Source organism: Mus musculus, chromosome 3 (assembly GCF_000001635.26).
Source record: "Mus musculus strain C57BL/6J chromosome 3, GRCm38.p6 C57BL/6J".
Classification (NCBI taxonomy): domain Eukaryota; kingdom Metazoa; phylum Chordata; class Mammalia; order Rodentia; family Muridae; genus Mus; species Mus musculus.
This window is the reverse complement of record NC_000069.6, coordinates 138,163,438-138,275,972: the sequence shown is the minus strand read 5'-3', so window position 1 is coordinate 138,275,972 and position 112,535 is coordinate 138,163,438. Positions and strand designations below refer to the sequence as shown.

Here is a 112,535-nt window from a genome sequence, read left to right as displayed (position 1 = left end):
TGAAGAACTGGATCTTAGAGATAATTCGTACCCTGCCCCCTTTCTCTCTGAATAAACTTTGGTGGTAATTCTTCTGTCTTTTGACTAGACTGTGTCACGCAGGTGGGTCAGTTTGGGTTTGGTGTCTAGTTCTGATACATTCAGGTAAAACAGGAAGATGTGGTTCAAGTGTAGCCACATCGTCTTCAGAGGTGCCACAAGCTGGTAATTAATTAGCTGTTCTAGTATCTTTACACAACGCTGCCTGAGTTAGAGATGCATGTTCTTTGTGCTCATCCACCAAAGTTGGGGGATGGGGTGTAGGAGGTGGGGGGAGGAGGGGAGTCCAAAGTTTATTCAGCTCTTGACCACAGAGGTAGTAGCCTCCATATTTTGTAAGGCTTAAGGAAAAAAATAAAAAAACACACAGGGGGTCTGAAGCTCAGATAGCATCGTTTTCAAATTCAGAACTTTGTAGGCCAAAGATTTTGTCAAAATAACTATGGTTAATATTTACCTGAAAGGTATTTGGAAAAGAAAAGGTATGTTTAATATTCAGACTTTTGTATGTGTAGATAATCAAGTAGCCTTTGACAGCTGCTAGTTAAGGTAGGGCAAGCAGCAAAAATTCCACTTCCTGGGTTAATGTTCGTAATCAAGACAGAGCCGATACCAGACATCAAGAGCTTGCTTAATGTTTCACTTTGAAGCTGAAGCCACAGCCGGTGAGGGAGTGAATGTGAGCTTCCTCTCACAAGCTTAGAATGTATCATAAGTTGAGTCCTGATTTTGATGTAAAGAACATGAAGAGAATGTTGGAAATATTTGTCCACAGATGTCACTGTTCAAGATCTTAGAAATAATCTCAGAGATGCTAAAAAGCAGAGGCAGGCAGGAGTCCTCAGTGTCCTGAGCACCAACGAAGAAGATTGACATGTTTAGCAAATGTGGAGCAGAAATCTTCAGATCATGCAACAGTGGTTTGTGCTGTAGATCATGCAACAAAGGTTTATACAGACAATCATCTTTTGTAGCCGCCTGCGGCCACACTAACTGGGTTCCTGAGTGGGAGGCCGGAGCTGTATGGAAGGAAACGGCGAGAGAGATAATGGAGGCCAAGACATGTTTCTGTTCGAGGCCCCAAAGTTTACTAAGATTCTGTGCTTATAAAGAGGGGAGGCCCATCCCCCACCAATCCATTCTTGGTGCCTGTCACCAGCGTGTAGGCTCTGCGCAATGTGGATTGTCTCAAAGGTGTCTCAGCAGGCAGCAGGATCAGGTGACAGAACAATAGAGCCATCTAGGTTGGAAGGCTACAGCCCAGGTGGTCCCACCTCAGTGGCGACAAGGTCTGCACCAGTCCGCTTCAGGCTACAATCTTTAAGGTGGTGGCAAACCAGAAGCGTGACAGAATACATTTAGTATACTGAAAAGGACAAAAATCCCACAGTCTTGATAATACAGAAATACAACATTGCAAAATACAGATTTGTCTCAAAAATCGTGATGTAAGAATCAGTGGTGATTTTTTTCATAGTATAGCACTGTTTCCATTGATCATCCCATTATATCACCAGTCACAGCCAAAGTTTATCAGTAGGCTGTTTTATTCAGCTGTTTAGTTCCTGGGTGAATGGTGTATTATACAGAAGGGCCTTACCTAGGTCTGTATTTTTTAAATGTTTCTCTGTGATTTCTTCCACTACTTTCAAGGTTTTCAGCCTTATGTTAAGACCTCTGACCCATTTTGAATTGCCTGCTGTATAGGGAGGAAGATGGGACATATTTGATTCTGTATACGGACTTAGGGCTTTCCCAGTAACATTTGCTGGAGGCTTGTTTCTGTTGTTGTTGCTGTTACTGTTGTTTGGTTGGTTGGTTTTATAGTCCAGTGTATGTTTTCAGCACTTTTGTTAAAATTCAGTTCACTGTACCTGAGTCAATGTAAAAAACACACATCTCACCTCAGGGGAAGTAAGAGTTTATTCTGAGGCCAGGTATTAGTATTAGCTTGGGAATATGAAGGTAGCTGACCCAGAATTCTTTGTTCCAGCATGGTAGCAGCTTTGTGAAGTTGTTATGGAAACAGAACAAAGAATGCAAATCAAAACACTTTTGAAATACACTGGTGTAGGTAGGTCTGTCAGGTGGGCTAAAGAGGGGGTGGGATGGGGCTCTTGGCTTCAGATGTTATCTGCTGATGGAGGATAGGTCTGTTTGTATATTAAAAACTATTTACAAGTAGTATGAATATACAAGTGTTTTGTATATTCGAAAAGTCACAAGGATGCCAAAGACACAGGTAGGCAATAAAGGCCACTTAAGTGACTAAGATCGCACTGGATAAACTGGCTCTGGACCTATAGTATTCCACCCTCCCCCTCCCCATGATCATTAACATCCTAATCACGTTACTAGCTTCTGTAGACTATACAGTGCAGGCATGGCTTTGGGAGTGACCTGTCTAGTTTTATTTACAAGCTTTAGGTGTCCGTTTTGTGCTATCAAGTTTTCTTGTTACTATGGTTGTATGGTATACCCTAAAACCAAGCTCAGTTGCGCCTCGAGCACTGTTTTTTAGTTATTCAAGGTCTTTGTGCTGGCGCCTGACTTATAGAATTGGTTTTCTAGTTATGTGAAGAATGCCTCAAGAATCTTGATGGGCTTGGCAGTGATTCTGTAGACTGCTCAAGGCTATTTTAACTTGTCCCTGAATCTGGAAAGTTCTGGTTGTGATTTCTTCTCTTTCCTCTTTGTTGTTGCCTGAATGTGATGATTCACGGAGTTGTCTGCAAGCCCTGATAGCATCCCTTCTTCTTGCTCCGGAGAGCCTCGCGGCTGCTCCAGTGCACATGTGGAGGTCAGAGACTCTTGCTTTCTGCCTTTCTGAGGGTGCTGGCTATTGAGCAAAGGTTTCTAGGTTTTCAAAGCAAATGTCTGCCTGCTGAGCTATCTCACTGAATTTTCAGAATTGGATTTATTGATCTTTTCCTTTACCAGTTTTTTTTAAAGTGGTTCTTTTTAGAATCTCTAGCTCTTCGCTGAATTCGCTCATATCCTGAATTGTCTTCCTTCATCGATTCATCTGTTTATTTGTAGAATTCCTGAAGTCATTGGTTACTTTTTAATTTATCCCTTTGTCTTAGTCAGGGTTTCTATTGCTGCTACAAAACACCAGGACCAAGAAGCCAGTTGTAGAGGAAAGGGTTTATTCAGCTTCCACTTTCACATTACTGTTCCTCACCAAAGGAAGCCAGCAACTCAAACACAGCAGGAACCCGGAAGCAGGAGCTGATAGAGTGGTGCTGCTGAGTGGACTGCTCCCCGTGGCTTGCTCAGCCTGGTCCTTATAAAACCCAGGACTACAAGCCCAAGGATGGCACCACCCACCATGGGATGCCCCCACCCCCACCCCACTGGTCACTAAGAAAATGCCTTTATAGCTGGATCTCGTGGAGGCATTTTCTCACCTGAGGCTCCTTCCTCTCTGATGACTCTAACTTTTGTCAGGTTACCCCACAAAACCAGTACACCCTTTGATTCTTTTGTTCGGCATTCTGGAGACCAGACAGGATGCGAATGAGGGTATTCCTCCTTGGGGAATGAAGGGCAGGAAGCAGAGAGCAAATGGGAGATAGACTAACCTAAGCTGAGTTTTTCATGGCTGCTTGCGGCCTGTGCAAAAGTGAGGACATCAGGAAAACCTAGTGAGGGTGGGTGCTGGAGAAATGGGGCTCCAGGACTGAAAGGTGGGAGACGCATTCACCCCTCTAGAGAGACCTTCTGTGTGGCCCTTGGAAGGATGAAGGGTTGAAGTTAAGGCAAATGAATACAAATGCTAAGTATCTCGTTCCCTTGTCATCTCCCCCAGTTCACCCTGTTGGAGTATGCCCCATGCTGCTGGGGCTACAGATCTCCAGAATCAACTAGGCAAACTCCCTTAAGATCTGGCCTTCCTAACAGTTCTACCAATAAGCAGCACCGGAGGGATCAGGGCTCACAAGGTATTTGGAGAGGGGAGGGACTTCTTTCCCAGTTCTCTGTGCTATCTTTCCACCTGGGCATTAGCTTCATCTCCCAGCTACTACAGGCCCCGGCCAGCCCACACTTGCCTTGATTTGTCGCCTCAGGGAGGTGAGCAGCAGCTTAGCTACAACTCTTTTGGTAGAATGAATATGAGATTTGCTTTCTAAGTAACCTCAGGCTACCCAGTTTCATCGAAGGTCTCCCACCCCAAATTCCTGTGTCCTTTTTCTGGAAATCCCACTACACTTAGTTTCCTTCCAGTTTTCAAGGAACTTAATGTTCTTAAGTGTTTTGGGTAATTTCATCATGTGACCTTTGACCATCTAATAGACCCATAATTTTAAGTTTAATCTACTTTTTGTTTGGATCTATTGGGGACATCAACATGTCGATGGCACTACACTAGTAGTCCTTGAAGAAACAGGCTTCAAAGTGAACACGTGCATTTAAACAGCTGGCAATGATGAGTTTATGATGGTTTTTATTTGCTGAGCTAGCACTGGGTGAGGCTGTTTGTATGACTTGAGAAGACAGGGAAAGATCTAGAGGGACCAGAGGAGAAGACAATGGAGATGAGTGGGCAGAGCCTGGATTCCCTTCTCTATTAATGGTGTGAGAGAGCTTGGCTGTGAAGAGTTGGCCCTCCATTTGCCTTCATGTAGAGAGATTCCTAGGGCAATTGTTCGATACTTAGTAGCTTCTTTTAAACACATGTCACTAAAAGTGACAGAGTCACTAAAAATGTTCTCTCTCTCTCTCTCCCTCTCTCTCTCTCCCACACCCACCCACCTGTATGTGTTGCTTTTTTATGTGGCTTCTTACTAATGGTTGCTTTCTCATTCCTTCTCAGCTTTCCCCAGAGCCAGTGCTGTCAACTTTGAACATTATTATTTGATTCTTATCTCTCATCTCTAAGTACAATTGGGTCCCTTGTCAGTTTGATTTACTGTTGGCAGTTCTTTTTCTCTACTTCGTTTTTAGATTTACTCTTCTTTCATATATTACATCCTGGCCCTGTTTTCTTTCTCTCCTTTCTTCCCAGTCCCTCCCCGACCTCCCCTCTCCCCCAGATCTACTCCTCCTCTGGGTAATGCAGTGGAAACTCCCAGGAAACTACAAGGGGGACTCTTTGGCATTTCTAATGCCTTCTTGGAGGAGGTGGATTTATGATTTTAGGGACAGTTCTATTGCTCTTCTGGTTCCCAACTGAGCAATAGGGTGCTTGATTACAACCCAGAAGATGCTGTTGTAAATCAGCCTTGCTGTTTGTAATGCCTTTCCCCTATAATCAGAGCTTTCCTTCAAGCTTCAGCTTAGACTTGCTGAACTCCCAAAGCATCACCAGTGTCGGGTTTCCTTTGAGGACAGACAGATGTGTCAAGGAGCCTGCCAATTTGTCTCTAGAGAAGTCTTTTCTGGCATCTTGACTGGGTCACTAAAGCCTGGGTGGACTCTGGGTCTGGGGCACACCCGCTGTGGTGCTCTCATGAGTGTGCTAACAATTTATTAAAAAGTCGCAGGCATTTGTTTTCGTGTGGCAAGTGGCCCTCTCTCCAGAGCCTTGAGCAAGGAAAAATTTTGAGGTGGTTCCCAGATTCTGTGGCTGCTTGCATTCCTTAGCTTTTGCCCTACTTCCCCTCTTCCTCCTCTTCCTCGCCCTCCATTTTTACCTGTAAACTTTTAAAGTGTTCTGTTTATATCTAAGTCTGAAATTTTATAACAATGTGCCTTAGGCAGATACAGTTTTCAGCAAGCTTACCTTGGTGAGATCTCACATACACAATGACATGAAACAGAAAAACTGGAAAAGGAGATGATCATATTTGGCATAAGTCTTCTGTGGCACTAAAACCTTAATAAAGGAAACGAAGGCCAAAGGCAGAGTTAAACTCGTGCATTGAAGTGAGCCAAGTGTACTTTGTAAATTACAAAATATGACAAAGCAAAGCACTTGAGTCTGGATAATCAACTTGGGTAGAATAGCAGACTAGATCTATCTACCAATTTATCAAAGCCAGCTAAATAGATCATATTTTTCTATTTCCTCAGAGAATTCCAACTGACCCAGAGGTAAATAACAATAAAACTCAAATCCAAATCTAGCTGAAACACTGACAAAATTCATGCAATTCCCAACAGTATAAGAGAAAAGACACTCATTTCCTGACATAACTAATATATAACTCATTTTTTTGGTGTTCTAATCAGATTCCTGGCATCTAATAAAAATTAAGACAAAGATATGAAAGTATTATCATTACAGCCTAGGTAAAATGTTAAGGCCTAGATGGAATATTAAGGCATATGTAAAATGTTAAGGCCTGGCTAACAGTTATCTGGCTAGCCTGCCATTATAAAGAAACTTTTCCATATGTTTCTGCTGTAGGAAACTTTCTAATGCCAAGACTGGTTACATATTCTGTTACGTTCTGTGCCAATCATGATAGAAGGGAATAGAACTATTTTGTATAGTTAAACACAATAATCTTAGGCCTGAACCTACCATCCAACAGAACTTCCTGTACCTGTATATAAGCTTTTATGGTATAAACTGCCTCTGGGACAGACCCCAAAATAAGAGAGACACCTGCACCAATATAAGAAACTACTTGGAATAAGTCTTCCATTTTGAGTAACAGTTGAGAAATGTTTAAGTTCCTAAGACCTCCCTGGGAACTCACTTCCTATTGGGTAAAAAGTGACATGTACATGGGTAAGTGACATCCTGGTTGGCAAGTTCAGATATGAATGTTAGACAAGTCCCATCCTGATAGACAAGTTAGGAGATGAATATTAGACAAGGCAAGCCCCCTGCCATAGTTGAATATCCCACCCAATGGGAACAGGACAAATGTACAACAAAGCCATGTTCCTAAGGAAATCCCCCTATCCCTAAGTCTTGATTGGCGAAATAACTTGGCATAGATGTTTATAGATTTGGGGCTTAAAAGCCCTGTAATATCTTAACTCTGGGTTACAGTTCAGTTCCCGAATCTGGACCATGGCCCTGGTGGACCAGTCCTGGGATGTATGCTCAATAAACTATCCCTGTCTGACGGAGATCCGTGTTTGTGTGGTTTGTGAGGCAAATCTTAGACCCTAACAATTATCTTTCATCAATAGGTAAAGCAATCAAAAGAGCTAGAGATGTTTTAGATATTACAGACAGCATCTGATGAAGACTTGAAAATAATCATCACTATTATGTTAAAATAGTATGAAAACCATAACTCACTGGAACAGGTCGGGGAATTTCATTAGCATGATGGGGATATCTAAAACAGCCAAGTGTAAGTGTATTAAGAATTTTAATGCACTGAACTATAGATGAATTATTCTTTTCATGGCTCTGTGAGAATACTGAGCATAGCCAAAGAAAGTAGGAAAGAAGTTGAGCCATAGAAATTCTACAGAATGATTGGCGAAAACAAGATGAATAAGAAAATATCACAGTGTTGAGAACCAAAGGATGTCAAGTGGTCTGACAGCTAAGAAATAAGCATCTCAGAAAACCCAGAACCAATCAAAATGCTAAGCTGTAGAGCCCAACCCTGGTGGATACATGTACAATACAACCTGCTAGCCTAAGGCTTGGAGAATATGGTGGAAGGGAGGCAGAAAGACTGTAAGAGCCAGAAAATCAGAGAGTTTGCTGGGAGACTGTCTCCTTCTAATGTCAGGGGCTACATCCATAAAGCATCAGCTACATGACTGGCTGAACATGAGTTGAACAAGGGCAGGGAAAGACCGTGAAGGGCTCAACCCTACACAAGGAACTACTGGCAACTAAAGAATGCTGAGACAGGGAGAGAGTTTTCCCAAGGGAAAGCAAACCAATTGGTTGCTCAATACCAAAATGGTTAGCCCTGAAAACATACCTACAAGTAACTTTATATGAACTCAGCAGGCTGTAGATAGGAATATATGTATATACTTATATTTATATTTACATTTGAAATTCCATCTGGCATCCTTGAGCTAAGAAAATGACATAGAGTCTGGTTGGGAAGAGGAAGGGCCTTCTCACTACAGGAGTGAGAAGGCAACAAGAAGGAGGAAAGGGTATATATCTATGTGTGTGTGTATGTGTGTGTTTGTGTGTGTGTATATGCATATATAACTAAATATATACATAAGATAATGCATAACTGTATAACTACATGTAAGGGATATATATATATACTTATTTAACTAACTAACTAACTATATATATATATATATATATATATATATATATATAATCACTATAGGTACAGATACATAACTATGTATCTCTCAGTTAATGAGAACAGTGGCCATGAATTGAAAGAGAGCAAGGAGAGGCATGTGGGAGGGTAGTGAGGAGGAAAAGGGAGGGCAAGTGATGTCATTATTCTGTAATCTCAAAATAAGAGAAGCAAATTTTAAAAAGAGTTCTGGAAGAAAAGCAATATTAGAATGAATAAGAAATATTTAGAAGATAATAAGTAGTTTCCAAAGCTAATGAAAGAAAATTGACTTAAGAAACAAGATATTATTACCTCAGAAAACATACAAGTCACAGAGGGAAAAAAGTACTGAAAAGAAAACCTGTCTGTAATTCCTCACTCATTGAAAACCTTTAGAAGAAAACGAATGCAAAAATAACTTTTAAAGAAACAATAACTGAATTTATTCCAGGCATAGCTATGAGACCAAAATGTCATGGGGATTTCTTTTTTTGATATTCTTTACTAACTTATATTAATTAAACAGTTTAATAGGTTTATTAATTAAACAGTATAATAGGTTTCACAGTGGCTTTTCATCTATGCACATATGTATTGTGATCACATTTACCCACCCCTCTTGTTGTCTTCTCACTCCTGCTGAGCCCCTTACTCTTCCCAACCAGTCTTTAAGTCATTTCCTTGGCACAAGGATTATGATGCCAGATAGAAATCTGAATACACCTAAATAGGGAACATCAGAAGCCAAAATGAAGGCATAGGTAGAAGACATTTCTTATTCTTAAACACCCAAACACTTGCTGTCTATGTCAAATCTAATAACAATAACATTAGAGGTAAAGTGTGCAGTGCCAGCCACACTGAAAATGGTGGGAGAAAATAGAAATATGCAATCCTAATTGGTTTCTTTAAAAAGCTACAGTACTATGTCAAGTCACATGACTATTACCTATTAGCAGTCAGTAAATTATAATGTTTTAATGAAGATGAGGATCAAGAGATGATCATGTTAAACGGAAAGTCTAGGCCCAGGAAGAAAGACAAATATCACATGTTTTGTCTTCTACTGAAAAAAAGCCACCAAGAAGAAGAGGTAGGAGCTGTCTGGGACAGGAGGGAGATGGAGAGAGAGGACTGTTGTGGTAGTTTATTAATTTGTTCTATATTTCTCAGCAGGTAGGTCTATGCTTCTCGATATCACCCCAATGTTCTGGATTCCCAAAAGAAAGACACATATAAAGCCTTATGTTTTAAATATTTGAAACAGCTCAATGGCTGTGCCACTCTCTAGCTTCACGTGGCTAACACACACTCCCCTCTGATATTCCTGAGTTAATTCTTACTACATCTGTATTTTATGTTTGCTGCCCTGGACCCTGTTAGGCAGCCCTCCTGGGGCTGCTTTCCCCCTGCACCTACACGTAGGCTGTCTCTCCCTCCTGCACCTTTCCAGCGTGGTCTGTCTCTTAGGCCTCATCATGGCACCATGGAGGAATGCCCTCTTCCTCCCTCCTCTGTCCCTTCCTGGGAATCCTAAAAGTCCCACCTCTGTCTCCCTGCTCAGCCATTGGCCGCTGATAACTTTATTGACCCAAAACCAATTGGGGACAGGCTTCCTTTAGTCCTTCGTGCAGGACACTACAAAATGGTTTTCGGGTAACATAATCAATATTAAAACACAAGCTGCTCCAGAGAACCAGACCAAAAAGGGCGGTGGAGGGCAACTGTGATATTATGCATTAAATGCCACAATAAACCTCATTTCTTTATGCAATGCAAAAGCCTGAAGCATTCCCTTGCGCTGTGACAGATTATGGTGTTTGATGAAGCCAAATTAAGGCTGAAATGAAAAACTAGAGCAGAAATAAAGACTTCAGATCCCAATACAAGCATTTTGCCAGTTAAGCAAAATAAGTAAAATAAAATAAAATCGAGCGCAGATTTAATATAGAACAAAAATAGGTATCAATAATAACAAACAGAAGAAATAGAGAAATCAATAAAACCAAAGACAGTTCTTGGAGATCAGTCTACTGGGTAAATGTCTCACCAGTCAGGTTTGTTAAAATATACAAGTGTCAACTTCAGTCTTGAAACAGAATGCAGCTTTCATGCACCAGAGACTAAAATGCCAGTGGCATTTACAAACACATGTATGCTGATGAACTTGACAATTTAAATAAAGTCAACAAATTCAGCAGCAGCTAAAAGTTGCCATCTGATCAAAGGAGAAACAAAACAAAACAAAACCAAACCTGATGGGTTCTGTGGCTAATGAAAGCATTAGATGTTTATTCTAAACCTCACACAAACTGTCTGTCCTGGTAATATGGATCATACATTCTAGAAATCTCTCAAAGAAGACGTTAACCAATTTTTCTCCATTTCAGAAAGCAGTGATTATTTATAGCTCCCAATTCATGTTATCAGATCAGTACTGATAGCTAAACCTAACTCATACACTTCACAGGAAAACTGAAGATTACATGAAAATAGAAACAAAAACTTTAACAAGGTAGTATGAACTCATACTCGACAATATATAAAAATAACATACTTTATGACCAAGTAGAATCGACGGGAATGCAGGCGTTACTTAGCATTCAAGTGTTAATGTAACCTGACACAGAATGCACATAACCAAACTGAGGCAAGGTGCATATCATCACCTTCATAGATGCAAGCAGACTCTCAGTAAAAATCCAATTTCATGCATGATTACAAATTTAAACTTAGAAAAACATAATGCTATTCACAAAGTTCATATTCGATGACTTGGCGCCTATGTTTGGCACCAAAACAAGTACTCCCACTCCCAAGAATTTGACATTTACTCAGAGAAGGCTTTCGCACATGAGCACATTAAAGCAAGAGCAGCAGATGAAAGCCAAAACAAAATTAGACAGGAAGACTAAGGGTGCTTTTCAACAGATGACATCATCTGTTAGAATGAGGGGAGGGGAGAGGTAAGAAGCTGGAGTTTACATCCAGTGCTGGTGGGAGTGGAAAATGGGCCAATTACATTAGAACACAGCCTTACTATTTTTTAAAAATAATATTTCAAACTTCACACAGCATATGAACTAGCACTTTTTTTTTTAGTAGTTTATATAGAAAGAAATGAAAACACGCCTGGGATACTTACAGTGATTATTGCAAGGGACATGACTATCTTCTGGTGAAGATATATATATGTTTATACATATATATTTAATATATATTTATATATATTAAATTCAGTGGGTTACCATCTAGAACACTCTATATCTCAAAAATACTGGTGCACAGTGAAGAGCTTATGATTATATCTAGAATCTCTCTCTCTCTCACACACACACACACACACACACACACACACACACACACACACATACACACACATAAAGTTAATTGAGTTGTATAAGTAAAATGAGTATATTTATGTGGAAAGTTGATACAAGAAGTAAATTAAAAATTAGTTATCTGTCATCATAGAGATGCAGAGCCTCAGAGATCCGAGCCTTGGAATTTACTGGATTGTTCAGTGCCATATTCCTAGAAGCTACAGGCACAGGATGATGTGATCAAGTGAAAAGCACCTGGCTCCATCTTTTTCTATTGTTTATACTTATTTGAACATTTAAGGGGAAATACTTTTGAACCTTTTATGTGCAATATAAAATCTTACTGATATTCTGTTAGTCTTTGCTTTCCTGAAGCATGAATCTACTCAAAAAAAAACAAAACAAAACAAAACATTGAGGCCTGAGAAGTTGTTCTCTTGCAGTCTCTCTGTCTGTGTTTTTTCTGTCTCTGTCTCATTCTCCGTCCTCCCCCCTCCCCTCCCCCTCTCCTCCTCTTCCCCCTCTCCCTCCTCCTCCCCCCTCTCCCTCTCTCCCTCCCTCCTTCTCTTTCTGACAAGGCAGCATTCCAGGAGAATATTTACTTTTATATAAGAATACACAATACATGTAATTTGAAACCATTGTGATCTAGTTTAAGGCTACTGGATACAGTCAAGGTAGTTAGACTCCCTGGCTGTACAATTGTACGATTGTACAATCCAGCTGTGGGGTAAATCAGAGCTAAGACTTATGTAAGTGTGACCTTGCATTTTCTGCTCTCATTGAAAGGGCGATTTCCCAATATTTGTTGTCAGGGTCAATACTTTAAGAACTGTGTGCTTGGGTATCCTCTTACACAGCTGTGGCTCAGGGTTCTAATATTTCCATTTAGTATGTATTTCGGGATACTAAACAAATTCTACTAATGTCTGATGTTTCCCAGTAAGTGCCCAAGCTAAAAACAACAATATGCCTTAATAATAAAAGATATTCGTATCTTACTCCTACTTATCAATTTGATTAACAGTTGTAAGTCAGTATCATGGTACTTTTCGAGCATTCTTACACACACACACACACACATACACACACACACACATACACAGAGATTTCATCTGTTTTCTGCAACAGCCATCCTCCACATTAGTGCAAGTTTCTACAAATATGATTTCAATCAATTGTCACTTTCAAACCTTTTAGGGAGTAACTGCCAACACCAAATACTTAAATATTCTGTCATTGTATAACAAAGGCTTTGATTTCCTCTATTTAAGCTACAGGGGGTAATTTGCGCCTAAATCTATCAAATCGTTCAGATGGTCACCGACATTGCACTTCTACTTGTAGGGCTTGCAGAGCCACAAAGTCGCAAGGATTTACTAAGTATTTTTCTGTGCTATGCTATTAGACGGTAACCCGAAAATAGGTCATGGCTGTTACGCCGGTAATTAGGCAACGCGAAGTTCAATTTTCTGTAAGCTCTGAGCTTTCTATCAAGGAAGCTTAGCAACTGGTTTGTTCTGGTTTTTATGGAGCTTGTCCATCTGCCTGAGAGCTGGCTTACAGATGTCTAACCAGAGTGATTCTGCAGCAAGACATTCGACCTAGGACACATGCAAGTGGAAGAGGAGTTATCAGTGACTACTTTGTCACTGTCAGACCTACATGGCTATCCACTGTCACAGTGATGACGCAAGTTTCTTTCGACACTGAGCTTAGCCGTCCTCACAGAGATGTTGCCCCTGATTTCTTAGATGGCTAACATGATAAGCCAAGAGTCCATGCCCCTGCTCTCATGAATAGAAGTGAAAATTCCTAGAGTGATGATTTGGAGACTGGCAAACATGGAGCCTGGACACTCTGACTTTGCACTAAGAAGTTACATCCCCTTCATTTTACATTGGAAGCCTGCCATGGCTGGGTTGTAAGTGCATCTTCCCAAGTCCCCTGAAGTATTTTGCCACGCTCTCGTCTTGACTTTCCAGTCTAGATTTTGCTTTCTACTTGCTTTCATTTTGGCAGGAGCTAAGAATTTGGTGGCTTCTGTTCTTTAAGGTGGGTGTTTAGCTCACTCCTTCTTTCATGCCCAACCGCTGCCTCAGTGGGATTCTGAGGGCCTGCCTCCATCCTCACTTGGCTCCTTAGGTCTTTGACATAATGGCTATGACTATTCATTTTAAAGGTAGCAAAGAACCAACTTTAAATGTACTAACTCAGTATTTAGCACATTTAGCATCAATAAACTCACTCTGAAGTACATAATTAATATCCCTGGGAGTTTTCCCAGAAAGCAAGGTATGGAAAATAGTCATCTTATCTGTGATTGCCCTTTCAGAGGGGGCTATAAGCTCAGCACTAAAGCTGTGGCCTGGTAGTGTCTCCCTGGCAAATAAACTCTACTGTTGAAGGAGATACTGTTGCAAGCGTTTTATGTGCTCCCCACCACCTCCAGTGTTATTCGCTTCGTTCACGAATGCACACATACCATTTAGTAAGTGTACTGGAAATGTATGTACGCAGCATCCAAGGTACACAATCTGGCATGTCTTTGGAATGAAGTCTCAGAAGCAGATCACTACAATGATTTATATGATTGTTTTTGGTGTCTTATAACACATAGTCTCATCACTGGGCAGGAAGGTGGCAAGTCAGAGGCCAGGGTGGATTAGACTTTGCCACATACGAATAGGTAAGTCAATGATAATGATAAATAGATTAGACAAACACCTTATGTTGGGCTCTTTATCGTTTGGTAAAATGAAGCATCCAGTTTCCTGGGGTTGCCTTGATTGTCTCTGAGGGCATCAGATGAAGGGGCACTTGGGCACATCTGCGGAGGATGCTTCCCTTTTCTTGTGTCTTTGTGTTCCTGGCGATGAGCTGCCTCAGTGCTGAGAGCCTTACTGGGTGGAACTCTGGGGCTGATAAGACAGAACCTTGTGCTAATTCCTTAACTTAGCTCTGGCCCATAAAACAACCCTCATGACCTTGGTGTGGCCTCCTCATCTGATACTCTATTTCAAGACAAGACCCTTAACTTAGCTCTGGCCCATAAAACAGCCCTCATGACCTTGGTGTGGCCTCCTCATCTGATACTCTATTTCAAGACAAGACCCTTAACTAAGCTCTGGCCCATAAAACAACCCCCCGTGACCTTGGTGTGGCCTCCTCATCTGATACTCTATTTCAAGACAAGACCCTTAACTTAGCTCTAGCCCCCCAAACAACTCCCCATCACCTTGGTGTGGCCTCCTCATCGGATAATCTATTCCAAGACAAGACTGGGACTCCGATTTCACCTCCTCAATCCAGGCCCTGTGGGCAGAGCTGTAATTTGGTTGAAATCACCTGATTTCTGAATCACACCTTCCCTCCTCCTGCTTCTATCTCATAACACGGAGATAAAGGAACATTCGGTCTCTTTCCTCGTCATGCAGTGACAGGTGCTGCCCTGACTGACAGGCAAAATTCAAGTGTAACTTCTGACTAATCACAACGGGTTGCCAAATTAAATTCTGATGCGGCTCTGCCTCAGGTTGGGCAATAGCTGCTTTGCAGAAGACCAATCAGGACTCAAGGGCTCTGTCCTGTTCTTCCCTGGCACCCTGTCCCGGGAAATTAAGAAATTCAGAGTGGGCTCTTTTGTGGATCTTTCTTTCTTGTTTCTATCCCATAAGGCCTAGCACATTGGATTGCTTCATTGGATTTCTTTCTTTTTCCTTTTTCCTTCTTTTTTTTTTATTGGATATTTTCTTTATTTACATTTCAAATATTATCCCCTCTCCCAGTTTTTCCCACCAAACCCCCCAACCCATCCCCACTTCCCCTGCTTCTAGGAGGGTGTTCCTCCACCCATCCACCCACTCCTGCCTCCCTACCCTGGCATTCTCCGACACTGGGGTATTGAACCTTCACAGTACCAAGGACCTCTTCTCTTATTGATGCCGGATAAGGCCATCCTTTGCTACTTTTGCAGCTAGAGCCATGAGTCCCTACATGTGTACTCTTTGGTTGGTTGTTCAGTCCCTGGGAGCTCTGGTTGGTTGATATTGTTGTTCTTCCTATGGGGCTACAAACCCCTTCAGTTCCTTCAGTCCTTTCTCTAACTCTTCCATTGGGGAACCCATGCTTAGTCCAGTGGTTGGCTGCAAGCATTTGCCTCTGTATTTGTCAGGCTCTGGCAGAACCTCTCAGGAGACAGCTATATCAGGTTTCTGTCAGCATGCACTTCTTGGCATCCACAATAGTGTCCGGGTTTGGTATACGGGATGGATCTCCAGGTGGTGCAGTCTCTGGATGACTTTTCCCTCAGTCTCTGCTCCACACTTTGTCTCCGTATTTGCTCCCATGAGTATTTTGTTCCCCCTTCTAAGAAGGACCGAAGCAACTACACTTTGGTTTTCCTTCTTCTTGAGTTTCATGTGTTTTGCAAATTGTATCTAGGGTATTCCAAGCTTTTGGGCTAATATCCACTTATCAGTGAGTGCATACCATGTGTGTTCTTTTGTGATTGGGTTACCTCACTCAGGATGATATCCTCCAGATCCATCCATTTGCCTAAGAATTTCATGAAGTCATTGTTTTTAGTAGCTGAGTAATATTCCATTGTGTAAATATACCACATTTTCTGTATTCATTGCTCTGTTGAGGGACATCTGGGTTCTTTCCAGCATATGCCCTTGTTTTTTGTTAGAGCATCTTTTGGGTATATGCCCAGGAGTGGTATAGGAGAGTCCTCAGGCAATACTATGTCCAATTTTCTGAGGAACTGCCAGACTGATTTCCAGAGTGGTTGTACTAGCTTGCAATCCCACCAGCAGTAGAGGAGTGTTCCTCTTTCTCCACATCCTCACCAGCATCTGCTGTCACCTGAGTTTTTGATCTTAGCCATTCTGACTGGTGTAAGGTAGAATCTCAAGGTTGTTTTGATTTGCATTTCCCTGATGACTAAGAATGTTGAACACTTCTTTAGATGCTTCTCAGCCATTCCATATTCCTCAGTTGAGAATTCTTTGTTTAGCTTTGTACCCCATTTTTATAGGGTTATTTGATTCTCTGGAGTCTAACTTCTTGAGTTCTTTGTATATATTGGATGTTAGCCTTCTATCAGATGTAGGATTGGTAAAGATCTTTTCACAATCTATTGGTTGCCATTTTGTTGTATTGACGGTGTCCTTTGCCTTACACAAGTTTTGTAATTTTATGAGGTCCCATTTGTCAATTGTTGATCTTAGAACATACTCAACAAAACTGGAAAATCTGGATTAAGATGGACAATTATCTAGGCAGATACCAGGTGCCAGAGTTAAATTAAGATCAGATAAAAACATCTAAACAATCCCATAACCCCTAAAGAAATAGCAGCAGTCATTAAAAGTCTCCCAAACAAACAAACAAGCCCAGGATCAGATGGTTTTAGTGCAGAGTTCTATCAGACCTTCTAAGAAGACCTAATACAAATAATCTTCAAACTATTCCACAAAACAGAAACAGAAGGAGCACTTCTCAATTCATTCTGTGAAGCCACAATTATGCTTATACCTAAACCACACAAAGACCCAACAAAGAGAGAAAACTTCAGACAAATTTCTCTTATGAATATCAGTGCAAAAATACTTAATAAAATTTTTGCAAACCGAATCCAAAAACAAATCAAAACCATCATGATCAAGTAGGCTTCATTCCAGGGATGCAGGGATGGTTCAGTATCCACCAATGCAATCCACTATATAAACAAACTCAAAGACAAAAACCACATGATCATCTCATGAGTTGCTGAGAAAGCATTCAACAAAATCCAACAACCTTTCATGGTAAAAGTCTTATAAATATCAGGAATTTAAGGCCCATACCTAAATATAGTAAAAGCAATATACAGCAAACCTGAGCCAACATTAAACTAAATGGAAAGAAACTTGAAGAGATCCCACTAAAATCAGTGACTAGACAAGGCTGCCCACTCTCTTTACCTATTGAATATAGTACTTGAAGTCCTAGCCAGAGAAATTAGACAACAAAAGGAGATCAAGGGGATACACATTGGAAAGGAAGAAATCAAAATATCACTATTTGCAGATGATCTGATAGTATACTCATGGGCCTTGGACCAGCCCATGTATGTTCTCTGATTGGTGGTTCAGTCTCTGGAAGCTCCTGGTTTAGGGGGGAGGGGGTGGCCCAGTTGGTTGACACTGTCTTCCTATGGTGTTGCCTTCTTCAGGGTTTTCAGTCCTTCCCTCAAGTCTTCCATAGGAGTCTTTGACCTCTGACCAGTGCTTGTCTGTGGGTATCTGCCTCTGTCTCAGTCAGCTGCTGGGTAGAGCCCCTCAGGGGGCTCCTGTCTGTAAGCACAATATGAATTCTGCAGTCAAATAGAACTAGAAAGTATCCTCATGAGTGAGGTAACCTAGATTCAAAAGGACATGCATAGCATGTACTCAATGATAAGAGGATATTAGCCAAAAAGTTCAGAGTACCCTACAGATCCAAAGAAGTTAAAGAAGGAACACTCAAATGGGGATGCTTGAATCTCACTTAGAAGAAGGAACAAAACAGTCATGGGAGGCAGAGGAAGGGAGGGAACTGGGTGAAACTGGCATGGGGAGAGTCAGGAGAGAGGCCCAGAGGGCCAGGAGAGTGAATGGGAATCTGTAGCTGCTGGGGGTGGAGGGTGGGATAGTCTCTAGGAAGCCCCAGAGACCTAAGATGAGGGAAGCTCCTATGTGACCTTAGCTGAAATGCCCAACACTGGGGATACAGAACCTGAAGCAATCACCTCCAGTAGCCAGACAGGACGCCCCACCAACCCACCTACACAACTTTTGACCCAAAATTGGTCCTGTCTAAGAGAAATGCAGAGACAAAGATAGAGCAGAGACTGAAGAAATGGCCAACCAGTGACTGGCTCATTTTGAGACCCATCCCATGGACAGGCACCTATCCCTCACACTATTACTATGTCGTGCTTGTAGGCAGGAACCTAGCATGGCTTTCTTTCTTATTCTGTGTTGATTCTCTGTCTTTATATCGTGTAGCAAGCCCTGATCATCATGGGCAGAAATGAAAGAGACTCTTCTATTCTGGCAAAAAAAAAAAAAAAAAAAAAAAAAAAAAGGAAAAAGGAAAGGAAAAGAAAAGAAAGGAAAGGAAAAAGTTCTGTCCCTTGAAAACCTTGAAGGACTTTAAAGTTTATTATCTTACTTCAAAGTCCTCTATGAAGTGTCAGGGGAGAGTAGATACAGACTTGGACTGTATTTATTTGACCACCTTTCATGTGGCTGGTTCAGATTAGTTTGAGAAGGTTTTAGAGTAGATAGAAAAGTCCTGTGATTTTCAGATCTCTCTTCTTCTTGTCTGGAGCTGAAGGGGATTTGCTGATAAAAATGGCTGCCCCCCCCCCCCCCCCGCCTTCTATAGGCCACGCTTGTCTTCATGGACTCTCCGTTTACCAGGGCTTCCCTGAGTAACCCACTCAGCCCACATAACTCCATGTGAAAAACAAATGGAAAGACCCTGACCTTTAGCTGACCACGTGTTGCTAAAACACACATTCATCTGTGTAGCTTTTAGACCATCATCCTGTTTGCCCTGCCTCTCAAAGAAGAGAAAAATGGCATTTATCCTTCTGTGTCCAGGAGCTATGCCACACATTTCAGCTGAGTTTCAAAGGCTTAGTCCTTAAAAGAAGAAAAGAAGGAGAGGAGGAGGGGAAGGGAATAGAGGAAGGGAGGAAAGAAAGTTGGGTCCGGGGATGGACATAATCCTTCTTCTACGGGCTTAAAATTTCTTGGAGCATCACATAGTTAACTGTACCAAGGAAGAGACAATGAATGGTGCTGGCTGTGAGTTTTTATAAAGCCTATATCAGACATTTTTAAGAACTATGCCTTTTGAAAAATTAAGAGTTCTTGCTTTCTGAGTCTAAAACCCCCTGAAAAAAGAAGTCTTTCCTGTTGCACTCTAAGAGTCTTTTGTTTTTTTTACGAAGCTTTTGTAGCTGGGTGAGATTGTTTACATGATCTGAATTAAGTCGAGATAAGCAAAGGTCTTCTGAGATTGTGTAATCTGTGCAGGCCGCCAGCCATGGCTGAGGAAATGTCCTGAGAGGGAGCTGCAGGGCCTAGTTGTACACTTTACTAATTTGGGAGACTGATCAGAGGTTTCATGGTTCCATCTGTAGCAAAATACCTTTTGGAGGTGTCAAGTTATTAGGCTGTCCTTGTAGGAGAGTAGCTTGTCTCCTCGAAATAAAGCCACAGTCACCACAAAACAGCACTGTAGACTGAAGGCCACTGGCAGGGGCGAGTTGTACATCTATATTGAGAAACAGATTCTTTGAGGGATAGCATGTGTATTTCAGCTTTTGAAACATTGCTCTTTATAGTGCCAAAAGAAATGGGGAAATATATCCTCCACCTCCACCCTCACTCCCATGCTCTGGATGTCTTTCCAAGGCGAAGGATTCCACTGGCCAGAGAAAAATTTGGCTCTCAACTGACAATGGAGGGGGCCGTCTTTCCCTACTAGCGTTATTCTTCCCTTCCTAGATAGACCCCACAGTGGCCCTGCCCACTTTCTCTAGCCAGGCCTTTCCATGATCGGAATATTTTGCATAAAAGATATTGGGAACATATATGCACCACTTAGAGTTTCTATTGCTGTTATTTGTTTGTTTGTTTGTTTGTTTGTTTATATAAAACTATGATCAAAAAGCAAGTTGGTGAGGAAAGTATTTCAGTTTATGATCTTAGGTCATATGCTGTCTCAGAGGGAAGTCAGGAGATTTCAGGATGGGGACCTGGAGCCAAGAACTGAAGCAGAGGCCAAGAAGGATGCTTGCTGGCTTCTTCCAATGGCTTACTGAGCCTGCTCTCTTAAACAGCCCAGGACCAGATGCCCGAGGGTAGCACCACCCACAGTGACCTGGGCATCATCAATCATCACTCAAGACAGTGAGTGCTTCACAGACTTTCGTACAGGCCAAGCTGATGGACACGTTTTCTCAGTGAGGCCTCTTCCCAAGCCATGTCAAGTTGACAAAACAAAAAACAACCCCCCCAAAAAAAAACAAAAAAACAACGAAACCAACAAACAAGCAACAAAAATAACAACAAAAAGTTGAGCTATGATAGTGCCCTGTGTACCTGGGAGGCAGAAACAGGTGGTTCTCTGTAAATTTGAGGCTAGCCTGGTCTACAGAATAAGTTACTGGATAACCAGAGGTACACAGGAAAACCCTGTCTAGAAAAACAAACAAGCAAATAAGCAAAAAGCAAAGCAAAACAAAACAAAACAAACAAACAAACAAAAAAACCAAACCAACCAACCAAACAAACAAACAAATAAAACTCAAACCAACCAACCAGGACAACCATCCTGAGACCTTTCCTGGGCTTAGATGGATTCAGCATGTGGAACGGTTCCGCCCAAATCCAGTCTTGTGCATTACATTTCTTTAAGTAAGAAAGCACAGTGCGAGACAGTTGCTTTGCCAGGCAGTACAAACGTGGATCCTCAGAACTGTGTTCATGCGTTGGAAACTCAGCTTCAGCTATAAAAACTTAGCTCCCGGGTTTATTGAGTGGAAACAACAGGCTGACCCATCTGTTCTCAGACAGATGCAGTATCTGAACAGAGTAAGGGAAGGAAGAGTCATCCAGGCAAAAACGGCAATGGGGATTTAAAAGGACACGGACACGCAGGAGAAGACAGCACCCCCAATACAAAGGATTATAGTGTTAACTGAGACGGATTGCAGTTTAGATTTGAATTATTGGGTCTTCACCATATAGCAATGCGTGGTCTCCAAGTGGATGCTTTACATATTAGGCAAAGGTGAGGGCTGGGATCCCGGGTGACAAATTATGAATGGTCAGTTTACACAGATACAACTAGAGATACAACTGACAGAAGCCTCCACGAAACAAGCAAACTAATCCTCAGTGTGAATGCAGCAAGGAACAGAACTGGCATCTTTTATCCCACATCACTGGTCTAGAGGACAGACTTGATTGGAAATCCCCTGGAGTCAGTGGAGGGAGGTGGTGTGAAAACAAAGGTCAGAGGTCAAAGGCACACCATGCAGCGGATATTTATCTAGCACCTATTATGGCTGGGGCACATATTGATCAAGTCAACGGAAAACCAATTAGAACAGCTCACCCTGTAGAGTTCAGTTCAGGAAGCATGCAACCTGACAAGGAGGGTAATCGACTGAAGGAGAGCTGCAAAATGAGGGGATTTCCTACCGTTGAACAATGCCGACTTTGAAGAGTTAGAATTATAGATAAACAAACAGCAGGATTGGAAGTACTGGTCTAATCTACGGGAGAGAAATGAATATAAACAAGGCTGCTATTCATGAGGGCGGATAGACTACAAGCTGCATGATACCAGCTAGCAATGGCTCAGGCAGGTTCGTGTTACACTAAGTGAAGTTCACAGAACAACACTTGGACATCACCCCAGAGCCTATAAGAGTTGGAAAAGAGTAAGGCCCTCCTCACTTCTACTGTATTACAATGTACTTCCTAAGAAGATCCCCAGATACTCATGAACACTGTTCAAAAGCATATACATGCTTGATATACAAAGAATATTTTATATTAATAAAGTATTTTATATATTTTATATTTATTGATATTTATTTTATATTAGTACAGGATAACATAGATTATTATATATGCTCTATACAAATATCAGCCTTTGTTTTGAACACTTATGAAGAAAGACGTACAAGATGCATAACTGGGCTATGGGATCCAAACTCCTGTCTCCAAAAGGCAACCATTACTCAAGTCTTAATAGTCTGGAAACCACATTAGGATTGAATTACACTGACTTAAGCCAACTAACGAATGGGCAAGAAGAACTGTAAGTATTGTCTCAGGGACACAATGGAGGGCCCTAGAGATAGCTCAGGCCACACTAGCTTAAAGACTGGAGTTTGGAGCCTCAGAACATTAGTGTAAACTGGGTGCTTTTCACAGCCTGCCTGCCATCCCACAGTCAGGTGGCAGAGGTACAGAAAAACTCAGAGTAAGCTGGCTAGCCAGACTCCCTGAAACAGCCTGCTCTGGGGCTGTCAAGGTCCATATATAAGGAGGTGAGTGATTTAGGACTCTTGACATCAGCCTTGAGACCCCCTAAAAGATCAAGAACACATACGCACCACACTCATGTGAACGTGCTCACTCACACACATATCCAAAGAACAAAAGCAATGAAAACCTGAACTTTTCAAGACATTTCTTAGCCAGGATCATAAGATATTTTTGCCTGTGCTCATAACAAAAATTCTAATAAAAAGAATTATAAGCTCTACATTTAGATCAAGGAAGTAGGAAAACCTAAAACTAATAGGACAGGGAGCACCAAGATTCCCATGCCTGGAATCAATCAAATGGGTTCAATCACTTTTTTATATGCATAACTTATAAATCACGTTGTGTAACCAATTCTAGTGCAGTCCCTCTGCTTTGCTCGGGTGCAGAGAGAATTGAAGCCCAGAGAAGGCTATGCTCTGTCTGGCCCTCCCTGAAAACTGGCCTTCCCAATCAACATCCCCAACACTGAAACGCAGAGCTGCCGTTGCTGCCTACACAGTACGGTGGTGTAGAAAGGCTCTAATTTGGACTCCCCATCAGGCCAACCTGACTTCTCTCCAGGAATGGATGAAAAGAGAGCTCCTGTCTTCCGCTCACATTCCCAGGGTGAGTTAGATAGGCCTACAGTGCTGTTGAGCAGTATCATTCCAGCCTGGCTCAGATACAAAGCACAAGCTTTGTGCTCTCCTTTATGAAAAATAGAATACTCTAGCTTATTTCTGCTTACTTTATTTACTGTTTAACAGTAGTCAGATGGTGCCCAACCCTTGGTATACTTTATTTAACAATGCAAGATAAAATGATTTTAGCACACCTGTTTCCAATAAGGAAACATGAGTTATGTGGCTCTGCTAGGAGAATGGAGTAGAAATATCTATAGCAACCAAGCAGTCTGCAGATTCCATGAAATCCATACCATCATCCCAAGGAAGTGTTTCACAGATATAGAAAAAAATAATAATCTCAGAACATACGTGAGGCTCCGCAACATTGAGTCAGCAAAGCAGTCATTAGAGTCAAGAACAAAGTTGGAGACATCACATTTCCTGATGCCAAGATGTATGATGAAGCTATAGATATCAAAACAGTATGTGGATGGGGGAGACAACCCCTGAAGTTGTCTACTGGCTGCCACATACATGTGCACACACAAGCATACATGCACGCACTCATGTACCTACACACCCAGATACACACATACTTCTACCACTGCAACTGCACGAAAGCAGATACAATGACAAATGCCACCGAGGGGATCTCCCAGAGATCAACACACACATTCATGATCAACTAAGCTTCAGCAGGGACGCACAGACACACGATAGGGGTGGGCTGGCCCTCGGGAACTGCTGCTCACAACACTAACTACACACAGGAATGAGGCACAGACCCAGCACGTTAGTAAATTAAGTGCATCGTGAACCTTACAACTTTTCAGCTTCATTAAGTTTTGTTATCTCTTGAGTCTTTTTAAAAATTATTTATTGTTATTATTGTGTATGTGTATTGCACACATGAGAGTCCTAGTGTGGATTGTGTGTGTCACACACACACTGGGCTATGTGTAGAGGTGAGCTCTCTCTAACCTTCACCTCACATGGGGTTCTGTTACAGTGATATGGATAGTATAACTTTTGTATCTGGCTTTGAGTGAAGTGTTTCAGCAAAGCCTTTGCTGTTTGGGTCAGTCACTAGAGGCTGAGAAATTATTTTGAGACTGTTCGAACCTTGAAGAAATGTGTCTCTAGAGGGTCTGCACTTGGTGCTCTGTTGAGAGCTTGGAGCTGGGCTAGCCTTGGTCCTAAGACACTCCCAGCAAGTCTAGAGTTCTTACCTTTGATTATGTTTATCCATGATCAAAAGGGACTGAGATTTGCCTGCATTATCTGCTCTCACGGGCAGCAAGGGCAAGACAACTTTGGTAGCTGGAACCTTCCCCAGCCCCAATTAACCTTGGATAATGTTTGAATAAAGTAACTGGAGTGAGCTAACCAGGGGTCAGTGTTTTCCAAGAAGACTGAACCCCTCTCCTCCTCCCGGAAATGAAGGTTTAGCATCTCCGTGAGCTTCTCTGTCTACTGTCTGCACCTACAACCGACATCAGTCTATTGATTATTATCTGGGGATCAAATTCATTGGCCAGCTTCCGGACTCTAAATGGAACGTTTCAGTTCAGAGGCGAAAGCTGCACAATGGGCAGGTTGTCAGTGACTGCCCTGCAACATCTATTTAATGTTTGTAGCATTCAACGTTGAGATTTTTGTTTTTATGTTTCCTTTCTAACTTATCCAGACTTCTCTCTCTGGATAATGGCTTTAGGCCTTAAAAACAGACAGTCTCCAGGAGTAACCACACATTGGGAAGTAGGTCCAGGATCTACAAGGTACCAAGACCACTCAGTGGGAGGGAAACCAAACCTGTATCGGTGTTATTAGCGATACTGTATATCACATGGATGAGAGTGAACCTGGACTTCAGACACGTTAAATAAGAAGACAACCGAACTTGGAGGAGAGTAGGAAAAAAAACCTTTAAATTATATATATATATATATATATATATATATATATATATATATATATATATATATATAATTCTAGGTAGAAAACAGGTCAAAGCTTTTATCATATGAGATTTGGTAATTTTTCATTTTTTTAAAATGTGTGTGTGTGTATATGTGCGCGTGCACATGCCATGCCATGGGTGTAAAGGTATTATGACAACTTTCAGGATTCAGTTCTCTTTTTCCACCACGTAGGGTTACAGGGATCAAATTCAGGTCTTCAGGCTTGTGGGTAACGCCTTTACCTTCCAGTCATCTTGCTGGCCAGCAACCATTTCTTGACTGTGACTCAAACCCGTAGGAGACAGAAGCAATAAGAGCCAAATGAGATTACAGGAAAGATGTTTTAGGTTCTCCAAACCATAGTGGAATGAGAAGGAACCTCTGAGAAAGGTTATTTCCAAAATTATTCCCAACGAAATTATTTCCAAATCATAAAGTCCATGCAAAGTTACTATTGTCGAAATGCAGAGCTGTGGAGCCGGCTCCAGCTGATCCACCTATGACACAGCTCCTGCGCCTAAACTAAGGCTCAGGGAACATTATAGGAAGAGGGGCTGTAAAAGCCAGAGGGTCAGGGAGTTTGCTGTGGGACTGTGTCTCCTAGTTATATTAGAAGCTAGACCCACAAAATCTCACCAACGTGCCTTCTAAGCATGGGCTAAACAAGGACAGCAACAACAGACACGGGAAAGAGGACGGGGAGAGCCCATGACACCGCAACACTACTCAAAGCACTGCAGGCAGCCAAGGAACAATGAGAGCAGAATAGTGTTTCCCAGAAGAGCACACTAGTCCGTTATCCGATATCAAGTCCTCAGCACTGAAAACATATTCAGAATAATAACATTATACAGATCGACAGGTTGTAGTTAGCAAGACATATGTGTATACATATATGTATGTAACAACAATTAATGAAAAATGAGGCCATGAATTTGAACAGGGAAGGGTAGGTGGGAGGGCTTAGAGGGAGAAATGGGAAAGGGAAAAATTATGTAGTTTTGCTATAATCGCAATCAATGTACTGTTTCAGTCTTGCAAGATAAAGATTTCTGGAGGAGTGTTTCAATAATCCAAGCAAAGGCAGCATTACTGAATACCACACCCCAAATGTGTAAATGACGTTCTACTACAATAAGAAAAGCATCCAAGTTGAACTTTCAGATATCTAGATGAAAAGAAAACACTCTTAATGGACTCAAGAGTAGACCACATGTTTCAGAAGGAAAAAAATTTGGGTTTAAAAGAAAAAAAAGAAAACTAGAAACTATCTCAAATATCAGAAAGAACACCCAAAGCATCAGTGAGAATGTCAAGAGGAGCAGTGTGCTGAGCTGTGATCCCTGAGAAAAAAGGAGATGCAAATAGAATTGAAGATACATAACTGATGGGGGTACCAAAGAAACAAGGCTGTTCATTTGCATACAAAGAAGCCCAGGGGCAGTATAGAAAGTCTCCTATAGCCACAAAGAAAGGTTGATATAGGGACAAATGATCAGACCGGTTTCTGATTGTGTGTGAAGCAGGGCTCTGGAGAGCTATGGCCTAGAAAGAGGCTGTGTAGTCTCATGTGATGCTTGGCGTCTAGACCTTCTTGTTTCCCTGTTGAATTGACATTGACCATTCTTCATTGTGTGAGTACCATTTCTACATCATCCTGTATCCATGTCCACTGGCGTCCTTTGCTATTTATTTTCCCAGCTGTTGACTATAATTATGGGACGAGGTATGATTTATCGGACTTGGAGACGCGCTAGCAGAAGTTACACAATACTTTGGCAGAGCACGGTGGAGGGAAGTCCACCAGATGGAAAGGATGGATGTCTCCACAGATGACTTCTACAGGGGGCTCCTAACCGGAGATTAGAATCATTTGGAGAGCTGCAGAGCACACATTGTTCTCTGGCCCTTTTACAACTGGCTGAGAACAGCTCTTTCTGTTGTAAAGTTTGATAATAAAGACGCTCTAGCTTCTGGAAAGGGGACTGACATGCTGGATGGATTCCTTGGTCATCTAGCTCTGCTTGAAGCCCACCAATCTTTAGGCTGAAGAATTTGGGTAATCTCTTTCTGTCTGGCATGAACCCATGACACCAGCATACACCATGGGTGACTTGATGCTGGGTGTGGGGCCCCTGGAATATGGGGGCGGGGAGTGTTAGTGGATGCAGAGATAGTGTGACAAGTGACTAGGGATCGCCCTTTTGCACACATTGAGCATACAGTTGTGCTGTGCGAATTAAGTGTGAAGATAGCCTTGGTATAAACACAGTTTCACAATGAGATGGTTGCCACCTTCATTTCATTCTTATGCATGGGACACAGGTATAGATTTGTGGCTCTGCTCTGCAAAAGTACAGTAACTACTGACGAAGACAGCAATCCCTTGTGTGGGCATAGCTGACTTCGCTTTTCCTCTCTTCACAGCAGACTTTCATTAGGTTCACTGATCCCATCCTCTGGTCCATGTGCACTGGGCCTGTGCCAAAAATCAGAGGTGTGGTTGGGAGACTGAAAGCTTGAAGCTGAAGAGGGAGGTGCCCTCCGTCACGGAGCTCCTGTTCAACACGCCTCACTGCTCTCAAGTTTACCCTTCAGCCTCTCAGGGACGTATTGTCTGGGTTCACCATAGCCAGTGGGTGAGTCCATGCTGCTACCGGGAGCTGAGTCCCCCTTTCCACACCTCACCAAGCAAGGGCATGGGGCATGGGATTGTAAATAATCTCCCTAAGGGAAGTGTGTGATGACTTGGCCCTCCCTTTTGGTCTTGAGACCTCTAAATGCAACCAGTATCCTGCTCATTCTATGTTCCCAGAAACACTGGAAGTGGTAATTCTGGAAGCTCAGCTCTGAGCTGGTGCAATTCCAGGCAGAGAGACTACACTCTAGGCCACCGCCTATGATTCTTTGCTAAGGAGCCTTCAGGATCTTAAGTGTGAGAGACAGCGTGAGTCCACGGACCGGGCAGCAAAGAGAAGGGTATGTTAAGCCCTGTTAAGATTTCAAAGCCAGGTGGTGGTGGTGCACGCCTTTAATCCCAGCACTTGGGGGGCAGAGGCAGGCACATTTTTGAGTTTGAGGCCAACCTGGTCTACAAAGTGAGTTCCAGGACAACCAGGGTTATAGAGAGAAATCCTGTCTCAAAAAAAAAAAAATCCAAGTTCAGGATGGTCTGGATCTCTCACTTTCTGACTCTAGAGAGAGGTGTGATGATAAAGGCAGGGCCCTGGTACACCCAGCAGCCTTCTCCTCTGTTATACATCCAGGTTCCAGAGCCTGCGTGGAACAGTACTAGGAACACTGGCTGTTTTCTATAACAAAATAATGTTATTGACAGCTGGTTCGTAGACAATGGAAGCAGATTTCTCATCCGTGAGGGTCTGGGAAGTCACAGATCAAGAAACCATATGTTCAAAGGCTGGTAAAAGGTCTCTTCCTGGTTGGACAGACGTGCTTTTATATGCTGGTGAGTGGGGTTCCTCAGGCCTCTTCATGAGGTCATGAAACCCATTCAAGAGTGCCATCTTCATGAACCAGTCCTCTCCCAAAGACTGTATCTCCGAGCACCTTCACTTTGGGGATTAGGGCTTCAACATATGGATTTTAAGGGAAACACAAACACTCACAACATAGCATCATGTTCACAAAAGAAAAACACATGTTGAGACATTTATCCATCCAGAAGGGGCCCCTTGGGATCTGGGTACACTCTATGAACTACACGGAAACATACATTAAAAAAACAGTACCAGCCATAGAGGTACATAAAGTCTATAATCCCAGGGAGGCTGAGGCAGAGGATTACAAAGACACTGAAGCCAGTCTGCAACATAGCAAGCTCTAGGCTAGCCAGAGCTTCAAAATAAGATGCTGGGTCAGGAGCCAAAGCAAGAAATAGACAAAAACAGGAAACAAAGCAAAACAACACAATGAGAACAGGGTGCTCATGGGACATTTATAACTTGGCTTGAATTGGTATGTATGCAGCAGCTGGACATTCTGTGGGTGGAGGCTGGAGATGATGGAGCAGCCAACATCTCCTGGACATTGGTCAGACTCTTCATTTTCAGTGAACCAGCCACTGAGCACTAACTCAGCCTTACCCTGCAGCAGCTCCCAGGACTCCCTGAGAAGCACCACCCCCAACTCTCTTATGGGAGCTGTTGTGATTATAAAACAGATAAAGAGGTATAGGGAATGTTCTATGGGGTGTGGCAAAGTGTGGGGGGAAGGAGATCTCTTGGCAGGCCCATGCCAAGGCATCCCTTTCCCCTGAGGGATCAGCCACACAACGATATAGAATAGAATAGAGTTTATTCAGGGCATGGGGAAGGGAGTTAAGAGGGCAGTAGAGGCAAAGAAAGGCAGAGAGAATAGAGAAGTAGAGGCCAACCATGATCGCTTGAAGAGCTGGGGAACAAGAGAGCAAGAGGCAAGAGTAAGCGAGTAAGAGAGAGAAGAGGGGGCAAGCAGCCCTTTTTATAGTGGGCTAGGCCTACCTGGCTGTTGCTAGGTAACTCTGGGGGTGGAGTCCAGACAGAATACCAACATTCCCCCAATTTGGTTTAATTTAAAAAGAAAAAATTAGAAAGAGGTGATGGTGAAGCAGGAATAGGGTGGTCGTGATATCTGGCTGCTTCATACTGACATTGGGGGGATGTGTCTCTGGAAAGCCCAGAGGAATGGGTATGGGAGGGGGGTGTTTGTCCAGTGTTAGGAGAGTTGGCTATTTCCTTGCTGTCCAGGGCCTGTGGAGACATCTGAGGATAGGTCAGAAGAAAAGGTCCAGGAAAAAATGTCTGTGTCTGAGAGGAGATTGGAGCATCTGAAGGTTGCTTCTCAGGAGCTGTCCTGAGTGTAGTAAGTGCCTGGACTTGACAAGATGTTGAAGCACATTATAGGTAGAGAATAAGGTTAAGTACATTTGGGAGAAAGAAAATTTTTTTCTTAAGATGTACATTTGAAACCCAGAGGAATCCCACCCTCTGGGATAGATTAGGCAGATGGACTTGTCTGGATGGAGCCTATTTGGTCCATAAGAGGTAGGTCTGAGTAGGTTTTCTGTAGCTTATAAGTTTACAAAAGAGATAACAGCATGAGTTAGCAACATGAACAGTCTTTAAGATGAGCCTTTTGTGGAGCAGAAGGAACAAGATTAAAAAGTTGGATCGTACAGTGGAATGTTTTATTAGAGTTAGGCAAATTTATAGGAACTCAGATAATATTAGGACAGTGGCATAGCAAGAAGAGGAACTACGAAGCATTTACTTATGGAAATTGAGTGTAGGTAAGGAAATAACAGATTACACCTGTGAAAGTTTTTCCCTAGCTGTCAATGAAGTCAGAAGTCTGAGAAATAAACAATAATTTGGCAGTTATATTATTTTAAAAATGACAGAGTCCACTAGCCAACAGTTCCCGTGGTCTCTATGGCAACTTGGGCAGTCAGTCTGGCTTTCAAGCGCAGAAGACACAGGGCTTTTTCTCTGTGGGATGGAGTATCCAGTGCTGTCCACTGCATATTTCAGTGATTATCACATCACAGTTCAGGCAGCGACCTGTAGCTCTCTCCACATCTTCTGAGACCTCATGCTAGAAACTGTTAGAGGCTTTTGGGAATTCTGTCTGTCATGAACTTAATAATTAATAAACGTCTGACAGGATTGAGCTATATAGATTGGTTATAATTGAATAGAATTTAACGACATTAGTAAAAGTCATATTAAGACAGGATAGGAATAAAAACCTTAGGTAACTTTGACAGGTTGTGTAGGTAGAGAAAAGTATATTTTTTGTATTAGCAAAGAAACATATGGTTAGGACTAGAATAAGAAAGCTGGCAGCAGTGGCATAAAATCGTGGTGACAGAAAATGAGTTTGTCCTGTGACACAAACTGAGCACGCAGGCCATGAGAACAGGCTAGGAGTGTGGGAGCGTGGATAGGTAAGCGCTTGGGCATAGTCCACATGGCAGAGGCTGGATGGCAGCAGCTCCTATGGGATCTCTCTTGTGCATGGGAGCAGGCAGCCAAGCTCTTCCTGTTAGAGGGAGAGAGTGCAGGTGGTCGCTCCTGGGAAAGCAAGTTCTAACAGAGGGGACCTCTGGCAGGATGCTGCAATTAGGGTCTCTGGCAGGGGGCAGAGCAGAACCTGCTTCTCAGGCAAACCAGCGGTTTGAGAGACAGGGAGGGGAAAGGCTAAGCTATAACAGACTGACCCAAGGGTGAGACACATTGGGGCTAAAGTCTAAGGCTCAGAGCTGATGCTGCTGAGCCAGAGAGCCGTTGTCCAGACCCGGCCTGGAATTCTCAGCCATGAGAAGAAACTATCTCCAAGGAGAGGGAAATCTCACCCAAGGGGAAAAGTCCTAAAATGAGGGTCAGGGCAGCAAAGGAGTATTTCCAAGCTCAAGAAATCTCTGGGACCAAGCAGATGGTCACTCTGACCAGTGGGAATGGGGGCTTACCAGATCTGGGCTAGCGAGCGAGTGTGGGTCTCTTGTGGTGGCTGAGGAGGGATGCAGACCTGCAGAGTTTCTAGATCCGAGTCACAGGGCACCAATGTTGTGATTATAAAAAGATAAAGAGTAGGGGAATATATGTTCTCTGGGGGTGTGGTGAGGTCTGGGGTGAGTGTCTCGGCGTAGCACTGAGCAGAAGCAATCAGTGGTCAGCTTCTCTCTCATAGATGCTACCATGAAGCACAAGTGGTTAGGAGTCAAAGGCTCAGAAGGCCACAGCAGAAGGAAGCCCCCACCCTGATGGAGAGCAGTCACTGTCACTGTCCTTTAAGAAATGGCAGTGCCTTTGTGGCTCTCAATTTCTGGTTGATGTGTTAGAATGGTGGGTCGCGTCTCAACACACTAGACCAAGGCAGTTCCACGTGGAAGAGGTTTTGTTGGAAGGGAGAGACAAGAAAGAGAAGAGGGGGAGAGAGAGGGGGGAGGGGTGTTCACCTTATTTATATGGGGAACAACGTAAAAGTGGTAAAGGTAGGAGGTGAGCCAAGTGGATGTTGGGAATGTGGTGCCTGTTGCCTTGGCAACCGGTCTGCAGGTATCAGGCCGAGAGCTGTCACCTATGTGATGTCATAGGTTTGGGAGGTCCTGATGCCAACACTGGTCATAAGAAATTTTTCCTTTCTTAGTCAAAGCAATGTTCCAGTGATGGGAAGAAGGCAAGTTCTCTTGTCTACATAAAGCCCTAAGGAACAAATTCCCCTTCCAACTTCTACTACAGTCCTTTTCACTGAGTGGTTAAGAAACTGAGACCAAAGGGCCAAGACAGCCATTTCCCTACCCAGTCAACAGCTTGAGTCTACAGTGACCAAGGCAAGGGCCCCTAGGTGAGTCCCGAGTTCAGTGAGAGCATTGCACCACCTTCAAACACTCCTTTCTCTGCTCCTGAAATGGAGTGTGACTTTGTTCTAGAAAAGTATAAAAAGGCCGACAAGGGTGTTTTAAATCCCACATTCATTCACTTCCCCAGAGAGAACTCAAGACTTCACGTAAAGCATTCCTAACTGGAAGAACAAACCCTCCGATTGCAATAATTGCTGAAACAGAACCAAATGCGTCCTGATGGTTTCTCGTATTTTTTAAGCCTTTGGTAGCCAAGAGCTGAGCTAATCATACACAGGGCTCCCTGGACTTTAAGGTTAATGGTTAGTGATTCAAAGCACTTTGTTCCTGGCCGTCTCTAAGATGGCTTGTAGCTATGAGGTCCAAGAGAGGAACCATCCAGTACTAGACCCAAAATAGACTTCAATGTCAACATTACCTGACACTGAGCCTGTACAAGCTATAAGCCTTTGACAATTGAACATAGCCAGCCTCAATTGGCCCCAAAACCTGAAAGATTTCATATAAAATATTTATCTAAAAGAAAAAGAGAAAGAGAAATAGGGAAAGAAATACTTGCCTCCAAACTAACACTCAAAGTGATTGCCATAGCAGTGTCAATCTTCAGGGCTTGATGTCTCAGTGGATGAGAGTGCTTGGTGTGAACACAAGACGACTTTAAGTTCCCAGCCTCTGCCTTAAAGCCAGCATGGCTACATTTGCCTGTAGGCCTGGCACTGGGGAGCAGAAAAAGGCAGATCCTAGGAGCTTGCTGGCCGACCAGCATAGAGAAAATAGGCAGCTTCAGGTTCCATGAGAGGGGATGCCTCAAAATGAAGGTGAACGTGGTAGAGGAAGACGTCCAACATCCACCTCCAGTGTGTGCATGTGCACACAGGCGCATACCCCACTCCCACGGTGTCAGAGAACAAAACCGTTGGCTTACACTTTTCAGAGAAAGAACCTGGGGGCTAGGTAGAGAAACAGAAAGATGCACACAGGGGAGTGTGAGTGGTTTTTGAGATGGCGTGAAGCCCAATGCCTGCTGGGTAAGGGTCCCAAGTGTGTTTTGTAGAGGGTGTCCTTGGTGAGAGCGTGGAGCCGTTAATCCTGGTCATCTGCCTCTTCAAAATCCCAAACTCATTTGCGTACTTATGCATCGTATCTTTCTATTAGAGAAGGGAAGGCTGCCAAAGTGAATTGCAAATTACACATCGGTTCTAATTTCCCTGTAGAATACAGCTCATTAAAATCCTAAGGCTTCCTTCTTGGTCAGAGAGCAAGCCTGTGTGGTTTTCATATGCTCACACGTCCCGGGGTTAGTCTAGTTTACAGGGTAATAAAGAGATTAAACTGCTTTTAGCTGGGTAGCCTGAACTCAGTCTAGTAACAGGTGTTTTGTTTTTGTCTTTATTGTGTTGTCGTTTTGTTTTGTTTTTGCTAACCAGCATTAAGGAAAATTTGTGTTTATAATAATGAGGGGGAAAGGTTATTACTTTACATGACCTCAAGTTCATGTGGGGTTCTATCACAATGAAAGAAGAAGAGGTTGCGGTGACTCTCTCATAACTGACAGTCTGCAGAAGTGATACCTGAAAACACAACCTCACTGCTCATCATAGAAAGGAGACCTTTCAGGTTTCATGGAGTACATCTGGCTTTTGACTGGTCAACGGTCTGAATAGCAATTCTCTCCCAGCTGGCCTCTACCCCTGGCAGGTGGCTCTGGCACTTGCCAGAGGTTGATAATTCTCTTCCCTTCCCTTTGCCCTTCGGACCTTGTATCCCTTTATCACAGGACCCCAGAACCTTTATCATCCCGTTTGTGTGACTGACCTTGACTCCACATAGAAAAAAAAAACTCATTAAACTGTTTTCAGTTTGTCCTGGCAGCCCTGCTGGGTACCTGACTCAGAGTTCCTTCCGGTTTTCGGGGTGCTAATCCTTAGCTCTGGCTGCAGACAGTTATCTCGTGAAAACTCAGGTTTCTGGCCTGTCCTCTTAGGACTTCACTGGGTGGTGCTGGTGAAGGTGGGGGTGGGCAGTGAGAACATAAACTGAGAAGCACCCACAAAGCAGAAGCCAGGCATTGCTGAACTAAAAGCCCTGCTTTCTGCCTGGATTTTTTTTTTTTTTTTTTTTTTTTAGAACCTAGGGGTGAATGGTGTACTGGACTGATTAGGCCACTGATGTGGGGTAGGGGTGGAGTTGAACTGAAAGAGGGGTGTGGAATCACAGCGGAGGGGTAAACACTTCCCCCCATTAATCCCTCAGTCCATGAAATTGTCTGTAAACTCGACAGTGGTTTATGGGCCGAACAGACCATTTGGGGAGCGGTTTACAGGCAATACATGAACAAAATGAGAGGCTGTGTGTTTTATAGGGTGCTCCATCGGTCCAGTATTTCTGGGTGTGGTGTTTCTGTTGAGCACAAAATTTCCCCCAGGATTCTTTTTCCTGAACTCTACTGGGAAAGAAAAACAAGGCTCAGTTGAAAGTTTATCCCAATGTGTGTGTGTGTGTGTGTGTGTGTGTGTGTGTGTGTGTGTGTGTGTGTGTGTGAGAGAGAGAGAGAGAGAGAGAGAGAGAGAGAGAGAGAGAGAGAGAGAGAGAGAGAGAGAATTTTCTGCCTTTCTTCCTAGATTAACTAACTGGCCAATTTGCACACACACACACACACACACACACACACACACACACACACACACACACACACACAGAGAGAGAGAGAGAGCTCTATACTGCCACCTTCTGGTTTTTTAGAAATTCTGGAGAAGAAACTAGTCTTTCATGTTCACATGTACTTCAGACCTGATAGATGTCACTTCTTGTTCCAGCAGCTGGTGACAGGTGACTAGTCCTGTGAAGGAACAGCAGGGACATAAAAGTAAAGTAAGCCGTGGTACACATGATGGCCGAATCACATCCGGGTACTGGAGAGCCCATGACTGGGGTCAGAATAGATATCCTTAAAAGGACTAAGCTGACCCCTAAAGGAGGAGCAGAAATTATTGGTGGCAGGGAGGGTAGCATGAACGGAGATCACAGGAGGACTTACAGAGGGAATCCAACGAAAGAGAAGATGTCCCTGTGGGGTTAGTGCCACAGCCGCAAGCATTTTTCTTTAACACGTGCTAAGCAGACAACGTTGGTGCAGAGGCAGAGAGAAGTTATTCAGCTGGTGCAAGGGGCTCCAGTTCTGTTAAGAAACCCAGAGGGAAAAAATGGAGTCTCTGAACACCTTCTAATCAAAGGAGCAATGTGTTTGGGGTTGCCTTTCAGTTGCTTAGCTTAGGGAAGATTGTAGAAATACATCTTAGGGACAAGACAAGAGGCAGACCATGGGGTTTCCCCAAGTTCTCACCGTACCTTAAGTTGGTTGAAGATAACAGGATAGCAGAATTTACACTGAGTGATTGGCAGTTTTCAAAAGGATAGTGAAAATTAGCTACACAAACTGTAAGTCATACGCAATGGCTCTGGATGGTTTTGACTTTTGTTTTTGGTGAATACTAAGTTAACTTATTTTTTAAAGCTCAAGAAATCTAAGAATACCATAATAGGGATTGGGAAAGTAGCTGAGTTAGTGGACTGCTGGCCTAGTGTGCACAAAATCCTGGATTTTATTCCCAGTATAGCATGAATCAGAAGTTAGAGGCCATCCTTGACAACATAGTGAGTTCCAGGTGAGCCCAGATTATTCACTGACCCTGTGTCACTAAATAATCGTTTAGTTATTAATTCAGTGTTAGTCTCGTACAGAGAGTGAAGGAGTGAGCTCGCCAAGCACAACCAGCAGGGATGAAAGGCTAACTCAGTGAACAACAGAAAGACAGACGGACTTCTGAACAGACACACCGACCAGCAGAAACCACTGGGGAAAGCAACAGTCAGCCAGTGCGACTGACTTAGAGTCCCAAACAGCTATCTTCTTCTGGGTGAGACTTCAAACTAGTTCTTCCTGCCACAGGAAGTTCACATATTTTAAAAGAGTTTATTTTAATGTGTGAATATGTATGTAGATCTGCCGTGTGCCCTGGGCCTCTAGCTAGAGGCCAGGAGAGAGGGACAAAATCCTATGGAGCTGGAGTTTGAGCCACCTGGCATAGGTGCTAGAAATTGAACTCAGACAGACTCTCTGGAAGAGAAGTGTATTCTCTTAATTGTTGAGCCATCTCTTCAGCCCCCACCCACCACCACCACAGGTATTTTAACAAACTGCGGCTGAGTCTTTTGCGTTGGGAGGGTGTCTGGGCTGTCTGGGAGTGTTTGGCTCCCCGCTGTGTTCTGGGCCAGGGTTTTGACTCCCACATTACACTCTTTGGTCTTACGGACATGAATATCTTCACTTCAAACAATTTTTCAGTTTTCTGTTCCCTTTCTCACAAGGGTCAGGGGCCAGCCCGCTGGAGAAAGGATCTCAGAGGACACTCTATAGGATAATCATGCCTGGATCTTAATGGGGGGTTTCCACCCTGCCTCTAGAGCCAGCTCCTCAGGGAGGTTAAACTGCATGCGACAGTTGACTAACATAACTCACTGTCCTCTGTGACGGAGGGACAGAGAGGCCAGAGAAGAGTAAGAAAGAGATTCTGCTCTGATAGCAGGGAGGAGAGGTAGAGGGACTCTGAGCCCTGGCCTCTAGGCACACCTGTGGTGGCATTCCTGAGACCCTTTCAGGAGACATCCTGTTCCTTCCACTTCCATATGAACAGTCATCAATGTCCCTCACTCAGGCATGGTGTACATTGATCAGGCCACCTCATACTTTGAGGGTCCGGGAGGGAAAAGATGTTGGGAAGACTTTGGTTCTGCCTCCTCCTTTGCTCTTTGAATGAATGAATGAATGAATGAAAATACCCTTTTTTGTTATTTTTAAGAGGAGAAAAAGAGGAGCACTGTGATTAGCTAGTCCAGATCTATTCCACAGGAGGCATTATGTGCATGAGGTCGCAGGAATCTGGGGGAGAGGTACAGGGAGGAGAGGAAGACGAGAAAGAGGGGACTGATTGGTTCATTCTCCTGGGATCCGTGAGATGTGGAAATGGACGACACAATCAACATGGCCCCCAGATTTTCTGTCTGGGTGAGCCCAGGCGCTCGGGCCACACATGTGAGAACTCAGGAAATAGGAAACTGTAGGGGAGAATGAAGGGCTAAGCTGAATCACCCTTGAGCATTTAGGGTGTGGTTTCTACCAGGTTTGGATTCGATCAGATAGGTTAGGTCACAGCATCACGCTATCCTCGGGGCAAAGTACTCTCAGTGACTTCACTTGTGCAAATCTTGAAAAGGAGTAGAAACTGGATTAAAGGTCAAAGAGAGCATGCTTCGTTCGAGGTTTCCTGAGTGGAGTGGAGATATTTCAAGACATGATTAGCTATTTTCCCTTTTACAGTCTCTCTCTGTTCCTGAAGATAATGTCTAGTGCACTGACACTGAGAAACAAAGTCTCACTGTCCCTCTAAAAGTCCTCAGTGTCCCTGCCTCTGTGCACATCCTCAGTATGCTAGCCATAGACTGACTGATCTTGTGATGTAGTAGTCATCTTGACAGCTATTAAACCAATCAGCTATTCCGCCTAAGTTAGCAACTTGAAGGAACTTGTAGAAAAGATGAGAGCCGTTGTTCTTCAAACAAGACGGGAGTTGGGTTTTTGTTGTTGTTTCTTGTTATTGTTGTTTATTGTGGTTGTTTTTGTTTTCCCACAAAGGGACAACAAAGAGAGGTGGCTCAGCATGCAAGCATGGGGATTGGAGTCTCAAAACTTCGAGAATCCACCTAAACCTGAGTGTGGTGGTGCATGGCTCTAATCCCTGTTTACAGGTAAGTTATCCTGTGTTGAACCCTGTCTCAAGGGGGAAGGTGAGGGCTGACACCAGAGGCCTCTGCACAAACTTACCATGGCAGGTGTGGACACACACACATTTTTTTAAAAAGGGACAATAGTCCAAATTAGAATCAGAACTCTGGCAGGCCAAACACCCTTTAGGTAACAGGAGTAAAATGGGGCTCAACATAGTGTCAGGACCAGCACCCTAGCATTGAGACCTCTTGTCATTTTGTCTGAGGGGTTTAGTCCTCCATCACACTAATGCTCTTGAGATTTCCTTTTGGACTTAGACAAATGTCTACTTCGTTTTTATTCCCCAGAACATATTTCTTGACTTCCGTTTTAGAAATAAGGGGAAGCTAGAAAGCTCTTACTGCCATCAGAGTGTCTGAGAGTTGGGGTTATGTTTGAGGGGTGGTGGGGTGGGCACAGTAAGCAGTCGCTGCGGGCTTCTGTTGGAGGTGGAGGTGGAACAAACTGGGCTTCCTGGAACATCCCCATCGTGTGAGGCTTTGGCTGGACCCATAATCTATAGTGTTCACACGACTTCTCAACTTGTTTGCTATATGGGAAAGTTTGTTTTATAACAGGTCTCACTGGTTGAATAACTGCATTTGATGAATGCCAGGGAGTTGTATAATTCTATGGTTCTTTGCCAACGTTTTCATGGCAGCTTAAGACAGCAATGTTAAAACACTACTCTTACGGTTTTTCAAATATATAACTGCAAAGTCAGGTGAGCATTATTAGTAGTACTGTCTTAAACCTCAAATGAAATCCTTATTCGGTCACTGCAAATGAGATGAAAATGTAAGATGGCTGGACAGCTGAAGGAGCAGTTGCCAAGAAAATGCCTTGTTCAGTTCCTTGACAAATCTGATAACGTGTTTTCTGAGCATGAAATGACCCGGTCAGGAACAAATAATCCGTTCAGTCTGTGGTTGAATGAACACAAATATTTGCACAGCATCCACTGAACACAGAATCTTCTACTAGGTCCCCTTTAAAGACAGAGCGAGAAGAACAATCTTTCTACAACTTGACACACACAGGGGATCAATCATTGGGAGATCCATCACTTCCTCATGGCTTAGAGCGTGTCTGGCAATGTGAGAAAGATGGAAGGACCGTTGAAACATAGGGCTGATCGTGTAACAGGAGTCTTGCTCTTCTTTGTGAAGGCAACCCAATTCTGAGAGATTAAGAAACAAACTGATGGAGAAATGCATTGAAAGAAGGCTGGCTCTACTTCCCCTAGCAAATCATGTATTGTCCATGGCTCCTCAGAGAGCCTTTCACCTATCTCTGATGGAATGTTCACACACTTAGTTTGTTTATCTTTTTATTTTAAAAAAGTGTTGTTTTTAATTTTTTCTATAGTTGTTCATATTCTCTCCCTTTCCCCATCTTCTCTCACATGCACACCCTCCCTACCCACTCAGCTTCGTGGTTTCTCTCTCTCTCTCAAAAAAAAAATACTAATGAAAAAAAGAAATAGAAACTACACACACACACACACACACACACACACACACACACAAACAGCACATAAAGAAACAGGGAGAGTCTTTTGTGGTGGCCAGTGGCTCCTGAGCATGAGACCTGCTCTGAAGATGCCACTACATACCCGGTTCCACTACATTAGAGAAAATGGGTGTTCCTTCCCCCAGAAGGTATCAACTTTGAAATAACATCATGGTTGGGGTTGGGGCTTTATGTCCATTTACTCTTAACTATGCTGGAGTTTTGTCTGGTTTGAACTTGTGTAGCTCTTGTCCATGCTATCATGGTCTCTGTGAGTTCATATGTACATCAGCTGCACTGTATGTGGAAGATGCTCTTTCCGTGGGGTCATCCACCACCTCTGACTCTTACAGTCTCTCCACTTCCTCTTCTGCACAGAGCCCTGATCCTTGACGGAAGGGCTTTGATAAAGACATCTTGTTTAGGGCCGAGTACTCCAAAGTCTCTCATTCTCTGTATGTTATCTAGTGTGTCTCTGTGCTGATTCTCATCTACTGAAGGAGAAAACTAGTCTGATGAGGGTTGAGCAACACACTGATCTATGGGCATGTCATTAGGAGTTGTTTTATTGCTGTGTTCATAAGAAGAATAATAGTTTCAGGTTTGCTATTAAGGCCTGTGACCTATCTAGTCTAGGTTCTTGGCTTGTTTAGTAGAGCTACATGTGGCTTCTATCTTATAAAAAGGGCTTTAAATCCAACAAAACATGGTTGGCTGCTCCCCTAACATTTGTGCCACCTTTGCACCAGTGTGTCATGGAGGCACCAGCGTAGGTTCCATGGAAATACTGATGAATACCTTTCTCCTCCTATAGCATGCATGATGTCTTCCAGCACTGTGGACATTACTCAGAAGGGGTAAAGATTCTAGCTGTGCACCAGTTTACTTCCTCCATGTTTGCTGATGTAAGGGAGTGCTGTTTTCAGCAGTAGGGTCTTAGCACCAGGCTATCGAGAGCAACCACTTGCCTTGGCAATTGCCTCTAATGTTTGGGCAAGTCTATAGGATCCCTTTGGCTAAGCACTCAACAAGATGTAACCCATTCCTGGTTCTGGAGGTTTTACTTGGTAATATAAGATACCCAGTTTGGGCACTGTCTCTCCCATTACATGGTGACTCAGTTTAAATCCCTTCCATGTATTTATTTATTATAGGAAGCTCCCACAGAAGTAGGCTTCCATATGACTTTTCCAAAGGCCTTGGTGTTAGCTTTCCCTACATAATTCCTCCCTTTGTTCTTCCTTCCCCAGTCCCTGGTTAGTTCTCTAATTATAGTTTCTCCTTTATCTCTTTATGATACTATATTGTATTTCCTCTTCTTTGGATTATTCCTCTTCTACCTCCCCCCACCCCCAGGTCCCTTACTAGCCGCCCAACCTCTGTAGTTGTTCTAAATGAAACACACATATCCAAAGCTTAAGTTAGCATCCTTAGTTACGAGAAAACACGCAATGCTTGTGGTCCTGCGTCTGGGTGACCTCCTCCCTCAGGACCAAAGTTTCTAGATGTACCCATTTACCTCCAAATTACATTTTTTCATTGTGTAAATATATTGTGTTTTTATTATCTATTGTTCAGTTGATAGACATCTATGGAGTGTCCAGTTTCTGGCTATTATGTATAAAGCAGCAGTGAATACGAATGAGCAAGCATCTCTGTGGTAAAACGCAGAGCCAGTGGGGAATATATACAGTATATATTGTTATATATATAGTATAGCTGAATGTTTGGTAGGTATATTTTCAGCTTTTTGAGGAACCTCTGCACTGATTTCTACAGGGGGTGTACCAGTTTGCACTCCCACCAGCAATGGATACATTTCCCCCTTTCTCTGCATCTAACCATAATCTGGTATCATTTGTTGTATTAGCCTTGGCCATTGTGAGTGGGGTAAGATGAAATCTCAAAGCGATTTTAATTTTAATTTCCCTGATGGCTAAAGGTGTTGAACATGTTTAAGTTTTTCTCAGCCATTTATGTTTCATCCTTTGAAGATGTCCAGCAAAATAACAGAATACAAAATGAACACAGCAGATCAATAGCCTTCCTATATACAAATGACAAATGTACTGAGAAAAAATACCTTTTCTTCAGAGAAACAATACCACCTTTCACAATCACCTCAAAACTATATTGGTATGACTCTAAGCAAATGAAAGAGACCTGTATTATCAAAGCTAGAAGACACTGGAAGATATGGAAATATCTCCCGTATCTGTGGGTCAATAGGATCAACAGTGTGAAAATAGCCATCTTACCAAAAGCAAAGATTCAGTGCAATCCTCATCAAAATTCCAGTGCAATTCCTCACAGAAATTGAAAAACAAAACAAACTTTTTTGTGGAAACACACACACAGAAGCAAACACACACACTGAAGCACACACATGCATACATACATACACACTGAAGCACACATTCACACATACACATGCATGCACACACACACTGTAGCACATACATGTATACACACTGAAGCACACATTCACACACACTGAAGCACATATTCACATACACACTGAAGCAAACACATGCATACACACACATGCACACAGTCACACACATTTACACACACACTGAAGCACACATTTACACACACACACACACACACACACACACACACACACAAAACACTAGGATGGTCAAATCAAACCTGAACATAAAAGAACTGCTGGAGGCATCGCCATTCCAGATTTCAAGTTGTATTACAAAAACATAGTAATTAAAACTAGTAAGGTATTGGCATAAAAAGATACATTGATCATTGTAATAAAATTGAAGTTCCAGACACAACTCCACACACATACAAATACCTGATTTTTTTTTTTTTTGACAAAGAACCTATAAATACTAACTGGAGAAGAGAAAGTATCTTCAACCAACAGTACTGGTCAAAGTGGATAGCTTCATGTAGGAGAATGAGCATAGATTCATATCTATCACCCTGCACAAAACGCAACACCAAATGGATCAAGAACACCAATGTGAGACCAGATAACTTGAATATGATAGAAGAGAAAGTAGGGACTAGGGTTTAACTCAGTGCACAGGAAAGGACTTTCTGCATGGGATTCCAATAGCACAGGCATTAAGAATAGCAAGAAATGGGACTCCATGAAGCTGAAACGCTTATGTACCATGAAAAAGACCACCATCTGAGCAAAAAGGCAGGCTGCATGATGGGTAAAATGTTTACCAGCTAAGCATCTGGCAGAGGGTTAGCAACTAGAATATACAAAGGACTGAAAAATCTGAACATCAAGAACAGATAACCCAATTTAAAACTGGAATATAGAACCACTGGCCATTTTTATCTCGTAGGACTCAATATTTCATTTGTGTAGTATTTTATTGAGAATTTCTTTTTAAAAAATATTATTTTTAAAAATTTGTGTGGAGAGCTATGTGCACATGAGTACTGATGTCCGTCCCGGAGGCTGAAAAGGTATGCTGGATCCCCTGGAGCTGGGGTTACAATCAGCTCTGAGCCACTCAGTGTTGGTGCTGGGAACTTGGGTCCTCTGCAAAGGCTTGTTCTCTTAATTGCTCAGCCAATCTCTCCAGTGCCTTGCTGAGATATTTTTCCTCCTATGTTATTAAGTATTTTAGTTTGCAGTTGTAGTTAGTGTGTATGTGCCCTGGTCTGATTTTGCTATCAGAGAAACACAGGTTTCCCAAAATGAGTTCAGGAAAATTCCCATCTGGGATTTTACTGGAAAATGTTTATTATGTATTTGGCTTGTAGTTGCCTAGACTTTTCAACCTATTCTATGTCCTTTTATGGGAATCCCAAATGCCCCCTATTCCTATTCAACTTCTTTCTCTTAAATCACTTTGTTTCCAGATACTTCAACACTCTACCACCACTAAATCTCAACAATTAATTAAAACTGTGCCTTTCAATATGCCTGTCACTACAAATCCTTTTGTATACTTTTTTATTTTATTAAGAACTTTCAGCCAGGTGTGGATGCTGGTAAGCCTGGTTTGAGGTTATACTGGGTTACATAGAGAGCTCTAAGCCAGTCTGAAACATACCATAATGAAATTTTAATGCATAGTAAATTTATGTACATCTCCACTGACAGATGCTGGTGCAATTACAGCAAATAAAAAAATAATCCCCATGTTAAATGTAGTTATTACTATGTACTTAAGGGCTTGTAATTCGACTTTATTAAACTTAGTATGGTAAATATCACAATGCGGTTATATTTAATTGCTATTCTAAAAATGTCTTGTCTTATATTGATAAACACTGACTAACATCTCCAGACATGGCTGTGCTTTTCCCATGTCACAAAGTTATATAATGATAATTCTCCAAGTTAATCATTGAAAAATGTGCCCTTCCCTTAAATTTCCCAATTTCTTTCTTAATCTAATCAAGTTATGTGTGCTATTTCACAATCTAATTCAAGTTAATTCATAACATGTTTTAAAAGTGTTTCTGTTAAAAAAAAACAGAATGAGAGCTCTGGTGGTTTTGATGGTCATTTCTTGAAAAATTCATTTTCTACATCTCTACATGCCACATCTGTTTTAAGCCATAACAACTGTAAAATTCTGAAAACAATCCCTCTTTCAACAAATAGAACCCTAAGTACATGCTTATAAAATATAGAATTATAGCCTTGGAAAACACAAATTAGAACATTTATTGTTACTGCTGAGTTCTCTGCGAAGCCTAGGCACTCGGTAAACTAAGCAGATAAAGGTTTGCCAGACTCTAGAAAGCTTCTCTGTCTTTCCCCAGCTCTGCTTCTGTGTGCTTCTGAGACAGACTTGTGATCTCAGAGAACACTGTCAGGAGCAAGGCTTCAGGTCACGGTAGCCCAGCTCAGAACACCCAGGTCTCTGGAACTCAAAATGTCAGGACAGTCCGAATGCTGAAATGGAAAAATGATAGCTTTTAGTCATGTGTTGAATGTGTGTGTGTGTGTGTGTGTGTGTGTGTGTGTGTGTGCATTATATATTCAATCAAGAAAAACTTTCCTTCCTATTATAGAAACTCTGTGGTTAAGCCTGTTATTGGAAAGACATCTGGGTTTGATGTCCATCCCTTCTGTGCATTCTGGTAGGGAACCAGAGCCGACACTGAATTGACTCTGGAAGCATCTGCTTAACTGTCGTCATTAACAGGAAAGATTCTGTCCAGCAAACACAGGCCTAAGGCCGTGGTGGGGAGAACAGGAAAGATAATCCAGAGGGTGTGGGGTTCTCAATGCACAAGAGATGGTAAAAGCGGGCAAGACCAACTTCCCCTGCATCCCCAGATCGTTTTTAGGGGCTGGAGGAGAGTGGGTGATCCATTCTTCATTACTGAATACTAGATAACTTAGATAAATTAAATAAATTTATTATTTAGTAGACTAGATAAATTAAAGTGGACTTTAGTTCAGTAATAAAACCCTTCCTAGATACTGGTGTGTGGGGACAGCCTGAATGTGTTTGCTACTGAAGAACTGACTAGGATTGGAAAACACAACAGGAGGCCCACTAAGTTACCATGTCGGCACATCCAGAGCAGCCACGATCAGACTGAGCCAAGACAAGGACCTTGGGCAGGGAGAGGAGAAGGGGGTGCGGGCTGCCTGCAGGACTCAGCATTGCTTTGCACACAGTGGACAGGAGTCAGGATGATGCAGAATGAATGCCATTCTGTGCTTAGGTGTAGAACTGCACTGTCCTGTGAACTGGATGTGAATGGAACACTCTGGGGTTCCTTCATGGAAATAGGAGGGCTCAGGTTTACAGATGTTATTTGGGAAGTTACTGCACTAGGGAAATAGTAGGGTATAATTTCAGAAAGTAATTTTGCACATTTGGAAAACAACAAGCAATTGTTTTGCAAGCCATATTAAAATATGGGTTCTGTTTATGTAAATAAATGAGCTTTGACATTTGTTTCTGGCGGAAACCCATCCGTGGTTTACCTGTTTAAAAATGAAAATTTAAACATACGTTTATAATGTTATGATTCTGTAGACTGCACCAGGCACAAAGAGAATGTTAAGAAGAAATGTTAGTTCCTATTACTAGCAGGCTCCAAACCCTCTGCACACTGTAAATGCTCAATATTTATAGAACCAATGAATGTCGTCCATTTTGATTTTGTAGGCGTGTCCCAGACATCCATAAGGGTAACTGAAATTGGACTTCTTCATACTCCACCTGGTTCTTGCTCAAGTGATCAGAAGGGAGAAGGGGTATGCCGGGAGCACTCACTGATTCCCTGGAGGAGCACTCACTGTTTCCCTGAGGAACACTCAATTTCCCTGGCCCTTTCGGGGCTCTAGATGAGAAGTCTGTCTTGTGTGGTACACAGTGCACTCTGGCACAGCTCCCATGAGACCATATATTATTTATTTGCCTTTTATAACTTCAGTTTTATCATCTGAATAGGGCAAAAATAACATCTGAGAAACAAAACTCAGAAAACAAGCACAGTTACCAAAGAACTTTGGGAACTGTACCAAAGGTCATCATGGCCATGTGTGAGGATTCTAGCAGCTTTATAAATTTAAAAAATGACCAATGAGATCCATCTGCTGTGGAACACTAAAGTCCATGGGATTTTAAAGAGCTCATATATAGATGACATTCTAAGAGTAGAAAGATGAGTTAGAGAAAGGACTAAAGGAGTTGAAGATGTTTGCAATCCCATAGGAAGAACAACAATATCAACCAACCAGACCCCCCAGAATTCCCAGAGACTAAGCCATCAACAAAGGTGTACACATGGCTCCAGCTGCATCTGTAGCAGAGGATGTCCTTGTCAGGCATCAATTGGAGGAGTGGTCCTTGGCCTCACAAAGGCCCGATAGATGCCCCAGTGTAGGGGAATCAAGGGCAGGGAGGTGGGAGTGAGTGGATGGGTGAAGGAATACCCTCACAGAAGCAGGGGGAGGGAGGATGGGATAGGGTGTTTCCAGGAGGGAGGGAAACCAGGAAAGGGGATAACATTTGAAATGTAAATAAAGGAAATATCCAATTTTAAAAAGAAGAAGAAGAAGAAGAAAGAAGTAAGTAACTGTGTTCACCTGGATAGTTTGAATAATCCAAAATAAAAAACCAAAGGAAATGGATACATTTATAAATATCAAAGTTTCAAAGTAGCCCATGGGAGAGAGTCAAAAGCCACCACACATACCTTTTCCCCGAATACAGCAATTCAAATCCTTCATTGATGTTATTAAAAGGCAAGGTGTGGGTTATCAACTGGTCCAGGTCAAACTTCTTTTCCAGGAACTCAGTCACCAGTTTAGGTACATCATCTCTGCTCTTCCACCCTGTGGGGGAGTTCAGGTTTGTTCTCTGTGCTCTGTTAAGTAACCCTCACCTTCCATGGCATTTGTGTCATTTGTGTCATTTCTCTTGTGCATTATGACCGTCCCTTTCCCACCCCTTGAGTAATTCCCAGCAAATAAATGAGCTGTGTCTCTCCCATCTTAAGAAATAAAGGCTAAAAAACCCTTCATTGGTTCCTGATCTCCTTTCAGTTTCACATCTCTGCACTGTACACAATTGTCCATGTTTGTACACAGACACAATCGTCCAGCATGCACTGTTTCTGGTTCCAGCACCTTTGATTTTTCTAGTGAGCTCACTCTACAGAAATTCATACCTTAGCTCACTGATGCTTCAGCTCTAATCAAGGTTACCCCACCTGCATTTTGACACAATGGTCAGTAGTGATTCCTGTATTTGTGTGCACTCTAGGGAGTGTTTGCGGTGGATTTCTCTGTCTCCTGCTCTGCTCTCTTGCTTCTGGTCATTTGTGATCAACATTATTTTCCTACTTCAGCTAGGAGAAGATTTTGTGACTCTTCCACATCTCTCAGACATAAGGAACAGATAGCTATCTTTTGTGTGATTGCTATGAGTGTTCCATTTGGGGTCATTACCACTCATCCTTGGAAGAAAGTGTTTTCAGTGGGAGGAGTCGAGAACAGAAGTCTCTCTTACTTGATAGGCAGGAAAGGCAAAGTTACTTCCCACTGTCCAGAGGCTCAGTTGCTCTTACCTCCAAAGACGCAGCCCTTCCACGTACGCCCAGTGAAGAGCAGCATTGGGTCATAGGTGAGCATCTTGGCTGACGGAGGAGCACCAACCACCACACTGGTCCCATAGTTCATATGGCAAGATGAGAGGGCATCAACCTGAGATTAAAATGAAGGTGATTGTTGCTTATGGAGATTGTGGACTCGGAAATGACCAAAGGATGGCCAAGGTTCCAGTAGTTAACGTGGCTTCCATCTACAAAATCAAACTCGGTCTTTAGGTCTCTACTTGATTTAAAAATTCTCAATGCAACTTTAGTCCTTAGTAATTAATCTCCTGTGGACATATGGCTCTTAAGGTATGAAGTAGCCTTAACTGTGCCAGTATAATTGTGATTCTTAGTACATTTAGTCGATTCTCACTGACTAACAAGACAGAGGAAATCCCTGTGATACTTTCATAACAGCATCAACATCTCAGACGAGCCTTAAGTTATTTGAGCTAAATGAAATTGAACTAATTAGTTAGAATGTTTGAAATTTTTGTCTGAAAATTAAATCAAATACTAAACTATGGGGCAAAGGAGTTTCTTCTCTTGGTGACATCTCCAAGAGTAAGGCAATGGTTTTGGTCACCTACTCTTTCAGTTAATCATTAGTAACACTGAATTAAAACAACAGTAGACTTCATAATGGATCCAGCTCTTTGCTTTGTAAAGTACAACCTAGACTGCCAAGGTTGCTACAGAATAAAGTGTAGGTGACACCACAAAAGGGACATGACAGTGACCATGAGCTGAAAGCTTATCTCAATTACCAAATGCTTCAGAGAAATTTCATCTATTATGCAATTGTTAGCAAATAGGTTTTGTTCTGTTTTCCAGTTCTAATTCCAGGTCAGGACTTTCTAATTCCAAGTACTGTGTAAAGTCCGGCGCTTGGGTGCTACAAGGGGGACACAATGCAGGATGTGAAGTTTGTGTTCTGTAGGGATTAAGAGGCAGGATAAACAAGCTCAGCTCACGTGAAGGAAGGATTTGGAGGAGGAGATCACATTTTGACCAATCTCCTTTTCCCCAGATCCCCTCATTAACGTTTTTTACTCTGCATCACAGACAGATTCAAGAATGGAATAAGTTTTGCTAAGACTGCCACATGTACAAGGAAAACTATGGACCCCAGGTTGCCTCCCTGCCCTCTAGTCACATGAGAATGGCGTGATATGATACTTACATGATCAGGTAAAACTGATCTAAGGATTGTGACTTTTTAGGTAAAACTGCTGTTATGCTTTTCATTGCGTTTTTATGCATTTATTTGTATATGGGCATGACAACGGCTGAGTGCTCGCTATGGTGCATATATGGCGATCAGAGGACAAACTGGTGGGAGTTGGCTCTTTCCTTCTGCATGTGAGTCTTGGGGAGCAAGCTCAGGTCATCAGGCTTGGAGACAAGCCCTCTACTCACTGAGCCTTCTCAGCAGCCCTGCGCTTTTTGGCCTGAGTCACAGATATTTCCAGAATTGGTTGTTAATGAAGCTATGAAAAATCCCTTTTAGGCTGAATACATCTTGTAGCTTGGGCACTTTGTGGCTTCCTGAATCTTGAGTCTTACCATGGTCTCAAGACGCCCAATAACTTCAAAAGTATACTGTATGGTGTTGCCTGTCATGTCGGATAGCACCTCACTGATGGGCTTGGTAGAGTCCTTGGGACTGATACACTCTGTGGCACCTACGGCCAGAGCTTTCTGGAATTTGTCTTTGTTGATGTCGATTCCAATGATCCTGGAGGCACCAGCTGCTTTACAGCCCATGATGACTGACAGGCCAACTCCTCCCAGGCCAAAGACAACACAAGTGGAGCCAGGGGTGACCTGTGGAGAGAAAGGAGTTAACAGCGAAACCGGCAAAGCATTCTCAGTGTCCGGAGCACAGACTTGACGTGGCCATGACGTGGGCCAGATGAATGAGGGTGACACAGGAAGACTCACAAGTGGAAGGATGACTGAGAAAAGAAGTACTGGCCAAAGCCCAGCAGTATTTGCCAGATGAACAGAAGGTTTTCCTAAAGGCTTAGCCATAGACCAGAAACCTTTGTACCCTGCCTGGCCCTACCCCCAACCCCCTCTGCTCTTACAGGAGGCTTAGACAAACACTGAGGCCGCCCTATTGTCTTTCCCACAAAGCCCGCTGCTTTGTTTTAGGTTTGGTCTGAAGGACAGCACTGAATAACCCTGACTCTGAGTCATTTTGAGATATATTGTCTTTTTTTGAATCCTGCCAAGTTCAACTTCCATGCCACATGCAATTCAATGGTTGATAAAAGTTATCATACTTAAACCAACTTTGGGCTTTGTACCCGGCACTGTGCTAGATTAAAGAAGGATTCAGCCCGTGGTGATTTTCTTGCTAGAAGAATAACAAAGATTGGATCCAAGTGCATATTTAAAATCTCACTAGCATTTTCATGTGACATGGCACCTGTGCTTGTCTTCCCTGTATCCTCCAACCCACGTGGTGAAACATGAACCTTTTGTACCTCAACATCTGGTTTTGTTTGAAGAATGTCTTTGCAGAGGCCATTGAGCTACAATGATGTGACTGAGAAAAGCTTAGCTGTGGTTTGGATGAAGTTAGAGCTGTCTGTCATGGGCTTGTGTGCTGGGGACTTTGTATGCAGAGTAACCGACCGCCCCGTGTAAGAGGCCGTGAAACCTGTGTAGCCTAAGGGTGGGTAAGCGGGGTGTTGAAGGTGCTGGCCTCAGTGGGGAGTCATTCGTGGTTAGTTTCCTGGTGAGTGGGCTGTGGTAAGATGAGGTCACACGTTGTGCTGTGCATGCTGCCTCCTGTCTCAGCGCCTACGCTGCGAGGGAGCTTGGAGGGGTCCCTAGCCAAAGGCTGAACACATGGAACCACGTGGTCTTCAAAACTGCGAGCCAAATAAACCAGCTTTCTTTACCCATGTTCAGACGTGCTGTTGTAACAACATAAAACCGACTAGCACATCCCTGACTCAATGTGACTGGTGTTCTCACAGCACAAAATGGAACTTAGATATTGTTGTGTTTTATAAAAAGAAAAAGAAGTCAGGGATGTGTTTGGAGGGGTTGCGGTGTGATGTGGGGGAAGGGGGTGCCTCTGCAGGGCCCATGCTGAGGTATCCCTTCCCCCTGAGGGACCAGCCATACAACGGTATAGTATAGAAGAGAGAAAGAGTGAGAGAGCGAGAGCGAGAGCAAGAGAGAGAGAGAGAGAGAGAGAGAGGAGGAATAGAGTCCAGTCATGAGCACGTGCAGAGAGAGGGGGAGGGGAATGGAGGGCGGAAATGGGGGAGGTAGTAGGAGCTAGGGGCGAAGTGAGAGTAGGGGACAAGCAGACCCTTTTAAAGTGAGTCAGGCATAGCCAGCTGTTGCCAGGTAACTGTGGGGCGGAGCCTAGAAGGAATGCCAACAGATATAAAGATACAGTAAGGAAAATGATGTGAAATGACTGGGCTATTCGCATCCATGTATACGGCAAGAAGAGAGGCCTGAAGCAGGTCCTCCCCCAGCAGCCGGAAGGAACCAACCGTGCCAGCACTCCAATTTTAGACTTCTGACCTATGGACTTCCAGGACTCTATGGCAGTCAACATTTGTTTAAGCCACCCAGTCTGCGACAGTTCACTTATAGACTCTCCAGCAAGCTGACATAGCATCACCAAGATGCATTTGATGGGAAAAGAGATCCAGGGAAGCTAAACTTTAGTGATTTGGCCAGAAAGAGATGTGGCAGCGGCAGGAAGTAAATCTAGAAGCTGAAGCTCCATGTATTTAGAAATAAAATTTCGACTTTGATCCCACCTCTTTCAAATTGCTTTAGGGTTCTGTGAAAATCCCCTTCTGAAAGGCTGTCAGGCGGGAAGGCAGAAGCTACGCTAGCCGGCCCCAATTCTTACCTTGGCAGTTTTAACAGCAGCTCCATAACCCGTGGAAAATCCACAGCCGATCAAGCAGGCTTTCTCAGGCGGAGCCGCACCGTCAACCTTCGCTACGGAGGATTCGTCCAGCACCGTGTACTCAGTGAAGGTGCTGGTGTTCATGAAGTGCTGGACCGGTTTGCCCTTGCAGGTGAATCTGGTAGTGCCATCAGCCAATACTCCACGGCCTGTCAGACTGTTTGATACATCAAATGTACACATTCCTTATGTCAATCCAGAAACTACCATGGGGAACCCAAATGACTGGCTGAAAAAAACGGCCACCTACTCGCTCCTAATGCAGAGATTGCCCTCTGGGTTCAGGCAGGCGTTGCATTCTCTACACTGTGGTAGAAAGAGGGGGATGACTTTGTCACCTAGAAGGAAAGTAGAGTGACATAAGATGTCATTCATTTGCATTAAAGTATGAAGTAAGAAGGTTTGGTGGCTCATGCCTGTAATCCCAGTACAAGATTGATATAGGAAGATTGCCAGGTCAGCCTGGGCTATGTAGTGAGTTTCAGGCCAGCCTTGGAACGTTACTTTGAGGACCACAAATAGTTACATTAATTAATTAGTTGAATAATTAATAGGTAAAACAGGTGTGATTTGAACCTATATTATACACAAAAATGTCTTTAAATTTTTCTGGGGGCTTGAGAGATGGCTCAGCGGTTAAGAGCACTAACAAACAGCTCTTCCAGAGGTCCTGAGTTCAATTCCCAGCAACCACATGGTGGCCCACAACCATCTGTAATGGGGTCTGATGCCTTCTTCTGGTGTGTCTGAAGACAGCTACAGTGCATTCATATACGTAAAATAAATATTTTTTAAAAATATTCTAAGAGTTATAAGTACCACAAAGCAGTGTTGAAGACTGAGATTTGGGGAGCTGACTTTACTAGGTACAATTGGCACGCCTACAGTTCCCTTAAGTTGCGTCTCTCTGCTGACCCCTAGTGGATCATGTGCTGTCCCTTTAACAGTATTAATCAAGGCCTCCATACCTGGTCTCACTGTAGTGACCCCTTCTCCAACACTCTCCACAACCCCAACTGCTTCATGTCCCACAATCACTGGAAACTTAGACACCATCGATCCTTTTATTATATGGTCATCTGTGCGACAGATTCCTGTGGCCAAAATCTGTGTTGAAAACAAACAGCAACGACATTACATGGCCAGCAAACAGTTCTCTTTAACTCTGCATCATTTTCTCACATTATGGAGTTGCTGCTAGACCAGCCTGAGCCTAAAGCAAGCCTGGGGCCACGATCCCTGGCTTCAGAGACTTAGGGCATTGCTGTCTCCCTTCAGGTTTGGATCTTTATGCCCTTCTACAGGGAAGAGGTCAAAAGAGATTAGCATAAAGGCCTGCTAAACAAGGGAGTCTAGACCAAAGGTGAAGGGTTGTCCAAAGGGCGGGGGCGGGGCACTACAGGAAGCTATTACTTCTCAGGCACAACGGAGTTCCTAGTGAGAATCCTCTAGGTGGCCCTGGTAGCACAGGCCTGCAGTCACATCTTTTGGGGAAACAGAGGCAAGAGGCTCACCAAGTTCATAGCCTACACAGGCTACAAAGTGAGTTCAAGGTCAGCTGCTGTGACTTAGTAAGACCCTGTCTCTAAGAAAGGTGTGAAAGCATAGCTAGAAATACATTTCTTTGGGAAAGTACTTGCCTGGCATGCGTGATGTCCAAAGTTCTGTTCCCTGGGCCACATACTACCTACCTACCTACATACCTACATACATACATATATACACACACACATACATACACACATATCTCAATACCTTGCGATCCCAGAAGATTTTAAGACAATTCTTGGTCATGACTATTGTTCATTTTTTATCAAACACTACATCGGTAAAAATTCAACAAATATCTCTTTAATAAGTTAGATTAGCATTGTAATTAGTACACTTCACAGCCAGCACGATCATTTTCCTAACAACAGACATGATCAGTGGGTAAGTTAGCTGGGAAACCTATTTTTAAGAAGCCAACCTCTGAGCTGGAGAGATGGCTTAGCAGGACCCAGGGTTGGTTCCCAGCATCCACACAGTAGCTCCCAACTGCATCCCTGCAACTCCAGTTCCAGGGGATCCAGTGGCCTCCTCTAGCACTGACCACAAATGTGGTGGTATACAGACATATGTGCAGACAAACACCCCCATGCATTAAATCAATAAATCCATAGATATTTAAAAGGAAGTCAGTCTTACAACAATGGCTTTCTCTGTGTAAATGACACCGGTTTCCATGTTTCTGTGTTCCAAGCCCCTTTCTTACCTTAACACGGACTTCCTTAGCCTTTGGTGGGGCCACCTCGATTTCCTCAATGGAGAAAGGCTGGTTCACTCCCCATAGGACAGCCGCTTTGCACTTAATAACCTAAGAACCCAAACATGGTTATTGGAGCTAATCATGCATGCAAACTGCCTGAGTCATAATAATATTCTCAGAGAATCATGCCTAACATTCTGATTTTCTAAGAATGCTTCCCTTCCATTACAGAACTTAAAGCCCTACAAATCATCTTGTGTGGACCCTTTTCTGATGAAATGGTCTGAGAAATCAGCCCAGAGACATGGAATGACAGACCCAAGAGCACACAGCACATGTGGTCAGGGCTGGGATCCACACGGTCTTTAATAAACTCGTCTATTGGTATGATTTCAAATGCAATAGATAAGTACACCTGTCATCTTCTTAACAAAGGACAAGTCTGTTACCCAGGAAACACAGCGATCCGTCTGTGAGAATGTAATCCGGTCTTTAATGACATCTGCAGCCACGTGGCAATGGTGACGCAATGAGATGACCCACGGGAAGACATGGGCTGTCACCGTGGTGAAGCCTGAGGACTGTGACTGTGCTGCAGGAGTGTCACCTGTGTCTTTGCATCTCCTCACCGTAGTTTAAACCTAGCTCAAGTCAGACCTGCTTACCTTGTACAGACAGTATCTACCCAGCAATTGACCGCCAGGCACTTCTGCTAACTGCTTTTAGTAAAATTGTCTAATTCTAATGTGTGTTAGAGGGGGCGAGGGGGCGAGGGGGCAAGGGGGCGAGGGGGCGAGGGAGAGGGCGAGGGAGAGGGAGAGGGAGTCTGTAAGTTGGTTTCTGACTTCCACACAGTGGAACACAGGCACCTATAGTCACTCAAATATGCACATGCATGGCAAATACACAGGCACACACACACACATGCACACACACACACATGCACGTGCACACACATGTGCATGCGTGGTGGGGAAGGAGAGAGAGTGAGAGCATACGGATAAAAATAAAACAAAATGTAAAATACCCATTGTGTCCTGATTCACAACACATTATTCCTCAACTTCTTGGCCAACTCATGCAAGCCCCTTCAGATGCCTCAGTGCCTTTCTCAAGAGACTACATGTAAGAAAGTTGCTAGGGACAGTGACAGAGAGCACAGAGTAACTTTTATATTTAACAATGGTAGAAAAAAATACCATAGAGGAAACAATTGCTCCTCAGAGGCCATTATCCTGCCCTCTCATCCTGCTGTGTAACTCAGGCTTTAGGCTGGCCCCAAACTTAACAATCCTCCTGTCTCAAGCTCCTGCGTGCTGGGAATACAGCATGTACAATGATCTCCATGTGTTGAATGCTGATGGACAGCAGGCTGTCTCAGCAGAACACAGAGGTGCTCTGAGAGAATGCTTAACGTAAAATGGTAAAAGTCGCTTTCTGTCTGGCACACAGAGAGCTTAATCAAATGTATAAAGGAAGTATCAAGGTCTCCAATCACTGATCTGCCCACCTAACTGCTCCTCTATCCCAGGAGATTCGCATGGAGGACTTAAGCCAAATACATATATGTACAAATTTATATTTTGTGGTATGTTTCTTTTTGGTCTTAAGAACATTTTTAAGAGAGCAGAAATAACAAGCTATAGTTCTCTGTTTGTCGAGTTAATAATGACTTTTTACTGAACAAGAATGCCTGATTTTGTCTAAGCAGTAAGATGGGCAATCCTACTCAGGTTTACCTCTTTGGAAGGCGATCTGCTCAGTACATCAAGACACAAGCATGTATTGACACTTTTACCCCACAGTTCGGGGAGAACAAATTGTAGGAAAAAAAAAAAACAATATGCTTCAGAGGTCATCTCAGGACTATAAGGGAAATATGTAAACAAGAGCAGAGGAAACTGACCTAAACCTACACATCAGTGTAAGATACTGAACAGCTCAGTGGTTAAGAGCACTGACTGTTCTTCCAGAGGTCCTGAGTTCAATTCCCAGCAACCACATGGTGGCTCACGACCATCTGCAATGGAATCTGATGCCTTCTTCTGGTGTGTCTGATGACAGCGACAGTGTGAACTTACATAAATAAAACAAATAAGCCTTTTTAAAAAGATGGAAAATTAGGTCAAAGATATTTGTGTGTTATATGAGTAGAGCACATAAAATATGGTTGAGGAATATATAAGGAAACAAGCCAGGCAAAAACAGTCAGTGCTAGTTTGATAATATGAGAACATGCTTGATTTCCTCCATATATTGTTTATCCTGATTCTCTAGAATAAACATTGTACTAGCCCAAAGTCGTCATTATATTTGTGTGTTGGAGCTCTAATGCTCAGTACCTCAGAATCTGAGGGTAAACAATTGCGGACTGGGTCTTTTCACATTGCAATCGAGTTACAATGTGGTCACTGAAGTTAGACAGAGCAGTCCTGTAGGCTATTTCCACAGTGAGGTTAAGGGACGGGAAGACACAAGCAGAGTACTCCTAAGCAAAGGAAAGGGCTCCTAAAGGAACCAATCTTGTCCACACTCTGTTCCCAGGATCCCAGCTTCCAGATGTATGAGCAAATAAATCCTTGTTCTTTATGCCGCACAGTCCTGGTACTTTGTTAATGGCATCTTTAGCAAACTATCATAATCATTTTTTTTTTAATGAAACATCAGAAAATTAACAGGAGGAGTCCTGATATTAAGGGAACCTCTCTTCCTGAGATGCATGGAAATAGAAGGACAGTTTGGGGACCACATCACCCACCTTGAACTACCCCTCTGTATACCATCACCAAGTCAACATTTTAAATCTGTTGTGCTATTTGTCATGTGTGCTGGATTCCTGATCATAGCTAGGAGTTCCTGAATTCCCGGTTACTGGAAATGTTCGATCAGTGGCTGGGCATTCTCATGACGGAGGCCACAGAAAGGCTTGTGTGGAGTTGAAAGTGTTCTAAGATTCATGCCAGCTCTCTGCCACTTATTTCTAAGGGCAGTGTTCCTGACTTCCACAGTGCAAAGTTAATTCTGATTATTGGTCTTTACTGGATTTCTGATTCAAACTAAGATGTTTCCATTCCATTTCTCTTCAATTGCGGGGAAAGTTATTTCAGGTTCTAGCGTTCAGACCTCGTCTCTCATGCTTCCCAGACTTCAAACATCATTTTTAGCTTCCTAAAATTCTAAGGTAGACTAAATGAAGTTGTTTAAAAGTAATGCCAAAAACAGTACCCCACATCTCAAGCGGTTACACACGCGTTTAAAGCAGGAACCCGATCAACCCAATCTGCAAGAGGGGGAAAAAAAGCCAGCCTTGTTTTCTGAGTTCCTGTCACTGTTCTGGCCCTGTCATCTTCTGAAGGAATAAACACGCTTTATCCACCACACGGTCCTATTTTCCAAGAGTGTTTGCAATTGTACTGTGATATAAAACATGTCCTCAGAAACTCGGAACATGCGGTTTCTTTGTTGTTGACTTTGCATTCCTGAATTCACTTTTTCCATTCTCAACAGTAGGGCACGATCCCCCAACACAGGAGATCCTGGACCCTTTAGACTCTAGAAAGGGATTGGGGAGATACCACTGACCCTGTTGAAGTCTCCTTATGGAAACAGTTTGCTATCCAGAGCAAATGACTGGCTAGCTGGAAACTAAATTATGAATAATGCCCATAGAAATCCCAGTTCTCTACTTCCCTTCCCTGCTTTCTGGGAGAACGTTCAGCATGTGGTTTTCAATTGAATCCTGCTGCGATTGGTATTCTGATGCAATTTACCCACATCTCCCCAACGTGTGTTACTTAACAGCCTTGCCTTCCTCGAGAAATAGTATTTAGTTTCTCTCCAGGATTCAGATCTCTCAGAAGCAACCCCCATTATTAGCTCAAGAGACTGAACAAGCTGAAACGTTTCCCTTACTTTTCCAGCGGTGCCCATCCTGCCTCTCCTGGGTGTGTGGCCTGCAAACAGGAACGTCTTCTGACTGAGGCACGGTTCACTCTTCTATGGGTACCAGCATCTTCGGCCTTCAATAAATAGCGTGACTTGGAAGTTCTGCTTGCCTTTGGCAACATGACTCATAGCCTTAGAATTTTCCCAACCCAAGAAGCTCCACCCTCCTGCAAGTCAAGTGGTGAAAAGAAATACAATACACATTATGATTAGACAAAAATAAGAAGCTAACAAACATTGGATAATCAAGTCTACTATGAAGGGCCAGAAAACACCCTTACCCATTTTATTTTAGAGAATATAAAAACAGGTCGTGTTAGTTCAGCTCTGTCCAATTGATACAGAGTGCATTGCATGCCTTCTACGTGCAAGCTGTTCTGTCAGGTAGCTGACTTTAGCTATGTGGTTAGGCATTTGTATTTGCACTCCATTTGCACTCGATATAGCTTGTAGAAAGTGTGGTTAAATATAAATGAGGGTTGTGGTATGACTCCATAGTAGAGCACATGACTTGATCCGGTCTCCGTTCTTAGCAACATACACATACAATTGTATATCATGTACGTATGTTGTGTTATTTGTCACACACACTGCATTCTTCATTATAGTTAGGAGCAGTTGCCTCAAGTCCCTGAATTCTCCATCACTGGGAATATATGTTTGTATGTATGTATAGTAGATGCAAGAAAATGTATAAAACCAGTAATGGCGATGGAGATGGGAAATTAACTATAACTTGTCTTTGCTCTCAGGAAACCTGTCATTTGGCTCAAGATCACATTATTTACCCACAGAATTGCTTACTGCTTACGCACATTGGTATCCAGAAGGACCGAGAGGGAATCAGAATCCTGCTATACAAAGAGGCTCTTGCATTCCTAAAGGAATCTACTTGGGCAAGCATTTAGCTGTTCCATCATTCCAAGCCACTGTTGTCCAGTAGGCAGCAGCATCAGACCCTTCTGGATCTGCTTTTGCCTTTGAGAGGAAGAGGTATTTATGTGACAGTGGCTAGCTGTCACATTGGTACACTACTGCCTCCAACAAACCCTCCATACAGTGACAAAATTTCACTCCTGCGGGGTGACACAGTGAGGCAGGTTTTCTGTCTTTAGACAAAACTCTTCAATCCTGAAATATAGAATAAGGGCTCTTACCAACCCGGAAGATATTTGCCAGAGTTTGTTGTTCAGCTACTTACACATTGACAAACTCCTCTGAATAACGGAAAACATGTCCACAGGTCTCTCGGCATAATGCAGTAGGTGCTGTAAGTCCGATTTCACACATATTTATATCTAATTCAGAAGTGGTAATTATAATCAGTGAGTCTACTGCACTGGCCAAAGTAAACCCAGTAGGTAAAAGCATTGCCAGTGGACCAGGCTCGTATGCAAGCGGTGTTGTTTTGGCAGCAATGGTGGAGAACCGCAGCTCTTGTTGTAGGCACCGCGGACAAGAGATAGGCAGGTACGGACAGACAGACATTCTGAATCTCAACCATCAAAGACCAAGCCCAGACTCAGCAACAAAAGCTTGTTTTCCTCAGAACAGAGGCAAAAGAACTAACAAGGGTGGAGCTGGCTCCAAGGCAGCAGAGAGCCAACACGGGTGGGGCTGGCACAAAGGAAAAGTTTCTCAGTTGATAAACTCCTTAAGGGTTTTGCAAGACTTCATAACATATTAGTCTGAAAAGTAAACTATTCTCATGTTAATCTGCCAGGTGATGTTAAATAAGGTCTTAATGTTACCAATCCATCTCTCCCCAGAATCGACTAGCTAAAAAAATGTCAAAAGCTGAAAGTTGGGAAGTACCCAATTAAAAAATTATTATGCGGGGGTGGGGGTGGGGGGTGGGGGGGGTGGGAGACTTGGAATCCAGGAAGAGCTGAAAGGAAGGAAAAGACAGCCGGCTATGATCAAAATGTATTGTGTGTGTGTGTGAAATTCTCAGAGAATAAATACAAATGCTATATGGAAAAGCACACTAAAAATGCACAGCTTGAAGTCTCCAGGGTAAGGCATCAGATTACAAGCTTCCTCCTCCAAACAAAGCAATGAATGAGAAAAGTCAAATGGCAAACGATGGAAGGTGATGCTTTTCGGAACAGGGAGAGGCTGGGAACAAGGGCTAGCACAAAGGATGTAAGATGAAAGCCTAAGTAGGGAAAAACAGCAGAACGCACAGCAAAGGAATGGGCAGCACATGGCTAATCCCTGGCTCTGGACCAGGCAGATGCCTCATCTAAAGATAAATGACCGACAGTCGCCTCAGGCCTGAGTACAGAAGAGAACACTGTGCGGCAGGGAGTGACTCCGCTTGGTGGTACAGCTGTGCAGAGGAGCCACAGTTGTCACACTCAGTGTCTTACAGGGTAGCGCCAGGTGCCATCCTGGGAGGTAAGGCTGAGAAGTAAGTTTAAAACTGTGATTGTTCACGAGACAAAGACAGATCTTGAATGAATAGGCTAATGACTCACGGCCAGCCTTAGGAAGGGAGTATAAGCTAAACCTAGAGGAACTGGACAAATCAGTGAACTAGAAACTCAAGCGACAATGGAGACAAAGACACAAATAAAACTTTGCATCTTTGAAAAGATAAAGATCAAATAGTCCTTAGCCAAACTAGCCAAATAAAAGAGAAGACCAAATTAATGAAATAAAAAAAAAAAAAGACAGAAGAACAGACATGAGGCAATCATGGGAAAAAATACTTAACCATCCTATATTCAAAGAGCTGGAAAGTCTAGAAGAAATGAATAAATTCAGAGACTCATATAACACGCAAAATTTGTATTAAGTAGATATAAACAACTGTTCTTCAATGAACAAAACTATTGATATAATAACCGATAACCGTCTTCCAACAAGGAAACCTCAGGGCAGTAGGATTCCCTGTTGAACTCCATAACTCCTTTAAAAAGCGCTAACAATGGTACTTTTCAAATAACTCCATATAATCAGAAGGAACACACCAGACTCATCCTGTCAAGACTGTTACCCTGATACCAAAGTCAGATAAGGATAAAATAACAGAAACACGATAGACCACTTCCCTGATGGAGGTTGATGCAAAAATCTTGAATAAAAGGCTTATAGACCGTTGGAGTGCAGGAATTGCTCCACAAACCACACAAACACTGGTCTCAGTCAGATAGGGATGGTTTATTGAGCATACGCCCCAGGACTGGTCAACCAGGGCAATGGTTCAGATTCAGGAACTGAACCATGACCCTGAATTAAAATCCTACAGGGGTTTTAAGCCCCAAATCCACAAACATTTGTGTCATGTTATTATGCCAACCAGGATTTAGGGATAAAGGATTCCATAGGAACGTCTTTGTTGTACACTTATCCTGCTCCCATTGGTTTGGGGTATTCCAAGGTGACAGGCAACATGCCTTGTCTAACATTCATGTATGAACTTGCCAGTGGTGATGTCAGTTAAACACTTACATGTCTCTTTCTGCCAAGTACGATGTCAGTACCCAAGACCTCCTTGGGGACTGCGACTTTACTAGACCACTACTCAAAATGGAAGTCTTATTCCAAGTAGTTTCTTATATTGGTGCAGGTGTCTCTTGTTTATCCAAGAGGTAGTTTATACCATAAAAGCTTATACACAGGTGCAAGAAGTGCTTCTGGGTGCTTGGTTCAGGTCCAAGATTATTGTGGGTAATGATACAAAACAGTTCTATTGACTTTTATTGTGATTGTCTTCCAAGGCCACAGAATATAACAGAATAGGTAATCAATCTTGGCACTAGAAAATTTCCTAATAGCAGCAGAAACATATGAGAAAGTTTCCTTATAATTATAGGCTAGCCAGGTAACTGTTACCTGGCTTTAACATTCAATCTAGGCCTTAATATATTACTTAGGCTTTAACATAAACTGAATTTAACAATACATTAAAGATGGGCATAGTGACCCATGCCTTTAATGCCAGCACTTAAGGAAGGTCTGTCATGAAAAGAACCCACACAGTCCAGATTGCTGGGCAAGCTGGGAAGACTCTATGAAATGTGCTCTAAGAATAAGGGTTTGGGACACAGTGTGCTTGTCTCAGGGCCTGTGTTCCCACTTAGGCGACTTCACCTAGCATGTGTGCAAGCGGGAGAGACAGTAGCTACAGTGCTCACATGTCTCAGGGATTTGTGGTGAGGAAACTGCTAGTACACTGTTCCACTCATAACCAGGAGCAAATGTTGGTCATAACTTGACTCCAGTCACATAGTTTATTATTCTCATTTATTGCTTGGATTTTTTTTTAAGTGTTTGAGATGATAGAGAAATGTCCTTGCATAGCTTAGCTATGAGGTCCTAGAAGCCTCCGGAATTTCGAATTTTCCAAAAGTTTGGACATCAAGAGTCCTCTGAATATCAACTTCTACCGAAAAATCAGAAATGAGAGATAGATAAACTATGATCCATACATGAGTTGATCACTCATCAGATTCTCAAGCAGCAGGAAGGTTCGAGAATGCCGAATTTTCAGTGCCCTGACCCAGAGAGGCCCAGGTTTATGGAAACTCGCTGATTGCCACTATTTTCAAGCGGCCTTGCCTAGACTGTGAATTCTGAAACCTACTGGGCAGGGTTAGCATGGGGTCATTGATCCTGTTTCTTAGGACACTGTTCCTTTCCATTTCTCATCAGCTCATCCAGGATGCTGAGCACCCTGTCCCACAAGGACAGCAGGGATAGAGGAGAGCCTTTGAAGTCAGAAGAGCTAGCTAACATACCAGCTCCAGAGGTGGCTAGTGCTTAAGGGGACACACTGTATACTTGGGAAACACAAAGAGAAGCCAACTGTTTCCATCTGTGGCTTCTTGAGAAGTGTCAGTGAGACAGGGGTAGGGGCACTCGTGAAGTAAAAACGGAAATGATAATAACCATATCTCTAAGGCTACCAGGGAGGAAAGCCATCTCATAAACATGGAAATGGAAATCAATGGATGGTTGAGTTCTTAGAAGAAAGAGCCATGGGACTGTAATCACTGAAGGGCACAGAAGTGCTTAGTCACCCAGCATCATGGGAAAACATTGCTGAATTTTGATCCACCTTATTAATCACCAAACCTTGAGGGTGGGCTTTCTGCCTTGGTTTCTCACATTCTCTCAGTCTAACGCTGAGAACGTAAGCTGTAGGCAAACAGCTGCAAGCTGAAACCCATCCTTGCCTCCTTTCTGCAGCTATGCCAGGCCTGGGCACAAGGCATGCCAGGGGCAGGGCAGTGGAAGAGCCCTGGCTCTGCCCTGATGTGGGAGGTTAATCCTCTGCTAGGCACTGATGCCAGCTCCTAGGGCCGCCCTGGAGACCATGCTTGGCAGCTTCAGCACATCTGCCTTTGCACGCACACCCAACTAACTCAAGAGAATAGTGAGGGTTTTTTTTTCTTTCAAAGCAAGACAAGGATGTCACATGTGCTTTGAATAAAAGTCTTCATTTGCCCAGTTTCCAATTGACTGCTGTTTGATGGGAATTTCAATTTGAGAAGGTCAAGTAGAGTGGAGAAAAATAAACCCAAGTTGGTTTTTCTTCTGGTTTTATCTCTCTTTAAACACACACACACACAATCACGCACACACATTTGTGAGTGCAAGGATGTAGGGTGGGTAGGTGGTAAATGTTCCCACGTGTCTGGCTAGGACATGTTGAAAATGGCTTCTGGCTACTGAGGCTTAACAGTTACTTCAGAGACTGAGCCTGGAAGCTGCTTCTTGCAGAAAAAAAAAGCAAGCAAGCAAACAGAAAACCCATGTGAACACACCTGAGCAGCTAGGAAGGAAGCTGGCCCAGAAACCCAAAGGCAAGAGACATGGCCTTGGAAGAAGAAAGCATCCCATGAGGCAAGTTCATTATGTGTTCTTGCTTTAAGTCTCTTTCCAATGTTTTTGAGAGACCAAACCTACTCCATCTTGGGACCAGCCTCCATCTCAAAAGACAGTTGACCTATAGCTGAACCCAGGCTGCACCCAAGTACCAGGAAGGAATCCATGGCTTGTCCTTGGCCCATACCCCAGAATTACTCCTTAGCTACTTCCTAGAAACAGTCAATCAAAGATTAGTCTGTTTCAGATGCACCTTCAGACCATTTGTGATTGTTCTGGGTTTTGCTTCAGAACACCCATCTATCAGCTTACAATAGTCATACAACAAGATGCTTGCCCGGCTAACCCCCCACTTCCACCCCCCCCCCTTTGCTTGCCATTTCCTATAAAGCCTTGTCCTGCTGAGACCTCTGAGCTATACCCCCCGGTTCTGCTGCATCAGAGTCAGCGGTGTGGCCAAGCTCAAACTTGTAAATTAAAGACCCTAATGCTATTGCATTGGCTGGTGCTTTTGTGGACTTTTGGGGTTCACAAACGCTTTCTGGCACAGCATTTTCCTCCTGGCTTGCCTCTAAAACTGAGTTGAAGCCCAGAATGCTAGCAGAAGTGTCTGTAGGCCACATCTTCACTGTAGAGGTTCAAGCCCTATTCAGATGTTGCTTTCTGAAGTACCTTGGTCTTCAGTGCTCTTGTGGGTGGTGAGCAGGGGTGGTCGCAGTCAATACTCCACCTGAACTTCTTCGCTTCTGCTTCAACCTATTTATATTGACAAATCTTTGTCTTTGCAGGGGTTCCAAGCTAAGAAAACGAAAGCACCTCCTTTGCTTTCTGAATCATGGACACAGAAACCTACACAAAACACTTGAGATGAATTTTCTCTTGATATAAAGAAGAAAAATTTCCATCCCTCAATTCAGGATAATTTTAAACTATTTGTCACTAAAAGGACAGAACCAGTTACAAATAACAGAACAGCACACAGCCCTGCTCTTGGGGGAGGGAGGACTGAAGTCAGGGGGAGGGTGGACTGAAGTCACGGTTATCTACACAGGAACTGATGACTGGAAATCAGAAGACAGCAAGGACACATTCAGATTGAAGACCACAGACATCATCATGACTGCTTTCATTGACACCGGCCCTGACATTTCTGGCTGATTATAGATGCCAGAATATAAAGTAGAAATTCCCCAGGGGCCAACTCCTATCTAATATACGCTGAAATATAAGACAGTTTGCAAGGACAATGAAGATTGTGACAGAGAGGGAGTGACACATGGCCTTGCACATAATTTTATAAAATGCACGACCCCTCAGCACCAATCATTCCATTTGTTTCCTTTTGTCTCATTCAAGGTCCACTGCTATCTGGGCCTTCAGAGAACAAGAACTCTGCAGTCACTGTGAGTCAGCTATTCCTGCTCTGGCTACCCAGAAGCGTCTTGTGTTCTGCACTACCAGCAAAGCAGATCTCTGATAGTCACCTCCCTAGACTAACACCCCACTCTTGTGTCAACTATTTTCAGCTCCTTGAGATAGAAATTAAGTGGAAGGAAATTTGTTGGAGGCTGGCTTTGAGAAAAATAGAAAAAAGACTTATGTCTCAAAGATCCACCACTGAATGTGTTAGATGGGCTGAGTGTGTTTATACAACACACCTGGTTACAATGAAAGAGTGGGTAGAGAACCCCGCTGTAGGGAGCTGTGGGACTGTGAAAGGTAGGTTGAGCTAAGACTTGAAGCCCCAGAAACCCTGAAGGGACGGTAGGTGTTTTGCCTGTTCCCAGGCACCAGGCCCCTGTCGCTGCAACCCCCCCCCCCATAGATTTGTGGCCATCATAAAGGCAACTCTCATAAGGCAACATAAGGGCAACTCCCCAAACCCCTCCACTTATATGACCTGTAGTCATTTCCTATGTGAATAGGCTCAAGACAGATCTCCATTTTAATGAGGTTCCTAAGGACCTGGAGGGCTTAGCCAATAAACTCTCCTTCCCAGACATTTCTCCCTGCAAAAGGTATTTAATCTCAGGCCCACACTGAGAAGTGGGGTACGGTTTTACTCATCCACGCTCAGCCATGACAGTAAATGCCTTAAAATCAAGGACTGCCTCTTTTCATCGCGTTCCACCCTGGGGAACCATGAAGAAGGCCTTTGCCTATAGAGCCGCAGTCTAATCTCCCGTAGAAGGCTGTGCTCCCAGCCACCAAGCCCAAGACTGCCATCATCAAGACAAGGATATCACCCATGGGACAGCTGAGGCTCCCCATCCCTCCTCCCCTCCCTCCCCCACACCCTGGGGCTAGATTCAGTCTGCGGCCCCTACTCCATTCTCAGCACTTCCGCAGCATCCCGTGGTACCTGAGAGCCTGAGACCCAAACAGACCCAACCTCCTTATAGGCCCGGGGATGCAGTGCTTCCCTACCGCCAGAGCAGTTTTCCAGGGCTTACCTACAGCCCAAAACCCACCCGGGGACATCGTGGGGAAAGCGCGTCTTGCTGAACTCCAGAGAGTTCTCTTTTGGGCTAGCTAGTTAACTTGGTCCAGGGCTCTTCTGTCTCAACCTCCTGCATGCTGGAGGCCATCTTGCCCATTAAGCATTTCTATGGCTGCTGGGAATACAAACTCCATACTCAAGTCAAAGTTGCAAGACAGATGATTTACTGGCAGGACCATCTCCCCAGACCCTAGCAGGCGGATTCTTCAAGTCCAGAAGTTGCAACACCCTAATCAACCTTAACCTACAATAAAGTCCTAACTAGACACAGACTCAGACCAACCACATCTTTCTGGCCTACCTAGGTTTCCCTTGCTAAAAGGGAAACCACACTGTCCTTTCCTTGGGATCTCATTTACCAACAAGCTCTTCCCCTTTTCTTTGATGCCTAGTTTGCTTTTGGGAGAGTCCTTTTCAGTAGTCAACTTACCCAAGGACTGAAGTAATCGCCCAGCTTGTTGTGAATGACACAACCATTTTCACTGAGAGTGGGACTAGCTATTACCTAACAAGAGAAAGCTGGAGGCAAGTTAAGACCTGAGGTGGAAGCATGTCAGAGAGGTCTACTTACGAACAAGTCCGCAGTCTGTTCTGGATTATTTCAAAATAGAAAAACTTCAAGTTCAAACAGAGATGGCTTAACTATGCCTAAGTTGTGGTAAATTTGTTTTTCTAATTAGAAGTGTCCCTGGCATAGTGACATACACCCACAATGCCTAATGAGACAAAGGCCGAAGAAGGACCTAAAGTTTGAGGCTAGCCTGTTCTACCTTATGATTTCAGGTTAGAGAGAACTGTAAACTGAATGAATGAATGAATGAATGAATGAGAGGAAAATAAATCATTGCACAGTCTGACAAGGAATGGTTTGGTGGTGGTGGGTTCATTCCCACAGTTGAGACCTCGTCTTAGAAATATCCATTTGGGCATTCATTTCTAGGGAGGTCTGAGACATTTCAATACTTTGTGGGGAAATGGCATAGAAGATTTTATGTCAGGGAAATTATTAAAAGCCAGAGATAGGTCCAAATTTCTGCAGTGTGTAAAGAGGAGAGATGACTTTCTTACCTCTGAAGTAATATGTTAGGAATGACCTCAGTCAGGCTCACTTGTTTTCTTTATGACTTAATGAATTTTCCTTCAAATAATTGCATGTAGTGCTTATGGGCTCATTAATCTATTATCTAATTTGTTCATTAACCCCTGCAAGCTAAGCAATCTTGTAGTTTATTTTAAAGATGGGACTAAGACTCAACATGACCTCAGAGGTAGTCTGAAGAAGGAATGAGAAGCTCCCGGAAGCACATGGGACCTATGAGTGGATTATGGAAATGTTTATAAAATAGCTAAGCAAAAGGGAGGAGAAGAAGTGTTGCGCGCGCTCAACAGGCCAGGAAGAACGACGCTGATTCCCCCTTTTTTCTTTTTTGGCAGAGAGAATGTCTGTAGATAGCCCCCCGCAGCCATGCCCCTTACCCGTCCTTGGGTGACAAACAGCATTGGTTTGATCCCTGTCTTAGGTTGGTGACATGCCCAGGGAGTCTTATCACTGACTACCTCTCAATCATGCCAAGCCACTCCTGGGGAGATTGTGTTTTGCTTGCGGCAGGTGCATCAAAGGGCCAGGATGTTGATTAATCTATGGCAAGATCTTAATTGCTGCAAGCAAGCCTCATGGGTGAAGGTAGAGGTCTGATCCCCAGTGTGCAAGCATAGGGGCCCTACACAAAACCATCCCTTGGGCTCATCACCCAGAGAGGTCTTGGCCAGCTCCCGTGTCGTTTTTCCTGGGGGAAGGGAACTAGGACACTGAACCTTCATGCAATCAGACGTGCCTTCCACAGGATGCCAACAGCAAGCTATCCTCTGTGCAGTGCTTAGCCTCGCAACCCATGGCATAAAGCAGCATTATTTCTTTTAGAGCGGCAAACCGAATCTGAGGAGATTGTCCTGCCTCCACTGCAGCAAAAGCCTACGCTACCATGGCGAAAGTGCGGGCCGCACACTCTGCACCTAACACTTGTGCCAAACACAAAAAACACACACACTATAACAAGCATACATCCCAGGGCTCTCATCCCCGCTCATCTTCCCTGAAGCAAGGGATAGATGGCCAGAGGGGATATCTCTTTAAGGGGAATTCAGGGATCAAAAAGCGTGGAAAAATTTGAATGTCATGTCGAGCTGGTATCGGCTTCTGGAATACCGAAAGGATCTCTCATCTCAGCTCCATCCTTTGTGCTTGTGGGATCATCCACCACATCCACAGGGGCAACTGGATCAGGAGCCTCATTCTTGCAGCGTCTCACCAATCTCTCCGGCACCCAAAGAGGTTCCATCTGGTCCTGTGGAAACACACAAACAGACCCTCTCGCCCACGTCAACACCTGATCTGGTCGATCCTCTCCAAATCTCCGGACAGAAGGTCCACCTACAGGTGGCTGCTGAGGAGGCATAGGGAGGCGGCACAAAAGCTAATTCGCCTTCCTCCTCCACCTCTGCTCTTTTATTTTGTCCTTTCTGTCCACCTGATAACACTGTGTCTCCTTTCTTTTTCCTTTTTCTTTTTAAGCCCTTCTCTTCCGACATACTTTCTTGTTGCTCTGTAAGGATTTTCTGACCTGTCTTGACTGCCTCTTGATTCAAACAGTAACAGAGTCCATATATCAGAACAAACAATACCAAAACTATCAGACCTACCCACAAAGGGTCAATGGGAGAAAAAAGCATAACTACACAGCGAGGATCTATTGATCACTACACTGAGGTTATCATAGTTCCTTAACTTGTCCCCAAAACCAGGAACCTTAACTTGTCCCAAAGCCAGGAACCTTAACTTGTCCCAAAGCCTGCTTCCTGGCAACTTTATATTCGCCTCTATTTTATCCGAGGTCCTTCCCAAACTCCTGGGTTACTTTGTGCCTACTTCCTGGCAACTTTATGCTCACCTCTATTTTATCCGAGGTCCTTCCCAAACTCCTGGGGTCCCAAGTTTCACTCACCATGAACTTACCCTGCCGGCAACCACTGACTGCTGAAAGTTCTGAACTCGGTGGGGGAGTCGGTTCCCCGTACGGGCCACCAATTGTCGCACCTGATCTCGGCCAGCAAGAACGATGCGACCACCAGTCCTTCTAACAGCAGTTTACTCAGTCTTCATCTTTCTTCTTTCTCTTCATCAGTACCATTCCCCAGCTGAAGAGTTCTGAATCCACGCCGGATCCTTCTCAACAGTCTGTTTTACGGGAACACTTTATTAACCCCTTCTTCCCCGTTATGCAGTTCTGAATCCTCCCTGTAGCAGGGGGTCTTCGCTCGTGACTGAAGATGTTTCTTTTCCCGGGTTTCGGCACCAACTCTTGCGCGCGCTCAACAGGCCAGGAAGAACGACGCTGCTACAGGATCCTTCTGCACACATTTATTCAGTCCTGTTTCTTCTTGTTTCTATCTCCCTTGTTTATATCTCCCCTGTTTATATATCTCCCTTGTTTTTATATCTCCCTTGTTTTTATATCTCCCCCGAACCCTGGGCCTCTCACTCTTTTATACTCTCAGTTCCCATCCACGCACAGCAGGCCACGCCACCTCACCAGGCACGCAGCTTCAGCTAATCAGGGCAGCAGGGGCATATCTCCATCAAATTGGATTCACCAGTATCCTGGTACACCTGTGCAGCACTCAAGATGTTTGTGTCTTATATGAGGAAGTCAGGTGCAAGTCATATGACTTAGCTGCAGTCCCTGGCGCCTTTGGGACTGCCGCCACACCCGCTCCCCACAGAAGAAGAGAAAAAAAAAGAATAAAATGGAATGGGGGAGGGGTGAAAGGAGTTGTGAATGGAGCAGTGTCCTGAGCCCTAAGACAAATCCCTTCTATCGACGAGCAAAGTCCCTGGTGAGAATCCCGAGTCCCCACATCCAAGGGCAGCAGTGTGAAGCCCTTCCTATCCTGCTAATTCGTGTGCACACTCTCGCAGTCACACAGTGAGGAGCCCTGTGCAACTGGGCACGCCAGGCTGACATGGGTTTCATAAGCTCGTGGACAAACAGGCCATGCCCTGCTCCAAGGTTCCACCTCCTCCTTTTGTGATCTGCTGTACCCTCAAAGAGCCAATCGTGCCCTTCACCTCATCTCTCATCATTCAGGTCCTTGTTGAATTAAACTGACAAATGCCATAAAAGGAATTTAGATTTACATCCAATCGGACCAGGGATAGCATCCCAGACTCACTAGGTTTGAGACTTTGGGAAATGATGTCTTCTTCTCTACATTGTCTCCCTCATCTCCAAATGGAGAGGATTCGTCTTCTTATACAGAAAATACTGAGCAGTGCTTGGAGCTCAATGTCTGAACTGCGACATCAATTTAGCAAATACTGTAACTTTGAGGCATTATTTCTACAAGCCTCATTTTCTTTGTCTATAAAAAGAAGGTTAAGTAGCACATACTTCATAGCATTCTGAGAAGAAATGAAGAAATCTAACATATGAGACACTTGACTTACTCTCTGACAAACGGTGAACAGTCAACAGGTATCAGCTTTATTGCTGTTTGTTGTTGGCTCAGGTAGCTTCTAAGCATGAGGTAGAAGTTCTTCACTACAGCATCATCTGATACACTGAATGATTTATGTCTACTTTATTCTTTTTGGACTGTTGACTTTAAATGTATTTACAAGTGATGCAAAATTAACTTGTAGTTATCTCTAGATAGATTAGGCTACTCATAGCAGTAGAGACTCAAGACTGTGGGGTAAAACTAAAAACAAGTGAATGCTGTCTTGTGTTTTGTGTGTGTGTGTGTGTGTGTGTGTGTGTGTGTGTGTGTGTGTGTGTGTATGTGTGTGTGTAGAACTCTCTAAGGAGAAAGAAGACTGCATAGACTAGAGTCAGCCTCAAAGTCATGTCTACCCAAATGCCAGAGTGTGACATTATTAGAAATTATTTTATTTTCATGCATATAGTTTGTCCATTAAGGCTGGACCTAAATCCAACACTCAGTGTCTCTGTCAGAGGCGTCATGAGAACCTGTAGGTAGGATAGCTGAGTAGAGGCTGCGCCTGTATGACTCAGTGAGGTAGGAAGTCAAAACAGCACATAGGAGAATCTGCCTTGAAGAAAGAGGGAAAAAAAGGGGGGGAAAGCTTACAAACTCTACAAGGGAGATGCTGGGATATTTCACAAATACAGAGGTGTAGCTGTGACTTAGTTAAACCTCTTTGGCTCCCACCATATTGCTCTTCCAGCCACCCACCAGAGCCCTCTGGATTCGTGAATGAAAGACACACACACACACATACACACACACCAGCTTAATTTTGATATGCCTTGACTAGATCTATGGTTGGACACTTCTAAGACTCCTCGCAGGCAGCAAACACTCCCCTCTGGTATTCCTGGCTTAACACCTCCTACATCCATATTTTATCTTTACTTCCCTGGCTCCTTCTGGGCAGTCCCTTATCTTTGCTGCCTAAGACCCCCCTGGGCAGCCCTTCCAGGGGCAGTTCTTTCTTCCTCCGTTCTTTCCCTGGGAACCTGGAAGTCCTGTCACTTTTATCCTGCCAAGCCATTGGCCTTTGGCTCTTTATTGATCAACAAAAACCAATTGGAGGCCAGGGACCTTCAGCATTTGGACACACAGATTCCCTGTAACAAAGCATTAGAACCAATCCCCAACACGGAGGAGAGAGTGCAGTGCCTGAGCAAGAAGGAAGCCAAGCATCCTAGAAGCTTAGCCCTGCAGGAGACCTGCTAATGAGCTCTCCTTTGGGTGGGTACCAAGGGGTTCAGATAAAAGACTCAGGATGTACTTTTCCAGGGGACGCCATGAGGGCAAGTGGCCATCCTACTGTAATGTCAGTAGAAGGTGACTGGAGATGTAGGTGCACTGAAGAACTGATCTATTAGAGACTTGGCTTCTGGTCTCTTCAAGAGATACTGGTGGCAGATTCATGTCACCATGATGGAACTGTTGTGTTAGAGACTGACTGTACACCCCAGACAACCCTAACGAACTCTTTTAAGCATGTAGCCAAAAGCTGTTTATCACTGTATATTCCAAAGACTATGTGGAGTTTAAACAAGAATAGTAAGTGAATGTGTATCAGCCAGTGCTAGTCTAATGCTGGTTGTCTGTTTGAAGACAGGATCTCTAACCTTCAACTTCCAATATTCCTGTCTCAGCCTCCCAGGTGCTGGGAAAAAACAGTGTTCACTGCTGTACCACCAATATTGAATACCTAAGAGTTTTAATCAAGGGATAGCTTACCATGCCAACTGTTCTTTTGCTTTATTTGTTTTTTGTTTTTTTATGACATTTTTGGGATTGTTTTGTTTTGTTTTGTTTAAATGAGCTTAAGATGCTCTACTACCAAGACCTCATTTTGGCACTTCTTGGGAATTTTTTCTTGCCAAATTCAAACAGATGTACTCAACAAACAGCAAATCAAGCACTCGGTGGAAAGAGGGAAGCCATTCCAGCATGGGTTTTATCTCCCTCAGTAGTGGGAGGCAAAGAAGATGCCTGACTGGCTCATCTTTAGGAATTGTCCCACTCATAATTCCCCTATACTTTGGCATAGGAAAGTGGAATCACAGAGATAAAAATGAGGATTAGAGGGGCGACTACACACTACACTACTATTTGAATCCTGTGATACCTTCAGTCAGGTAAATATTGGGAAGTGTCAGGCACTGTCAAAATAGTTGGGATTCTAGCTACCATCGAAAGTTAGTGATTTCCATCTCCTGTTTGCTTTAAGCTTCTGTAAAGGGAATTCCTTAATTCAGCAGGAACAAGATGAGGATGTGAAAGGTGCAAATGAAGAGACAGTGCTGGCCCAGTGACAGATGGGCATATTACCCTGTATAGTCCCTAAAGCTCACAGTTTAGGCTTACCTGCAGTAAGTCCTTTACAACAGGTAGAAAGCTGTTTCCCGTAGCTGGATATAAAATAAACTCAAACAAGTCAATGGCCTTGCTCTATACAAAGAATAAACAGGCTGAGAAAGAAATTAGGGAAACAACACCCTTCTCAATAGTCACAAATAATATAAAATATCTTGGCGTGACTCTAACTAAGGAAGTGAAAGATCTGTATGATAAAAACTTCAAATCTCTGAAGAAAGAAATTAAAGAAGATCTCAGAAGATGGAAAGATCTCCCATGCTCATGGATTGGCAGGATCAACATTGTAAAAATGGCTATCTTGCCAAAAGCAATCTACAGATTCAATGCAATCCCCATCAAAATTCCAACTCAATTCTTCAACGAATTAGAAGGAGCAATTTGCAAATTCATCTGGAATAACAAAAAACCTAGGATAGCAAAAACTCTTCTCAAGGATAAAAGAACCTCTGGTGGAATCACCATGCCTGACCTAAAGCTTTACTACAGATCAATTGTGATAAAAACTGCATGGTACTGGTATAGAGACAGACAAGTAGACCAATGGAATAGAACTGAAGACCCAGAAATGAACCCACACACCTATGGTCACTTGATCTTCGACAAGGGAGCTAAAACCATCCAGTGGAAGAAAGACAGCATTTTCAACAATTGGTGCTGGCACAACTGGTTGTTATCGTGTAGAAGAATGTGAATCGATCCATACTTATCTCCTTGTACTAAGGTCAAATCTAAGTGGATCAAGGAACTTCACATAAAACCAGAGACACTGAAACTTATAGAGGAGAAAGTGAGGAAAAGCCTTGAAGATAAGGGCACAGGGGAAAAATTCCTGAACAGAACAGCAATGGCTTGTGCTGTAAGATCGAGAATTGACAAATGGGACCTAATGAAACTCCAAAGTTTCTGCAAGGCAAAAGACACCGTCAATAAGACAAAAAGACCACCAACAGATTGGGAAAGGATCTTTACCTATCCTAAATCAGATAGGGGACTAATATCCAACATATATAAAGAACTCAAGAAGGTGGACTTCAGAAAATCAAATAACCCCATTAAAAAATGGGGCTCAGAACTGAACAAAGAATTCTCACCTGAGGAATACCGAATGGCAGAGAAGCACCTGAAAAAATGTTCAACATCCTTAATCATCAGGGAAATGCAAATCAAAACAACCCTGAGATTCCACCTCACACCAGTCAGAATGGCTAAGATCAAAAATTCAGGTGACAGCAGATGCTGGTGTGGATGTGGAGAAAGAGGAACACTCCTCCATTGTTGGTGGGAGTGCAGGCTTGTACAACCACTCTGGAAATCAGTCTGGCGGTTCCTCAGAAAATTGGACATAGTACTACCGGAGGATCCAGCAATACCTCTCCTGGGCATATATCCAGAAGATGCCCCAACTGGTAAGAAGGACACATGCTCCACTATGTTCATAGCAGCCTTATTTATAATAGCCAGAAGCTGGAAAGAACCCAGATGCCCCTCAACAGAGGAATGGATACAGAAAATGTGGTACATCTACACAATGGAGTACTACTCAGCTATTAAAAAGAATGAATTTATGAAATTCCTAGCCAAATGGAATCATGGAGGGCATCATCCTGAGTGAGGTAACACATTCACAAAGGAACTCACACAATATGTACTCACTGATAAGTGGATATTAGCCCCAAACCTAGGATACCCAAGATATAAGATACAATTTGCTAAACACATGAAACTCAAGAAGAATGAAGACTATGAAGACACTATGCCCCTCCTTAGAATTGGGAACAAAACACCCATGGAAGGAATTACAGAGACAAAGTTTGGAGCTGAGATGAAAGGATGGACCATGTAGAGACTGCCACATCCAGGGATCCACCCCATAATCAGCATCCAAACGCTGACACCATTGCATACACTAGCAAGATTTTATCGAAAGGACCCAGATGTAGCTGTCTCTTGTGAGACTATGCCGGGGCCTAGCAAACACAGAAGTGGATGCTCACAGTCAGCTAATGGATGGATCACAGGGCTCCCAATGGAGGAGCTAGAGAAAGTACCCAAGGAGCTAAAGGGATCTGCAACCCTATAGGTGGATCAACATTATGAACTAACCAGTACCCCGGAGCTCTTGACTCTAGCTACATATGTATCAAAAGATGGCCTAGTCGGCCATCACTGGAAAGAGAGGGCCATTGGACATGCAAACTTTATATGCCCCAGAACAGGGGAACGCCAGGGCCAAAAAGGGGGAGTGGGTGGGTAGGGGAGTGGGGGTGGGTGGGTATGGGGGACTTTTGGTATAGCATTGGAAATGTAAATGAGCTAAATACCTAATAAAAATGGAAAAAAAGACAAATAGTAGTTCATTGCTGGCCATGTTAATGAGGTGCCAAATGTACATCTTTGTAGAGATAGCTAGATTGCTTGCTCTTCAGTTAATGGAAATTACCTGTAATATCTGCATTGTGGATATATTTGCAAAGGCAAAAAAAAAAAAAAAAAAAAAAGAAAGAAAGAAAGAAAGCTGTTTCCCTACCAGGAACACCATGCCTTAAACTAAGACTGTTTATCCGTTTATGTAGTTTCATCCCATGTCGCAAAGCTTGCGGAACCCTCTGCATGGCCAGAGTTCGGGGTTACCTACTGTCCTGCTTTCAGCAAGTAATATGGCTTCCAACCAGAAGCTACCTCATCTTTCTCCTCCCCTTCCAGGCACAATGATGTAGCTCACCTCACTTTTTCTTCAGGGGAAATGGTCTCCCAGACAGCGTCCTAGAGCAGCCCCTTCATGTCATTCCACGAGAACGGGGCAACCCATACAGCTCTGGGCTTCCACTTGCTGTGAGGCATCTGCCCCCTGCTCAGCAGCCAACACCCACGTGCAGTTACGGAGAGCAGAGAGGATTGGCAGAAAATGCCTGCTGGTGGGCAGTCTCACTGTGTACAGGACCACACTCCATATGCAGTTCTTTCAGAAGAGAAAACAAGAGGCAACTGAATAGTATAAACATTTTAATATTTGAGCTATCATGTTGTAAAAATTGATTTACTAAAATTGGACTGAGGATAGGGTCCCCAATGAAGGAGCTAGAGAAAGGACCCAAGGAGCTAAAGGGGTTTGCAGCCCCATAGAAGGAACAACAATATGAACTAACCAGTACCCCCACAGCTCCCAGGGACTAAACCACCAACCAAAGAGCACACATGGTAGGACTCATGGCTCCAGCTGCATATGTAGCAGAGGATGGCCTTGTTGGTCATCAATGGGAGGAGAGGCCCTTGGTCCTGAGAAGGCTCAATGCCCCAATATAAGGGAATGCCAGGGCAGGGAAGGGGGAGTGGGGTGGTAGGTGTTCAGGGGGAGGGGGAGGGGATAGGGGGTTTTGGGAGGGAAAACCAGGCAAGGGGATAACATTTGAAATTTAAATAAAGAAAATATCTAAAAAAATAAAGTCAAAAGGAAAAAAATGATTTACTAAAACATATGGGATAATATTTTCCTTCACCTTCATTCTCTCTAAGGTCACCTCCCCAGTTGCTCTGGCCCTTAGAATTTTTTCCAGAGATTTATTAATAACCTATCAATTTCTCAGTTACTCAACTTAAAGATACCATTTATTTCCAGCTAAAATTAAATATGACAGAAATCACTTAATCTTTACAGTGGTTCTAAACTCGGTTCACTTTGCATTGATGGGTCCCACAGAGGATGCTAGATCTAAGGATCTTGTTATTAATCAAACTCTCCCATGGGCTTTCCAGCGCCATCACGAGTACGGAGTAGTTACGGCTGCACAGACGCCTTGGTTTCAAATAGAACTAGATTTGGGTCCTAATCTGGAGAATCCCCCATAAAAACACCCCTAAGAGACCCTTTGTTACCCCCAGGACTGGGAACGCCCCATCCCAGGGTTCTCAGGAGCCAATAGTTAGCTTAGATTGCTCTAGCACTTTTGAGCCTGTTAGACATTCTCTTGGAAACTAGTTGATCACTCTGAACACCCTGAGTCCCAGCCTGTGAACATTCACAGCTCAACCTCAACGAACAGGGAAAAGCATCGTGGAGGGAAATTCTAAAAGGCCATCCATGTTTCAAGCGGCTGTCCACTAGCCGATGCCGTCAAGTCTGGTGACCCAGTAGCTTACTGAGAGGCCTGTACATAAGCTCTTATGGACACCTCAGTCTCTGAGATGATGAAGGTTTATTGTTTACGGAATTGAATGACCACGGCAGGATCTGCCTCCCGAAGCTTTCTCTCTAGCCTAGTCTTGGGCAGTGTTGTCTGTCACACTATAGCCCGTTGCTGCCACCTAGCGGTCATTTTGACATTCACACACTTGAAGCAAAGATGAACGCCTCAGAAAGCAGCTTTTGCTTTTATGAGCGAGCATGAATGGCAGTTCCCCTTTCCTATCGTTTTAGTCACGAATTTCTTCTCTTACGTGCATTTAAGTATGCGCACAGGTGGAGGGGACACATGCGCACAAGGAGGTGTACTTACCGTGTGCTGAGATCAGAGGTCGACGTTGGGTATCTTCCTCAATCACTCTCTACTTTAATTTTGAGTTTTGATCAATTACAAAATTTACTAAACATAGAAAAGAAAAGAAAAAACTATTGGTTTTTTTAAAAAGCTAATTGTTAAGTCCATTCTTACTAAGTTACTGCAACATCGGGGACAGAAAGTCACTATGCTTTTTTGGTCCAGGCTGTTTTTTTTCCCTGTCTTCAGATAGCAGATGCATGTAGCCAAATCCCATAGTGAATCTTGTGTGTACTTGCTCCAAATTCGTAGCCTAAAGGCAGAGGCGATGATCGGGAAAACTCTTGGAGAGTGATATAGCGCCAGCTTTGCTCCCCGGGGGAAATCCCTGTGCAATCCCTGGCCCTTGCCCACATTGTGCAGCCTACCAGCCACCACCACCCCCACATCTCCGAGGGATGGGTGGACCTGCTATGCGGGAAGGCAGGGTGCTGCAGGCATGGAAAGACAGTCTCAAAGTTGGACACTATTCTCTGACACATAGTTTCATAGAGAGGAGAGCTCACAGATTTCTAGACTGGCCGCGGGGCAGCAAGCCCAATGGAGCCTCCTTCTGTCCGCAGCACTGGGATTACAGGCAGGCTATTCAGCACCTGGCTTTTATGTGGGTGCTGGGGACTCGAATTTGTGACCTCACACTTGTGTGGCAAGCACTGTACCAACAGAGCCATCTCTCTAGCCCTCTCTAGGTACGTTTTACATAAGTTGAGTCCTAAGAAGCAAACCGGAAGCTTGCCCCGGAGCACGGCTCCTCACTGGAGCGCCACAGACGTCACCCCTGTGGGCTCCTTTTGCTCAGTAAGAAACATGATCACTCAGCCAGTCTGGGCCAGGTCCTCACTGTGTGACCCTGGAGGACCTGTCATGCTTTCTGAGTTTCAATTAGGAACACGAGAACGGAATTAACCGTGTTATGTACATATGCACGCTTGCATGCAAAGCGCACACACGCACGTAGCCTGCAGAGCTCTCAGACAATACATTTCTGTAGGTTTAAGTTAATAACTCAAAAAGATTTGTTAAAGAGCTACAGGAAACAAATGCACACCTAATTTTTACTTTCCATAGCTATGTCTGAACTATTGAGGTATCTAGTGTAACATTTCTAGCTATGATCGAGTACTTGCCTAGCATGTGCAAGATCTTCTCTGCAAGCCGCAGAATTTCAAAGATGCTTGCGCTTGGTGTGGCTGCAGCGTGGACACAGAACACTTTCCCAGCTTGTGCGAGGACCTGTGTTTGATCCCAGGGCCACAAACAAAACAGAACACAACACAGCAGGACACAACAAGACAGACAGGGCTCGCCAGGCAGTGGTGGCGCATGCCTGTAATCCCAGCACTTGGGAGGCAGAGGAGGCAGATTTCTGAGTTCGAGGCCAGCCTGGTCGACAGAGTGAGTTCCAGGACAGCCAGTACTGCACAGAGAAACCCTGTCTCGAAAAACCAACCAAACAAACAAAAAGACAGACAGGGCTCATAGCAAATGATTAGAACATGACCTAAACCTAGTGGGAGAGATAGAGAGCTTTAGTTTCTATGTGCCCAAAATAACATGCATGTACTTTTAGCCAAGTGTTGGGACACATACATGTAATCATAGCATGCAGGAAGTTCCTCAAAAGTTTGAGGCCCATTTGATCTATAGAGCAAATTTCATGCCATGCCAGGCAAGGCTAGATAATGAGATCCTGTCTCAAAGAAAAAAATCCAGATGGTCACACACACACACACACAAATGTAATGAAAAAAAATGAAGCTAGTGGGTATGTTAATTGTCTTGGGACCATTGATGGATTCATATGGTGTAACAATGCAGTCCTGTGTGTGCTGTAAAAACATCAAATTATGGCAACTAAAATATTAATTAAAATTGGGTAGTCCAATTTTTAATAGTACCAGAACTTGCACACAAAGTAGTTTTGTGGCAAAACCTATGAGAAAAATATGTCTGCATACAGACGATGTGTTGTGTTTGACCTGTTCTCAGCGTCCCTGCTCAGCTCTCTACACCCCTCTCTTACTGCTTTCTCTTTCCCTTCCCAGGGAATCATTTTCTTGAATTTTGAGGTTTTTTTTTTTTTAAGTAGATTCACTAGACATATGTGTTTGCAAATAATTTTACAAATAGTCTTATTGTGTTTCTGTTTAAATTCTCAAACTCTTCAACTTATCTTTTACATACTTTTTCAAATGCATTCATGTTAGACATGTGTTATTGATGTAGTTTTATTGAACCTATAGCTACATATCGCTTAATAGATTTGCCTCCTAAGGAAGAGATTGCATCTGTGAATTGTCTTACATGAATAGCTTTGTGCTTGGGTATAAATGTTGGACCTGAGGAGGAGTCTCTGGGCTTTCAAATCTATCTGAATGTCAAGCTGGATTTATGAGTTTGTACCAATTTATAATTCTAATAATATTTGATGTGAATTCTCATGGTCTACATATACTCCAGAACGCTGGTGTTATGAGATAGTTTCAGCTTGCTTATTTCTTGTCACCAATGAAGACCTATTAATTATGCATGTCCATAGTTTTGCTTTTGTAACTCTCATCTGTTTTCCGGTTGAAGCAGGGAACTAGACCTTAGTAGCCCCCCCCAGACCTTAGCACAACTGACTCCATGATAAAAATTCCACTCAGGTTGTAAAACTCAGCACCACTTGCCAAAACTAAAACAAAGACCTAATCCATCAAAGGCCATAATTCCAGGAAAGTCACAAAACGTACTGACCTTGCCTTTTGGCTTCTGTAGTTCTGCTTCAGGCTAAGAGTCCTTGCTAAAGTGCTGAAGTATGTTCACCCGGGACATGGTTTTGTGTGTGTGTGTGTGTGTGGTGTGTGTGTGTGTGTGTGTGTGTGTGTGTGTGTGTGTGTGTGTGTGTGTGTGTGTGCTTAAAGGCTTACCCTAAGAAGGGCTTGGAGTTACACTGGGATCCCAGACACTTGGTGTGGGTTGTAGGCTGACTAATAAGACTTTCTATTGGCTTAAACCCACATCTGAGCAGTCTTCTCTTGTGGATGCCCCACAACACGATTGTTTATGCTACACATATAAACATTCTTTGCTTTTTGTTTTGTTTTGTTTTTGTTTTGCTTGTTTTTCTAGAAAAGCTTTCTCTCTATAGCCCTGGCTGTCCTGGAACTCACTCTGTAGATCAGGCTGGCCTCAGACTCAGAAATTCCCCTGCCTCTGTCTCCCAAGTGCTGGGATTAAAGGCATGTGCCACCACTGCCCGGCACATGTAAACATTCTTAATGTATGTTATGCCCCAGTCAGCTTCATGTTGCTATAATAAAATGTAAGAGACCAGCTGACATACAAAGAAAACAAGGTATGTTCAGCTCATGGGTTGGGAGGTTGACGGATGGAACAGAATGCTGCCAATTCTATGAAGACCTTGTGGTAAGGATGGTGGAGCTGTTGGGGGTGTATGTGAAAGGGGTGGAGAGGGAGTGAGCACATTACAAGACAGTAAACGGTAAAGAGTTAAAATGCTGTTTCTAGGAGCTCAGGAACACAAGCGCTGCATTTCTTGCTGTTACTCGCTAATCACTCCTGAGAAGTTTGTTAGACATCCGAGGAACTTTGCCCATTATTTGTTGTCACTTTGATTTTTCAGATAGGGTCCTACTCTGTAGCCCGGGCAATCTTTCTGTTTAATTCTCCCAAAGGCTGGAACTATAGGACTGGGTCACCACACCCAGCTTCTCCTCATTTTTTTTCCTCCCTCTCACTCTCCTTAATTTATTTTTAATCATGCATACAAAGTAATGGATTTCATTGTGACGTTCTTTAATACATACCTTGTTTTGTTCCTTTATTTTCCACCATCCCTTCCCTCACCATGCCCCTCCCCTCTCCTTCTGCCCCGCCCGCTTGCTCTCCGAGCCCTCCCCTTTCCTGTTATGGGTACTCTGTTATTCTCTTTTCCTCAACCTCCCTCCCCCGCCTTGAGACCGCCTCTTCCCACCCCTGAGACTCAAATGGTGTCCTTTCACAATGACTGGGAGGCCTTCCCAGCAACCCCACTGCCACCGCTGTTTCTGTCACATAGCACGCACTGGGCTGACTTTCTCCCTTTCCTCTTTTCCTGAGATCCGCAGCACATCCACCATACCCCGTCTGAAACCAGCAAGAGATGCACTGTGCCATGCTAGTGAAGCTGTGTAACAAGCGGCCTGGAGCAATGGCTGTTACAGAGTTCTGGAACTTAGATTTCCCACAATGCTGATCCGTTGCTAACCTATCTCCTCACAACCAGGGAGGCAGGCACCTGGACCCATTGGAGTGTGAGTGGGAGAAACTGAAGAGACACCGCTTTGCTCTTTTGGAGGCATCAGACAGTCAGCTGTTTCCATCGATAAAATCTCCTTAAGTCCGAGATTTAAGGAAATAACAAAATTCAGCCGAGACCCAATATGAGGCTGGAAGGCCATCGGCAGACCTGAGCTTCTATCAGTTAAATTATCTGCTTTTAAAGCCGTTCTCAGGTATAATTTTCTATTCATCGTTAGAAACAATTGCTAACATCTCGGGTATGCTTACTTATGAGTCTCAAATATGCTTTTTAAGGCATACAAGAACCAAGTAGGCCATTTTGAGAAAAAAGGATGCTGTCTTTTAAAGTTAGTCACTTATATTGAGGAGACCGTCCGTACTAACAGCACTGCACTATTCATAGAGACATTTATCTTGTGGGGAAAAATTGCTAGCCCATTTAACAGCAATTGTTGAGTTTATACCAGGTGTGTGCACAGCAGGAAAGAAGATGAAACACCGGGGTAAATCAAGGCACGCCTGATGATGACACCCTATTGAAAGGAGCCATGAAGAAGTGACATGTTTAAAAACAAAACGCAGGGAGGAGCAGGTGCTATGAAGAGTGCTTTGAAGAAGAAAAGGGGTTAGAAGGTGGTGAGGCTGGGGTGACAATGGGGATTGCTACAAGGGGGTGTTAGGACTCCTTTTGGAGAAAGTGCATACCCAGAACAATACATCCTGTATGAGAAGAAGTCCCAGGAACAACTGTGGTGTGTTCTGGGCTGGAAGAGTGGGAGAGCAGTGTTCATGATTCCAGCAACAGCTGTACAAGATGGCCACCGCACGTGACTTACAGTGCCTCCTTATCCTGTCTGTTCCCTTTGTAAACCCGTGTGCTATGTGTGTACTATTTTGAACTTAAGGGTATTAATATTTTATGCAAATGGGCAGGGCATTTTTTCTGAATAACATTAACTGGGTTTTTTCACCAATCCTTCTCTTTGGAGGATTGTATTTCCCTTATTTTAAATAAAATTCGATAATTTACTGATACATGGGTAGAATCAAGAGACCACAAGAAAGGAAATTTTGCTTTCGGAAGTATCTTTGAAACTTCTGTCAATTAATTTATATTAAATATATATACATACATACACACACACACACACACACACACACACACACACAAAGTTTTACTTGAATGTATGGGTATGCATCACGTGCACAAAGAGCTGTGGAAGCCAGAAGGCTTTAGATACGCTGAAGTTGGCCTTGTAGGCAGTTTTGAGCTGCCCAGTGTAGGTCCTGGGAAACGAGTCTGGGTCCTTGGCAAGAGCAGCGAGTTCTCTTAAGTGCTGAGTCATCTCCTCAGCTGTAGATTTTGGAATGACGAATGTGATGTGCAACTAAATTCCGCACACAGTCTTCACATTTCCCTCTCAACATGATAGCCGTGGGAGCATCTCTGGGTACAAACAGAACTCATGGATCTTCTCTCTCAGGAAATCTCCTGGGTCTGCTGGCCTAGTGAAGAAGTCTTAGGCAGGTTTTATAAATAGTATAAATATATAAATAAATATATAAATAGTATAAATATATAAATAAATAGTATAAATAGTAAGAGCCGAGATGTTTACTAAGAATAACTAAAGTCCTTGTGTGTTTACAAATGATCTTATTTTTAATAAAAGTTAATACAGAACAAGGTTAAGTTCTAGACCACTCTCTATTGCTTATGCTAACTTGATTGGACTGGCTGGAATTATAGCCCATGCAAGGCACAATCCCTGACACCACAGTTGAGCTGGTAGCTTTTAGTATTTTGCTTCCCCATGATTTGAGATGTGTACTTATGTAATACAGACATGTCTTCTGTGTGACCATCTGACATAGGGAAAATAATCTGGGGATTGTTTTCTGTAGCATGCAGTAAGTACCTTTGAAATACTACAAATGAATATGTGGCTTCTCCCCCATCCCCCACCTCCCATCCCATCTCTCTGTCTCCTGGTCTTTTTGTCTCTCTCCTCCCTCCCTCCCACACACACCCTCTACCCCCACCCCAGGCATTATGCATCATAAGATTTTATATGTTACTTGCTAACTAATTCATGGCTTATGCATAGAAGTGATCATAACTTTGTTTATGGAATTCATCTATGGTACATGTCAGTCAGTTTAGCACTAACAAATATCTCTAATATTGAGTTCAGCAAAAAGACTCACTGTCCTTACTGGAAATGAATGCCATTACTCATTTTCCAGTAAAGATATTTATCCAATAATTAAGTAACTTATTTCTTGGCCTCTACTACCATTAATCTCTTATTAATCCACTCAGGACTGGAGCAATGGCTCAGCAGCTGAGCACACTGGCTGTTCTTCTAGAGGACCCAGGTTCTGTTCCCAGCCATCACATGGTGCCTTACAACTGTCTGTAGCTCCAGTCCCAGGAATCTGGTGCCCTCTTCTGGCCTCCAAGGCACTGCATGTACATGGGGCACACACACATGCAAGGAAAGCATAAAATAATCAATAAAAAACTAAGAGTGTTCTTTTTATGTTAAACTTGTTTTGTAAATGTATGTAGACATGAGGATTATCATACTTTCATTTCTTATGAGTTTATCGTTCTTAGGAAATTATCATTCAGACTTATCTGCTATACAGTAAAACTTTGAAAGGAAAATATGATTCTAAACCAATTCACAGATTCTAGAAAGACGTTTAATAAACACGGGAGGCAACGAGGATTCACAGCATGAGCGTGAGGTGGGGGAGAAAAGTGGGGGCCACTAGGACAAAGGTTTGCTTTGTTTCTTTTCTGGTTTAAGTTACATTTATTTTTATTTTCACTAAAGTACAACTTTAGTTTATTATTAATCAACTGCATTTCCAAAAGTATAAATTTCTCTTGGACTTTCAGAGAACACTCTCCTTATCCATTTAAGTAGATATAACAAAATACCAGAGGCAGAGGTTGTTATCAACAACAGAAAGTTACTTTCTCATGCTTCTGGAGGCTGTGGTGTCTAACATGAAAGCACCAGCAGATTCTCAGGCTGCTGAGAGCCAACTTCCTGACTACTGGGCAGTGTCTTCTCCTTGGCATGTGTGTGGTCTGATCTCTGGGCAGCGTCTTCTCAGCACATGTGTGGTGAGGTGGCTCTCTGGGACCTCTTCTAATCTCAGTCTTTGAGGACTCTACCTTCACGAACTAAATACCTTCCAGAAGCTCCATCTCCTAATGTTTGATACCAACCAAACTCCTAATATTAGACATCAAACAAACAATTCTGTGGTGCACAAGAATTCTGTGTATAGCTCAGATTCTGCAAAAATTTGATTGCTATATCTGAACAAAATATTTACACGCTGTCTCCACTCACTAAACACTCACCACACAGAACATGGCATCTGGTCGACCTTCTCACACCAGGCATACAGCCTTCCTTTAGAAAGAATGAGATGAGTCCCGGACCTTCCCGTGGTTTTTCTGATATTGTTTTCTGGTTTATTCTGTCATGATTCCCGGACAGTGTCCCTTCAAACTGACCTACGAAGACTCGTGTGGGGCAGACACAACAAGGAGAAAAGCTAGACATCCCAGTTGACATTTAAGTCAGTTCCAACGGACTGTAAATGAACAAACGAGAGCCCAGAAAGTCAATTAAACGGTCTGTGTTGATCCCAACACATTTCATTCTTGATTGTTGCCCCTCCCCCATATGTTTGAATTCCTCTTCTGTACTATAGATTAAAAATGAATTTATTTGCTTGTTTGAACCAAAGGACCCACATTGGAAAAGTAAATGTAAAGTTTGGTCATAGTTCTGGTGTGGGAGACACTTATGATTCCATACTCAGAGGCTGAGGAGGACTGTAAGATCTAGGCCATCCTGAGCTACTAGTGAGACTATGTCTAAAAAAAAAAAAAAAAAAAAAAAATCAGTCAATAAAATAAACAGTTTGACTATACAAAGGGATTTGAGTTACTTCTCCTTGTGATGTTTCCCTAAAGGATTATAACAAAATGTACTCTTTATGTTAAGTAAGGATACTTTCTAATTTACTATTTAAATATAATTTATCTAACCTAAAATAATTTTAGAATCACATCCTAGTTTTGTCCTGTAGCTATAACCAATGCCATGGCTGAAAGCACATGGGGGAAGGGAAGGTCTGTTCAGCTTAGAGTTCAGAGTCTGTCCTTAGGAAAAGCCAGGCTAGGAGCTCAAGCAGGAACTTGGAGGTGGCCTGCTTGCCATTCCAGACAGCATTCTCTCTAATCAAGGAACTCACTTCATATACAAAATAACAGAGCCATGGAGGGTGTTGCTTACTGGCTTACATGCAGACCTATTATGCTGGCTACTTTTATGCCAACTTTTATGACACAAGCTAGAATCATCTGGAAAAACAAAACAAAAAACAAAACAAAACAAAAAACCTCAATTGAGAAAATGCCTCCTTAAAATCAGGCTGTTGGCAAGACCCTAGGGTGTTTCCCAGTCACTGTGGGTGGTACCACACGGTGGGGGAGGTGGGGTGGGGGCTGGGGGGGCAGGTGATCCCAGGATGTATTTTTAAAAAGCCAAGCTGAGCAAGCCTGGAAGACCAAGCCTATAATTAGCATTCCTCCATGGCCTCTGGTTCAGTTCCTGCCTCCAGCTGCCTTCCCTTCTAGAGTTATTGCACTGACTATCCTCATGAAGGTGTGCGACCTGAGCATTGTAAATTGAAATGAGCCCTTTCCTCCCCAAGTTGCATTTAGTCTCTGTGTTTTATTACAATGATAGAAACCTGAAAACACTCCTATGTACTGGCTTTCTTATAGAGTCCAGGAAATGGTACCATCCGCAGAGGGTGGGGCCTTCTACAACATTAGCAATTGTGAATCTATTAATACTAAAATAAATGATAATCATGCAAATAATTTGCTCATAAGACAACAGTGATCTTAAACACAATGAAAAATAGAATATGGTTCATTTTTCATAAGGACTACGATTTTCCCCGCAGGGAGATTGTTCTCTTCAGACCTAGAATGCTTATAAAAGTTTGATTTGACAACAAAACATGTGCCCACTGTCCCTTTGTTCATTTGTTTATTTTTTATCCTCATATTGTTTTGACATGAGAAATAATTTAATGCAAGGATGGAAAAATATTTAATAGACAGGCGACTGTCAAGGGTCTTTTCTCGGGATGTGATTGCAAAGCTGCAGCCCATCTGTGAGTGAGGCCAATCAAGTTACATCCCAAGAAGTTTTGTGGCAATGGCAGAGAGGGGAAACCAAGAGGCCATGAACCCTATCCTAAAATTCTCATCTTCTCTTCACCCAGAGTACAAAGCCAGACACGTGATGGAGAGTGTCGGAGGCTGCTTTATAGTCAGGCACACGCCTCATCCCAGAAGAGTTTGTCACATCCAAGGTAAAGGGGCCTCGGCTACTCAGATGTTTGTTTCTTCTGTGCATAAACTGTAACTGTTACTTAAAACAGTTAGCCATTGGTAAAGGTAGGTGCTAAGATACTGGGAGCTAGGAACTACTGCCGGTACTGTAGACATCTGTAGGCACCTTTAGTCCATAGATGGCTTGTGTTGGGATAGGGACCTGAGAAAATGACCAAAGTGCTCAGAGCTGGGGAAGCCATTCAGGGAGCTCAAGGTGGCAAGGGCTTAAAAGTATTTTGATATCTTAACTACTTTTAGTCAGGATTCTCTAGAGTAACAGAACTTATAGAATGTATCAATCAATCTTTCTTTCTTCTACTATCTATCTGCCTATCATCTATCTTTCTGTCTGTCTGTCTGTCTGTCTAGCTGAAGGGAATTTATTAGATTTTATCTACAGGCTGTGGTCCAGCTAATCTAACAATGGCTATCTAACAATGGCTGTCTAACAATGGCTGTCTAACAATGGCTGTCTAACAATGGAAAGTCCAGTCATTGTTCAGTTCATGAGGCTGGATGTTCAGATTAGAAGTGGGTCTTCACACTTTAAATGACCCAATTAAGAAAAAGAAAAAAAAGCTACAGCAAAACCAACAGACAAACAAAATCTTCACAGGTGTGCCCAGCCATTTTTGAGTTTTAGTTAATTCCAGATGTAGTCAAGTTGACAAACAAGAAAAGCCATCACAGCACCCACTCTTGGATTTAAACATCAGCCCCAGGGAACTACCTTTGTATATATATATATATATATATATATATATATATATATATATATATATATATATATATATGCACATATGGTGGGTAAAGAGTTCAGGGCCATGCATAAACTTTATCTCTCCTTCTTTTCTTCCTCTCTTCTCTTCTTCTTTGCCTGCCTCCATTCCCATCTCCCCTTTCTTTCCCATTTCCTTATTTAACTTTCTGTAGCAAGCCTCTTAGAGATTAGACATTGGTAGTATCTTCTCTTACACTGAAGAATATGTGCTTTTTACATATACGTGGGCTGTAGAGAGAAATGGTGTTTTGAGAGGTAGATTTCTCAAATTCACAAAGTACATGGAAAACAAACAGAACTGTTGGTACTAGATTCAATGAGCCAGTCAGTTCATCCCAGATGCTGTGACTGTGGGACACTGCCCACAAAAGCCACCTCAGCTGGTGGGTTAATCCTTAGTCTCTCCTATCCTTTCCTGAGACTCATCTTGCTTCCTCAATAAGTGTATTCAACAAACGTTGACCTGAAGTGACGTTGCCGGCAGAGCCTGATAGCAATAGTACTATGTTGTGGCTAAGTATACCCACATGGGAGGTGAAGGGAACGGTGGCAACATGAAAAAGAGCATCCAGAAACTGAGTAGAAGGCAGGCATGCCCTTACTGAGGAAGACATACATTAACAGTGTATAATGGCCCTAATAAATGAAAATGAGTTGTATTCCTTAAAAAAAAAAGTGAGAACATTTTCATAATAAAAAATGAGCCAGCTCTTGATGGAAAGGGGAGGAGTCTTGGAATAAAGAGAATTAGAGGCTGCCAGTCCTGTTAAGCCCCATGAGTATCCCTGCCATACAATGGTAACTAAGCAACACTAGAATGTGAGGCTGGAGAAGATGTTCAGGGGATAACAAATGTCATGGTGACCAGCTGGAACAAATTATGAAGAAGCCATGATGTGAGCCTGTGCTGTGCTGCTTCGCCACCTAAGGCTATATCAGGTTAACCTGATATTACAAGGTTGTAGGACAATGTGCTGCTTCTGGTGAAACAGGGGAGACGCTGGAGCCTTTTCACTCAGCAGCGGCTCCTGTCCCAGTACAGATTAACTTGTATTCTGGCTGTAGTAAATATATCAGCAAAACCCAACAACCTTACAAAGACCACATTCTCGTCAAACGCCGTATTCCATCAGTGAGACAGACGGCACTGCCGGTACCCAGCAGTAGCCCTGCCTGAGCGGAAACCGGAGCTGGTCTCAAACAGAAGGAGGATGCACACTGCGGAGTCATCAACAGAAACCTAGTGTTTTAATCACAGACACCGATCATCGAGTTAATCACTCAGTCATATAGCCATCTATTCATTTTATCGACAAAAACTTGGCGTGAGTCTACAGGCGGAGCGTGGTAGCAGTCATGCCCTTGCCGTGGTTACGGCATGGCTCCCGTGGACACGGGAGGACATGGGAGGAGAAGGGAAAGAGCATCAACAAACGGAGCAGGTACCTGTGGGAGGAGGAAAGCCGTCACTGGCTGCAGAGCACTTACGACGTGCTGTATAGCATGCTTAGAAACTGACATTGCATCCCAGCCGGAAGAGATGATGTGTGGACTCAGAGTTCTCACACCCTCACCCCCCCCCCCCCAGCCACTCTTCAGTGCCCTGTATTCTGGCTGCATCCCTCTCTCATGCAAATTATATTTGCTAATGTTATCACTATCTTTATTTTGACCAAACTGACAAGCATAATCAGGCAGGCCGTGAGGCTGATAACAGAAAAACCAACCAGTTACCCTCGTCTAGTCCATTCTCCATGAGATCACCACAAGAATCACACTTACGGTGTCAATTTGGCTAGTCAGGCACCCCACTAGAATCCCCCAGAAGTGATGTCTAATCCTGTGCTGTGTCTCCCGTCTTGTCTCAACTCTCCTCACATAGCCCCTCCCCTACATGCACACACCTTGCAGCTTATCTGAGTTCCTTGAAGTTGTTGAACAATCCCTTGGCAAGTTCTGACTTTTCACACATACCTTCTCTAGACAGAAAACTGCCCCAGTAATCGCTGTTTCTCATCTCTCATATATTGGTTTAAACATCATGTCAAAGACTTCCTAGGCCCCATATCCTCAGTCTAGACTGTCACGTGACACTTTGGCACAGTGCCCTATATTTTCCTCCAGAGACGTTTCCTTAAAGTAGGTTCTCTGAGGACACTCCTCTGGGGATTTGGTCAAGATGCTTTATGTGGAAGTGCCTAATGGAGCAACATCTACAAAGAAAACAAAGGAGGCAGAATTAAGCAGGAAGGTGAGGGTAAGCATGCCACACGGGTGTCACAGAGGCCACAAGGAAGAGCGGGGGGGGGGGCCTTTTCTAGGGTTCTCAATTCCAGGTAAAGACTTCCGCTTTTTCTGACTTCCATGGGGCTGGAGGTTAGTGCTTTGCTGTGCACGCCCTTCAGCCAAAAGGAAATCCCCAAACAGAGAAGTCAGAGAAGACCGAGTAGCCTGAGCCTTAGGAATCAGCAGTTGGTACTCACATCAGTGGGGTAGAGAACCTCTGCTTCAGTTCCTGCCGCCAGGTTCCTCTCCTGAGCTCCTGCTGTGACTTCCCTACATGATGCCCTGGCTGTTTAAGCCAAACAAAGCCTTTTTCCGTGTTGGAAAGTGTTTGGTTATGGTGTTTTATTTACCGCAACAGAAAAGCAAAGCAGGATAAATAGTATGCATTTTCTTAATGATTTCTGTCACTTTAAATCTCCGAATTATTAAGGGACAGTCACCCATTAAGAAAACAGTTAGCCTGTATCAAACAAAGCAAAACAAAACACTCCCATTAGAGACTGAATATCAATCAGATACTCCCATTAGAGACTGAGTATCAATCAGAGACTAAGCTGTGAGTGTGAGGACAGAGCCTTTGCCTGGCTCTCAGACAAGGGAGCTATTACAACCTCCACAGCAGAAATGTGACTCCCCATAGCGGGCATGATCTCTCTGCAGTTCAGTTCCTGAACCCTCTGCTGAGCTGCAGGGTGGGTCAGAATTCACTGCTCTTCCACACACTGTCAGCCATGCCCTGCCTCATCGGACTCTCCGACCACTCTCCTGTGATTCTAGTTGTTCCTTTATACCTTCTAGAAGCAGCTCCTTCCTAACTCTTGAACCGATGGAATGTGAACTTTTTCCTATCATTTCTGTCTGGTGTGAGATTACCGCGTGTGCACATTTGTGTGTGACTATGGGAAAAGGTGGGAACCAATAATACAAAAGAAACAAAGTATGACAGGGGCAGAGAGGGCTGTTGTCCTGTGAAGGTCCTCCGGCATGCACAATACATGTACTGTCTGGTTTCTCTTTCAAAAACAAATTAAAAGAGAAATTGGGGGTTTCAATGGACATGTGTGTGTAAGCTTGCCTATATTTAATTTGGTATCCAATTTTTTACTGTGTTCCTGGGCTAGTCACTACACCAGTGTTTAAAATATAGTGCTAGCATATGATAATGTCTGTAAGATTGACAGTGACTATTAGTAAAGTTTGAAGTATGTAACCAGATAAAATGGCTGGTAGTGTTAGCCAGCCATTCATTCAACCATCAAAGACCCCGGCTTTCTGTCAAGCACTGGAGTAGGTACTAGCCACAGACAGTAAAAACAAGGGGCGGGGGGCGGACCCCCACCATGAGGCTCACAGCCTAGCGCAGCTCTGACAAGGAGTTTACAAACATTTAATAAGACTCTAGTGGGAAGTACTGGGGAAGACATGAGAACATTAGGAGACAGTGTGTGACACATGTGTTCTGAACAGATTTGTCAGCAAACAAATAAATGGCTACCCCTATTCTTCCAGGTTTGAACAACATCCCAATCTGCACCGTGAATGATGATGACACATGTCCCAGATCGCTGTATATCTCTGACCAGTTTAGCCCTTCCGAGAGGAATGAGACCTCAGTAGCAAAATTCACTAACCCTCCCAGCACCGCATCCCCAGAAAGCCTGAGAGTGGGAGGACTGTCACCAGCCCCAGCCAAACTGCCTGCCAGGCCTCAGTCGGGTGAGTCTCTCTAAAGAGATGGCATGTGTTCTTAGGCCTCTTGCAAGTGACTGGAGGAAATCTGCTTGCTTAAATCTGCTGTCGCAACTTATGAGCTAAGCCATTATTCACTATAAACAATTTTCATTCCTCTAACCACAATTCAGTAAGACACTGTTGTTAACAAATACTATTGTTCTTATTAGTTATTTTTATTACGGTGTCCAGGTCAGATGTGGTGTGGGTGTAATGCCCAATCTGTAGGAGAGTCAGGGTGACGCCTGCCTTCAAGGGTCAGCTCTCGACTGGCTTTGGAAGGCACACCTCTGGGTGTTTCTGGAGAATGTGGGCGAGTAGGGACTGTGGATGACAACACTGCACACACTGGACATCCCAGGCTGAACAGAGAAATGGGGGAAGAAGAAAGAAGCCAGCTGAGCATGGTCCTCCATCTTCTCTGCTTCCAGACTCCATGTCTCTCATACTCCCCCTGTTCCAACGAGGATGGATGTATAACCTCAAACCATGAGCCAGCATACGTCTGCCCTCCTCTAATAGAACTCTGACAGAGTGATGAGAAAAATAACAAACTGCCCAAGAGGTATCAGATATGAGTGTGCGGCCAGCACTGATTTAAAAACCCAACAGACAAAGGGTAGTCTCAGCAAACCCATCAGGGATGGGCACACACATACAGCTTCCCACAGGACTCCCATCTCCACACACTCCTGCCCTGATGACACTGCCTTTTGTTCTCATGATACACTTGTCTTTCCCTTTGGCCCACATGCACTGCCTGGTCTTTGGTGGATGGTTTAATAAATTCATAGATGTTTACTGTCTCCCAAGCTCCCGCTAGGCTGTGCTGCACCATCAATCAGGCTGTTTCCAGCATGCAATGGCTTTCCTTGATCAACGTTATCAGAAGCTTCCACAGTCTTCCCGAAAATTAATCCAAAAGTATAGCAACAACATGCTCATTCTAAACTTTTTGTTTTTTTGGATTTATTTTGTTTTATATGTATGAACGTTTTGCCTGCATGCACACCCGTGTGCCTGGTCCAGAAGAGGGTCAAAAGAGGGCATCAAATCCCCTGGAACTGGAATTACAGAGAGTTGTGAGCCACCATTGCGTGCTGGAACTGAACCCAGGTCCTCTGTAAGAGAATCCAGGGTTCTTCCACACAGCTGCCATCGATCCAGCCTTTAACCCACTCAGTTTTACCACAAAAATCACCTCACTTCCTTGGTGCTAGTTTCTGTCCTACTTTTGTTTGTTGCTGTGACTGAATACTCTGAGAAAAAGCAGCTTAGGGGAGAAAGAGTTGGCTTTAGGTCACAGTCCATCCCTGCCAGGGAGGTCAGAGAAGGACGAGCTTCAGATGGCTGGTCACATGACATCTAGTCACATGGCATCTAGTCACATGACATCTAGTCACATGGCATCTAGTCAGGAGCAGAAAGAGAATACACTGCTGCTGCTCAGCTAGCCTATTATTATTATATCATTATTTACAGTCTAGTCATTGCCCCCATCCTGGTCTGCCCTCCCACAGTTCCTCATCCCATTCCTCCTCCCCCCCCACCCCCCCCCCCGTCTCCTCCAGAGGATGTCCCCTCTACCCTGCCAGACCTCCCCATTCCCCACGGCCTCAAGTCTCTCAAGGGTTATCTTCCCTGCCTGAGGCAAGACCAGGCAGTCCTCTGCTGTATATGTGTCAAAGGGTTTGAACTAGCTTCTGTATGCTGCCTGATTGGTGGCTCAGTGTCTGAGAGATCTCATGGGTCCGGGTTAGTTGAGACTGCTGGTCTTCCAATGAGGTAACCCTCCTCTTTAGCTTCTTCCAGCCTTTTCACAATGGTTGAAATTACCAGAGACCTGGAAGGAGATCTTAGGACTCAGAGGGAGGGGTCTTAGATGAAATGCACAACAGTGGAGAGAGGGAACTTGTAGAGTCCACCTCCAGTAGAAAGTGGAGGGATGGGGTTGCCATCCCATAGTCAAAAAACTCTGACCCAGAATTGTTTCTGTCTAAAAGAACTTCAGGGACAAGAATGGAGAAAAGAATGAGCTTGTGACTGCCCACTCCTTTCATATTCATTCAATATAGTACTCAAAGTTCTAGCCAGAGCAATAAAACAACAAAAGGAGATCAAGGGAATACAAACTGGCAAAGAAGTGAAGGTATCACTATTTGCTGATGATGTGATGTATACATAAGTGACCCCAAAAATTCTACCGGAGACATGATAAACAACTTCAGCAAAGTGGCTGGATATAAAACTAACTCAAACCAATCAGTAGCCTTCCTTTATACAAATAGTGTAACTCTACCTAAACAAGTGAAAGGTCTATACAAAAAGACCTTCAATCTCTCAAGAAAGAAATTGAAGACAACCTCAGAAAATGGAGAGAACTCCCATGCTCACGGATTAATAGGATTAACATAGTAAAAATGGCCATCTTACCAAAAGCAATCTACAGATTCAATGCAATCCCCATCAAAATTCCAACACAATTCCTCACAGATGTGAAAAGAGCAATTCTCAATTTCATCTGGAAAAACAAAAATCCTAGGATAGCAAAAACAATTCTTAGCAACAAAAGAACAGCTGGGGGGAATCACCATCCCTGACCTCAAGCTGTACTACAGAGCAATAGTGGTAAAAGCTGATACTGGTACAGAGACAGACAGGTTGATCAATGGAATAGAAATAAATCAGTTGGTCTTCTTACTATGATAGAATTCAATGACCAACCCAGGAAATGGTTCTACCCACTTTGAGGCTTTGTCATCCCACATCCACTAAGACAATTAAGACGCTGCCTCATAGACGTGCTTACAGGCCAACCTGCTCTAGAGAATTCCTTCCTGAGGCTCTTCCTAGGTGACTCTAGGTTGGGTCAGGCTGTCAATCTGACTTCTAGATCTCAGGACAGAAGTTTATACCCCAGTCCTTCCAATGTAATTACACATGGTCAGTTCCTTATATTAAATTTTTTCTTAAAACAGAGTAGGTTCTGTTTCTAGCAAAGGAGCACTAACTGAACACACTCACCAAGCAGAATGCTGCTCGTTACCAGAAGGTAACAATCTTTCTTCAGACAGAACTGATAAATTTAGTTACTCTGGGGACTGTGCAGAAAACGTTTACTTTCTAAAAAAAAATGGTGCATAACTATGACTTTGCTTAGAAAAGACATTGTTTTCATGTCAGTAGACAGGAGGCTAAGCAAAGCTGTGGATGGTTTCAGGCTGAGAGGGATTTAGTTAGATCACAGATGAGCAATAGGGTTGGAAGATGAGAGACAAAGAATACAACTACAGCCCAGGGCAAATCTTCTGTCTTCGGGGCAAACAAAACATACACAGTGTCTGTGAAACAGAAGCGACAGGGACATGGATAAGAAACATACAGTAAGGTTCTGCTTTTACAGTCAGTTTAACTGAATCAGGAAACCTTGGAGTAGCCAGGGCTGCTGGAAGAGACCTGCAACTCTAGTCACTTGGGAAGTTGAGCAGGACGTTCTCAGGTCAGCCTGGGTAGTGGTGTGAGGTGGGACAGGTGAGAGGGAAGGAAGAGGAGGGAAGGTTAATTTGCAATCTATTTTCATATTATGCTGGCAATAGAATCAGTATCTTTTTTTAAAAAAAAGGTAAATGAACTTGCATAACAGCAATTTTTTAAAGGATTATTTATTAATTATTTTATGTTTATGTAGCTGTCTTCACACACACCGGAACAGGGCATCGGATCCCATTACAGATGGATGTGAGCCACCATGTGGTTGCTGGAATTTGAACTCAGGACCTCTGAAAGAGCAGTCAGTGCTCTTAACCACGGAGCCATCTCTCCAGCCCAAATGAACTTGTATAATGCTATTATACACAGTTTTACATCACAAGTTTCCTCACATGCACACATAGGTCAGGGCTGAGTTTAGATAGACTAGGCTATTTCAGCAACTAATTCATAAAGCATTTTGTGAATAAAAAAGCAGTTTGACTTAATTTAAATATATTTTCCCAATTTCTTTCAGAGCCATGTAGAAAATCCAGCCAGTGCTTCAAGACTTCCAAAGACAATCCCTTGGTGAAAAATAAGGTAAAAAGCTGGCTGCCCACAGCCAGCTTTGTAGCTTACTCTGACTTCTGACTTCTGGCACTTGATCTTCCTCACGGCGCTTCTCAGAAGTCTCTTTCCTACCATTTTACAGCTCTATTAAAGTACAGCTAAGGAGACACCAAATGTTTACCTCCCCAATACACAATTTGATGCACACTGACAAATACACATATACAACTCCCCCACCCCCGCCCCACCCCCAGGAAGCAGCACCCAAAACTGAAGTGTGCAGGTGTCTACCAACTCCATGGGTTTCCTCATGTGTGTCCCCAAATGTCACTAAGGTGGCACAGACTTTTAATTGTTATGCAAATGAGACCATGTGCAAGTTCTGTTTCAAGAGTAGGTTTCACTCAGCAAGATTATTCGGAAATCTACTGAAGTTGCTACGTTGGTTCTTAATGACGAGGGACTCAGTTGCCTCTGGGGTTGAAGTCGCCTGTTGACGGGCACTGGGTCATGCCCATCTTTTTACCAAGCTGCGATGAACACACACACACACAGCCTTTATAAGCTTTTGTCCTTTCTCCCCTCCCGGTCCATACCTGCAGGTACACTTACAGTGGTTTTGTGGCTGCATTTTAAAGAACGGCCAAGTTGTTTTCCTCGTCCATTCCCTTAGCAGCGTCCACTGTGTAGTCTGATGGGTTTTAGATTTTAGCTAATGGGAGTGAAGTGTTCTTGCAGTATGCCATCCTAGCACGAGGAGGCTGAAGTATGGCTGCTGCCTTAAAACCAAAACCCAAATCCAAGCCTGCTAATCCGGGAACTGGTGTGTGTTACTTGTATGGTTTTAGCTTTGATTGCAAATTCTAGCTTTTGATGTTCAAAGCTTTTGCCTGTCTTTAAAGTTGAGTTGTTGGCCTTTCTGTGATTGTGATATGAAAGCTTCCTACATAGTCATCTAAGTCCTTTCCCACGTGTGTTTTGCAGATGTTTTCTTTAATTCTGAGTCTTGCCTTTGTTTCAATGTCTCCTCCAAAAATTGTTATTTTTGGTAAGGCCTAAATTTTTAATTTTTCTGTAATATTCTCAAATGTGCACACGGCATATCTCTGTTGTGCTTTACTGTGATGACTGAACCCCTGGGGTACGTTAAACAGAAACAACAGGAGCTGATGCCCTCGCCTTGGGTCTCTTGTCTGCTCGGACGCTTGTGAGGCCCTTCTCGTTTCTACCCTTTATCACACATGGAGGACGAACCTTGCCAATCGATTTTTCCGAGTTTGAGATACCAGGTTATGAATATAGTGCATTGTGTAGGCCTGTTTTCCAATATTAAACCATCCTTGCATTCTGGGTTAAAAGAGTTGACTTAGTACTGAATGTTGTTTATAAAATACTGTTTAATATTCTTCAATCCTTGTTTGTGAAAAGTTGTGGTTTTCTTATAGTGCGCTTTTCTGGTTTGCTCTCAGGACAACGCAGGCACCATGCAATTGGTGGGAGCCGCTCTTTAATCTTCTAGATAACCTGAGGTGATGGCTAAAATCCTCCTGGAAAGCGAGCTAGGCTTGGACCTTCCCTCCAGGCAAAAGTTTTAAACTAAAAACTCTGTTTCTTTTGTTTCCTAGATAGAGGTTTGCTTTTTATGCTGTCTTTAGTAAGCGTAGGCAACTTGCTTTTCTTTTTTTCTTTTTTTCAAGAAATTTGTCTATTTCATTTAACTTTTAGGATTTACTGACGCATTTGTTCAAAAAATATATATTTTCATGATTATCCTCTGTACAATTGTTTGTCTTCTGGTCCCGAATAAAACCACTTTGTGCCTTTTCTCCCTTGACGTGTGTCCTAGTTAGGATCCTCACGGCTGTGACGAAACACCAGGAGCAAAACCAAGGTGGGGAGGAAAGGGTTTATTTCACACACCGACCTGCATAACAAACAGTTCATCATCAAAAGGCGTGAAGGCAGGAATCCAAAGTCGGGAAGCTGGAGTCAGGCGCTGGTGCAGAGGCCATGGAGGGGTGCTGCTTACTGACTTGCCCCTTGTGGATTCTTATAGAATCCAGGACCGTTAGCCCAGGGAAGTCACTTATTAGGAAAATGCCTTACAGCTGGATCTTACAGAGGCATTTTCTCAATTGATATTCCTTCCTTTCAGATAACTATAGCTTGTTTCAAATTGACATAAAGCTAGGTGGAATAATGTGTGTGCCTCCAGGCTTACAAGTTCTGTTCATCTTCCCCAAGGATAAATGTTAAATTTTCATCAGTTGTCATAGATGTCCTGGCCTTTTTATATCTCATTGATCTTATTCAGAGACAGAACATAGATCTTGCTTTCCTGGTGATAAAAGAAATCTTCTCAACTCAAAACATATCTCACTAGGGTAGGGGTTCATTGTTCCCTGGAAAACAACATACAAAAAGATTTCACACTAAACATTTAAACTATGATCGCAAGTCTCATCAAGAGCTTTAATGATTTCAACCAAAGTTAATAATATATTTCCAAGTGCTTTGTCTCCAAACACAAATGTTTGGTAGAATTTACAGGACCCTCTAAATTATTAACCTTGTTTTGCTTTTGTGGTTCTTTTCTTAAAGAAAAATGTTTCTTTGGCATGTGAGATGGGTTCACGTGTAAAGGCACTTGCTGCCAATCCTGGTGACCTGTGGTAGACACCCAGGACCCCCTGAAAGTTGTCCTGTGATCACACATGTACCGTGCCATGTTCCTATGCAAGCAGACTCTCAAATACACACACACACACACACACACACACACACACACACACAGAGACAGAGAGAGTTAAATAAAAGTAATTTTAAAAATTTAAGCAAAGCTAAGAGCTTATTAGTTTTGCATTTAATTTATGTAGAAATTGCAAATGTAAAACTGCACGCCAATCATACAGTATCTTTGATTTAGGTTGAACATAAAGCTAAAAGGCCACTCCCATCTGCAAGGATGTGCTCTGCCGCTGCCTTCCAATCCTCAGACGCGATGAGCAACAGAATGGATGGGAATGAGAACACCGTGCACATTCCCAACTACCTGGATCAGGAGATAAAGGTGAGAGGCGGGGCTCTCCAATCCTCGGTTTGGAAACTGCGTGAACTCAAGCACACACACGCACACATGCACACGCATGCACACATGCACTCATGCATGCACACACTCGTGCGCGCACACATGCACACACCGCAGACTAGTGAACAGCAGTGTCACAGGGGTATGACACTGGTTACAAGATGATAGATTCACTCAGGACAGCCCCCACTGTAAATCATTGCAGAAACAGGTACTTGGCAACTGACAGTACAGTTTCATGACCATGCAACTAGGGCAATTACTGTATTCAACTCAGACTTCTGCTGGGGCACATTCATGGTACAGAGATGAGGCGCCCACAATGCAGAGGGCTCCACTGCAAGGGAAAGGGTTTAGAGTTTGAGAGCACTGAGGTACCTGGAATTAGTAGGAACAAGCTCCATAAAGATCCAATAGTGTCTTTGGGACCATAGTAACCTTTACATGCACAGAGCCAACTGCAGAGAAGGAATGAAGGACGAGCTCCTGGGAACTGCTGCGTGTCAATCACACATCCCAGAGTGCAGAAGTGCTTCGGTCACCAGAAGTCAGATGAGACCCAGAAACTTCACACCAGAGGAATGAGTTGCTGTAAGACTATAACCGGGGACAGTGAGCAAGACACACAAGGTCAACCTCTGGCAGCCACATGCATGTGCGCACATGCCTGCACCCCCTCTCTCCATATACATAAACATTAACACATTTAAATACAGAGCAGCTGAAAGCTATCCAAACTAAAGTAGACACAAATATAAACAGGCCTTATTGAGCCATCAGAATATATTGAGTATTCTAATATTTGTGTAATGGGAGTCTCAGAAGCGGGACAGATTAGAGCATATAATTTATGGGGAATGTTAGCGGCTAATATTCTCCTAAAGTTGACAGAAACTTGGAGAAAAATAAACTCAAGGTAGATCACTCCTACGCGCTGTAACCCAACTGCTGAAAACTAGAGGAAGGAGATACATTGCCCTGGGTGCTGCTGGGACTGCTGACTTCTCAGTGGAGACCTGCACACTCGTGACAGTGGAATGCCATCTGTAAAATGCTCTCCTCTCGGGAGTTCTGTTCTTCAAAAGGGAAGGACAGTGTGACAGGGAAAGCCCTTAGCTGCAGGGAAGTTTGAGGGGGATAAAAAAAGGCGAGTAAACAAAATCCCCTCCCAGAACCTCAAGCCCGGTTTCTCGCTAACTGAAGAGATTTTGATTCCTGTCTCACTTGGCCAACACTGAATTCATAGAACTGAGACACCTCTAGCTCGATTCACATCCTTCTCAGCCATACGAAGGGAGAGTAGCAGCCAAATGGGTGATGTCTGTGACCAACAGATTCCTGCTAGAGCCTCCCCAGCCCGACCCCATCTCAAGCCTCCATAAGGGAGCTACTTCCTGAAGTGAGTTTCCCCAGCCGTCATTAGAACCGCACAGACCCAGCACGACAGACAGCAAACGTCCCTTGTACTGGTGATGGTTTCTCTGACCCGCTTTGCATTGTCTGAAATATGGCTCTCAGACTGGACCCCAGAATAGCATGTACACAGAGTGACTTTGGGGGAGATGAGCTTCTAAGGAAGGACAAGGGAACCGTGTGAGCCTGGCTCCGGGTACTTCCTCAGATGTGACTTTAATGTTCCCTGTCAGATCCTGGCAAAGCTCTCTGAAATTTTGCATACCGACTCTCTGGCGGAGGTTCTGAACTGGCTGCTTCAAGCAAGCAACAAAGGTAAGGTTACGACAAGCATGGGTGGGCACCGACCGACCGACCGACCTCAGGTTATTGGCAGATGACGAATATGCCAAACTGAAGCTTTCTACTTGCCATTTGCAAGTAAATATTGCAAACATTATTTGCCCAGAGTTCCTTACCAGAGACCTTGTATGCCTGTGTGCTGGCTATTCAGGTAATCGATGGAGTGTATCTCAAACTGAATCCATTAGAGGAACAGAACCGTGTATGCTCAGCGAAGGCTGGCTTCTGCATCTCCTCCATGCTGTGTGAAACCCCCAGGGTCTCCATGAACACATCCTCAGGCCGCTGTGAATCGGAATGCAGGCTCATTTCCTTCCTTTGCTGTGGACGGCAGCAGCATGGCCTTCCATGCTGCAGGCTCCTAATAGCCATGAGCACTTAATCTTAGCTAGTGACACAGTTGTCTCTTGGCCTCTCTTGGGCTTCCCTGGTATATGTCAAGAAAACACCAGTCCCACGCAAGGCAATTCACTCAGCACACAACAGATATCCTCAAACTAGCTGATCATCAAACTGAGTCAAAACCTCCTACAGGGGCTCCAAGAATCTGCTTTTGTAACAAGTTCTGGGGTGATACTGATGGGTGGTGTTGGTCTGGGGCACATGCTTTGAGAATGGGGAGCATTTTGGGAAAATAGCACCTTGCTATAGAGTTCCAGACCACCTTTTAATTGGAAAATGCTTGGGGGCAATTTTCTACTTTTGGTGGGGGGAGGAGGAGGGAGGCTTTTAAAAGAATGTGACATTTAATAAATTACCCAAATAACAACTCCTTTAAAAAAAATGTATGTGCGTATATTTGTGTGGCTGTGTATGTGTGAGGGGGTGCGGATTTGTGTGCATTCCTGGAGCGCAGTGAACACTGAAACAACATAAATGTGTGACGATGACGCGCTTCCAGTCAATGTAACAATGACAGCGGTAACCCATGCTCTCCAACCTTTTCCTTTTTCCAAATCAGAAAAGGAATGGGTATCAGCTCTGGTTCATTCTGAGCTAGCTGAGATAAACCTGTTGACTCGCCACAGAGCAAACACCCCAACAGAACCAGCAGCAGAGCCCAGGAAGCCGTACACCTCCGGAACACCCACAACCAAACTGCTGCAAAACTCACGTGCAAAGCTGAAAGCGCTGACTGGATCTAGAGAGCGTCAGCTACACAGGTGATTAAACACAGAAACCACCAGGTGATTTAACACAGAGGCCACCCAGGCGATTACATCGAGAGGCCACCAGGGGACCTCGGTGACATGAAGACTTCAGGCTTCCTTGTTTTCTCTTTCAACCACCGAGGTTTTAAGTCTCAGCTCTACCTAGGAAGTGACTGCACATAGTTAATGGTTTCCCTTCATTTTCACACATAGTAACAAAGTTGTTCTCAGTTCCACTGTTTAGAACATTTTGGCAAAGGCTGTGTTCTCTAGCTAATAGTCTTTCTTTTTTGAGAAAAATTCCCTTTCCACTAAGTAAGACTAGACATCTAGAAATCTAGGAGAAAATAAGGCGTTTTAAGGTTATATTTAAATCTGCACCCACACCCCCTCCCCTCATGTGAGATGTAGAACTCTCAGCTCTGCTTGTGCCATGCCTGCCTGGATGCTGCCAAGCTTGATGATAATGGACTGAACCTCTGAATTTGTAAGCTAGCCCCAATGAAATGTTGTTTTTATAAGACTTGCCTTGGTCATGGTGTCTATTCACAGCAGTAAAACCCTAACTAAGACAGAAGTTGGTACCAGGGACTTGGGTATTACTGTGATAGGCCTAACCATGCTTTCATTTGAAAGAATGTGGATTTGGGGACTTTGGATTGATTGACGCGTGCGCGCGCGAGCACACACACACACACACACACACACACTCGCACTCACGAACATGAGTGCAGTGCCCACAGAGGCCAGAAGAGGGCATCAGATTACCCTATAGCTGAGTCATAGAAGGTTGTGAGCCTCTTGTTGTGGGTGCTGAGAACCAAACTTGGGTCCTCTACAAGTCTGTGAGCTTTCTTTTTATATATATGTATTTTTTTATTACGTATTTTCCTCAATTACATTTCCAGTGCTATCCCAAAAGTCCCCCATACCCTTCCCCCCACTCCCCTACCCACCCATTCCCACTTTTTGGCCCTGACATTCCCCTGTACTGGGGCATATAAAGTTTGCATGTCCAATGGGCCTCTCTTTCCAGTGATGGCTTACCAGGCTATCTTTTGATACATATGCAGCTAGAGTCAAGAGCTCCAGGGTACTGGTTAGTTCATAATGTCATTGCACCATCAGGGTTGCAGATCTCTTTAGCTCCTGGGTTGCTTTCTTTAACTCCTCCATTGGGGGCCCTGTGATCCATCCAATAGCTGATTGTGAGCATCCACTTATGTGTTTGCTAGGCCCCGGCCTAGTCTCACAAGAGAGCTATATCAGGGTCCTTTCAGCAAACGCTTGCTAGTGTAGGCAATGATGTCATCATTTGGAGGCTAATTATGGGATGGATCCCTGGATATGGCAGTCTCTAGATGGTCTATACTTCTGTCTCAGCTCCAAACTTTGTCTCTGTAACTCCTTCCATGGCTGATTGTTTCCAATTCTAAGAAAGGGCAAAGTGTCCACACTTTGGTCTTCGTTCTTCTTCAGTTTCATGTGTTTTACAAATTGTCTCTTATATCTCAGGTATACTAAGTTTCTGGGCTAATATCCACTTATCAGTGAGTACATATCATTTGAGTTCTTTTGTGATTTTGTTACCTCACTCAGGATGATGCCCTCCAGGTCCAACCATTTGCCTAGGAATTTCATAAATTCATTCTTTTTAATAGCTGAGTAGTACTTCATTGTGTAATTGTACCACATTTTTTGTATCCATTCCTCTGTTGAGGGGCATCTGGGTTCTTTCCAACTTCTGGCTATTATAAATAAGGCTGCTATGAACATAGTGGAGCATGTGTCCTTCTTACGGGTTGGGACATCTTCTGGATATATCCCCAGGAGAGATATTGCAGGATCCTCCAGTAATACTATGTCCAATTTTCTGAGGAACCACCAGACTGATTTCCAGAGTGGTTGTATAAGCTTGCAATCCCACCAACAATGAAGGAGTGGTTCTCTTTCTCCACATCCTCGCCAGTATCTGCTGTCACCTGAATTTTTGATCTTAGCCATTCTGACTGGTGTGAGATAGAATCTCAGGGCTGTTTTGATTTGCATTTCTCTGATGATTAAGGATGCTGAGCATTTTTTTCAGGTGCTTCTCAGCGATTCGGTATTCCTCAGGTGAGAATTCTTTGTTTAGCTCTGAGCCCCATTTTTAATGGGGTTATTTGATTTTCTGAAGTCCACCTTCTTGAGTTCTTTATATATATATTGGATATTAGTCCCCTATCTGATTTAGGATAGGTAAAGATCCTTTCAAATCTGTTGGTGGTCTTTTTGTCTTATTGACGGTGTCTTTTGCTTTGCAGAAGCTTTGCAGTTTCATGAGGTTCCATTTGTCAATTCTCCATCTTACAGCACAAGCCATTGCTGTTCTATTCAGGAATTTTTCCCCTGTGCCCATATCTTCAAGGCTTTTCCCCACTTTCTCCTCTATAAGTTTCAGTGTCTCTGGTTTTATGTGGAGTTCCTTGATCTACTTAGATTTGACCATAGTACAAGGAGATAGGAATGGATCAATTCGCATTCTTCTACATGATAACCACCAGTTGTGCCAGTACCATTTGTTGAAAATGCTGTCTTTCTTCCACTGGATGGTTTTAGCTCCCTTGTCAAAGATCAAGTGACCGTAGGTGTGTGGGTTCATCTCTGGGTCTTCAATTCTATTCCATTGGTCTACTTGTCTGTCACTATACCAGTACCATGCAGTTTTTATCACAATTGCTCTGTAGTACAGCTTTAGGTCAGGCATGGTGATTCCACCAGAGGTTCTTTTATCCTTGAGAAGAGTTTTTACTATCCTAGGTTTTTTGTTATTCCAGATGAATTTGCAGATTGCCCTTTCTAATTCGTTGAAGAATTGAGTTGGAATTTTGATGGGGATTGCATTGAATCTGTAGATTGCTTTAGGCAAGATAGCCATTTTTACAATGTTGATTCTGCCAATCCATGAGCATGGGAGATTTTTCCATCTTCTGAGATCTTCTTTAATTTCTTTCTTCAGAGACTTGAAATTCTTATGATACAGATCTTTCACTTCCTTAGTTAGTGTCATGCCAAGGAATTTTATATTATTTGTGACTATTGTGAAGGGTGTTGTTTCCCTAATTTCTTTCTCAGTCCATTTATCCTTTGTGTAGAGAAAGGCCATTGATTATTTGAGTTAATTTTATATCCAGCTACTTCACCGAAGCTGTTTATCAGGTTTAGGAGTTCTCTGGTGAAATTTTTAGAGTCACTTATATGTACTATCATATCAACTGCAAAAAGTGATATTTTGACTTCATCTTTTCCAATTTATATCCCCTGATCTCCTTTTCTTGTCGAGTTGCTCTGGCTAGGACTTTAAGTACTATGTTGAAGAGGTAGGGAGAAAGTGGGCAGCCTTGTCTAGTCCCTGATTTTAGTGGGATTGCTTCCAGCTTCTCACCATTTACTTTGATGTTGGCTACTGATTTGCTGTAGATTGCTTTTATCATGTTTAGGTATGGGCCTTGAATTCCTGATCTTTCCAAGACTTTTATCATGAATGGGTGTTGGATTTTGTCAAATGCTTTCTCAGCATCTAACAAGATGATCATGTGGTTTTTGTCTTTGAGTTTGTTTATATAATGGATTATGTTGATGGATTTACATATATTAAACCATCCCTGCATCCCTGGAATAAAACCTACTTGGTCAGGATGGATGATTGCTTTAATGTGTTCTTGGATTCGGTTAGCGAGAATTTTATTGAGTATTTTTGCATCGATATTCATAAGGGCAATTGGTCTGAAGTCCTCTATCTTTGTTGGATCTTTTTGTGGTTTAGGTATCAGAGTAATTGTGGCTTCATAGAATGAGTTGGGTAGAGTACCTTCTACTTCTATTTTGTGGAATAGTTTGTGCAGAACTGGAATTAGATCTTCTTTGAAGGTCTGGTAGAACTCTGCACTAAACCAATCTGGTCCTGGGCTTTTCTTTGGCTGGGTGACTATTAATGACTGCTTCTATTTCTTTAGGGGATATGGGACTGTTTAGATCGTTAACTTGATCCTGATTTAACTTTGGTACCTGGTATCTGTCTAGAAATTTGTCCATTTTGTCCAGGTTTTCCAGTTTTGTTGAGTATAGCCTTTTGTAGAAGGATCTGATGGTGTTTTGGATTTCTTCAGGATCTGTTTTTATGTCTCCCTTTTCATTTCTGATTTTGTTAATTAGGATGCTGTCCCTGTGCCCTCTAGTGAGTCTAGCTAAGGGTTTATCTGTCTTGTTGATTTTCTCAAAGAACCAACTTCTCGTTTGGTTAATTCTTTGAATAGTTCTTGTTTCCACTTGGTTGATTTCACCCCTGAGTTTGATTATTTCCTGCCGTCTACTCCTCTTGGGTGAATTTTCTTCCTTTTTTTCTAGAGCTTTTAGATGTGTTGTCAAGCTGCTAGTGTGTGCTCTCTCCAGTTTCTTCTTGGAGGCACTCAGAGCTATGAGTTTCCCTCTTAGAAATGCTTTCATTGTGTCACATAGGTTTGGGTATGTTGTGGCTTCATTTTCATTAAACTCTAAAAAGTCTTTAATTTCTTTCTTTATTCCATCCTTGACCAAGGTATCATTGAGAAGAGTGTTGTTCAGTTTCCACGTGAGTGTTGGCTTTCTGTTATTTTTTTTGTTATTGAAGATCAGCCTTAGTGCATGGTGATCTGATAGGATACATGGGACAATTTCAATATTTTTGTATCTGTCGAGGCCTGTTTTATGACCAATTATATGGTCAATTTTGGAGAAGGTCCCGTGCTGAGAAGAAGGTATATCCTTTTGTTTTAGGATAAAATGTTCTGTAGATATCTGTTAAGTCCATTTGTTTCATAACTTCTGTAAGTTTCATTGTGTCCCTGTTTAGTTTCTGTTTCCACGATCTGTCCATTGATGAAAGTGGTGTGTTGAAGTCTCCCACTATTATTGTGTGAGGTGCAATGTGTGCTTTGAGCTTTACTAAGGTGTCTTTAATGAATGTGGCTGCCCTTGCATTTGGGGCATAGATATTCAGAATTGAGAGTTCCTCTTGGATGATTTTACCTTTGATGAGTATGAAGTGTCCCTCCTTGTCTTTTTTGATAACTTTGGGTTGGAAGTCGATTTTATTCGATATTAGAATGGCTACTCCAGCTTGTTTCTTCAGACCATTTGCTTGGAAAATTGTTTTCCAGTCTTTCACTCTGAGGTAGTGTCTGTCTTTTTCCCTGAGATGGGTTTCTTGTAAGCAGCAGAATGTTGGGTCCTGTTTGTGTAGCCAGTCTGTTAGTCTATGTCTTTCTATTGGGGAATTGAGTCCATTGATATTAAGAGATATTAAGGAAAAGTAATTGTTGTTTCCTTTTATTTTTGTTATTAGAGTTGGCATTCTGTTCTTGTGGCTGTCTTCTTTTTGGTTTGTTGAGGGATTACTCTCTTGCTTTTTCTAGAGCATGATTTTCGTACTTGTATTGTTTTTTTTTTTTCTGTTATTATCCTTTGAAGGGCTGGATTCATGGAAAGATAATGTGTGAATTTGGTTTTGTCGTGGAATACTTTGGTTTCTCCATCTATGGTAATTGAGAGTTTGGCCGGGTATAGTAGCCTGGGCTGGCATTTGTGTTCTCTTAGTGTCTGTATAACATCTGTCCAGGCTCTTCTGGCTTTCATAGTCTCTGGTGAAAAGTCTGGTGTAATTCTGATAGGCCTGGCTTTATATGTTACTTGACCTTTCTCCCTTTCTGCTTTTAATATTCTCTCTTTATTTAGTGCATTTGTTGTTCTAATTATTATGTGTCGGGAGGAATTTATTTTCTGGTCCAGTCTATTTGGAGTTCTATAGGCTTCTTGTACGTTCATGGGCATGTCATTCTTTAGGTTTGGGAAGTTTTCTTCTATAATTTTGTTGAAGATATTTGCTGGCCCTTTAAGTTGAAAATCTTCATTCTCATCAACTCCTATTATCCGTAGGTTTGGTCTTCTCATTGTGTCCTGGATTTCCTGGATGTTTTGAGTTAGGATCTTTCTGCGTTTTGTATTTTCTTTGATTGTTGTGCTGATGTTCTCTATGGAATCTTCTGCATCTGAGATTCTCTCTTCAATCTCTTGTATTCTGTTGCTGATGCTTGCAGCTATGGTTCCAGATTTCTTTCCTAGGGTTTCTATCTCCAGTGTTGCCTCACTTTGGGTTTTCTTTATTGTGTCTACTTTCCTTTTTATGTATTGGATGGTTTTATTCAATTCCATCACCTGTTTGGTCGTGTTTCCCTGCAATTCTTTAAGGATTTTTTGTGTTTCCTCTTTAAGGTCTTCTACCTGTTTAGCTGTGTTCTCCCGAATTTCTTTAAGTGAGTTATTAAAGTCCTTCTTGATGTCCTCTACCATCATCATGAGATATGTTTTTAGATCTGGGTCTTGCTTTTCTGGTGTGTTTGGGTGCCCAGGACTAGGTGGGGTGGGAGTGCTGCGTTCTAATGATGGTGAGTGGTCTTGATTTCTGTTAGTAGGATTCTTACATTTGCCTTTTGCCATCTGGTAATCTCTGAAGCTAGTTGTTATAGTTGTCTCTGGTTAGAGCTTGTTCCTCAGGTGACTCTGTTAGCCTCTATCAGCAGACCTGGGAGACTAGATCTCTCCTTGGCTTCAGTGGTCAGAGTATTCTCTGCAGGCAATTTCTCTTCTTGCATGGAAGGTGTCCAGATATCTGGTGTTCGAACCTGCCTCCTGGCAGAGGTTGTGTTCCACTCACCAGAAGTCTTAAGATCCCGTGGAGGGTCCTGTGAGGACCTTGGGGGTGTCCGGAAACTCCGAGCACAAGGAACCCCGGTGCTGGAGTGGACCAGAAGGGACTTGTGCAAAAGTGTCTGTGAGCTTTCTTAACCATTGAACTATCTTTCCAGCCCCGAGGGCTTTAAAAATGTTTAAATTTGCAAATCATAACAGAAATTGAAAATATTATTAGTGTCTTGCATATTTTGTTAAATGCAACTATTATATAGGAATGATTTTAATATAAGATAAAAAAAATAAATTGCTTCAACTGATTGTCACTGATATATTCCTGGGAAGTTCCAGAGAGGGGAAAATGACTAAGCCATTTGGAAACTATTTTAAAAGAAATATATCTTAAACCTTGCAATGGTAATAGAAGAAGAAACAGAGCTGGGTGTGGTGGTACACAGCTGTGATTTCAGCTCTGAGATGATGAAGCATGAGGTTTACAAATTTAAAGCTAGCCTGGACTACATAGCAAGACCCTGTCTTGAAAACAACACAAACAACAAATAAAAGAAACACATATCTATTTATGTATAACATGTTGAAGGGATATGTGTCAGGCTAGTAGAGACAATTTTGTTGGTTTAAAATTAAATGTCTAAGAGTTGGGTTAAATGTAAAGTCACAGAAATAATATGATAAAAACAGTATGTTACTTTGAAAAGTATACATTCTAACTTGTCTGCACCATTACATTTCCATAGAGTCAGAAAGTACGATATGGTAAGAGCTGACCTCTTCAGTGAGTGGCTTATTATAGGCCTGCTAGATATTTGCTCAAAGTAAGCTGTCACTGGTTAAGTATTTAAAGCAAGCATTAAGGATAGTGTGTTTGAGACAGCCCTTATTAGCTTGGTGACGCTATAAGTCTACTGCTATCTCTCACATTCTTTTTCTTTCTCCAACTGATTTAGAACGTCAAGTCAAGGATCCAAAGGGAACAAGCTGGTGTCACACGGTTAAGTACAGTTTGTGGTTACTTCAGATGGCATAAGGAAATCAGTATGTGCTAAAGATCAATGCTTTTCAAGGACAGTCAATAAGGTTTGGGAGTGGTTTCCATCTCAATCTCCTCAGAATGCATCTGCTCAGTTTTGCATTGAGAGAGTTGACAGAAATGTGTCCCTGGGGACAAAACACCCTAAGAACATAGTTGTAGGAGGTGCAAGTGGTTCCTCCATGCACTGGACAGGATTGCCGACCCACACAGACACAGCGATGTCACAGGTTAACTCTTCACAGCTTAGCTGTCATGAACCTTAACAGTTTCATTGTAAAGAAGATCAGCCAGAAAAAAGAAGACAGCCACAGCAATGCCAAACAGTACCTGTGAGGCAGCTGGAGAACAATGTGACCCACTAGAAGCCCTGCAGCAGCCTGCACTTTAGATAAGGGAGACTCAATGTTCCTAGGAAGCACTGCATTGGTCCTGAGTAGCCAACAGTGGGCGCTCTGGAGGGTAACAGCAACTGTCAAGTATATCCACAGGCCTCTAATTAAAAACAAAATTGTCTTGTTTCTCCAAGTTTCTCTTGACCAGGAATGAGAGGTCTATCCAAGTAGAGTTCCCTAGGGCCCTTCTACACCCTGGCACTTGCCTACAGAGTTCAGCAAACAGCCAAGCGGCTCTTTACGTTAGCAGCAAGTGTAGTTAGAATTGGAAAGCAAATCCTGCCTCTTTCGACCTGGCCTCTCCTCCGATTCCTCACTCATAGTTATCATAGTTATTACATGATGGTCTCTATTCAACCATAAGTCTCCCTGGCAGCCCGCACAGGTTTACCCCGCCTAGATACATAAACTCTTAAACAAGGACCTCCAGATCCTGCTACTTCTGTCTGCTGGCATCTCCAAAACTGCACCGGGTCAGGGATGGCCGTGCAGCTCCGAGGTCTAAGGAGTGCCGTTAGATTGCTCTAAGATGCATGTGTGTTCTCTCGTTTCACCTGTCGGAACAACAGGTCCTGTCTATCTCACTGGTCCAATCCTTGCCCCAACACCCTCCTCACACATCACCAACTCTAAGTTATTCCCACCAGCATCTCTAAGAAGGATCTCACGGAAGGAGAACTTAGTAAAGACGGATAGACTGTTAGGACTCCTGAGCGGTTCTGATTCATCTGACCCCCCCCCCCCCCCACGTGTTTGTTTTGTTCTTAACCCATGCCATTCAATGATAAAACAAGGCAGAAGTTATACTCAGCCTTTTGACTATGCTCTTATTTTTTTTCTATTTTAGGGGCTGAGACACCACTGTTTATAAGAAGAAACAAGAAGCAAACACCTGTTACAGAATATCTCAATCCAGAGTCTCCTCTAGGGTCCAACAGTGTGGCGAGCAGATCACCAAATCCGGGGTCAGCCAGGAGTGCACAAGGCTACAGCCCTCAAAGAGTGTTCTATCCTTAACACAGCAAACCAGGGTCAGCCAGGAGTGCGCAAGGCCACAGCCCTCAAAGAGTTTTCTATGCTTAACACAGCAAAGGTAGAGATGAGTGCTGGGTGGTTCTTTCACAAAGATGGGCTTCACACTGACAGAACATCAAAGTAATTTTTAAAATAACCAACCCGTCCTCTATATGGTGGCACATGTCTCAAAAACACTTACATATAGTGCTAGAAATAAATATTAGCGAAGACTATTTCTATTTGTAGCTAGTTTTAATACTTATGGAATAAATGTTTATTTAAATGCCATTTCCTCTCCTGTACGAATAGTGTTTGTACTTAACCGCAGGGCCGACACCAGGGAATCATCCACAATCAGAGTTAAGTGCCGAATCCAAACTCAGGCTGAGGGGATGCTCGGGAACTTTAACATTTGAGCCAATTTTGGCAACCTACACTCTTTCCATGTTTGGGGACCATTATGGAGAAATTCACATTTCCTCTTCAAAAAGAAAAAAAAATGTAAAAGTTATCCTTAATTCATGAGCCAGAAAGGAGTGTATTTTCACTCAGTGCCAATGATGGATAATTTAATATAGATTTGTGTGTGTGTGTGTGTGTGTGTAATTAACTATTCTTGGGCCACAACTATTATTCTTTTAGTATAAGGTTCTAACATGTTGTGGTTCAAGTGTAATGGGGTTTATTTCTTAATATAAGAGTCCAAGGCTCATGTTCATACTTAGTGGATACTGATGTGTTTATAAAGAGAGAGAGGGGGGGAATATGTTTTGGTGGATATGTAGTCAGGTATGGGGGGAGGGGGTGCCTCTGTGGGCCCATGCTTCCCCCTGAGGGACCAGCCACAGGATGGTATAGAATAGAGTTTATTTGGGGCATGGGGAGAGGAGTTAAGATGGCAGTAGAGGCAGAGAAAGGTGGAGAGAGA

At 43.2% G+C, this 112,535-nt stretch overlaps 2 protein-coding genes and 2 long non-coding RNA genes across 8 annotated transcripts; 2 read left to right on the top strand and 2 right to left on the bottom strand.

Moving 5' to 3' along the window:
* Positions 1 to 991: 991 nt before the first annotated feature.
* Positions 992 to 14,850, bottom strand: Gm40156. Its single transcript, XR_867667.2, has 3 exons — positions 14,775 to 14,850; positions 5,765 to 5,857; positions 992 to 1,357 (listed from the first exon to the last, which is right to left on the bottom strand). It is a non-coding gene; the product is annotated as a predicted gene, 40156 (long non-coding RNA).
* Positions 14,851 to 36,309: 21,459 nt separating this feature from the next.
* On the top strand, positions 36,310 to 65,256 carry 0610031O16Rik (RIKEN cDNA 0610031O16 gene). Its single transcript, NR_045760.1, has 3 exons — positions 36,310 to 36,484; positions 38,260 to 38,372; positions 64,721 to 65,256. It is a non-coding gene; the product is annotated as an RIKEN cDNA 0610031O16 gene (long non-coding RNA).
* On the bottom strand, positions 43,931 to 77,909 carry Adh7 (alcohol dehydrogenase 7 (class IV), mu or sigma polypeptide). 2 transcript variants are annotated; one of them, XM_006500919.3, is made up of 11 exons: positions 77,838 to 77,909; positions 76,067 to 76,303; positions 58,065 to 58,264; positions 54,159 to 54,260; positions 52,873 to 53,011; positions 52,155 to 52,242; positions 51,845 to 52,061; positions 49,522 to 49,782; positions 47,929 to 48,064; positions 47,056 to 47,194; positions 43,931 to 44,791 (listed from the first exon to the last, which is right to left on the bottom strand). In XM_006500919.3, the coding sequence occupies exons 3-11, from the start codon at positions 58,080 to 58,082 to the stop codon at positions 44,767 to 44,769; spliced, it is 1,125 nt and encodes a 374-aa protein (XP_006500982.1). In that variant the 5' UTR covers positions 58,083 to 58,264; positions 76,067 to 76,303; positions 77,838 to 77,909; the 3' UTR covers positions 43,931 to 44,766. The 2 variants fall into 2 exon arrangements, with proteins under 2 accessions (XP_006500982.1, NP_033756.2); NM_009626.4 differs by lacking the exons at positions 76,067 to 76,303; positions 77,838 to 77,909 and having other exon boundaries at positions 58,065 to 58,200.
* A 4,232-nt stretch (positions 77,910 to 82,141) lies between these two features.
* On the top strand, positions 82,142 to 111,895 carry 4930579F01Rik (RIKEN cDNA 4930579F01 gene). Of its 4 annotated transcripts, NM_001374685.1 has the most exons (9): positions 82,142 to 82,378; positions 87,495 to 87,584; positions 92,183 to 92,389; positions 96,411 to 96,475; positions 99,372 to 99,515; positions 101,180 to 101,261; positions 102,250 to 102,451; positions 110,113 to 110,156; positions 111,438 to 111,895. In NM_001374685.1, exons 5-9 carry the CDS (start codon positions 99,411 to 99,413, stop codon positions 111,605 to 111,607), a joined length of 603 nt encoding a protein of 200 aa, NP_001361614.1. In that variant the 5' UTR covers positions 82,142 to 82,378; positions 87,495 to 87,584; positions 92,183 to 92,389; positions 96,411 to 96,475; positions 99,372 to 99,410; the 3' UTR covers positions 111,608 to 111,895. The 4 variants fall into 4 exon arrangements, with proteins under 4 accessions (NP_001361614.1, NP_001156858.1, NP_001156857.1 ...); NM_001163386.1 differs by lacking the exons at positions 82,142 to 82,378; positions 87,495 to 87,584 and adding an exon at positions 89,260 to 89,712 and having other exon boundaries at positions 111,438 to 111,838; NM_001163385.1 differs by lacking the exons at positions 82,142 to 82,378; positions 87,495 to 87,584 and adding an exon at positions 89,260 to 89,829 and having other exon boundaries at positions 111,438 to 111,838.
* Positions 111,896 to 112,535: the final 640 nt, after the last annotated feature.

Bases quoted from the DNA above. Each gene is read 5' to 3' on its own strand.
- 4930579F01Rik (NM_001163385.1), top strand. From the start codon at position 89,766: ATGGCTCCCGTGGACACGGGAGGACATGGGAGGAGAAGGGAAAGAGCA. The intron at 89,830-92,182 runs GTACCTGTGGGA...CTATTCTTCCAG, and splicing joins AGCATCAACAAACGGAGCAG to GTTTGAACAACATCCCAATC. The intron at 101,262-102,249 runs GTAAGGTTACGA...TTTCCAAATCAG, and splicing joins GCTTCAAGCAAGCAACAAAG to AAAAGGAATGGGTATCAGCT.
- Adh7 (XM_006500919.3), bottom strand. The intron at 52,062-52,154 runs GTAGGTGGCCGT...TGTATCAAACAG, and splicing joins AATCTCTGCATTAGGAGCGA to TCTGACAGGCCGTGGAGTAT. The intron at 47,195-47,928 runs GTAAGAGCAACT...ACTCCCCCACAG, and splicing joins GAAGGGCTGCGTCTTTGGAG to GGTGGAAGAGCAGAGATGAT.